At 43.1% G+C, this 144,179-nt stretch overlaps 1 protein-coding gene across 1 annotated transcript; it reads right to left on the reverse strand.

Moving 5' to 3' along the window:
- Window positions 1-37,138: 37,138 nt before the first annotated feature.
- On the reverse strand, window positions 37,139-100,326 carry LOC147425402 (Peptidase M50 family protein). The gene is made up of 10 exons (XM_086500877.1): window positions 100,106-100,326; window positions 99,912-99,977; window positions 53,858-53,927; window positions 53,583-53,678; window positions 52,620-52,723; window positions 52,270-52,417; window positions 52,114-52,194; window positions 51,549-51,989; window positions 37,613-37,906; window positions 37,139-37,469 (listed from the first exon to the last, which is right to left on the reverse strand). The coding sequence occupies exons 1-10, from the start codon at window positions 100,270-100,272 to the stop codon at window positions 37,296-37,298; spliced, it is 1,641 nt and encodes a 546-aa protein (XP_086357003.1). The 5' UTR covers window positions 100,273-100,326; the 3' UTR covers window positions 37,139-37,295.
- Between the last annotated feature and the right edge of the window lie 43,853 nt (window positions 100,327-144,179).

Below are 144,179 nucleotides of genomic sequence, written 5' to 3' on the forward strand. Positions count from 1 at the left end.
TGATGATTAGGGGATAGGGGTGATGTGGAATCACTGGGCTATGGAGATGCATTCTGGGTGTGTATCAGGTGTGTTCCCATTTCCCCCTTTCCAACACGATAATTTCTCCTACTCTTTGGGCACCAAACATGAACACCATACCTTGTTGAAAATGAATCTTTCTACTAATTGCAACATTTATTCTAATGTGTGGAGTGAATTGGAAGGGAAAAACCTCTATTTCTGGGCCATTATCCATGGTCTATGCATGACTTAATGCTTAAAACAAAACAAAAATATAGACGTCCAAACTAAGATTGTACCTAATGAGAGGCAAAATAAAAGGATTTACTGAAGCGTTTATCTCGGCCAACCTAAGAGGGGCCAAAATTCTAAGAATTACTCGTTGAAATTGTAATTTTGTGCTTACAAAATTATATGCACCTTTTTCCTTGCAATGGGAACAAATGTGTCATAAAAAATTTTGTGATTCATGCAAGCTACTTGATTACTCTAAAGGATGGATATTCACAACAACATATACAAGCCTTCCTCATTGGGGGCACCAAAATTGAGGCGGCGGTTTGGGGCGGGCAACAAGAAAGGAAACCTCTAAACACCCCTTAAGGCTCTCGTTCTACTCAATTGGGACTGGGGCAACCACAAGGAAGACACAACGACGACAAACCCATATCCAAACAAGTAAAGGGATGCGAACTAGGACGCAAGAGATATTTTGTCACAACCAAGAAGAGATGCAACACAAACACACACAAGTAATCTCACACAAAGACCAACATCAAATGAAGCAAGAGAGAGCTAGAGCAAAGGGAAGAGAGGGAGAAAAGAAACTTACATAATACCTTGATTATAGCTTGCAAGTGGAGACGGTTTGCTACAGCGCTATCATAAAGCTTGTACAAAAACTAACCCAATGTGTAGTGAATGATAAACATTGCCAACACACACACACACACACACTGTCTTAGGTTATGGGAACCCTCTCACAAAAATACCCTCTTACAATGGACACAAATTTGGCAAAATGAAAACACACTAAGAAATTTCTCAAACAAGCTCAAATGATAAAACTTAAAAGACACAAGTCACCTTGCATTTGCCAAAGAGCTTTAAACAAGTGGAAGGATGAAGAACTTGAAGCCAAGCACACCTTTGAAGCACCAAAAACTCAATTGTTGATAGTAGACGAGCATGTACAATAGTGGTTTCAGATAGGGAACTCACACTCTCTCACTTTGCAATGTGTAGCATCAAAGCTTCTCTCACACCAAGTGTGAAGCTCAGAAGATGATGACTACACCTAAATCTCCCCTTGCATATAGAGTATTGGGGTTCTTGTGAGATGTTGGAGATGGATTTACAAGAAGGAGAGGGGCCTATTTATAAGTTGGAGACCCCTCATTAAGATTATTGGAAATCCTAGCTAGCAAATCAGGATTATGATTTTTTTTTAATATCAAAACGGTGTGGGTCTTCTATGTCTACTTGAGTCATGGATGTGGGCTTAAGAGAGCCCATTATTGATGGTAGACAAGATGAAAGTAAAGTTTTGAGGGAGGGGGGGGGGGGGGGGGGGGGGGGGTAGAGAGAGAGAGAGAGAGAGAGAGAGAGAGAGAGAGTTTTATCACAGGTACATGTCTTGAGGAGAGGAGGCTTTTTAGAGTTGGGTTAATGGGTGTTTGTGTTAGTAGGTTAGTAGTTAGTGTTAGCAATCATTAGAAAACATTATTAATATATCTACAATGGGTAGAATGACTTGAAGTTCTTGAGGGTTGACAACCTCAAAAAGTCTCCATGTCGTATCCAAGTCACTTCCATGAGTATTGACAATATTGTATTAGTGTTGGATAGCTATGTTATAATAATCCATCAGGGAAACCCAGTAACAAATACAAGAATGGTGACCAAATGCATTATTACAAGTGCAATGAACCCTTCATAGTAGAATTGTCAGAGCACAAAATATTGGACGTTTTAACAACATTGAAGCAGAGTCACCCAGATAATTATGCTTGATAAGTATAGGCATAAGTACACAACAGTAGATGAGAAAGAACTTGAGAGGTATACATATTTCAAGGGGGGCACTCCATCAATATTTTATCACTCCTAGTACCATCAAACCTACTATATCAAAGGCCAAGACACAGAGACCAGGCCAAAGATGAGAAGATTGACTCCAAACAGGTCAAGAATTGATGATTTAATGAGCCAACTACAGTGCTTAGACCAATGGGAGCCTTGAGTTTAAGGGATCCAATGACTACCCATAGGGGCAATGAAGCTCCTAGCAGGATGCATACTGCAAGGGATCTGATTACCTTGACAGAGGCAAGAGATGCGCATCTTGAGAAAAGGACCATGGAGAGAACTCCAACTACAATTCCTAGTGGGGGTTATGAGGCTAGAGATGTCCTAGTAGGAGATCCCGAGTCATGAGAAAGGTTGTAAAAACAAAGACAAATGGTTATGAGGCTAGAGATGTCCTAGCAAGAGATCCTAGAATCATGAGAAGGGCTACAAAAACAACTCCTTGAGACATTTGGGTTGGGGGGGGGGAGAGAGAGAGAGAGAGAGAGAGAGAGAGAGAGAGAGAGAGAGAGAGAGAGAGAGAGAGAGAGAGTATAAAGGGAAAATTTTGTAGAATCATGTGCAGGTAATGTTCCTCTCATTGTAGAAGCTCCTTTGTGCATCCTAATACTACTCCTTGAGACATTTATTTTGAGAGAGAGAGAGATAGAGAGAGCATGAAGGAATTTTTATGTAGAATGGAACCACACGGGTGATGCTCCATGCATTCTAGAAGCTGCCTTGCGTGCTGTAATACTACTCCTTCAGATATTTGGGGGGGGGGGGGGGGGGGGGGGGAGAGAGAGAGAGAGAGAGAGATCATACAAGTATCAGTATAATGGTGCACGGGTTATATTTGACTCATTCTAGATCCTCCCCCTATAATCATAATACTACTCTTACACACACACGCGCACGTGCATGTGCACATAGAGGTTCGTGTTTGAGGACAGTGGCAAGCACCAAGGCAATTGCTAGGAAGGTTGCCAAAGGGCCAAGTTTAGCTGCTAAAGCTAAAGCAGGGGGCAAGTCGGCCAACAAGAAGAAGAGACCCTGAAAGCCAATGCAAATTTTGAAGGCCCCTAGGATGAGGAAGATACAGAGAAGCCTATAGCTGTTTAGGGAGATCAAGAAATCTTAGAATTACATTGATCCATGTGTACCAAAGCTTCCCTTTTTTAGGCTGGTCAGATTAATATGTGACGAGGCATGCACTAGCACAATGAGGTGGAAGGCCATTGCACTTTTGGCTCTACAAGAGGCACTAGAGGACTTTCTACTTGATTATTTTAATGATATAGCTATTGTTGCAACACATGCACACATGTTGGCCATTATGGACAAGGACATTGAAACACTGAAGAGAATTAGATGGAGGTATGATAAACTGCTTGTGCCCAACAAATTTGTAGACAAGAAAATGAGGGAGATTTTTCTCATACCTCTAGCAAGGCCACAACCAGAGGTTAAAATTGTAGAGGCCCCCCACGATGTGAATATCAGAGCCAAAGCTGAGCAGGAAAATTGGTGTGTAGAGGGTTCTAAGAAGCTGAAAGAGAAAGAAAAGGTCACAGTTTCTATAGAAGAAGAGAAGAAAAGCTACGGCACGATAACGTGTGAGATAGATGTGAGAAACAAAGAAATCTTATCATCAATGAAAAGTGGATTGCTAGCAGATGGGTCAAGGAGATTAGCAATTGATTTAATCAATATTATATATTGTAGGATCCAGATGCATAGATAACAGTTTCTATCGTATGTGTATGTATATATATATATATTCCTAAAGTAAGTCCCATTCTCTTAGCTTCTAGCTTTGGAATGGAGAATAACTTCCATTAATTGTTTTTACTTTGATCAAGAGCCAGCATCCCCAACAAATCCAGTTCAAAATATATACCTTGGATCCACAAATGTCTATTCTTATCAGAATGAAAAATACCCCTCAGGGCACATTAGAGAGACGGTTTTCTCATTGCCCTATGCTTCAAGTCACAACAATAATTTTTCCATATAAGAGCAACAACCACTAGAGCCTCATATGCATTTAGCTTGACAAGACAATGGTATGGACTCTCAACTCAATTTGAGGAACCCATTCAGGACTAAGAATTAGTTTTATGTGGCATTAGGTCTCCATGCAATGATCATTGCTGTTGAATAAAAAATTTGTCTGTTAACACCATATCAGTGACTTTGAGAATTTCCCAATTCCCACTTTCAGCAAGAGCTTAAGATTTTACCACATGGTCAAATCTTAGCCGAAATCTTGAGAGCATGGCATAATAGATCTTTTCAAGTACTACCTTGTGGAAGGCTTTGGTCTTAAAAAATAGTTTGAGATTTGTCCATTTGGCCAAATCTTCAAGACATAGGTGATTCCCAAATTGCCTCTAAAGTCTCAAACCCTCTAATATAGTGTTCGTTTGTAGATGCATAAAAAGATTATTGCATGCATATGGCAAGCTATGTGGCAGTTAAGAATTGTACAAGGTGACTATAAAAGAAGTCATAATGCCAAATCTAACGAATGCAAACTCATCTAGATGGAGATGTCTCCTACATGATGAGTACATATTGCAGGGCTTCTTTGCACTAGAGCCATTCATGTCAAAGGTATCCATTTTGCAAAGCATTACACTAACATGGTGGTTGTATAGAAATAAGGATTGATCTCAATTTGTTTCTTTTTTTTGTAGAGTGCATTGGAGAAACACCATATAGTATTTGCATCGGTACCGTGCGACACATATCACGCATCAGTTTGGATGCAAAAGACATATTGTTGGATGACCATGCAGTAGAGATGACAATGACAGTGAGGGACACAAGCCAACAAACCTCCCTGAGTCCTCAAATTTTTCTAAATCAAATGAGAAGGCACATGATATAGAGGAGGAGAAAGACCATGCATAGGGGAGGGATGAGGAGAATAATGATCATGCAGAGGAAGGGGTTGAGAGGGAGATGCATGATGTAGAGAGAGATGCTGAGGAGGAAGGCAATTGGAGGCAGAGGACCCAGAGATGCACCATGCCGAGGGAAGGGTTGAGAAGGAAGATCATGCAAAGGGAGGGGCTGAGAAAGAAATTCACATTGAAACTCCCAACCCTCAAGAAGAGCCCTCCACCATTCAAAAAAAAAGAGCCTGGACATCCTCATCATTCAGCAATGCATGAGCCTCATGCATACCATACCACTGTAGAAGCCAATTCATCTACTATGGACACCTCTACCATGGAAACACAAGATTCTCGAGATGCAGAAGCACAACAGACTGAGGTGGAGAATCTTGGGGACATCAACACCAGGTAGGACAACCTCTACAATAGTCAGACCTAGTATGGATCCTTGCTAGATGTTGACATGATTGTTCCAATAATAACCAATGTAAAAGAATAATAAAGTCATCCTACTTTCTAACTACTTATTGATTTTAGAAAAAAATTGCAAAGACTGATTATTTTGGACACCAATGGATTGTTGTTGTTTCGAGAGCCATATGATGCAGATGCAGTGTACATTAACCTGTGCACTTTTTGGATAGGCAATCGTAGGGTCATTGTTTAGACAAACGCCAAGGAATTTTTGAAGTTTCTTCTTCCAAGGTTTTCGGTTGCAATATGGTCTTCCATGCCGCAACATAACCTCAAAACCCCCTCGTAGGTATAGTTTTCAATGTATCCAAAATCCATCATTCAAAAATTAATTTTTTGTATTGTCAAATGCAATGTGATGCCATTGAGGGACACTACCACCCTACAAAACCCAATCTATACCTTTATTGCAAACCTTTTTCCCAAATCCATGTGCCATTTGATGCTAACAACACTTTGTTGATAGATAACACACCACATAAGGGTTTGCTTAATCAATCGGACACAACTCTTTCCCCACCCTCATTTCAAGGGGATGCACATGAATTCTACCTAGAGGACATTTTGATTTCATATCTATAATAATTGTATTATAGCTCTTTGATTTTTTTGAATTTGTAATGACAAATACTCTTTGAAATGCTAACTATATACATTAGATTGATTCTTTGTACATGTCAAGTTGGTGCCAATGATGAGAGAGAGAGAGAGAGAGACACACACACACACACGCACACACACACACACACACACACACACACAGAGAATATGTAGAGGAATGGAAGAATAATTGAAGACGCCCTCACACAGAAGAGGGACATAAGACAAAATATTTGCATATATTGTACAAAATGTAGGAAAATGACACATACTTTCTCACAAAAAAAAGAGAGACAGATTCATCTCACTTTTGAAATAAAGATACAGGCCAATGGTCAGATTCATCTCATTGTTGAAAAAAAAAATTCAATTGAAAAAAAAGTTACATCCAAATGGAACTCATCCAAGTTACATTGGCATGATTTGAACTCGGCCACCCAGCTCTCTGCAAATGATTTGTTTTTCCCTTTGTTGCATTACTTTGCATCCACCTTGCAAGAAATAAGATTGTGAGGTCTTGTTCTCCGCAATCTCCTCCACTATGTCATTCTTGAGTTGGAGAAGGCTGTGTTGATCCCTTATTGTGATCATTGTCACAAGGTTGAGTTCTTTGTCCACCACTTTCACGTCTATGACACCATTGTTCTCTAATGCTACTGGCACTTGATCAATAGGCACACAGCAACCTGCAACAAATTGATAGCGCTTATACCCAAACGACATGATAAGCGATTGATTGTCAATCATGTACTTGGAAACAAGAGTTTCAAGTGAAATATGGCATCATATGCCATCCACCTCTTTCACATACCATCTTCGATCAAGAAGCTTGTCACATAAGGAAGAATCAAGAGATTTACATACTAGCATAGTCTTAGCGATAAGTACATGGCAGATGTGAAAAATCTAAATAAATAAACTAATAGGATATAAATTTACAACCTTCACCAATTTGGTGGGAACAGTGTTTTGGAGATACCTTTGCATATTTCTATAGAGCTTACTCTGCAAAGACTTGCTCACTGCTGCTTTTGGCACTAGCCAATCCACAGAGTTCTAATTTTTTGGTAGAGGAACCTTAACCAATGTTCCTTTCTGATTTCTTTGATTGAACTAGTAGAAATTGTCGTAGAAGAAAATGCCCTCATCTACAAGGCTCTTCCTTGTTCTTCCAGCATACTATAAAACACCAGTGTGAGCATGGCTTATAGATATGAGGCCTATAATGTACTCCATTGGCTACCATTCCTCGTATGAAGAAGGATAAGCATCTATAAGAGTAATATCTATATGTAAGAGAACAAAAAGGTCTAAATGAATGAGAATAAAAATAAGGATAAGAAACCACTTGCATTTGCATCGTGGGTGATGTACCATTGAGACATTACTTCCATGAGCAGTCACATCAAAGTGAACCTCTTTTACTATCTTCTTACCAACCTCCACTTTAAAATCCAGAACTCTTGCTTTCCATACGGAACAAAAAAGATTTGTTGTAGAGGAACTTTTTCTCATTTTTTGGCTACATGAGAACCCAAGAGCCTTTGCATATCCTCTGCCCTTGCCATTGATTATTTGCAGTGATGGAGTTTGAGATGGAAATAGAGATTATTTTGTTGCTTGGCCTCCTTGGTAGACTCATGGTGAGGTTATTTGGGGAGAGAGTAAAGCAACCCCTAAGCTTTTAGGGCGAGAACAAGAAGAAGAAGAAGCTATAGTTCTGAGTGTAAGAAGAAAGATAGCTTGCTTGTAATGGACGGAGGATGAGTTTTGAAAGCTTTCTTAATAGAGGGATAGATTTTAGTGGCAAGAGTATGATATCTTTTAGTCACTATCTTTCAGTACCTTGACGGATATCAAAGTCCCTTACTAGTGGTCCACATATTGATACCACCAATTCCGTAAAAACAAGATGTTACCTTACAAAGAATTATAGATTCTTTTCATTCGGATTTTTTTATCCTATTTCTTATATTATTTTATATATTTGCTACATTACGTTGCCTTGCTACTCATAAGACACGCTTTCTTGTCTCTCTCTGTAGCTTGAAGCGGTTTGATGCACATGAGAATCTTTTACAGGGCATAGATCGAGTCGGCATTGTTTCAGAGAGAACTGATAGTTATGGCTCGCAATTTGTATGGAGAAACACTTGATTCCTAGTGCCACTAACTTGTCCACACATGGGCAGTCTTGGCAATTCCTACTTCGTTCCAATGGTCAAATATACCCCCTATGGCCACGTCAACAACATCTTCCAAATAAAACAATATGAGTGAGCTCATAAAGGTTAAGGAGTCAAACTAAGCATAAAAGATGTGACCACACAACATGAGCATTTTTGCGCATAACCTTAATATAATGCTCAATCAACACATAACTCAATAAAAAAGCCAAAAAATGACATTTGGCTCACCAAGTAACAAGTTTCTTTGACACTCCTACGTGTCTTGAACACTCATCCTAGCCTCAACCCTTCCATACCAATCCAAGGTAGTTAGGTGCTATTAAGATAAAAGTTTGTATAATCGACATTCATAGAAACAATACTTCAATTGAGCCTATAATTATGGTGTTAAACTATAAGAAAGAATTTGACAACATTAAATTATACACTACTGCCACATCTTTTTAATCTTAAACAAGGTAAAGATTTACGACAGCCTGAGAGAGAGAGAGAGAGAGAGAGAGAGAGAGAGCTACCTCGACTCAAACAAAGTGAGAGAGTGGGGGGCACTCCCATATGCACACATTAAAATCCAAAAACCTTCAGTTGCCACGTGGAGAACATCCAACAATTCAATTCAAGGTAAAGAAATTGCACCAAAAATCTTCTCCTTTCCTTATACCCTTATGTATGAGTGTTATATTAGTTGACTCATGAAAACATAAAGTATATAAAATATTATTGAGAGTTTAAGAATTGATAAAATTCTTGTATAAATATATCAATAAAATAATATATGCTATTAAATGAAAGAAATCCATAATATCTTTAGAATAGAAATGAATATTGAAAATGTCTAAACATAATCCTTAATAAGCACTAAAGTAACAAGGTGACATTTACATATCAAGACAAAAAGTTGAAAAAAAAAATCTTAATTGTGAAAAAATTGTATAGCTAATCCTTAATAATAATACATGCACTAAAGTAATAAGGTGACATTTGCATATCCAAACCAAAAGTTGAAAAAAAATTAGTCGTGAGAAATTTCTTTCATTTAAGAACAATTTATAATTTTTTTGTTAGAAATTTTATGTAGATGAAAAGAAAATTTACAAGGAGAAAAGTATGTTTTAAATCAAAAACTTGATTAAAAAAATCATTAGATCCTTAAATTAAAAGACCCATTTATAAACTAAACAAAGATTTGTTTTTTTTTAAATCAAGTAAGCATTAAATAAAGGGTCCAGATTACAATGATGAAAAGCGACATTTGCATTATAAAAGAAAAATATAACCTTTATAAAAGTTATAAACTAAACAAAGATTTTTTTGTTTTAAAAAATCAAGTGAGCATTAAATAAAAGAACCAAATTAAAATGATGGAAAGACCCATTTATATTATAAAAAGAAAATATAACCTTTATAAAATAAGGAAGTCAATTGAGCATTAAAAGAAGCGACCAAGTTACAATGATGAAAAGACCCATTTATATTATTTTAAAAAAATATAATCTTTATAAAATAAGGAAGTCAATTGAGCATTAAAAAAAACGACCAAGTTACAATGATGAAAAGATCCATATACAAAGGTCCAGAAAGTGCATCAATTCTCTACCCACTCTCCTATGGCCTTCTGAAGGCCAAAAATTAATATGCACAATATGGAAACAAGGGATTACATACGTTGAATAGATACAACCATGTGTCAAACAATAGTTTTTGTGTCCTCTTCTTTCATTGCATGTATTTTTCCTACCTTTTCCTTCATTCCTCGGCGACTTCTTTTTCCATCTCAACCAAGTAGCCTTTCTAGCATGACTTAGCCCTAGTCCTTGAAACTCTCAACCATATCATTTATCGAGATAACTAAAGCAACGTGATTGGACTCCTTGCTTTCAAAGCCTCTCTTCCTAAAGCCCCAAATCTTGCTAGGGTTGATCTTTGACAGCCAACCCACCTTCTAATCGCATAGATTTTATATTATTTTTCAGTAAAATTGTACACAGGACTTCACATCTTGACTTCCTAAAATGGGTCCAATACTCTTACATTAATGTAAAAACGGTATTAAAATGAGTGTTTTTTGGTATCTACGAGTAGTTTAGGGCTTTTTCAACTTGGTAAACATGAAGGAAAGGAGAGAAAACTTCAGTCGGTCTAAAATTAGTAAGATCAATAGCATGACAGATTTGCATGCCCAACAATAACGTTGTTACAAAACATCGAGAAAAATTTTAGTGCAAGTGCAAAATCAAAGATTATGATTTTTAAATAATGGAAGGCCTTAAAACGAGCTTTTAAATTTGATAGCATACATGTTTTGAGTTTTGATACAAATTGTCAATCTTTTTCTAAAAATAGTACACGGGATTATTGTCTTAATAAGGTTGGGTTCAGACTGAACCGGCGGAAGAAACAAGTCTTCGCGAATCTGCCGCCTCCTAGTGTGAATAGTGCGGAGGAGGAACATTGAAAAAACGAAGGGGGTCGAGAGAGGCCATCAACTCTTCCGAGGGGGGGGGGAAGAAAAATGGAGGGCCCGGCGGAAGAGTGCCTCAACTCCAACCAATCAAATTTCTCCATGGAGTATTGACGCCCCTTCGCATTTCTCTTCCACTGCCTAGTCTGAACCCAACCTAAGCTACCCCTTCCTTGCCTCCTTGTCGACTTCCATGATTTCTCCTTCTACTCTTGAGGACCGTACCAAAGTGATGCAAGCTCTGCCCTTCCCTCTCTCGCTTCTCCAGCCCTCTTTGGCTCGTCTCCACTCATCGCTTTCTTTTCTCCACTCTTTCCATTTCCTTCTCTACCTTGGCAAACTTGATGATGAGGTTTCGGTTGATGGCAGCAATGTGGCCCTCCATCATCATCTTGTTGGCTTGGATCAGTTGTTGAGCTTCGACTCAAGCTTGACAAGACCCTCCAATGCTATGGGTGCCATTGTGAAGGGGGCTTCGGGTTGCTATGAATGTAGCTCACATGCCCGATGCATATAGGCTGCACATTGCAAAGCTGGCCTTGTGCTTGGAAGCTGTCCCCCCTACTTGAAGTGCCCCTGCTTAGTCGTCAAGGTAAATTGCGAGCGAACTCCAAGAGGAATGGTGCATCCTCGCTAGAGAGAGAGAGAGGGAGGACGAGGACAAGGAAATGGAATAACCAATCTACCACACCTAGGTGATATTAAGGGTCTCCCATCTTCTCTTCTTTGAGCACGTACGCGCATGCACACACACCCTGTGGTATGCATGCCCACGAGAGAGAGAGAGAGAGAGAGAGAGAGAGAGATTACATACTGTGTGAGGTGGAATTTTATTTTCCAAAATCATCAGAATGAGGAAAGACAGACTACAAGTAAGGTCAAATACAAAGAAAGACAGTAATGACGAGAGAGAAATAGAATGTCGTGACAAAATGAGACACAAAAGTAAACGCTTGAAAACTCCAAAATTTAGGTCGTCTAAATGTTTTTGACCAACCTAAGAAATACAATACACACTTTTACTTTTTTTTGTAGTAACTGCATTTGATTAATTTACAAGTGGAAAACCTTCAAAGAAGGAAAACCCACAACAAGAGGCCGATACATAAGGATGAACACCAAAGTGTTTAAGTATGAAAAGGCTTTAAAAGAAAACATACGAAAGCTCATAAAGGGCGGGCGATAAATCCCCAGCAGCAAGGGCAAAGAGCAAGGATTGCCAAAGTAACATCTTGAAGCAGGGAAAAGGCTCTAGCTCAATGCGGTCAAACATGCGGGTGTTGCGTTGGCGCCAAATACTCCAAAAGGTCCAATATCGGACCCATATGAAGAAAGCAGCAAAAGGCTTTAATACTGGCAACATGAATCCAAAAAGCCAAAATTTCTTCTGAAACACCGTTGTGGAAAAACAGAGACGCATGAGTGTAGAAACCCAAGCAATAATGACTCTAGTACAGCGACAATCCCAAAGCGGGTGTTGAACAGATTCTTCGGAAGCAGAGCAACGAATGCAGCGTGAGGAGCTGATCCGACGCGCATGCAAAAAAGAACCAACTGGTAGCACACCCATCAAGCAACGCCAAAGAAATAGACGTTCCAGAGCCAAGTGGCTGTTCCAAATGGCAGTAAGGGCTTTCTGCCACCATGGAGTGGAACGCTGTAAATGACCACAAGGCATTGTAGTGGTTTGCAAGCCAAGGATCGGGCAACAAAATGTTGTGAACCTGGCAAGCAGAAACTGTAGTGAAGTTGAATTGTTGTAGTCGCCAATCCACGATACGGCATCCATCAGCTAGAGATGGAATGGGGAGAAGGTCAGCCAACTTGATGTGCAATTACCGCTAGAGACATCGGTAATGCATGCCCAAACCAAAATTGTGTGTCATCTCGTCAAAACAAAGCACATTCCCTTCTGAATTCACGACATCAAAAACCATACACAGTCCACGACGAGAAAGAAAGTAAGCCTGGCGTGGGAAGTTGTCCACCAAAGTCAGCAGGAATGCCCGACTCCAATGAGTGTTTTCCAACCTCAAAGAGTTACCTTCAATCTCGGTGGGACCAACCCATGTCAAATGTAAGGTGACCTTTTTCCAATCCGGTGTCAAAGCAGAGATAAAAGGACACACTACAACATAACCCAAAGTTATCGATGCACTATATATCGACGGTCGTACCTTTCCACGCGGATATCGACGTTCTTTTATCCCGTTGATATACGCGTCGGAATAGCCATCGATATGTGCGTGGAAATACGCGTGGCAAGACATGCTTTTCCATGCGTATTGTTAGGAAATAAAACGTAGCTAAATAGATAATTGAGTAGATTACTTAATGGAGAGAGACAGATTTACATACACAAGATTATAGAGTAGAGAGAGAGAGAGAGAGAGAGAGAGAGAGAGAGAGAGAGTACACACGATATACGTGGTTCACCCAATGTGGGCTACGTCCACGGGAAAGCAGCCACTCAATGGCTTTAGTACTTCAAAACAAGAAGTAGTTTACAAAGGGATTATACCCTTAATAGAGCTCCCGCCTTGCTTCACTCTCACCACCTCACACTCACCTTGTTGCATCAACTTCACACCTATGAAATGTGTGTAGAAATGGCCTCCTTTTATAGGCCAAAAGGGCTACCCTCTCTCATGAGAGGTAGCCATGTGTAGCCACCCTTGTGTAGATAAGTCCAAATCGGACCCTCCAATCCGCCCATGAGTGGCCGCCCTTGAGAAGACAAGTCCGCTTTTGAATTCGGCCACCGGTCATTGACTTCCGACCACCGGCCACCGGCCAACCGAAGGTTGTTTTCCGACCACTTTCCGGCCGCCGTCCGGCCATAATATTCCGACGAAAAGGAATATTCCGACGACGGGAAAAAAAGTATCGGGGGCTTCTACCCCCGAGGCCCCTAAAGTTGCCCCTGATTTTTGGCCGTTAAAATTTTGGTTTCCGACGAGTGATTTTCTGTCACGCACGATGGCTTCTCCTCATAATGGGGGCCTTACAAATGTGCGCTTTTACCACAGAAAATTACAAGGGTAAATCAAGCTCCATACTTAACAATCTCCCACTTGGAGACTGATCTCCAAACCAAACCTGTGACTGCTTTCCATTCTGGCTTCTTATCCTTGAATGCCGATTGAAGATGAGCAGAAGCTCAACTTCTCCTTGTTGACCACCTTTGTAAACATGTCTGCAAGATTTTCACTTGTATGCACCTTTCCTAGCTTTAGCTGTCTCTCTTCCAAAAGAGTGTGTATGAAGTGATATCTCACCTCAATGTGCTTTGTCCTTGAATGAAACGCTGAGTTCTTTGCAAGATGGATAGCGCTTTGGCTATCACTGTACAAGACACAATTGTCTTGTTTGAATCCAAGCTCTTCTAAGAATCTATGGAGCCACAGAATTTCTTTGCTTTCCTCCGTCATTGCTACATACTCTGCTTCCGTGGTAGAAAGTGAAACCACTTTCTGCAGCTTTGAAGCCCAGCTTATTGTTGTGCCTCCAACCGTGAACACATAGCCAATAGTGCTCCTTCGAGTATCTTTGTCACATGCCATATCTGCATCAGCATACCCTTCTAGAAAAATATTATTTCCTCCAAAATACAAAGCATTTGTTGCTGTCCCTTTTAGATACCTAAGTATCCACTTCACAGCTTGCCAATGCTCTTTACCTGGGTTGTCCATGAACCTACTCACAACTCCCACTGCATGTGCAATGTCTGGCCTTGTCCAGACCATACCATACATTAGAGAACCTACCGCTGCAGCATATGGAACTTTAGACATATAGGCTATCTCCTCTTATTTCTTTGGACACATATCCTTCGTTAGTGTAAAATGACCAGCCAAAGGTGTAGAAACTGGTTTTTCATTTTGCATTGCAAACCTTTCTAGTACCTTCTTGATGTAATCTTCTTGAGATAGCTTTATTGTCTTCTTCGTCCTGTCCCTTGATATTTTCATACCAAGTATCCTCTTTGCAGCACCTAAATCTTTCATTGAAAAAGATTTAGACAGCTCCTCTTTTAGGTCTTTGATGTCCTGCATGTTAGCACTTGCAATCAATATGTCATCAACATACAACATTAGGATGATGAATTTCCCATCTCCCAAATTCTTCGTGTAGACGCAGTGATCCGAGTTGCATCTTGTGAATCCATGATCCAACATCCATCGATCAAACTTCAAGTACCATTGTCTTGATGCTTGCTTTCAACAATACAAGCTCTTCTTTAATCTGCAAACCATTTTCTCCTTACCTTTTACTTCATACCCCTTTGGTTGAAGCATGTAGATTTCCTCCTCTAAGTCACCGTGAGGGAATGCCCTATTTACATCCATTTGCTCGAGATTTAGATCATGAGCAGCCACAAGGCTTAAGACAAGCCTAATTGAGTTTATTTTTACAAAGGAGAACATATTTCATTGAAGTCAATACCTTTCTTTTGAGAAAACCCTTTTACCACAAGCTTAGACTTGTACCTTTTTTTCCCACCTTCTTCTTCCTTCACCTTGTACACCCATTTGTTTTGAAGTGCCCGCTTACCTTTAGGAAACTCAACCAACTCCCATGTTTGGTTGCGATGTAGTGAGTCCATCTCCACTTGCATGCTCTTCGTCCATTCTTCTTTGGATTCATGTTGCATAGCTTCTTCGTATGATTCTGGCTCTCCGGAATCTGAGATCAAGAGATGGTTGAAGGAAGGAACAAACCTTTCTGGAGGTCGACATACTCTTGTAGATCTTCGGGGAATAGGTTGAGGCTCCTCATTTGGTTGACGTTGTTGCACATTGTCACCGTTTGCAGTCCTTGAGTCTTCACCGTCCTCAAGCTCCATGTACTCATCACCTATTTCTTTTGTTTTTTTTCTTTCCAAGTAATCTTTGTACATATTTTTTTCGGTTAAAAATTATATCCCTACTCCTTAAGATTTTACCATCTTCAGGATTCTATAGGCGATACCCAAAGTCACCTTCTCCATAGCCAATGAAGAAACACATTTTGGATTTTGCATCTAGCTTTGATCTTAGGCTTCTATCTATGTGCATGAAAGCCTCACGCCCAAACACTTTGAGAAATGCATAATTCACCGGTTTACTTGTCCATGCCTCTTCTGGAACTCCCCCATCCAATGCCGTTGAGGGTGACCGATTGATTAAGTACACAGACGTACTTACAGCTTCCGCCCAAAGCTCAAGCGGTAGGCCTGCATGTAGCTGCATGCTTCATGCTCGCTCCATGATTGTCCTGTTCATCCTTTCTGAAATCCCATTTTGTTGAGGTGTGATTGGGGTTGTCCTTTGCCTCCGAATGCCATTGCTAGCACAAAAGCTTTCAAAAGCTTGGCTGCAATATTCGCCTCCATTGTCGGATCTGAGGCATTCAACCTTGGATTTATTCTTCATTACATAAACCCATGTTTTTCTAGTCGCATCGTCTATGAATGTTACATAGTACAATGAGCCACCAAGTGATGGTGTACTTGCAGGACCCCAAACATCAGAATGAACCAAATCAAGTTTTTTATTGTTTCTTTTATTTCCTGATTTTTGAAATTTTACCATCTTTTGTTTACCATAAACACAATCTTCATAGAACTCTAATTCCACTTCTTTCAAAACTGGTAGAAGCTTCTTTGTTTGAAGGATTTGCATTCCTTTGGCACTCATATGCCCAAGTCGGTAGTGCCACACCGCACTGTCAACTTCTGTAGTTGATGCACAAGCTGAAGGTTGTGTGCTAATAGTACACAAGTAAAGTGTACCGACCTTTTCTCCTTTGGCAACCACCAAAGATCCCTTAGAGATCTTCCACCGTTTGTTTCCGAATGCAATGTTGTGACCTTCATCGTCTAATTGTCCTATAGAGATCAAATTTTTGCGAAGAGAAGGAACATGTCTAACATCTTTAAGCTTCCATTCATTTCCGTTAGTAGTTCTGACAGAAATTGTACCTTTGCCAAAAATCTCACAAGCTTCATCATCTCCCAAGTATACATACCCAAAATTACCTTTGGTGTAGTCTTGGAAATGTTGCTTGTGTGGTGTCGTATGGAATGAAGCCCCGGAATCTACTATCCAGGAATTAGACACATTGTCTAATGAGAGAATTAGAGCATCTTGCTCCACTTTAGCTCCCACATTGGCCTCCGATGTTGGCTTGTGTTCTTGAGACTCTGACTCCTTCTTCTTCTTGGACCAGCAATCCTTCTTGACGTGGCCCTTCTTGCCGCAGTTCCAACATTCAAGAACTGACTTTGTGCGTGACTTGCTCCGCCTTGAGCGATCACGACCCTTTTGGTTTTTGAACCTTTCCTTAGGCCTTCCTCTTGTTTCCACTGACAGTGCAGCACTTGATGATTCTCATGTGCTTCTCCTTCGTATTTCCTCTCTTGGGAGAACACCCACAACATCATCAAACTTAAGAGTATTTGTGCCAGAAATAGAATTACTTACAGCCATCACAAGGCTGTCCCAACTATATAGTAGAGATGATAGTATAAGGAGAGCTCGCACTTCATCAAAATTGATTTTCACCGATCGAAGTTGACTTATGTTTGTGTTAAAGTCATTTAAGTGTTCTCCAATTGAACCATTCTCTGCCATCTTTAGATTAAACAAGCGCTTCATAAGAAATACCTTATTGGATGCCGATGGTTTTTCATAGAAGTCATCAAGTGACTTCATCAAGTCCTCCATGGTCTTCATCTCCGAAACATTGAAGTCCACCGTTGACGCCAAGCTTAACCAGATTGTTCCCAGTGCCTTTCGATCAAGGACAATCCATGCTTCATCTGCCATCGTTGCGGGCTTCTTTGCAAGACCGCCTAGTGGCAAATAAAGGTCCTTCTGGTAGAGATAGTCTTCAATCTGCATCTTCCAATGTTGGTAATTTTTTCCATTGAACTTCTCAATCTTGAGCTTCCCTTCCTCCGCCATAACTCCCACTCAATTCAAGGAATCCTTTCCTTGGGATAATTTAGCTACGAGCAAACCTTGCTCTGATACCAATTCTTAGGAAATATGACGTAGCTAAATAGATAATTGAGTAGATTACTTAATGGAGAGAGACAAATTTACATACACGAGATTATAGAGTAGAGAGAGAGAGAGAGAGAGAGTACACACGATATACGTGGTTCACCCAATGTGGGCTAAGTCCACGGGAAAGCAGCCACTCAATGGCTTTAGTACTTCAAAACAAGAAGTAGTTTACAAAGGTATTATACCCTTAATGGAGCTCCCGCCTTGCTTCACTCTCACCACCTCACACTCACCTTGTTGCATCAACTTCACACCTATGAAATGTGTGTAGAAATGGCCTCCTTTTATAGGCCAAAAGGGCTGCCCTCTCTCATGAGAGGCAGCCATGTGTAGCCGCCCTTTTGTAGATAAGCCCAAATCGGACCGTCCAATCCACCCATGTGTGGCTGCCCTTGAGAAGACAAGTCCGCTTTTGAATTCGGCCATCGTCCATTGACTTCCGACCACCGGCCACCGGCCAACCGACGGTTGTTTTCCGACCACTTTCTGGCCGCCGTCCGGCCATAATATTCCAGCGAAAAGGAGTATTCCGGCGAGGGGGGAAAAAAGTCTCGGGGACTTCCGCCCCCAAGGCCCCTAAAGTTGCCCCTGATTTGTGGCCGTGAAAATTTTGGTTTCCGGCGAGTGATTTTCCTTCACACACGATGGCTTCTCCTCATAATGGGGGCCTTACAAATGTGCGCTTTTACCACAAAAAATTGCAAGGGTAAATCAGGCTCCATACTTAACACGTATATCGACGCATATTACGACGTGTATATCGATGTACATTTCGACGCACATTACGACGCTAAAAATTTGGGAAAACAAAAGGGGAACCCGCACGCAAGGGCCATTTTCGCCTTCAACATGAGCGCTCAGATCTTGGCGGAAACCTACTGCGCAGGTATTATGGAACTCTTCCCCCCCCCCCCCCCCCCAACCTCTCTCTCTCTCTCTCTCTCTCTCTCTCTCTCTCTCTCTCTCTCTCTCTCTCTCTCTCTACATCGTGTGTTTGTGTGTGTGTGTGTGTGTGTAGGAAAGAGATAGAGAGAGAGAGAGAGAGAGAGAGAGAGCGGTGTGTGTGTGTGTGTAGGAAAGAGAGAGAGAGAGAGTGGGGTGTGTGTGTGTGTGTGTGTGTGTAGGAAAGAGAGAGAGAGAGAGAGAGGTGTGTGTGTGTGTGTGTAGGAAAGAGAGAGAGAGAGAGAGAGAGAGAGAGAGAGAGAGAGAGGTGTGTTTGTAGGAAAGAGAGAGAGAGAGACATAGAAGTGTGTGTGCATGTAGGAAATTAAATAGCGAGAGAGAGAGAGAGAGAGAGAGAGAGAGAGAGAGAGAGAAATGTATGCGTAGGAAATTAAAACTAGAGAGAGAGAGAGAGAGAGAATTAATGTATGCGTAGGAAATTAAAATTAAAAAAAGAGAAATTAAAGAGAGAAATGAAATGAAATGTCATATTAACGTCTTGAAAAGGCCAAAGTGACCTATGAGACTAGAAAGTTACAATGTGGTGGATCTGATACAAAGTCAGAATAACAAGATGACAAAATGACAAAATAAATATTATGGAATCCTAAACTGCTGGGTGTGGACTAAGCAGCGAGAAACAACTAGCTGGGATAGGTAGATCATAGGAGATCCAGCATCTGTCGCTGGCGGACCTCATCAATCTCCTCCAGAGCTGTGGCCTTTCACCAATGCAGCTGGCCAAACAAAACTTCCAAGAGCGCCATGGGTATTGCTAAAAAGCGAAGAGCGACAAGTTAAAAGGGTGATTTCAGAGTTCAAGACGCCAAGAGGATATATACGATGTCTCAAGACAGCATTCACCCGTGACGATCACTTGTCAGGACTGAAATTGCATGACTGGCATAAGTTCTTGCAATTCATTCTTCCAATTGCGATCAAGGGGTGTTTAACGAGGAAGTGCGGACCTGCATATACAAGATTTCAGAGCTAGTGCGGTGGATCTCTTCCAAGGAGATACGGGAGGAATCTATTACAGTCGCAAGTGGCTAACTCCATTGAGGCAGTTTGCATGATTGAGAAGTATCTACCCACGAGCTTCCTAACTATCCAAATGCACTTGCTCGTCCATGTAGTAGATGAGGTTGCAGTGGCAGGTACAGTCCACAGCCTTTGGATGTTCTTTCTAGAGCGGTTCGTGAAAACACTTAAGGGTTTTGTTCGCCAAAAAGTGCGTCCAAAGGGGAGCATGGCAGAAGGATGGCTCGTGCAAGAGTCTCTTGTCTTGACGACCAAATTTCTATCCATTTCTGACCCAGAAATGCCTAGGCCTAGTCCTGTAAGTGTTTGTGTAAAGACGTTGATTTAAGATTAAGCTTAAAGTTAATTTAAACAAAGGTGTTCTGACGCTTTATTTACTTTCTTTGTGCAGGACTTTAGTATGGCAGAACAGTTTCCAAATCCCGCTTCTATGAGTGCATATGCATTTATAGGCTTCGTCACACGGATGACGCCCAGTCAGATGGCAGAGGCTTCTCAGTACTGGGTAGCCAGAGGCACGGGTACTACGCCTCCGAGCTTCACACCCGAGGGTCCAACGCCTATGGGGGGAGGGACGCCTATGGAGGGGGGACGCCTACAGGTACGATGCCTGCGAGGTCTCCCATCACGGCCGCTTTGACACCTAGGGGTGCGGAAGAGGCGGGTACGTGCTCATCTCCGCAGCACAGGCGCATTCGCCGATCTTGGCGTCAGGTGGAGGTGGTGGTTGCTGTGGAGGAGGGTCCACAGATGCTTCGACCCCTCCGCGCTCACGACCCCCATCCTACCCAGGCACACCTCTCGACACACCTCTTGGCACACCTCGAACACCTTGGGGGGTACACGATCCTAGTGCCTCCAAGCTCTATACTATACAGGAAGATGGTTCTGTTGACATGGATAGAGTCGGGACTGAGATGAGACAGCGGATTCGCCAGCTCGCGGATTTGAAATTTTCAACCAGCATTCTAACGCCTTGGCCTGACCAGGATGAGGACAAAGTCAGTTATATAGTGGAGACCATCCTGAGAGAGTATCAGCCTGCTCCAGGTTCAAAGGCTGTTCCGAGGAGGTGGATCAAGGGTGTTGCACAGGACACCGTGAAACATCAAGTAGATGCAGCTCGGCAGGCTTTCAGGATCGGCTTGCCGAAGCCCTCGGGCATCCCACACGAGACGTGGCAGAAGCAGATCAGGGACGATGAGCGGACAGCAGACACGCGGTTCAGACAGCAGCATCAGGCTGCGCAAATACGACAGATGAACAGGGGGGCATCTCATCTTGGCAGCGGAGGCTTCGACACCTTTCGCTATGAGTTTGTGAGTTTCTAATCCAATCCTAGCTATGGAGTTTTTTAAAACGTGATGAATCATGTATTCTTATTACTTTGATTTTTGTATAAACGTAGAATCTTGCGATGCATCGAGCCCCGACACGCCAAGAGGAGATAGATGGATATCGTAGAGGTATCTATGAAGTATTGAATGATCTTGATGCTTCAGGAGAGCCTGTAGACTGGGAGGCCTTAGAGTCTCGCTGATCGCTTGAGGTATGTTAATATGTGTGAGTTGATTTAATTAAATAAGTATATGTGAAGTAATATCAATACTAATTTTGTGACTTGTCCTATGTGCAGGTTGTGACATCTAGTCATCAGTGGATTTCATATATATGCTTTGTGAGACACACACGCTTCTGTGTCTCTTTTTTGTATAGACATATATGGTTATGGTTATTGTTCAGACAGTTATTGTTTTCCTTATGTCATTGTCATTGTATAGACATGGTTATTTCTCTTATTCTTGTATAGACATGGTTATGGTTCTTATTTTGTTTATGGTTATGTTTAACTTTCTGGTTATGCTTATGGTTATTGTTTTGTTTATGGTTATGGTTATCTGCATTATGGTTTTGATCAAAGTGGTTATGGCCGGTTATGGTTTTAATTTGGTTATGGTTTTGCACAAATTAAGTTCGTTATGTTTATGGTTTTAAGTTGGTACGGTTATGGTTTTGCACAAAGTTCATTTCATTTCTTTCATTGGCCTTAAATCTCATGTGAGATCCTACATGGATAGCATGTAAGAGGCGTATACATGATATGTTTTTTTTTTTAAGTTTATGTAAAAACGAAGGGAACTCTGGCGAAATTTCTGCGGGAGCACGGTTAATTTTGGTGTTGCTCACTTTCTTTGGCAGAGGACAGGCAGTCTGGCTATGGCTATGTCCATCTTTTCACTGGGAAAAGGCCAGGCTGCCTGTCCGCTGCCCAAGAAAAACATTTTCTGTTATGGTCGTCACTATATGCGTCGCTAAGTCCGTCGAAATATGCATCGATAATATTACCTTTCGACGCGTATATCGACGCATATAGCGACGTTTTTGTAGGGACGCGTATATCGACGGTTTTTTTGACGGAATGCGTCGAAACCTGCGTCGAAGGTCCCCTTTTTTTTTGTAGTGACAGCCAAGAATATGTCCATCAAGTTTCTCAAACACAAACTCCCAAATAGATGAATGCTAGTGGCCAAATGAAGAGGTAACCACATGCTCACATAAGAAAGCAACCATCACTATCCATGGTTGTCACTGCTCAACAAGCGTGGGCAAAAGTGATGCTTTTCGAGCAAGAGCATGTCTGTGAAAATCCAAGATGCTAAGGCTGCCAAAGCACTTTGGACAACAAATATTGCCCATGGACATCAAGCGCAAACCACATTTGTTAGCCTTTGTATGCCATAAATGTGAGAGTATAGACGACTGAAGAGAAGTAATTCGATGTTGCGGGCAAGGCAACAAGGGCAAATAGAACTGAACATAAGCCATCATGATACTCTGTACAATGCAGAGTCTGACATGTAGTGGCTAGGTAGACAATTTCCAATATTGGAGTTTGATATTGAGGTGATGCATAACCCATTCAATCTGTTGAGTGCTAGTAACATGCCAACCAATAGGATATCCCCAATTTCGGATAATTTCATGCGGAGACACAATCTTTCTAGGCCACAAAAGCTGATGCCAAGCAAGTGCATGAAGAGGCAAGAGATTAGACTTGTAGAAGTTAACTTTAAGACCAACAGCAAGACCATACAAGTCCAATGCATGCATAATTTTGCGCATATCATCTAGAGTATTCTTGGGCATGAACAAGGAGTCATCCGCATAGGCATGCCCAATGAAATTCTGACTAGAACGAAAATGTAATCCATGAATGCGGCCTTGTAAGATCGAGTGATCCAAGTGTAAAAACAGAGGGTGGGTGGCAATGGCAAACAACAAAGCACTAAGCGGGCAACCTTGTCGAACTGAACATCCAAGAGACCAAGAATCTGTCACTTTGCCTGCAAGGATCCCTAAGGTCATACTGTGAGTGTATAAAAAATACACAATATGTGCTAACTTTGGGTCAAATCCGAGACACTGCATGACATCCGCAATGTAATCCAAGTGGATAGTGTCAAAAGGCTTATCTATGTCAACTTGCATCACAAGCACATCCTGTTGTGTATACTTAGCAAATTCCATACCCACTAGGATATTGACAAAATTATCCATGATTTGGCGACGAGGGATAAATCTGTACTTCACCTGATGAAGACCTTTAGAAAGATAATTGTCACAAATGGGTGATGTGGCAGCAAACACACACACACCCTCTGCGACTGGCTGGAAATCCCGAAAAATCCGTAGACATGCTGACGTGGCAGTGTACAGCTTTTCGTGATTGGCGACAGAAATCTTGTTAACAGCAACTGACGTGGCAATGCGTATAGAAAGGCTGAACGGAATTCCAACTTTTGCTCTACGCAAGGCTTGGAGAAGCTTTTGACAATTTGCTTTATTTTTAAGTTGCTTTAAAAAGTTGGCAGCTTTTAGGGCTCTGCTTTTGGGCATCCCTTGTAAACTTAAAAATTAGTGGGTTGGGCTCTCACAACTCAGAGCATCTGGACGTAGAGTCTGAGAGTGAGCGCCTGCCTACGCTCTTGTACTTTGAACACAGATTAATATAAAAAGAAATATCGAAAGGGGCGCCAGTCTTTGGGGCCAATATCTCTAGGCACGGAACTCCGTCGGGCCGTGTCGAATCAATTGTGAACTGTGAATTGTTTTGAAGTGAATCTCTCTGCTATGTTGCGAGAGAATCTTGACTTGGAGTGTCAAGTTTGTTACAGTGGTATCAGAGTGTGGCCGATTTCTCTTCTACCAGAAAATCCGATCCTTTTCTTGCGACACTTATGGATATCAACAACGAACAATCAACTTCCTCTACATCTAGGGATGCAGAAAGAGATCACGAAGAAGATTCTCACGAAGATTACGGCCTGCCTTGGCCTACTCAGGCGGAAATTGAAGAGATGGAACGTCGACAATTGGTTGACGATGCAACAAAAATGATGATCAACCTTGCAAAGAATCCGAAATTTGCTAAATTTTTGACTCAGACATCCTTTGACGAAGTGCACTCCCATTGGCTGAGGGCAACAGAACCACCCCTCAAACCGGCACTCAAGAAACCTCTGACTCTGAGGATGCTTACAGAGCAAGAATTGGAAGAGGTGGTTAATACACGGATTACCCAGCTTTTTGATGCGAACAACAAAGCCAAAAATCTAGACAAAAAGCAGAAGAAAGGAACTGACTTCCTGTGTTATTTGGGTCGTCAATCTACTTTTGCATCGGCATGAAAGCAAAAGAAGCATGTGCGATTTGAAGGAGTATCCATTTCTTCTTCTTCTAGCTCTTCCGATTCGAGCGAAGAAGATAGGAAAGGAAAAAAGCGAAGCAAAAAGCAAAGCTTCGGAAAGGGCAATAAAAAGGCAAAGAACCCTAAGTTTCGCCCAATTTTTGACAGTTCTACAGAGGACTCGTCTTCACATAGTTCGGACTTCGATGATCACAGATTTTATGCAAAGAAGAAGAATTTCTATAAAGCCAACCAGTATGACTTTCTAGAGGATAAAGGCAAGAAAGTTCAAGAATTTAAAGAAGGTAGACAGTCAATTAAATTTGATACTTTTTTTGGATTCCGAGATTCTTTGAGGTCTTTGGCCTTCATACATTAGTTTGATATAGCTTTCTCTAGAGGCCGTTACTCAGAGCACTCCAAGATGCTACCTCTTACTTCAAGAGAAATGCTCGAACATCGCGGTCCAATCTTCTATTGAACAAGAAAGCGCCAGTTAAATGGCTTAAATTTAAGAGTCTTTTAATTTCTTCTTGGTTGACTCGGGAGTACGAACGAGACATACGATCTGCTTGGAATCATCTCCGGATGACCAAGAAAGATACTTTAGATACATATTGCGAGAGATTTTGGAGCTCTTTCTACTCACTTCTTCATTTAAAAAGATCTCGTTTAAAGAACAAATTGAGCGGTTTAGCTGCTAACTTCCTACAGAGATCCGAGATCACTACTTTGAACAAAAGTCAGATTCTATTCAAGAACTAATGAGTCATGTGAAACGGGGTCTTTCCATTCAAGAACTAATGAGTCATGCAAAACGGGGTCTTTCCATACATTCAGGCAATCTGACTTACCCCACAGATGAAATCGTGACGCAGAGAACCGAACAGACTTCTAAAAATGAAAGTAGAAAGAAGAATAGCCCCCAAGAACACAAAGATAAGGATGCACGACCCCGGCTCACTCTTCGAGAGAGAGCCAACTACATCAAAGAGGGGAAGTGTTTTGGATGCGGGGAACCTGGGCACATCTCCGCAAAGTGCCCTAAAAAGGCACAGAAAGAACAAGATGAAGAAAGGCCAGAGATTTTGAAACCAGCTGAGGAACACGTGGACAAAAAGGCAAGATGAAAGTAGGACTGGTTCTAGATTGCATGGGTACTGACCCAAGCACGATTGACGAGAGTACAGAACTTTGCCGAGCTTGGGGCAAAGTGAAAGATCAAGAAGCCTTGATTTTCTTTGATGGAGGAGCCAAGGCCAACTTCATTTCACCTAAATTGGCGGCATGGCTTGAGATTACACTTAATCGGATGGGACCACAAGCAGAGGCAGTTCTAGCGGTACCCGGCAGGGACGTTATGTCATAGGATCTTTTTGAAAGAGTTGAATGATAATCATAGGACAAATATGTCTAATCTAGAAAAAGAACGCCAAGATTTTCTCCACACTCATGTCGAATGCTTTTCTGAGGGCCTACCAGGCGAGGTATCACCAGCTCGTCCTCAGGATCGTACCACTGATCTTGGAAGCACAACATCGAACTGGCCACCTTATCGTGTGAGCCGAGCCCAGAATGAAGAAATTATGAACCGAGTGAAAGACCTCTTGGAAAAGGGTCTTATCCAGCTGAGTACTTCACCTTAGTGCTCTCTGGTGTTGTTGGTTTTGAAGAAAGACGGATCTTGGAGAATGTGCATTGACTATAGAGCTCTCAACAAAATCACCATCAAGAATAGATTTTCGATTCCTAGGATCGATGATATTCGTGATTGACTACAAGGATTCTCTTGTTTAAGTAGGATCGACTTGAAGAGCGGATATCATTAGATCCGAATCGCGCCGGGTCTACAAGACAGCTTTTCGGACGAATGCTCCAGCAACTTTTAACCGAATGATGGACAAGATTTTCAGAGAGTGCAAATCTTTTGTTGGCACTTTCTTTGATGACATTATTGTCTTCTCCAAGGATGAGAGAGAACATAGAGAACATCTGCTACAGGTGTTTCAGGCATTATGAGATCACAAGTTGGTGATTAATGCAAAGAAGAGAGAATTTTTCCTACCAGAGATACACTTTTTGGGACACATCGTCTCAGCAGCATGGCTGGAGCGCAGATGGACCCAGCCAAGATTGAGACTATTCGTGATTGGCCCGATTTGAAGAATGTCTATGAAGTTAGAAACTTCATGGGCTTACGTCCTTACTACCGGAGGTTCATTAGAAAGTTTGCAGAGGTTGCTTCCCCTTTGCATATCTAGACACAGAAAGGAATCCATTTCTCATGGGGACCCATAGAGGTGACTGACTGCCTTTCAGACATTGAAACAGAAATTGACTACTGGACCACTTTTGACTTTGCCAGATTTGCAGAAGTTATTCAAAGTATATTGTGATACTTATGGTTGTAGTCTGGGTGCGGTCTTAATGATAGAAGGCCATGTCATTGCCTACAAGAGCCAATTGTTCTCAAGGCTGGAATTGACAACACAGATATATGAGAAAGAGCTTTTGCCAATTATCCATGCTTTTACTCAGTGGCGACATTACCTACTCGGAGCCGATTTTACAGTCTTCATAGATCATTAAAGTTTATGCTACTTCTTGTCATAGAAGCATCTCTCGAAAAAGAAGATGCGGTGGGCGAATCTCTTGTCACAGTTTTAGTTTCAAATTTTCCATGTGCAAGAATAGAAGAATTTGGTGGCAGATGATTTGTCTAGGAAGCCGTTGGTTCTAGCTATTTTCGCGATACACCATAGAAGCATTCAGGATATGGTCGATCAGTATGCCACAGATCCAGATCAGCAAATATATTTGGTCAAATACAAATGGGGAGGTAGTAGCGGGATATTCCATTCGGGATGACTACTTGATGAACAAAATGATGTTGTGCGGTTACATAGTCTCGTTGAGGGAAAAGGTTTTAACCGAATGCCACTGTCCACCATTTACGGGTCACCACGCGTTGCTACCACCTTGAAAGGTGTGGAGAGATACTTCTTTTGGCCAAGCTCAAGCAGGACGTGGACGATTTTGTATGCGATTGTTTGGTATGCCATAAGGTCAAGTTTAACAGGCATAAGGTACAGGGATTTTTACATTCTTTACCCATTCTCACCCGCCCCTGGGAAAGTATTGCAATGGATTTCATTTTTGATCTCCCAAAGACACAAAGCGGGCACTATGGTATCTGGTGTCATAAAATATAATATCTAACTTTACCAAATGATTTTCTCATATTAAATTGATCATTTAGTATGGGAAGATAAAAGGGGAACAAGAGTTACGATATAGATATGTGCTTCTAGACCTATCTCAACAAGAGACCAAAAGGAGAAATGGTTGAATCTCAATAGGGGTCCAAAAGGAGACGGTCTACCAAAGAGAAATGTGCAATAAGTGCTTCTAAATTTACCTCAGGAAGGGACCAAGAGGAGAGATGGTTACATCTCAATAGGCTTCCAAAAGGAGGTAGTCTATCAAAGAGCAGCGTGCATCTAATAGAGCTTAAAAGACTTTAGGGTTAGCTTCATTAAAGACCTCCAAAAGTTAGTGTTAAAAAGTCATTTGACCTTACGCAAGCTAGGGTTGACCTTGAGGTAGGATACCTATCCAAGCATGAGGTGCTTATCGACTTGCTAAGTGTTTGTGGGAACCTTGCCCAACGCTTGAGGTAATTTTTATGCTTAAATGACTAAGGTTCTTGAAGTGTTCAATTCAAAGATAAACTCTCAAGAGGCATACATTACGAAAAATATGGACTCTACTTGGGCCTCTTTGATTAAGGGGAGGTTAAGAACTCACCAATGGGATGAGAGTTGGGATATCACTTAGAGCCTGATGAATGCTAGGCATGTCATATGTTGTCTCCTTTCCCTTGGTTCTCCAAGTCAAAACCGGTTTGTCAAGCTCTTGTAATGGTTTAAGTGGGCCAAGGGTGTGCTCGTAAGTTGTAGGGGCGATTAATTTAAATAAACAATTGGCAAGGGAGCATATAAGATAGTCGAGGACCTTTAAGGCTTATTCTGGCATACCAGCGAGCCCAACCACCCAGCGATACCCACGTAATATGTGAATGGCGCTCGCCTTCATGGGCCGCTTCCTGGCGCCTTTGCGCATTCATTCCTACAGCGCTGAGATTCCTGGCAACTGCACGCAGCGTCCCTCCCTGCCTCCAAGAGTCATGTCCGAATTTACTCTACGCCTTTTCCAGTGCCAGCGTGGCTTCATCCCATTCTCAGAACCTGCAGGTCCGCCGTTTGCAGTAGATAATTCCTGACAAGTCTATTACGTGTGAGCTCGTTATACGGCCACACATCGTTATACGGCCCATGCGCCTTGGCCCATGCGCTTTATGCGCTCCCCACAACTCCAGTGGCCCGCCTGTCACGTTCTAGTTTACTTAATGACCAAATTGCTCGGTGCTCACGAAGAAAAAGACGTTTTTGCTTATTTTTTGAAAGCCTTCCTTTGAGATTATATGCATTTTCAATTTTCAAAGATCCCATTAACCAATCAAAATTGTCACACGGACATTTTCAAGTGTTTTTGAGAGAGAAAAGTATTATCAAGCTAGTCCTATATAGCTTTTTTTAATCTGAGAGTTTTTTAGTATGAGGTGTTGCGTTTAAGAGTCAAAAACCACCATTGATCCTACTAGTAGTAGTTTTCTCTGTCCCCTCCAATGCCAACAATTTAGTCCCTAAACCCTTAAAATTAGGGATCCTTACAAGGCCCATGGGGAGTCCATATTTTTTCTAATGAAATGGTTTCCATGCTTAATTGACTAAGTGCTTGAAGTGTTCAATTCAAACCAAATGACTTAAGAAGCATAAAAGACACAGGTCAAAATCCCCCACATGTGGCCCTCAAGATGTGCTTGAATCCTATTGGATAGGCTTTAAAGGGTTCCAATGAGAATTTAGATGCATAAAAATAAATAATTAAGTTCTTTCTCTCAAAGAGGAAAAAGATGACACATGTCCAAATGATATAATTAAATAATATAAAAGCAAGAAGAAAGAGAGAGAGAGAGAGAGAGAGAGAGAGAGAGAGAGAGAGAGAGAGAGAGGTGGACCAAGCATGAAAGGGGGTATACTCTCTCACACACACTCTCATTGTGTGGAGTACAAAGTGCAAGAGCTCCATCTCCTTCTCCAAGCTTGTTGAGAAGTTGAGAGCCTACACCAACACTCTTGGCTATGGAATGCAAATCCAACCAAGAGCCATGCTTCAATGCTTAAGCTTGCCATTTTCTTCATCTTCATTACTATGCTATTATGCTATGCTAAGCAAGAAGAGTGATGATAAGTGGAACTATTTCTTTCTCCTATGGATGATTCTTCTTCCTCTTCCCTACCCTCACTCTCTCCACCTTGGAAGGTGTTTGAAGCTTTGGGACTGAGGCTTGGGATAGTTGATGCTTTATACAAAGTTTATGTTATGCTCGTGATGCATGAAACTTTCCATCTTCATAGCATCACCAAGGTCAAAAGAAACACAAAGATTATACTGTACCAAGTCTCTCTTGATGGGAGAATCTATAATACAAACGCTTTTGGAGGGGGGACCTGCGGCTCCAAGTAAATCCGGTCCTCAACTATTATCATGTTCTCTAATACTCTCTTTCTTGCAAAAGTATTGTTCATGCCAAGTTAATTAAGTACTGTGTTTATGTTGCTACCGTCAATTAAGTTCACCCTCTATGTTCTCAAAGTGATCTCACAAAAATGCTCACTCTAATTCTCTTAATTCCGCTATTCTCAAAGTTCATAAGCCATTTCCATTACATCTGGACTATTATTGACAGATTTAGCAAGCAAGCTCATTTCATTCCGGTGAAGAAGACAGTCAAGCCGGATCACTTAGCGAGACTGTTCATTGCCCAGATATTCAAATTACATGGCATGCCTGAGACAATAATCTCTGACAGAGGTCCCCGATTCATGGGTTTGTTTTGAAAGGCTATTTGGGAGAACATTGACACGCGGTTGCAGTTCTCGTCATCTTTCCACCCACAGACAGATGGGAAATCTGAGATTGCAAATTCAGTCGTATTGGATTTATTGAAGTCTTACATCTTGGATCAGAAGACTCAATGGGAAAAGTAATTGCCCTTGGTAGAATTGGCCTACAATAACACGATTCACTCTTCGGAAGGGGAAGGCGCCATTTGAGATTATTGAAGGTGCTTCGAAGGTTCCACCCTTCTTAAGCACTAAAGATAAGATTTTTGAAGTTGACCAGTACGCGAGGGACTTGGACACTGCTTTTGCCAAGGTCCGGGAGGCTTTAGAGAATTCTCGAGAAATACACAAAAAGACAGTAGATTGACATCATCGTCTCGCGATTTGAAATTAAAGAAGAACGATTGGATGCTCTTACGTTTTGAGAAGGCACGCCTAAGAAAGAAAAAGGGAAAGGAGCGGCTTTTTCCACAGCTTAGCATGAGATACTATGGACCTTTCCAGATAAAAGAAAAGATAAATGATGTCTCCTTTAGACTGAAGCTACCCGATACTTGGAGGATTCACAATGCTTTTCATGTGAGTCTCCTGAAGCCTTTCAAAGGCGATGTGCTCGATGATGGGAGCGAGATGAGCAATCCAAAGCAGAGGAAAACGAGGAGATACTCGTTCCAGAACAGCTAATGGCACATAAAGATAGAAAGATCAAAGGTAAAGTGATAAGGCGGTTCTTGGTTTAGTATAGTCTATTCCGATAGAACCCCGGTTAGCATGGGTGAATCTAGTGCAGTGGGTCACTTCACTCCTTTGTCAACAGATTGCCCCGATACTTTGATTTGATATAGAGCCACCGATGTCCCTTTGGGTTTCAGAGATATTGTTGAGCTGACACCATTCTGCTGTATGACTTTATGAACTGGAATTTCCGATGATATGATATTGATTTGTACTTGACTTGTTTAAGTGCAGGAACTGATAGACAAAATGACTACAGCATTTCGGTCTGATACGATCTCGATAGACATGATTGCAGTAAGGATTAGTTAATCGAGCATCTATGAGGTCCCGAATGGATCTAGATGTGATTGCTAAATATGTTGTCGATTAATCATGGTCTGAGATCCGAATGAAGTTTGAATGTGATTTGTCATGTGATGTGACTATCGATTGGTACATGTGCTAGATGTGTGTTTCTAGTGCGTCGGTACTAACAGACAGTGTCTACTAAGACAGTTTATGGCTTCTGTCTGTTTTGCAGGCGTAATCCAAGGCGATTACAATGCTTTCAAGAGGGGGGTATGTCACAAATGGGTGACATGGCAGCAGATACACACACATCCTCTCTGGCTGGCTAGAAGTCTCAAAAAATCCGCAGACAGGCTGACGTGACAGTGTTCGACTTTCCGTGATTTGCGACGAAAATCTCGCTGACAGAGCTGACGTGGCAATACCAACGAAAAGGCTGTACGAAATTCCAACTTTTGCTCTACGCAAATTCTTTGCAAGGCTTGGAGAAGCTTTTTGATAAATTGATTTATTTTTAAATTGCTTTAAAAAGCTGGCAGCTTTTGGGGCTCTGCTTTTGGGCATCCCTTGTAAACTTATAAATTAGTGGGTTGGGCTCTCACAACTCAAGCATTTGGATGCAGAGTCTGAGAGTGAGCGCCTGCCTACTCTCTTGTACTTTGAACACAGATAATACAAAAAGAAATACCGAAAGGGGCGCCAGTCTTTGGGGCCAATATCTCTAGGCACGGAACTCCGCCGGGACATGTCAAATCAATTGTGAACTGTGAACTACTTTGAAGGGAATCTCTGCTATGTCACGATAGAATCTTGACTTGGAGTGTCCAAGTTTGTTACAATAATCTTTGATGTGAAGTACTATCATCTTGGCCAAAATCTTATAAATGATGGGCATAAGGATAATAGGCCACCAGTGGGAAAATTGCTCGCAGAGTTTGCGTTTAGGTAGCAATACAAGAAGATTCTGGCAGATGTTATGTGTCCCATGCGGCATTCATCATGAGAAGCAGAGGGTCCTTGAGAGAATCCCAGAACGAGATGAAGAATGCAAATGTGAGACCATCCCAGCCAGGTGAACGCCATCTACCAAGAGCAAGCAAGGCTAAGTGTAACTCATCTTGCGTAAATGCTGCTTCAAGACAATTAGCAGCCTCTAGTGAAAGGATTGGCTACACTCGAGATAACAATAATTGCCGCGCTCGGTGAGCCTCGGTAGAGGCGGAGGGAGGAGCAGCAAACACAGTACTATAGTGAGAAACCATAGCATTAGCAAGCTCCTATTTTGTAGATGTACAAGAGCTTGAGGGGAGCAAAACCCATTTAATACCTTGTGTTTTTCTAGTATGATGCAGGTGTTTGAAGAATTGTTTAAAGGCACACCCTTTATCCATGAGAGCCCGTTTGTGAGCGTGGGTTTGCCATTTATCAATCTTGCGCTGATCATTATGTTGCAGGCACACACGAGCCTAACAAAGAGCGGCCTCCTATGAAGCCGATAAGGGTCTTGAATTAGCCAACTCTTGTAACTTTGACAAACCAACTTTGCCTCATGAACATCCCCACGCAGTTGCCACATGTATTGCTTACCATAATCCCAGTAATGCATTAGATACGCATGACAAAACGATACCATGCAGTATCTGGATCATAATGTATCTGATCAGAGAGCGAAATAATGACCTCAAAAACGAGATCGTCAAAGCGGTCATGAGAAAGATAAGCCTTATTCATATGCAAAAGATGCTTTCGAGGAAGAGGTTGATCACACGCTGGTGGGCCAAGGGTCAAGATAATTGGAGCATGATCAGATAACATCAATGTATGATCAATCTTCATCTCACAAACAAAGTCATCATACTGTTGCGAATTCATTAAATTCCAGCGGTCCAATCGTGCACGATAAGAGGTGCGCGCATTATGCTGAAAAGTGAAGCGCGAAGCATTGTAATGTAGACATGTCCACAAATCTTGCATGTACATAGAAGCACTAAGATTATCCCAAGATTGCCTCTCAGCTCGTAACATATGAGAATGACCAATAGTGTTATCAGAGATATTCGGTGCATTATTGAAATCCCCACAAAGTAATGCATTCGAAGTCCATGCATAAGAGCTAATATCTTGCCACAAGACAGCCCTGTGTCCAGATGCCGTATGCGCATAAACACCACCCACCTCATACGCTTGATCATGCAACATACATTGTGTCACCATCCATCGACCATCGGGATCATTGTAAGCAAGAACCGGCTGTACTACATGATGAACTAGCATCAGAACACCCAAAAAAACAGTCGAGCCAGCATAACTTATCCAATAACCCACAAAATAAGGACACTGTTCATGCTTGTTATGTTCCTGTAAAACCACTACATCTATCTTACATGTACAAAGTGTCAAGTTAGCCTCCACTGGTCGGGGTTGCATAACCCTCGCACATTATATGAGATGCACACTATACTGCTATTCATCACACCACATACGTAAAAAGGGCAAAGAAAGTAGCAACTAGGTCGACATGCCCATGGACACATCTTCATCCATTCTGTGCAAAGGGGAATTTAGTGGTTGATTTGGCCCAAGATGCAGGTCTGAGCCAGAAGCTTCACCTCTAACGACATCCTTATAGGAATGAACTACTTTATCCCATGCTGCTGCCAAATATTTATTGTCATTACAAGGGAGTTTGCATTGACCCACAATCTTTGGCTGCGGTACACAATTACGCGAAGAAGCCGGAGTTTGAAGTTTGATAGGTTTCTTAGGGACCATCCGGCGTCTGTGTTTATAGCTTTCCCTTTTGATATAGTGGCGATAGCAGTAGATTGCTTCCCCTTCCCTTTATCAGCCGATGAAGGTGATGTAGAAGTAGTCGTTCCAAGAGATCTATGCTCAAGCGGCAACTTTGCAAGCGAGATGGATCGTGAAGTTGGAACAACTGAAGGAGGAGGCTGTAAATTCGGCTCGGGGCATTCGAGCTGCATATGCCCAAACTTACCACAACGAAAGCATGAATTGGCAAATTTACCCCACTTCAGTTTGAAAGGTTGTTTGCCCACCAAAGGATCCCCTGAGTTTACATAAATACCAATAGTCGTGGGAATATTTGTATCCCATAAGATGCGAAAACAATTTGTATTTGCATCTAATTTTTGGGGACAAATGACCTTTCCTAGTTGTGAGGCTAACAACGGGAGAAAATGGCACCATGTTCGAGGAAAATCCTCCACCTCAACCCACACCGGGCATTTATGACGAATCAAACTCTAATAATCTCTAGCGAGGGCCCCAGGCAAAACATGAGTCATATGGATATTGAAAAACAAAGGGGACATTTCAAGAAGTGTATTTCTGGCTTCAGAGTTGATTGACAGAACTTCATAGAATCCACGCGCTCCAAAGTAAACACCTCTGATTGCTCCAAAGTAAACACCTCTGATTGCTTCATGTTTGAGAAGAAAATCCACCCACTGTCCCACATCTTGAGCAGTAGGCATCTTGCCGGGAAAGAAGAGGATTAGTGCATTAAGAGCATACTGCGAACAGGATCCATCAGCTCCCGCACGGGAATAAGCACTTCCTTATCATGAGTCTGACCATCCCAGGCTTTGCGAGCATAGTCAAAATCCTCACTCAAACATTCTTTGATGATAGACATGGCATCCTCCCTAGACGTCTCCATCTCTTTCCGACACTTGTAAGTGTAGGCTTCTGCTGTCATGAGGCAGATCAAATCGCAGGAGTTGCTGCCTGCACCCTGGAAACCCTAATGGGTTGCTATCTAATTGCCAAGCCACTCACGTGCAGGAGGTCTCTACAGGCTGCGCGGAAACCCTAACTCTGCACCTGCTCAAACAGATCGCGCTATTGCTGCTGCACACCCTGCGCGGAAACAACACCAGCTCTGTCTCTCTCTCTCAGCACAGCAGCACGCCAGGGTTTCACAGTGGGACAACAGCACATTAGGGTTTTCAAGCCGTGGGGTTTCTGTATTGCCAGCTCGCGATACCTGGTGCAACCCTAATCACCCACACACAGACATGGATACACAAGTCAACAGCACAAAACTTTGATGTATAGTTAGTTGGAAGGCTTTGGACTTTCCGCATACCATTCACTTGAATACTCTTACCAACCTCTTTCCCGTCTTTCACGTGTTTTGACAGGATGTGTCTTTGTTCCGAACCATAGAGAGCTATTCATACAAACTTTTATCTGCGTTATTAGATTACATTTTAGTAGAATATGGTAGCAATAAGTTCCCTTCTTTCTAAAACACATGAAATACATGAAGCCAATGCAAAAAGTGAAAAGCAATCTTGCGTTCGCGAGTTTAACATTGGTAAGAAACATTACGCAAATTCTACAAGGCATTCCTTCAACGTGTCAAGAGCGCACTTCCGAAGCAGCAAGCCCAATATTAGCACTACCGGCACTCTTAAACAAGGGCCCAATATTAGCACTAGTGGCACTCTTAAACAAGGACATCAAGCAAAATCAAGATGTGGGGACATGCATCCACAAAAGATAATAAATGTTGAATAATTCTTGACCTTATTGGGATAATGAGATTGCCTGCTGCCCTCTACAATACAAAGGTCCGTATGTGTTGATTTAGCTTACAGTTCCCCAGAAGTGGCTCAATATTGCACAATAGAGAACATTTAATAGAGAACTTCAAAGAATGAGCTCGACTCCATTTAAATTCTTTATCTGCCAAAGGTACTGATCTGACTTTTGCCCGTGTTTGGTAAATAGTATAAATGTGATTCACACAAGAATGTACTGGTGCAGATTGAGTGAAAACCTACTAAGCTTCCTTCAAGCATGATCACACATGCTTCAATTCCACAAGGTTAGAATCGGAGTAGCAGTACTTGTAAACAAGTAGCAGTAGTTCAGATATGGGAAGAGTACCGAACTATTTGAAACGGGCATGTTATATTTGCAGACGAAAGATAACCACACTCATCTATTTACCAGCAGACACAGACTGTCATGTCCCTGAATTTAATTCAGAAATCCAAATCCCCAATGGAGTTACATAGGGGGACGCTAGGCCCCTGGTGCAGTTTGGAAAATGGGATTATGTGGGGCTAGAGACTCGGAGGTGAATTGGCCACCCAAGGTAGATTGACAGCAGGAGGGAAGTATGACCACAGGTGGCTCCAAACCAAGGCCTCAACTCGGGAGTTGACGGGACCTCACCGGGTCTCAAATTGGGGGGATGAGCCCCATGGACGGTATGGGACATTTCGAGGCACACCTAGTAGGAGGAACCCATCCAGATTGGCACTCAACCACAGCAGCACGTACCTCAGGCACCCTGAGACGGGGAGCGGGGGCACGACACTAACTTCTAAAATTCAAGGGCCATAGTTAGAACTTCTGGCAATGCAACAGTTGGAAAAATTGAGTTTGTCGGTACTCTCCTGACAGCTATAAACAGCATCAGACTCTTTTCATAAATGTTTTGCATAGGTGTCTTGTTAGAGCATACAACATTTTGTAACCAAACATTTCAAATGTGTAGCTTCACCATAATTAGCTCGTTGGCCGGACAATAAGACATACCTCTTCAGCATCCACCAGTGCAAGAATGTAGTATATTGGTCAGTACATCATGCCAAAAACAGTCATCCCTGCAAACATGGAAAACTGATCTTCTACATAAAATACATTGTCACCAAAATGACCTTTGCTTTTCTCTTACTCCTACAAAAATTCCCACCAAAAAAAACCGTTCTCTTTTCAAGCAAAGTAACAGGAAGGTAAGTAACCATATACACCATCATAACAAGAAGTCATCAAAGCATAATGTAAGTTTGGTTCTTGATGAATGAGTACTAACCACAGCTGCACTATGAAAACCGACGCATCTCTAAATCCGGTCAAGAATAAAATGTACAAAAGAGGATATTAACATGAAGGCCATGAGAATTGTTCCTAAAGTAAGCACAGTGCGCATGATCTTCGCATGTCTCTTGGGGGGAACCCATGACTTGTTCAAGACGAGCCCGGCTTGGAAAATTTGCTCTCCATCAAGATAAAATACCTGTTTCACAACATTTGTCATATACACTTTGAAAAAAAACCTTAATATTTGCACATGCATTCATTACTGTATAATAAGGTTCAAATGTTGTCATGGTTTATGGTACAGTAACTAGCAAAAAATTGCATAGCAAAATGAATTACCAGGGCACTATTGAGCAGGGCCATTGCGGCTGACAGAGAGAAGGTGTACGTAAGAAGGCTTTCAAGGTGCCGAAACAGCATGAAACAGAAGCCAAAATCCCCAATTTGCTGTGGCCAGTAGTTAGTCAGCTGCAGGCTGTTCGAAAAGACTCTTACATCTCCAACAAATACCAGGTTACGCTCACAAATAGGATCATTTGGCGCATCACGACAATGCTTTACACTTGATTGCTTTATTCTCATGCCAATAAATGCCTCTCCAGAACTTAATAATGGGAGCAAACATGAAGTGCTCTGCACATCATAAAAATCTCTCTCTCTCTCTCTCTCTCTCTCTCTCTCTCTCTCTCTCTCTCTCTCTCTCTCTCTCTCTCTCTCTCTCTCTCTCTCTCAGAGCATACTAGCTTTGCTTTCTTCTCTCTGCGCATTGTTTCGCTTGTAGATTAGGGTTTCGCTGCTGCAGTAGATCAGGGTTTTGCTGCTCCTGCAACCTCTCTCTCTCTCTCTCTCTCTCTCTCTCTCTCTCTCTCTCTCTCTCTCTCTCTCTCTCTCTCTCTCTCTCTCTCTCTCTCTCTCTCTCTCTCTCTCTCTCTGTGATACTTTGGTGGCTTCTGCGTTACTTTATGGAGCTGAGATTTGGGGACCTTCATTGGACCATCACGGGAGGACAGGTCACACTGATGGATGGGAGGACATGGAGAAGCCACTAGTCTCTATGATCTCGCGGCTCATTAGAGCCAAGGCTTCGGTGCCACGTGCCATTATCCGGGCAGAGCTAGCTGCCCCCCCACTAGTAGTGGAGGCGCTCACCACGTCCGTCTCCTTCATACACCGCATGTGGGAACTTCCCAGAGACAGATATGCCCGCCTTGCACTTGAGTCCTCTCGACAGTTAGCTAGCCATGCAGGGAGATACAGCATGCTGGTATGGGGAGATGACGTCATGGTTCCAGGCGCATGGGTTCAGCATAGACAGATTGCCCCCCTTCCAGTACTCACTGGATGCACCCTCTCTGACTCTTACACAGTCCGAGATCACCAGGCTCATCCGCCAGGACCTGACTCAGCTAGACACCAGGAGGACATGGATACAGCCAGCACAGGAGTTGGGCACGAAGATGGCTTTCTACAGAGAGCATCTTCTCCAGCTTACAGAGGACGGTTTTGTGACGAGGCCCAGATACATGGACACCCACTTGTCTCATGGGATATGATGTGCTATTGGCCAGATACGCACATCTTCACACCAGCTGCGGATCAAGACTGGGAGATACAGTGGAGTACTGGCAGAGGCCAGGACATGCCTCTTGTGTGACATGGAGCCTGAGACAGAGTTGCACTACACATGCCACTGCCCCATCTACTACGAGATACGTAGCTGCTTCCACTGCTTGTTCAGAGAGGGTTTCGGACCACTCTCCAGAGTCATGTGGTACGAGGATCAGAGATGCTTGGGTCTGTTTTTGCTCGAGCTGCGCAGACACAGAGAGAGCTTGATGAGAGGAGAGGCTAGCCAGTCTCAGAGAAGGATCACAGACTTCTTTAGAGCAAACACCAGGCACCCGGAGGAGCTACTACCACAAGAGAGCTCATCGTCTCACACCAGAGGCACACTCATCGACCGAGCGACCGAACTAGGGAGATCCAGACGCCCAGGACTGCGGAGGACTACACAGCATCAACGGAGGTTGCATCAGAGGATTCGGATAACTTTGGCCCAACATGCACCACGCCCGGTCAGGCTATTGACCATGGAGGAGATTGATGAGGTCCGTCAGCGACCGATGCTAGATCTTTTGTGATTTAGCCATCCCACATAGCTGCTTAGCTCACACCTAGCGGTTTAGGATTCCATGGTATTTTATTTTGTCATTTTTTGTTACTCTGACTTTGTATCAGATCCACCACATTGTAACTTTCTGGTCTCATAGGTCACTTTGGCCTTTTGAATAACATTTCATTTCATTTCATTTCTCCCAGCCTTAGGTGATCGCCATCAGCAGTAGTACCAGCGTTTCAGCCCATTGTTCATTCAGTAACTCCAGCGTTGGGATCAGCATCATCACCAGTTTTCAGCAGTACACCAGCGTTGGTTCATCATCAATCCAACGTTGGTATCTCGTCAGCAATCCGTTTTCAGAGCATCAGCATCAGCGTTTCAGCCATCAGCACCCGCAGTCAGCACCAGCAGTACCATCCCGCAGTTCGGCCAGCGTTTCCAGGCCTGCCTTGGCGTAGCAGCAGACCAATGAAGCCTGCAATCCACCAGCGTTTCCTGGCAGCAGTACCAATAGTACCATCAGCAGTACCTCAGAACCAGTAGCACCCCAGTAGCATCAGCATTCATTCAACACCAGCATTCATTCATTGCATCAGCTTTCAGCCAACACTCAATAAGTTGTATCAGAGTCGTGCAATCTAAAGTAAATACCATTCCGGTAACAGAGTGGGGGGCCTTGGAGGGGGCTTTGGGACCCCATCAGAGGACAGCTATGTATGCATAACTCGAGTGTGATGGAGGTCATGAGCGCTTCACCAGTTTGCAAGTCCCATACAAAGGCAACCTTCATGCTTACAAACAAGCCGATAACACAAACGGAAAGGGAGATGAAGGAATGGAAAGCAGAGACGGAAGGATAGTGGAAGGAGAAGGCCAACCTTCTCCAAATGTTCCTAAACGAAGGTGCACAATGGAAGAAGGAGAAAGAGGACTTGCACACACAGATACAAGCACTTAAGGTGATTCACAGGCACTCAAAGTAGATGTCTCAACCCTCAAGCGAGAGCTTGTTGATAGAGAAAACAGCGGACTAGAGGAAGGTGAATTCCAGCCCTCGGTGATAGAGGAAATCAAGGTCATGAAGGAGCAGGTACGGATGACCAAAGAGGAAGAGAATAAGAATGTGGCAAAGACGTCTTCGTGGATGGATGTGATCACGAAGACACGGTAGAAGGCGGATGAGGCCAAGAAATGGATAGAAATCGCTAAGAAACGGAAAGGAAAAGAAACCACATCTATCCCCACTCCTACAATCATCAACATGACTTTAGAAGAAGAGCAGTGAAGGACTAGAACTTTGCATGTACGAGTAACCGGTCTAAAAGACCAAGACGATGTGGAAGGGGAAGTCAAAGAACTGCTCCGCATGATGGGTAGTGAGGCTACTCATACAAAGGCATGGAGGGTAGGGAAGAAGACACAAGGAAATGGGGAGATTTCAAAGGAGAGAGCTTTAATCATGTGTTTCCTATCCATGGAGGCAAAGAAGGACTTCTTGAAGAGGCGTCCTACACTAAAGAAAACGGCCATATTCCTTGGAGATGACCTCACAGCTTGCGCATATGAGAGCGGTAATGCCAGAGATTCAAGCGGCAAGGGAGAAGGGAAAGATGGCCTTCTACAGAGATGGTTGGGTGATGATTGGAGAGCGGCGCTCTACATGACGGTCTACATATGGTCTAAGAAAGGGAAAGTAGCCATCTTCCCTTTCCGACTGCTCGGCTGTGTCATAACAGTGGACTATGTCATAACAGTTATGACACAGCCGAGCTTTATTCCTTGCATTCAGGATTTCACAGTGGAAGCCAGACCAATGGCCGTAGCAGTGGATCATGCTCTCTTGACAATGTCCATCTCATTTCAGTATAGTACAGCCCAAACATCAGGAGGCAGGTCACATACCCGTTATACATTTCCACCAGAGACTGACTCAGTTTATACAGAGGAGATTTGGGATCGTCTACGCACACCTGGTCGAGGCCTCTCAGTGGAGGAGTGCACCAATTTACTGACCGAGACACTACATGGTGCTGCATCAGAGGCATACCCACACACTCAGCCGGATCGGAGGCGACATTCTGGGAGCATGCCCCATAATAGTTGGTATGATGAGGAGTGTAGAGAGATGAGAGCCCATTTGCCAACTGAAAAGAAAGACTATAACAGACTTTTGGCACTTCAAAACAACTGAACAGAGAGAGAGAGAGAGAGAGAGAGAGAGAGAGAGAGAGAGAGAGAGAGATGAAATGAAATGATATATTAACGTCTTCAAAAGGCCAAAATGACCTATGAGACCAAGCTGTTACAACATAGTGAATCTGATACCATGTCCGGAATCAAAAAGAACTGAAACAAAAAAAAATACAACTACTACAAGATGGGCACCCTCCTCAGCAGCTCCATGTGCTCGAGTCCGGATCTCCTCGAGCTGTCTGCAATGGAGTCGTGGGGCCTAGCCTTTGGTAGCCCGTGGGCGTCGTCTGGCCTTGCCTCGATCTGCTGAAGGGTCACTTCTCTCGGTGGGTCTGGGAGTGAAAGGGGTGTAGCTCTCTGAAAAAAGAAATCTGTTGAGGTTTGACTGTCTTCCCCCCGGGGTCTCTGTAGGTGGCTGCAGAAGTGTGTCCCTGTGCCTCTGTATCTCTAGCAAGTAGCACCCCAAATGTCTCTAATCTCGAAAGTGCATGATATCCCGGAAGGTAGGTTGTCCTTTGAATTGGGGCTCGTATCAGCCTCTATCAGATCCACATAAGCTCTGCATCTGCAAACAAAATGCTCCTCACTCTCCACTTCCTCTCTGCATACTCTACACACTCTCTCCTCCCTCGGAATGTCATGAGCTCGCCCTGTCACAAGACGGGCACCACGTGCCAATAGAAAAGAACAGATTGAACAAACTTTTAGCACTTCAATAACAACCGAACTGAAAGAGAGAGAGCACACGCGACACAGAGTGGCGGAATTCCACCCCAAAGAGTATTGGCCCCAAACCCTGGCGCCCCTTTCAGTATTTCTTTATATTACTTGAACTCAGTACAATGCCGGTACTCCACCCTTTGCACCTTCGTACTAAAGCGTGCCAGAGAATGAGCCCTCTGGACTTATTTAAAGTGCCCTTGGCCTTGAAAGCAGCTCACATGAAAAGCTTGAAACTCAAAAGCAACCAGCTTAAAAACAGATGCCCAAAAGCTGCGAGCGCAAAAGCTGAAATCCGTACAACTCTACCACGTCAGCACTCAATGTAAAAATGCGGAAATTCTTACAGTTCTGCCACATATATAGGCCAGTTGTAAGGTGCAGCGGAAGTGATGTTGAACTTTGCTCAAGATGAGTGCTCCAAATTATGCTCGAGGGTTCCTTTTACATATGGAAGGGAGAGACTTCCGTTCCTTTAGTGAGAGAGTGCAATGATCACAAACAAAGTGGATAAACAGTGTGAATGAAGATGTTGAGACTGAGAGATAGAGAGAGAAGAATACGACACCAGAACATTGTCAAACCCTCCTCCAAGGGCCCCACTCTCTATGGCGAGAGAGGTCTATGCTATTGATTGCACAAATCTCGTACAATGGTCTAAATGCAATGGACTTGCCGCCGATGTCGACGACGATGAGGACGGCGACAAGACAGGCTGAAATCTGAAAACGCTAAGGGCTGAAATCTGCAAATCTTGTATCTGCTGAATTCTGACTCTATGTCGGTGACGACGGCGATGATGACGACGTGACGACGATGCGCTGAAAACGCAGATGCTGAAATCTGAGAATAGCGGGCTGAATCTGCAAACTCTGGCTGATCTGACCGTGCGGCGAGGATCTGCTGCTGCTGCAGGAAGGTGAGATATGCGAGGTTCGGGACTTGTTATGCGGTGTCTATATGCTGAAAACTGAAAACGCTACTGCAAATGAGGGTTTTGTCGCCAGGAATCTGCAAAACGTTGAGGTTGGTTTGTAACTGCAAAAACGCCAGGTTGTCCTGTGTTCTGCAGCAAAAATGCTAGGCTTGCTACTGTGAATCTGCTAACGCCAGGTTGTCCTTCAGTCTGCAAAACGCTTGGGCTGATCTGCAGTTGCTAAAAACACTAGGCTGTCTTGATGGCTGAAAAACGCTAGGAGTTCCTGCCGGGTCTTGCTGAGAAGCTGCACTATCAGACACTCGGACTCTGCTGCCTCTTCTGCCAGAAAGTGCTAGCGCTAGCTTTTCTTATATAGTCACTTGCAAAATTGCCCTACCCAGTTTCCCAACAAAGTCACTTAATAATTATTATTAAGTGAAAAATGGCTAAAATAGGGAAAATGGGTTCTATGCACTGTAAAATGCTCTTGATGGGTACTGACTGTAATCTAATGATCATGTTGTGTGCAACCAGAGGAAATGCAACTACTCTAAGTGTCTGGACATGCATGGTCTGCGAACACACTCACAAAGGTGCCAGAACACTTCCTAAGCTAACTGAACCCTTGTCATGAAGTAGCTTGTCCACATGCACATAGGGTTAGATGTGCACGTGACATCCCCTCCTTTTCAAAGTAAGGTACTGGTACCGAACTGTATGGCGTCGAGGGAGACCGCCAACAGAGTCTGGAATCCTATGAAGGACTCTTCGCCGGCCCACTTTGATGCGTGGGTCGTGCGATACTTGAACTTTATAAAGTTCTGCAACGCTTGCTTCTTTGGGCCGCGTCGAAAGCGACACAAAGTCATCTGAGGCTCATTCAATGATCCAACTGCGTCTATGGACGTAGGTCCACCTTCATTAAGAATCTCCGAAAAGGAAAATTCCTGAACCCATTCCAACACAAAAACATGAACATACCCATTCCATGTAGAGTGACTGGAAAAAATCTATTCTTGCGAAAAAACTGTGCATGCAATGTAGATGAATAAAGTGACAGAGTGCCAAACAGTTTATCAAACACACGCAAAAAATGGGATCGAATCTTTACTTTCTGATCTAAATCAATCGGCTGTGGAAAATCACAATGGAAATGCCGATGCTTGATGCTTAATCCTTATTGTGCTCTTTCAGATACTGTGTCATGCCAAGGAAGAGTGAATTCCTTGAATGCAAACATTTCATCTTTTCATGAGTAATCCGCATACATCCGCGCTCATTCATGAGTGAATCATGTTCAACGTACAATATGGCATGTCTATCAAAAGGGAACACATAAAGACGGTGACTAAAATACAGGAAACCGTCACGAATGAAACACTCGAACAATGCGTACTGACTAATCATGCGCATACACATTACTTCCTGTGGGAGTTCCTTAGATCTTGACTCGAGAGCCAAGATCGGTTCTTCTAATTGATCGAATCTGCAATGAGGTTAGCTTCACTAGAAAAAGCATCAACTAAATCACCATCCTTGTGAACAATCACATCTTTATCCTGCAAATCATCATGCTTGTGAATAGTCACATCTATATCATGCAAATCATATGTGTCGTGCTTTGGAGAAGACAAGAGTGAGAGAGTTTCCTTCTCTTGATTCTTTTCAAGCTTCGCCTACACATTAGAAATGAGAGATGAAGAATGAACAACTTCCCCCCCGAATGACAATAGGAGAGTCACTTTTGGCATTGAAAGTGAAAGTATTGGCTGCCCAATCAATGAGAGGGTTATGCTCACGCCATCGAATGCCTAAAAGCATATCGCATCCTGAAAGAGGAGATACTATAATTTTTTTGTGGAAAGACACTTGTTGAACCGTGAATAACACATCAAGGCACTCTCGTGTAATGAGAGAGTCCATTCGAAAGGAGATGTCTTGCTAGCCTCCAAGCGGGCTCTTTCGACAAGAGAGTCACTTATCACATCATGCATACTGCCTAGATCAAACAATATGACAAAACGCTGACCCTTCACATGACCATAATACTTAATGAGAGACTTATCAATGGGAGGATCATGAGAACTTGGGTCACACTCGTGTTCTCATTTATGGCATTAATAGAGGATGTGGGTTCTGTGGGTTCTTTAGATTCGTTAGATTCAATCTTGGGACATGTTTTCTTTATATGATCCTTGATGTGACAATGATAACACCGACCTTCCTTAGAATAAATGCTTTGTTCTTCTGACGTGATGTATCCTCCTAAAATTCCTTATACTGCTTTTTCATCTGTGGTGAGCTTAGGTTTAGCAATTGTGTTAGCTTTACCCTTAGATTCATTTTGTGAGTTCTTTTTTGAGAGACTAGAGGAAGATTGGTTAGAAGAGTTACCATTCTTACCGTTCTTATCGTTCTAAGGATTTTGAGAAGTCTGAGAGGTACTTTGCGAAGTCTTGTCCTCCTTAGGCTTTCTCTTATTGTGCTTCATGTCCTGTGCGAGAGCAATCGCTACCGCCTTGTTGAGATCTACGGGGTCGAGCACTTCGACATCAAACCTGATATAGTCGTCCAACCCAAAATGAAAGCCTTCTTGCGCTCATCATCCGATTTGCGTAATTGGGTGCTGAGCTGCAAAACACGGTTAAGACATAACTAGCAAACCATTTTGCTTGAGACTGCGCCAATTGTCCTTCAATTGTGCTCGGTACTAAGGTGGCATAAACCGCGCCTTGAGCTTGTCTTGGAAGTCGGCCCAATTGAAGGAAAGGGACGCGCCTTCGTCGGCTTCCTCTAGGAGCACGGCCAACTGTGTCTCTTGTCATGCGTGTGAACAATTAATGGCATCACCGGCAAGGTACATGGCTGCCGTCAAAACCTTGCTATTCCTTGTCTTCTTAGTTGTCGCAAAATAAGCATTAAATGGTGCAACCAAGAATGAATAACACTAGCATCCATCTTACCGTCATACTTACTAAACGTGATCTTCTCTATGAAGGGGTTGTTGGTGTTCGAGTCTCTGCTACTTGATGAACTACCAACACCTTTGACTGGCTCGGATTTCGAGGTAAATACCTGTAGGACCAACTCTTACATGTGTTGGTCTCTCTGCGCCTCACACTCTAACTCCAAGGCTGTTCATTTATCTTCGGCCGCCAAGCACGCTTGCTCGCGCTCACGCTCCAAGGCTACCCTTCTGTCTTCGGCCGCCAAGCGCGCTCACGCTCCAAGGCTAACCGTCTTTCTTCACGCTCGCGATCCAATTCTGCCTTTCTTTATTCGGCCGCCAAGCGCGCTCACACTCTACGGCCGCCGTTCTTTCTTCGCGTTCACGATCCAATTATGCCTTTCTTTCTTCGTGCTCGTGCTCCAAGGCGGCGCGTTGCGCTTCTTGTTGTATCATGTCCATCATTGTCTTGATTAAAGCCTCCATAGGATTTGGTGCAATCCTTGGCGTAGATGGGGAAGAAGGGAGGGTCGGAAAAACCTCCTGGTGGGGAAAATTCTTCCTCACCACCTCCATGCGAAGTATCCATTCCGCTTCGGGTGATGACCATACACTGAAGTCTTGAGTTCTTAAGTTCACGAGGAACTTGGATTCTTGTGGTTCTTGGGGTCTTGAGGTTCTTGAGGTTCTTGAGGTCTTTCTTTAGCTTGCAATCTGTGTTAGAGAAGGATCTTCTCTTACCCGAGCTCTTCTCTTTCCCGCAGGCGCACCCCTTCGCGGCCTTGCGCTCACACCAAGGTTGCTTTTTCCCGCCTCACATCGATTGGCCGGCTGCTAAGTGCACGGTCCGCTCTCAATGAGTGAAAAGAGGAACAAGGGGAGGCTAGACAAGCCCTTCTTTCTTGGGTTTCCTGTTACTCTTCAAAAACACGATTAGGAATCTACACGCCCAAGTGGACTTCGGTTACGTGCGACCGCAACAAGCAAAAAAAAAAAATTGTGGTTCTTTCCTTGAGTGATACAGAACACTGTCAAAGCTTTGATACCAATGTAAGGTGCAGCGGAAGTGATGTTGAACTTTGCTCAAGATGAGTGCTCCGAACTGTGCTCAAGGGTTCCTTTTACTTACGAAAGGGAGAGCCTTTCGTTCCTTCAGTGAGAGAATGCAATGATCACAAACAAAGTGGATAAACACTATGAATGAAGGTGTTGAGACTGAGAAATAGAGAGAGAAGAATACGGCACCAGAACGTTGTCAAACTCTCCTCCAAGGGCCCCACTCTCTATGGTGAGAGAGGTCTATGCTATTGATTGCACAAATCTCGTACAATGGTCTAAATGCAATGGACTTGCCGACGATGAGGACGGCGACGAGACAGGCTGAAATCTGAAAATGCTAAGGGTTGAAATCTACAAATCTTGTATCTGCTGAATTCTAACTCTCTGTCGGTGACGACGGCGATGATGACGACGCGACGACAATGCAACGCAGATGCTGAAATCTGCGAATAGCAGGCTGAATCAGTAAACTTTGGCTGATCTGACCGTGCAGCGAGGATCTGTTTTGCAGGAAGGTGAGATGTGCGAGGTTCGGGACTTGTTCTGCAGTGTCTATATGCTGAAAACTAAAAATGCTACTGCAAATGAGGGTTTTGTCGCCGGGAATCTGCAAAACGCTGAGGTTGGTCTATAATTGCAAAAACGCCAGGCTGTCCTGTGCTCTGCTGCATAAACGCTAGGCTTGCTACTGTGAATCTGCTAACAATAGGTTGTCCTGCAGCCTGCAAAACGCTAAGGCTAATATACAGTTGTTGAAAACGTTAGGCTGTCTTGATGGTTGAAAAACGCTAGGAGTTCCTGTCAGGTCTTGCTGAGATGGTGCATTGTCAGACACTGGGTCTCTGTTGTCTCTTCTGCCAGAAAGTGCTAGCGCTAGCTTTTCTTATATATTCACTTGCAAAATTGCCCTACCCAGTTTCCCAACAAAGTCACTTAACAATAATAAGTGAAAAATGGCTAATATAGGGAAAATGGGTTCTATGCACTGTAAAATGCTCCTGATGGGTAATGACTGTAATCTGATGATCATGCTGTGTGCAACCAGAGGAAATGCAACTACTCTAAGTGTCTGGACATGCACGGTCTGCGAACACACTCACAAAGGTACCAGAACACTTCCTAAGCTAACTGAACCCTTGTCATGAAGTAGCTTGTCCACATGCACATAGGGTTAGATGTGCACGTATCACCAGCATAAAATTCAGAATTCCGTACAGGATGCCACGTCATTAGTCAGCACGTCTTGCAGGATGTCCGTATAGCAAGTGCCACGTCATCAGTTTTCCACGCTGTCTTTTGTGTGTGAGGGTCCAGCTTTATTTTTAAAGCTTTTATGTCACTTGGGCCCCATCAGACAAGGTAGTTGGTGGAACTTCTTCTGTAAAAATAGGCCACTCGGCAATACTTTGTAAGTCGGTAAAACTTCTTCTGCTGCTTCTGCTTCTTCACTCAAGGTTTAGGCCCCTCGGCCGGGATCTGCAAGTTGGCTCCGTTCTTCAATGGCTTGACACATCAGCAGTTTGTGACACGCCCTGCCTTGATCTCTAGTCTGTGTGATGACACTCTGAGCTGACCAATCACCACCACACAGAGAGAGAGAGAGAGAGAGAGAGAGAGAGAGAGAGAGAGAGAGAGAGAGAATCCACACAAGAGATACGGAGTGGCAGAGTTCCACTCCCAAAGAGCAGTGGCCCCAAAACCCTGACGCCCCTTTCGGTATTCCTTTTAAGCAGAATTTTCTCTCTCGGACGTTCAGTTGCTAAAACTGAGTTTCTTTTAAAAAAATATTTTTCTGTTGTTTCTTTTAAATTAAAAGCTGGCGCCCCCAATTTGTAGTATTTTTAGAGATAAAAACACTGTCCCTAAAAACTGGGAAATTTCTGCTTTTCCCGTCAATTCCTAAAAAGAGAGAGGGGGGGGTTGAATTTTGATCGCCTTGCTTTTCTGCTGCCATAAAAGGAGCCTTTCCTCAGCAAGCACATGCCTTGCAGAGGGTATCATTTAGTACTCCAATCTTGGGGAGCTCTTCCTCATGGGAGACGTCAACAGTCCGAACACAGAGCATATTTGACTTTGAGGAATCTGAGTTGCACATCCCCTCGACGAGACATGAGTAGAGGACCTCACCAGACACAGCTACACCCAGAGCTTATGAACAACACCTACTCAATTTGGATTGCAGCACCGTCTCATTATTTATAATAGGATGGCCCACTGGCTAGATTCGGGGAGGTCTCACAAGTATCCTGCTATCAGAGGCAGCACAATGGACTACATCTTGGACCGAGGGGGTGACACATCTGCTCACGTCACTCACTATCCTCCCCTACACAGCACTGCTGATCAAACTTGTCTCTGACTTTCATTTAGCAGTACAACCCCACCATGAATGCTACCCACATGCACCCCACACACCATAGTATAGTTCTCAGACGATCTATTCGATACCTACACTCAGCACATTCATGAGAGCATCTACCAGCTAGACCCTTCAAGACCACTTGAACACACAGCTCTCTTCTGTTTTGCACACATCAGCCCTAAGCAGTTTCCCACACCACACTCACACAGGCAGCACTACACCTTTGGGACTTGATAGCGAGTGCAAAGAGCTATGCAGATGGCTACGTGCACAACGTGCAATAGATGAGATCACTGAGATAAAGGCTCATATACAGATGAGGACCCTCACCCATCATAAAAAGCGAGTGTTCGAGGGGCCCACGTGCTAGAGTTGTTCCACCTACTCATGAGTCAAGATTCAGAAGTGGCATGGTGCCAACTACGGAGCGATGTCCACACACGCCCATGGAGGACTCATAGAGATGGCATGACTACCCCGAGAGAGTCTATTAGATACCCGGACAGCCATTGATTACATAGCCTCCATCCCATGCAAGGTTTGATATATTCGGCGTACGGATCTGTACCGTACTGTACACGTACTGTACAGGGATCTGTATGTACAGATCGTACCATACATCAGTTTTTTTTTTCTTTTTAGTTTCTGTTTTGTTTTGTTGTTGGGCTTGTAGTGGGTTTTTTGGGCGACCATTCATATGAGGGCTCTTATTTGGGGCTTTTAGGCGCCTGTATACCCTTATTAAACTCAATATAGAGAGAATTTAATCTTGTTATTTTGACAAGACTATCATCTATGATTGACTCTCATCCACTTCGTAATCTAAAGTTTTGGAGTTTGTTGTTGTTTTATGTATAATTTAACATTAATCTTTGCTTGTGTTGTTTAATTCTAAATTGTTTAGTGTTGGATGTTTGAAGTGCTCCACAATATCAAACAGTCCTTTAAAAGCCTCAAATTTAATAGTTTACAGCAGTTTTGGTTCGTAATTTCCCATTATACTTATGAATATATTATAAACCTCCTAAAATTTTAGTCTTAAAAAAGAATACAAAATTTTGCGTACCTAAAACTCAAACCATTCAGTACTACATATAGTACATAGAGAACACTACGTACCTTAGCACCTTGATCCCATGCCTAGCCACATAAACTTTCTTTACAGCTGCATTGGTGGCCGTTCCACAGATTACACCTCATATACAACGCAGGCACCCTTGCATCCCCAAGTCCGTGGACACTCTTGACCCAAGCAACTATAAGATCATCATCATTGGCCACCCATTGGCGAAGCTTTATGGAGCATTGTTGGAGGCAAAGTTGAGCTCATAGGTATAGAGCGAGGGCCTACAAGCCCCAAGTTAAGGCTGGTTTCAAATGAATTTTCTTTGCCATCAACCGCATATTTACTCTGCACTACCTAGTTGGTCAGGCAAAAGCGTGGAAGAGGCGACTACATTGCTGCTTTGTGGATTACCACCAAGCTTTTGACAGGGTCCCACACGACAAGCTCTTTCAACGCCTTTAGACACTTGGTGTGCATCAGAGATGACTTTGGGGATCTGCTCTCTTTACGAGAAGGTGACACCCCAAGTATGATGCCCAGGAGCCACCTCAGAGCCAATTGCTAGCACTATTGTTGTGAAGCAAGCGTGCCTACTCTCACTGACTTTGTTTAGCTTCTACATTGACGAGATATCATAGTACATTCTTCCCGCAGATCATGAAAGGCAATGGGGCTGGGTGATGCAATGGACATGTTCTTTATCTGGACGACCTTCACTCATCGCAAGATGACGAAAGGATATAGAGAACACATGCTTACATAATTATTTTCTCTTAGTGACAGATTTAGCCTTCTTTTAATCTGAAATAGCAACTGCCACCACTCAAAGTTCAAACCCTTCCCCCTACGCCACAAAAACAAAAAATCATCAGAACAGTGCGGAAGCTTACAACTGGGCAGCTACATGATTGGCTTGTGTCCTGCTTGATGCTGCATTGTGGGCATTCAACCACGTCAACTGCTTTAAAACAGAGGACATTTTCCGAAATATGTACGCTAGAAGGCCCAGCACTGCTGCAAGAATGTTGATAGAACAAGAGTGCATCGTTTGAACACAGAGAGCCAGGCATCCTATTTCCGTGCTCTTGGATCTTCATCGGACTGACACAAAAGCCTTGTGACGCGATATACTTGATGGATTTATGTGGTTCCTCAGCAGTCACATTAGCAAAACTTGTGTAATTTATTTTTGCAAGCTCTCCCTTATTATGGGTGTGAAGAAACTCAAAAAACTCTTCAGGTGTTTGCACTTGGAGTCCTCCTACAGATAAAATGTAATCTCCTGGCTGCAAATGTCCTGCCAATGGCGAATCTCCATCAATTTTTGACACCTGAGACAGAAAGTCATTAGATGTTCTTTAAAAAGACTCACCAGCACTCACAACTCTGTCCATGCTGATAAAATACTCTTCTTATGCTCTAGAATGAACAAACTAATTGTGCACAATTCCTCACCACTGCAAAATGCTTTCCAGCATCAGATGGAGAGAACACCACTTGGAATAGCAGTAAAAAGACATAGCATCCAGCACAACACTGAAACAATCAGCATTCAAGCTTTGAGGTGCACTTCTGATAACTATGAAACAGAGAGCTGTCCAAAATTTATACCATCATGTTGTGCCAAATTCCAGCACAATATATACGAAGGGCCCGAATGGGGGACAGGAGCTGTAAACTGTCTTGATTGAGAGCAACTAACGCTCCCGGAACAAGGCAAGCAAGAAACACAGCAATATGCTCAATCGGAACTCCTTCACTGTGCCAGTGTAAAATCAAACCTGCATCAATGGTAATAAGGGCCTCGAAACAGAAGAAGCATGCAACCTGTAAAGGCAAATGGTGTTTGATGCACAATTTTTTCTTCAACAATCGCCACTAGAAAACCAGAAACAAACAGACACTACCACAAATTTCATCTGTCACTGTAATACTGTATGGTTTAGAAAGAATAAACTTACCTTGCAGCAGCTATTGCATGACCAACCTCGTGAAATCCCACAGAGATTGTAATTGCAACTATCATATAAGGAAGATCACTCCAAGGCATATTCACTCCAGGAATCTATAACACAAGAAAAGAACTATCTCCAGTAAAAAGGTAAGATATAGGCTCAACACCAAGCTTAACCCTGTTAGTTGCCTGGGAATCAAGAAGCTTTGAACAGACAAGGCAAACCGGTACTGAAAAAGTTTGTCTTAAAAATCATGTGAAGAAACTTTTTTTCTTGTGTGGGGGGGGAGCAAGGCTATACTGGGTCCCAGAGCTTATTACTACACATCAGATCAAGTAGCCTAAGAAGATAATGATTAAAGATCTGGCACCTCCGCCCGATGTGTGCTTTGCCATCAGCTACTTCTCATTCTACAAGTCCATTAGAAACGTATCCTACCAACAAGGTCTGTTCAGGAAAAATGACATCATATGAGGAGCAATTCCAAATCAAGTAAAAAGGTTGATCCTCTAAGATCTGATAGATTGTGTTAGTGCCTGAAGGTTTTATGCTCTTGTCTATGTCTTCTGGGTTACTCCTCTGTTTGTATATTTTGTATTTGACTTTGGGGATTGTGTACTCAAGATATTTACAAATGGAAGATATTTTTTTCAGAAGACAGAAGAAGCGGTGCCCTGTAAACAACTGCACAAAATGTAACTTCAAGTTGAACCAAGGTTTCTTATGGAGTGATCTTCAACCTGCTTTAAATCCTGAAACACAGCTGGCTCGGAGCAGTACACTGATACCCCAAAAAACATACTGCAAAGCAAAAGCCGGTAGTACTTGAGATAAGAAACAAGGGCAAGGGTGCAGCTCTAGAGTCTGTATGCTCTTCTACTTGGAATGTTAACGATTGCTCAACTGATTTTGTGTAGCTTTACAGGTGCAAACAAAAGAAAAGCATTTGATCGTTATTGCTGCACTCACCACTAATGTGAGAACCTGGCCTGATACTTGTGTCGATTCGTCTGCTGTCTCCCAACTCCACAAGCCTGTAAGCAGGCTGGCCACCCAAAAAAGCATCTGACAGAAACAAAAGATAATAAATGTATGAAATGTAAAATGCAGTAAAAATGTGGGTGTGGGCAAATATCAGCATAAAATAAATTCTCTAGCTCATATGCATCTTTGTGCCATTGTATACGGTCTTCGTGCTATAAATAACAAGCACCAGATAGATAGATGATACTTGACCATCTTACCAGAAACAACATCATCACCATTAACAAGAGGCCGAATCCAACCCCCAAAAAAAACCACGGCTTCAGATACCTACAATCATGAAATTGCCAACTTAGCTAACTTGAAACACAAAAAGATCCTGTCAATCACATGCAAAATGTAACCAGTAAGCCATTGGCAAGGCAGTAAAATCACTGCAACAATCACCTAACTGAACCGAGAAATCAAAAACTTGAAGTTGAAAGATAGAACACCCCATAGTAGTCAAGAGACACGGAGTGGTGGAGTCCCACTCCCAAAAGCATCGGACCAAAGTCTAGAGCCCCTTTTGTACTTCTTTTCATGTTAACTAATCCACAGAGTACGATTGCAGGGGATTCACTGTGCAAATGTGCAGCCACGCACTGATCTAACAGAACTGACCCCCAAGTCTCATATGTAGAGGCACTGATTGTTTCCAACCAACAAGAGCCACCTGGCATTTTCTGTAGCAGATCAGCACTGCAATGGCTGAAAACCGTTGGCCTTTCTTGATGGCTGAAAACGCTACGTTATTCCACCGGGGGTCTTGCTGAGAAGGTGCACTGCCAGACAATTGGGTCTCCGCTGCCTCTTCTGCCAGAAAATGCTAGCTCTAGCTTTTCTTATATATCTACTTAGCCAATTTGCCTTACCCAGTTTCCCAACAAAGTCACTTGATAATAATAAGTGAAAAATGGCTAAAATAGGGAAAATGGGTTCTATGCACTGTAAAATGCTCCTGATGGGTACTGACTGTAATCTGTTGATGATCATGCTGTGTGCAACCAGAGGATATGCAACTACTCAAGTGTCTGGACATGCACGGTCTGAAAACAGACTCACAAAGGTGCCAGAACACTTCCTACGCTAAACCCTTGTCATGAAGTAGCTTGTTCACATGCACATAGGGTTAGATGTGCACGTAACATCCCCTCCTTTTTAAAGTGAGGTACTGGTACCAAACTGTATGGCGTCGAGGGAGATCGCCAACAGCGTCCGGATGAATCCTGGGAAGGACTCTTTGCCAGCCCACTTAGAGTGTGGGTCCTGCGATACTTGAACTTCATAAAGGTCTGCAACGCTTGCTTCTTTGGGCCGGGCCGAAAGCAACACAAAGTCATCTGAGGTTGCGTCTATGGACGTAGGTCCAACTTCTTCAAGGATCTCCGAGGAGGAAAATTCCTGAAACCACTTCCAACACAAAAACATAAACATACCCATGCCATGTAGAGTGACTGGAAAAAGACTATTCTTTCAAAAAGACTGTGCATGCAATATAGATGAACAAAGGGACGGAGTGTCAAACCGTTCACCAAAAACACGCAAAAAATGGCATTGAAATTTGTCTTTTTGATTGAAATCTATCAACTGTGGCAAATCACAATGGAAATGCTGATGCTTGATGCTCAATCCTTGTTGTGCTCTTTCAGATACTGTGTCATGCCAAGGAAGAGACATGGAATGTGAATCCCTTGAATGCAAACATTTCACCTTTTCATGAGTAATCCGCAGACATCCGTGCTCATTCATGAGTGAATCGTGTTCATCGTACAATATGGCATGCCTATGAAAAGGGAACACATAAAGACGGTGATTAAATACAGGAAACCGTCACGAATAAAACACTCGAACAATGCGTACTGACTAATCATGCGCATACATATTACTTCCTGTGGGGTTCTTTAAATCTTGACTCAAGAGCCAAGATCGGTTCTTCTAATTGATCGAATTTGCAATGAGGTTAGCTTCACTAGAAAAAGCATCAACTAAACCATCATCCTTGTGAACAATCACATCTTTATCATGCAAATCATCACGCTTGTGAATAATCACATCTATATCATGTGAATCATATGTGTCATGCTTTAAAAAGACAAGACTGAGAGAGTCTCCTTCTCTTGATTCTTTTCAAGCTTCACCTGCACATTAGAAATGAGAGATGAAGAATGAACAACTTCCTCCCCACGAATGACAATGGGAGAGTCACTTTTGGCATTGAAAGTGAAAGTATTGGCTGGCCAATCAATGAGAGAGTTATGCTCACAAAACCATGGAATGCCTAAAAGCATATTGCATCCTGAAAGAGGAGATACTACAAATTTTCTGCAGAAGGATACTTGTTGAACCGTGAATAGTACATCAAGGCACTCTCGTATAATGAGAGTCTATACCGAGAGCGAAGCCCGACACCTCGAAAGGAGATGTCTTGCTAACCTCCAAGTAGGCTCTTTCGACCAAAGAGTCACTAATCACATCATGCATGCTGCTTGGATCAAACAATATGACAAAACGTTGACCCTTCACATGACCATAACACTTAATGAGAGACTCATCAATGGGAGGGTCATGAGAAACTTGGGACACACTAGTATGCTCGTTTACGGCATTGACAGAGGATGTGGGTTCTATGGGTTCTTTAGATTCGTTAGATTCAATCATAGGACATGTTTTCTTTATATGACCCTTGCTGTGACAATGATAACATCGACCTTCCTTAGAATAAAAGATTGTTCTTCTGACATGATGTATCCTCCTAAAATTCCTTGTGCTGCTTTTTCATATGGGGTGAGCTTAGGTTTAGCAAGCGTGTTAGCTTTACCCTTAGATTCATTTTGAGTGTTCTTTTCCGAAAGACTATTGGAAGATTGGTTCGAAGAGTTACCGTTCTTACCGTTCTTACCGTTCTGAGGAGTCTGAGAGGTACTTTGAGAAGTCTTGTTCTCCTTAGGCTTTCCCTTATTATGCTTCATCTCCTGCGCGAGAGCAATCGCTACCGCCTTGTTGAAATCGATTGGATCGAGTACCTCGACATCATACTTGATACACTCGTCCAACCCGAAAAGGAAAGTGTCACGAGGACGTGGCAGTTATTAACCATGTCACAGAGATGTGGCAACTGCTAACCTTGGTTGTTGGTTTCTTTCCAATGGGGTTTATTTTATTTGTTTTGAGACCCTCTTTTTGAAGTAGCAAACGGTCGGACATTGTATGGCCAATGTGAACGGTAGATTCACCCGCAAACGGGAAGTGGTCGGCACTGGAATTCGTATGGTAAGAGGATGTCTAGGCTCAGAGCAAGATCATATATGTCCCCCCGTCGCACTTAGCAAGTTGGTGGATACTAGGAAGTGAACTCAATTAAGGCGTAAAGTCAAGGTGGGACTACCAACAAAAAGTATCCGACAGTTGGGCCACATTGCATTTTTGGATGCGGTCCCAATGAGGATAGATGGTCAGAAGACCAGTGGGAGCCCAACGGAAGCATCTCCTAAAATTTAGGGAACTGCTATTTTGGGCCATGAAATGTGTTCGCGTCATTACCTCCGGTATGACCAGGGGAACATTTTATAACTCTGCCGCGAAGTCAACTGGGCAACCGGTCAGGATATTTTTAAGCGGCGAACCCGAAACGGGAAAATGCTTGAAAATGCGCCAAGTGGTAAATTCTCATGCACTTGCCTCTTCCAGAAAAATGGGCGCTGAATTTTTAAGCTGGGAAGGCCTCATTATGCAATCTGTCACGGGTTAAGAGCTATGGAGTGCTTCCTTTCCCTCTCATGTACAGTGTGGTGCTAGGAGTGATGCCCTGCACACTACACACTCCTCTCTCTCTCCCCTACGTGCAGTTATGTGATGCCCCACAAGAGGGCTCCTCATTTGACTGATGTACAGTTGTGTGGGTTCATGCTTTTGTGCTGAGGCAAGAGCCTCCTTGAGCAGGAACAGGGGTAGCTAGCTGCTGCTCCAAAGCAGGCACTGGTGAGGGTCATAACCTCACCATACAGGTGCAAAATCAGCGCTGTGTATGTGCTGTATATTTACTGTTTTTCAGCCATACGGACGCCAGGATCATTGGGAATCGTGCCCCACTGGCAAAGGACAGTTAGGGGATTGTTTGGGGCTGAAAACAGGGCAAAAACCAGTAAATACAGCGTGCTGAATTTACTGTTTTTGGACAGGAATCAGAGGGTATACGACAGTGCAAGCGAGTTCCAGCAGGGGAATTGGTTTCGCGCAAGTTTTGGGGCTGTTATGCTGCCGAAATTTGGCCAAATCAAATGGTATCTAGGTGGATACACGTGAAGGATTCCCAGGACCTTACCTTGTAGTTTACCCTCCTAAAGAATAAAGAAATACCGAAAGGGGCGCCAATTTTGGGGCCTACAGGTTGTCGGCGTCTGCTCGGAGCATTCTAGCTTCCGAGCCGTGTGTGTGTTTAAGTGTTAATTCCAGTCGCAGGTTCTCTTTGCAAAGTGCTCTGTGTGTGTGTGTATAAAGTAAAGAATTTCGGGTGAAAGCCAACGCCTACCGCCCTACGGGCCGGTTTCATGGTTCCTAGTGACACAAAGTCTGCCATGCATCATCATAAAACCATCTCTGAGGAGGTAGTGCTCGTGATGTTGCCCCTCTTGTAACTGTTCAAAGATCCTTGCAAAATCTTCATCAACAATATATTGTTCCTTCATGTCATTTAATTCATGATGATAAGGAATTGACACAGCTGAAATTTGTGGCTTTCTTGATAACGCATCAGCCACAACATTCTTCTTACCTTCCACATGCATAATCTGGAAGTGGAACATGGAAAGAATGTTTGCCCATCACATATGCTTTTCGGATAACTTTGATTGTGTCAAGAAGTATCGCAAGGTCTGATGATCTATTTGGACAACAAAATCAGCACCTAAGAGGTAGTGCTTCCAGCTAGAAAGCGCATGAATCACGGCCAAGAGCTCTTTCTCATAGACTTGCATAGTCCTCTCTGGCCCTTGCAAAATTCGGCTTTCATAGGCTACTACCCGTCCATCTTGCATTAGCACTGCTCCGATGCTACTGCCACACGCGTCACACTGGACCACAAATGACTTCCTGAGATCTGGCAAAACAATAACTGGATCTGAAGTCAACTTTTCCTTTAAGAGACTAAAAGCTGAAATCTCTTTTTGGGTCCATCTGAAAGTGACCTCTTTCTTTTGCAATGCGTGAAGAGGCGATGCTATCTCTGCAAAATTTCTGATAAACCTTCTATAGTAGGAACACAATCCCAAGAAGCTTCTGACATCGTGCACAGTCTTCAAGTCTGGCCATGTCTTGATAGCTTCGACCTTTGCGGGATCCATTCTAACACCATCCTTTGAGACTATGTGGCCCAGAAAGTGGATCTCTTCGAGGAAGAATGCACTTTTCTTAGGATTGACAAGTAACCTATGACTGCGCAGCTCTTCGAACACAATGGTCAAGTGACGCCTATGCTCCTCTTCATTCTTCGAATACACAATCATGTCATCGAAGAATGTTCCAACAAACTGTTGATGCGAGCGGAAAATCCGGTCCATCATTCTGTTGAAAGTGGCAGGAGCATTTGTTAGCCCAAACGGCATCACTAGAAACTCATAAAGACCAAATGTTGTTCTAAACGCAGTCTTGTGCACATCCTCTGGGCTTATACCAATCTGATGGTACCCATTCTTAAGGTCTACCCTGCTGAAAATTGCAGCACCCTCTAAACGATCGAGAATATCATCAATGCGAGGAATAGGAAACCTATTCTTGATGGTATTCTTATTCAACGCACGGTAATCAATACACATGCGCCATGAGCCATCCTTCTTCTGCACTAGGAGCACTGGGGAGCAAAAAGGTGAAGAACTAGGCTCGATAAGCCCCTTCTCTAATAACTCCTCAATTTGGCCCATAATCTCTTTCTGCTGCGCCGCACTAACCCTGTAGGGAGGTCTATTTGGTGGGCTACACCCTGGCACCAAATCTATCCGATGGTCCTCAGGTCTCTCTGGCGGCAATTGTGACGGTAATGAATCAGAAAAACAGTCACTAAACTTTTGCAAAAATGCTGACCTTTCTTTATCTAACACAGATAAATTTGACTGACCATTATCTGAGACATCACGTGCAAAAATCAGGTACACAGAAAGATGATTCTTTATTACAGAAGTGATAGCAAAAGCAGATACAATAGGGACTGACTCTCCTTTAAGCTTTACATCCAAGATGTGAGTTTTGCCCCTATGCTGTACAGTGATCTTTTTGTTGTAGGCATCCAAGACTCCATGCACTCGGAACATCCACGGGATCCCCAACAAGGCGTCACAACCTTCCAGCGGCATGATGTAAAACTCTTCAGTGTCCACATAGGACTGAATATGCAGACGCAGTTTTCCAATGATGGGAGTAACACACTCTGAGTGGCCAGGACATGCCAACCCTGCCTCTGCGGTGTACCCCATCTCTTCAGCTCTGATGCCCAGCTTCATAGCTAACTCTGGTGAGATAAAGTTGGCTTTGGCACCTGGATCAAAGAAGATGAGTGCCGTCTGATCCCTAACTTTACCCCATGCCCTGCATAACTCACTGGCATCTGTGCTGGGCCTGTCACCCACCATGTCTGGCACTAAACCTACCGTGGGTTTAGGCTTCTTGCCTTTCTGGTCTTCTTTATCCTCTGAGTCAGCTGGCCTTTTCCTTTGTGGACAATTGATAGAAATATGACCAGGCTGCTCGCATATAAAGCATTTGTTCTCAGCCATTAGGACCTTCTTTTCCTCGAGCGACTTGCGCACAAAAGGCTTCCTTTTCTGTTTCTTTGCCTGCGCTCCAGAAGTCCCAGCTGAATCCTTGTCTTTGGTGGCCTGTTCTGACCCCTGTGACACATCAGGAGCCGTTTTCACAAAGGGCTTCTTCGCTGAATTTTTCTTTTGCTGCCCTCCTTTATCACTGCTCAGAAATCCACTGTCCTCTCCTTTCAACAGGGCAAGACCAGTGTTTGCAACTTCCATAAGCTGAGTAAGGGTAGCCACTCTATTCTTTGTACAGTAATCACGAAGCCCTTTAGGCAACCCACAACAGTACTTCTCTATCTGCTCTGTCAATGGCACAAATCTGTAGGAGGTCACTGAGAGTAACGCTTTACAAAACCTCCTATTATACTCCAGCAAGCTCTTGCACGAAGCTGAAGTAAGCTGGTGCCAATCTGTCAGGACATCGGCTTCAAATTCATTTGATAGCCAAGCAGATGCAAACATTTGCTTGAAGTAAACCCAAGTGGCGGGTGCCTGTCCTTGCATTAACAATGTCGTCCACCATGTAAGCGCATTGTCCTTTAAGAAAGTGGCAGCTTTCCTAACCTTCGAGGCCTCTGTAAAATTCCCTCCCGCATAAGCTGTATCAAACTGCTGGAGGAAAGTGAGGGCCTTTGTCTTATCCTCGAAACCACTAAAAGGTACTGAACTTTACCGCTGCACCACCTTCTTTGTAAGCCTTCGGCTTCTCTAGTGCCCCCAAGTTGTCATACGGAATGGTCTGCAACATGGGCACTGTACTAGGCATGATCGGCACGCCTTGGCCATTCACATTTTGCGTAATAGGTGCGATATCTGGCTGCTGTCCAGAAAAACCAGCCATGCCAAAATGACCCTGTGGCACCCCAAACTGGCCCTGGTTGCCGTGGAAACCTTGCTGCATGCCGATAGTACCATACATGGGGTTTGGCATGATGCCTTGCATACCCCCGAACACTGTTCCTAGCATGTACGGCTGACTTCCAGGCGCATAACCAGCCATACTTTGGAACACTGATCCACCCCCGAAATACCCAGGATGTACCGTGGGTGGTGGAAAAACTGAGTGCATAGCCTGGTATCCAGCTCCCTGTCCATTCAAGACAGCATGCTGGCTCTGAAAGGTGGCGGGCTGAACTGGCATAACCTGTGGAATAGGCGTTCTAGCCACCTGTTCAAGCACGGGAGAAACCTGCTTTGGAGCCCCCGACTCTGCAACATGCGAGTGTTCCCTTTCTTCCTGCGCCTCATGAAGTACCTAGGCTTGAGCTTCAACAAGCTCCGTACGCGGCGTAGGTTGCCTATTTTGCTGTTGCACTGGTGGCGCTTGCAAGAATTCCATAAACCTCGGATTCTGCACCAGCTGCGAAAAGACATTCACCGCGGCAACTAACTGAGTCTTAAACGCATCATCCTCAAGTTGCCCTGTCATAAAGCCCTGTACTACTGGAGGGACATTCACGTTGACAGGAGGTACAGACTGACGTGGCCGTGAGCTCTCGCCAATCTCAAAAACCATAGGAATCTCCTACCTGTCCTTTGGAGAGGAACCCTCTTCCATAATTCCCTGCCCCTTGTCGGCCATAGTGTAATCCCCGCGTTCTTGCACTGTGTGTCTTTACCCTGAACAATCCAAGCTCACTCTTTGAGGAAAAAGTGATTGATATCCCACCGTATGCAGGGCATCGTGGCATTGATGCAACAGTTAAAGCGGTAGAGACGTTCTTCTATTGGCCTACCTTGAGGAGAGATGTGGATGCCTTTGTGCGAGCATGCATAGTTTGCCAAAAGGTCAAGTTTGACAGGCAAAAGGCACCAGGGTTGTTACAACCACTGCCGATTCCGGATAAGCCATAGGAAAGCATTGCTATGGACTTTATCTTTGATCTTCCAAGGACACCAACAGGGAATGATGGTATATGGACCATTATCTGCAGGTTCAGCAAGCAGGCCCATTTTATCCCTGTCAGGAAGAAGATAAAATCTAATCAAATGGCACACTTGTTCATGTACAATGTGTTTAAGTACCATGGTATGCCACAATCGATTATCAATGATCGTGATCCTCGCCTGACCAGTTTGTTCTGGAGAGGATTGTTTGAGAACATGGGTACTACGCTCAAGTTCTCGTCTTCGTTTCATCCACAAACTGATGGACAGTCAGAAGAGACCAATTCTATTGTCTTAGATCTGTTGAAATGCTATGTGTCAGATAATAAGGGCAAGTGGGAACAGTATTTGCCTATGCTTGAGTATGCGTACAATAATACGGTGCATTCGTCTACTGGCAAAGCACCTTTTGAAATTGTTGAAGGCGGCAAAAAGGTTCCTCCCATTTTGCATACAAAGGACAAGATCTTTGAGGCAGATCGATATGTTGAGAACATGGATGAGATGTATAAGAAGATTAAAGTTGCCTAGGAGAAAACTCAGGCAAAGCAGAAAAAGGCTGCTAATCGTCACCGTCGTGAATTGCTGTTATCACCTGGTGATTGGATTCTGTTAAGGTTCGAAAAGGCAAGGTTAAAGAAGATGAAGGGCAAGGAACGGCTGTTTCCTAAGCTCAGCATGCGTTACTATGGGCCTTTTCAAGTGCTTGACAAGATCAACGATATGGCTTACAGGCTGAAATTGCCTGATGCGTGGAAGATTCATAATGCGTTTCACGTGAGTCTTCTAAGACCCTTCGTGGGTGATGTGCCAGAAGATATGCCAGTTGAGGATCAGCCAGAAGTTGAGGAACTTGATGAGATCCTGGTACCTGAGCAAGTTTTGGCACATAAGAACAGAAAAGTTAAAGGACAAGTTGCAAGACGTTATTTGGTGAAGTTCAAGAACTATCCACCTATGGATACAAAGTGGATGGAAGAGCATGAACTGTCAGAGTCACCAAATGTATTGCAGCTCTACCTTGAAGCCTTTGGGTTACAGCCTACTTATGCCCCAACCCAACGTGTGCAAAGAAGGGGTAATGATAGAGCTAGTACATTAAATGTACATATGAATTTAGTGCCATAGATAGAAATGGCAAAAGTATGAAGGCCTCATTAAGTCATTTGTATCTATGTATGTTACGACCTTTCTTGCGGATACATGCGATGATAAAAGAGTGTTGATAGCACAAGATCATCAGTGGCGTGTATTTATGGAATGCAATCGAGGACGTTTGCGATTTCAAGAGGGGGGTATGTCACGAGGACGTGGCAGTTATTAACCATGTCACAGAGATGTGGCAACTGCTAACCTTGGTTGTTGGTTTCTTTCCAATGGGGTTTATTTTATTTGTTTTGAGACCCTCTTTTTGAAGTAGCAAACGGTCGGACATTGTATGGCCAATGTGAACGGTAGATTCACCCGCAAACGGGAAGTGGTCGGCACTGGAATTCGTATGGTAAGAGGATGTCTAGGCTCAGAGCAAGATCATATAGGTCCCCCCGTCGCACTTAGCAAGTTGGTGGATACTAGGAAGTGAACTCAATTAAGGCGTAAAGTCAAGGTGGGACTACCAACAAAAAATATCCGACAGTTGGGCCACATTGCATTTTTGGATGCGGTCCCAATGAGGATAGATGGTCAGAAGACCAGTGGGAGCCCAACGGAAGCATCTCCTAAAACTTAGGGAACTGCTATTTTGGGCCATGAAATGTGTCCGCGTCATTACCTCCGGTATGACTAGGGGAACATTTTATAACTCTGCCGCGAAGTCAACTGGGCAACCGGTCAGGATATTTTTAAGCGGCGAACCCGAAACGGGAAAAGGCTTGAAAATGTGCCAAGTGGTAAATTCTCATGCACTTGCCTCTTCCAGAAAAATGGGCGCTGAATTTTTAAGCTGGGAAGGCCTCATTATGCAATCTTTCCCAGGTTAAGAGCTATGGAGTGCTTCCTTTCCCTCTCATGTACAGTGTGGTGCTAGGAGTGATGCCCTGCACACTACACACTGCTCTCTCTCTCCCCTACGTGCAGTTATGTGATGCCCCACAAGAGGGCTCCTCATTTGACTGATGTACATTTGTGTGGGTTCATGCTTTTGTGCTGAGGCAAGAACCTCCTTGAGCAGGAACAGGGGTAGCTAGCCGTTGCTCCAAAGCAGGCACTGGTGAGGGTCATAACCTCACCATACAGGTGCAAAATCAGCACTGTGTATGCGCTGTATATTTACTGTTTTTCAGCCATACGGATGCCAGGATCATTGGGAATCATGCCCCACTGGCAAAGGACAGTTAGGGGACTGTTTGGGGCTGAAAACAGGGCAAAAACCAGTAAATACAACATGCTGAATTTACTGTTTTTGGACAGGAATCAGAGGGTATACGACAGTGCAAGCGAGTTCCAACAGGGGAATTAGTTTCGCGCAAGTTTTGGGGCTGTTATGCTGCCGAAATTTGGCCAAATCAAATGGTATCTAGGTGGATACACGTGAAGGATTCCCAGGACCTTACCTTGTAGTTTACCCTCCTAAAGAATAAAGAAATACCGGAAGGGGTGCCAATTTTGGGGCCTACAGGTTGTCGGCGTCTGCTCGGAGCATTCTAGCTTTCGAGCCGTGTGTGTGTTTAAGTGTTAATTCCCGTCGTAGGTTCTCTTTGCAAAGTGCTCTGTGTGTGTGTATAAAGTAAAGAATTTCGGGTGAAAGCCAACGCCTACCGCCCTACGGGCCGGTTTCAGAAAGCCTCTTTGCGCTCATCATCCGATTTGCGTAATTGGGTGCCGAGCTGCAAAACACGGTTAGAAAAAGACATGACTGGCATACCATTCTGCTTGAGATTGCGCCAATCTTCTTTCAACGGCGCGAGGTGCTATGGTTGCATAAACCGCGCCTTGAGCTTGTCTTGGAAGTCGGCCCAATTGAAGGAAAGGGGCACGCCTTCGTTGGCTTCCTCTAGGTGCGCGGTCAACTGTGCCTCTTGCCATGCGTGATACCAATTAATGGCATCACCGGCAAGGTACATGGCCGCCGCTAAAACCTTGCTATTCCCTCTCTTCTTAGTTGTCGCAAAATAAGCATTAAATTGATACAACCAAGAATGAATAATGCTAGCATCCATCTTACCGTCATTCTTACTGAATGTCAACTTCTCGGTGACAGGGTTGTTGGAGTCCGAATCTCGGCTTGCGCCACTTGACGAACCACCAACATCTTTGGCCGGCTCGGGTTTCGAGGTGAGTACTGTTGGGTTAAAGGCCCTAAATGACCACCATGTTGTACTTTAATGTACATTCTATACTTTGTCCAGGTTCACATTAAACCTGGACCAATTTTTAAAGGTCACTAAAATAATAAGTGGGAACCCCACAAAGCCCAATCGTGGGTTTCCCAAAAACGTACGAACTCTCTCTCTGTCTCTATCTTCGAATGCTAGCGCTCCTTCTCTGTGCACTCTTGCCTCCTGCTTCTTGCCCCAATCCTGCACTACATCGTGACGCGTACCTATCGGTACCCGCTACTTCGTGCTTTCAACTGGTATCAAAGCCCTAGGGTTTCAAAACAGTCTTGCGCAGTCTGCTGAACAGCAAGTTAAATTTGCTCTCCCGCGATCAATTTCGCTTCCATCACGAAGCCCCTTGCTTCCGAGGTCGAAAAGATCACCAAAACTGTCAAAAAAGCCCAAAACAGGCTGTTTTCAGGTCAATAAAACAGGTGATTTACAAGTTATTACAGGTCAAAACAGCAATACGCAGGTGTACCAAAGTTGTGGGATAACATGTATGATGTTTGTCGCGACAAATTGAGTGAAAAGCTGAGCACAAGTGCTTGAAATTGCACATTTCAGCTGAAATTTCAGATTTGGACTGTTTCATGTAAAGAAACTGTGGCTCTTTGTATGCGAAGTCTTGTGGTTGCTACTATTTGCTGAAATTTTCAGTCTATTGCATCTCTCTTGTATACACACTTGTGATTGAGTTAAGATGGCTCCTTCCTCTTCCGCATCTGACACTAAAATTTTGATGGAGATCAAACAGTTCGATCGTCAAGGCTTCGATCTTTGGCAAGAACGCATGCAAGGTATCCTTTTCTTAAAGGATTGTGAAGATACATTGGAACAGAATAAGCCACCAAGTTTGTCTGACGAAGAGTGCGCCAGGTTAAATAAAAAGGATATGGCTGTCACAAAACAGGAGCGTACACGAGCACTTAGAAAATCTGAAAATTATAATTCTTTGAAAACATGAGAGAAGGGAGAAGATCGACACAGTATTGGGGACCAGAAGATGGGCTGGTCCCCCCCCCGTTAAGAGTATTCTTTTATTCAGGGAGAATTCTTATACAAGCACGAGAACCCGAGGAAACCCCTCCGTTCTGTAGTCTTAGACCCGAAGGTCGTGCTTTCCCGTAAAGGGCTTGGGCACAAGGTCGTTCCTTCCCGTGAGGGACTAAGGCGCGAAGCCGTACTTTCCCGTAAGGGACTTAGGCGTGAAGCCGTACTTCCCGTGAAGGGCCTTCCCGTGAGACGGGAGATTCTTGCAAAACAAACCACGCAAAGCAGCAATTCTCAATGCGTATCAACACCTTATACCTGTCGCTCCTTGCTCGGAGAATCAACCTCCGTACTCAATCGTCACGCGAGCACTTGCAAATTCCGTCGCCAGTCTCTGCTCTAGAATCCCAGCGCTTGCACTTCCGGCCCTTCCAAACTGAAACGCTAGCTACCCTTTTATAGGGTCTAACACCCGGCAGGAATAGGGGTCCAAAAGCAAAGCTTGACGCTCCTAGAGAGAGGAGAGAGAAAATCGCGTTTTCTAGAGAGAGGAGAGAGAGAGATCGCAATTCAGTCCCCCCTGCGTTGGTTTTAGCTCTTGCTTTTTCTATAAGAGCCTTGCCTGCTTTATTTTATTAATAAAGGGGCCGGTCACTTTATAAAATAAAGTGTGAACCTGTTCAAACTTTAAAAACTCACTCAATTAGTGAAAACAATGCTACACGGACACATTCCAGGCGTCCCCGGGTGCAGGACACGACACAGATGCAATGCAGACACAGACTCCTCGCGGGAAAACATCTATCCTCCCGCGACTGTTCCTGCTTTTCGTAAAAAGCTTCATTGAACCCATCTTTATTCTTGTGCTTGCCTTCTTACGCGTATTTTCTTACTCAGTTCGGATTTCCTCCTTAGCCTACGGGATGCCCCCTTACTGATGCACCCGTCACCCATCATGTGACGCATCAGAGGCACTCGTAACCCGGCCCTTTCCACCGAACTTACGGAAACTCCTTCGCGATGTTTACCGTCACCCATCAAATGACACATCAGAGTTGTCCATTCCTGATGGCAGTTCCTGTAGCTACAATCTTTTTAACAGTTCTTAGTGCACATAATAAAATATACTAAAAAAGAGATTTAATCATTTAAAAAATAAGAAAATAGTCCAATTAGCAACAATGGCCTACATCAAAATGGCTATCAATGATGACATTTTGACGGACACCAAGCGTTTTGACTTTGCTTATGCAATATGGCAAAAGCTAAAGTCCAATTATGAGAACACCACGCTTGTGAACCAGGTGCATTTGATGCGAAAGTTAGTGAATATGCAGCTTGATGACTCGAAGTCAGCTTCTGAGCATTTGAGTGCTTTTACAGGTGTGTTGAGTCAGTTGCAGGACAGTGAGCTTCAGCAATTTGATGATAAGCTGAAAGCTATTTTCTTGCTTATGACATTGCCAGATACTTGGGAAACATTGGTTGTCTCCTTGAGAACAGTCCCACCCTCACGTATGACGGTGTGAGAGGGTCTATTCTCAATGAAGAGATTAGACGCAAGTCTAGTGGGGAAGATGGCAGTTCTGCCTACAGTGCAAGAGGTAGAAATCAAAAGCGTGATGCGAGCATCACGACTCAAAATAGAAGTAAGAGCAAGATAAAGGATAAGGATGTCCCTTGTTATCAATGTGGCAGAAAGGGTCACAAGAAACCCGATTGCAGGTACTTCAAGAAAGAGCAGGAAAGGAAGAAAGAAATGCAAGACAAGAAGAAGAAAGATAAGAAGAAAAGAGAATCAGCACGTGATTCCTCCAAGGATGTTGAGAATGCAAATGTATCCTCTAGTGTGGTCATTGAGGAGTTGTCAGACGTTGAGGAAATCTTGGTTGCGGCTTCATGCCCCTCAGATTTGGTGATAGCTAATGCAAAAGACATGCTTATCTCGAAGAAAGATGTCATTGATGCATTATATACTCGGAATAGTCTGAACTCACGAATTATAAGAGGGAATAAAACACTCACAAAACTATAAAAGCAAGGGACACAAGAAAAGAAAAGAAAAAACAAATACAAAAACAAACAAACAAACTAACTAACTAAATCACTTTGTTTGCTACGAAACAAAACTAGAGATAAGACAAAACATTATTAACTTTAAAAAAATTTAGAAAAGGCATGCGTAAAATAAGTTGACACAACTTACTAGGTTTAAAATAAGCACTCAACTTTAAGCAAAAAAAGATAAGACATCTTAAAAACTTAATCCTAGAAATCAAACTTCACACAACAACTTCTAAAGGAACACATTCTTAAGTCCTCAAGTAAGCTAAATACGAAACCGAAAAATGAATACTACTACAAACCTACGAAGAGCAAAGATCCAAACTTGACAATATGTGACCTCAGCTTCGCTACTTGTCCAAACAGGAAGAATAAGACGATCACCTTTATCATGCATAGCTTGGACAACAGCTATGACATCCCTACTCACGTCGTCAGTGCCCAAGAGTAGGTACAGGTTTGTATAGAGGTCATTCATGCTTTGAACGTACTCTACAAAACCAACGAGCTGAGTTTCTATCACCCTCCAGAGGTGATGGGCATATTCAGCCATGATAAAGGCTAGCATTTGTCAAGCTATAGTAAAAATACTAGAAGCGCTAGGGATCAAAACAACAACATAAGGTGTTATTAAGTCAAACAATAAGTGGGCTTTTTAGCTCCCACCTTCTATTGAATTTACTACTGATTATCTTGAACATTCCAAAGGAAGAAACATTATAAATAAACTTACTATGATGCAAAAATGAACGAACGTTTTTCATGATCTTTTGAATGAGTATCCTTTTTCAACTAGTAAAGAAATAAGATCGCAAGATTGAACAACAAAAGCAGATTTACTAGAACAAAGACGAGAAAATCTAAATAGGTGAGAGCAAATGACACCGTACTTAGCTAAAAGAGATATGTTCGAAGAAATGTGAGGCATACGGATAATATTTAGATTGGCATATTCTGGTTCGAGACGCTTATCATAGATATCTACTTCTAATCCCAAGGGAGTCTAAAAGATCTTAAAGGTCTAAAAAGGCACAACAATCACTATTTGTGGTACAATTAAGTTCACAAAACTCCTTAGGATAAATTCCTCCGCCTACAGAACTCGAATTCAAGTACATAAAATCTTGAAAAGAAGGAACGTCAGAAACAAAAAGATTATCTACAAAGCGTCTTACATTGCATAACTTGTGCAAATATATTGGGCAAGCATTAGCAAGGACAAAACGCTCCATAAAATCAAACTCATAAGTAAAAAGATAGAAATTAGCAAGAAAAATAGCACAATTGGTGCCCATAGGGATACCAATTGTTTACTTGAAAAGAGAGTCACCGATGGTTATATATAAATTGTCCAAAAGAAAATCTAACCAAGATATGATGTCAATGTCATCTACAATCTTGGTGAATCTCTTTCTTCCTTTGTCTACATCTACATTCTTACTTTTTAGCCATAAGAAGTCAAAGTTCAAGGCTGACTTTTCTACTAGCAATGCCTTGTACCTATCCTTCTCAAGCTTGTACGCATAAACTTTTGAATAAGGGACTTGACTCTAAATTTAAGGTCCTCCAAATTTAGCTTCATGTATAGCATTGTAAAGTCAAAAGTTTGGAGACATAAAAGAGAAGATTTCTCCTTAAGGCTTCTCGAAGAGTTCAAAAACTTTATAACAGGAATCGCACCTACTGAATCATTTAAAATCCAACTTGAATCGGTAGGTACGTCTGCTTCCTTTCGCATATTTTTCCACAATTCATTTACACTAGGTAAAACGGCTTTGAAACAATAACTAAGCCATTTGGAAACCTCGGTCAAAGAGGTGTTACAAGAAGCAGCTATAAATCTAGGCTTTATAGGGTTCTTGTGGAACTTCCAAACGGTGTATAAAAAAGGTAATTTAGGCTGGCACTTGAAACCAAAAGACTTACAAAAGTCTTGATATTTCAAGATAACCTCTTGCATCGAAAGATCACAATCATTGTAAGTTTAAGAGTTTACTTCACCTAACAAGCATTCTAAATAGAACTTTTTGCACGTAACAACAGAGTTATTAGAGCACTTATCTACGTAAGAGATTACAAAATCATGATGAAAATTCCTAAGAGCATCACGATCAGAAGAAGATAAGCTATTCCTTCCTGAAGAAACGTTCCTAGAGCAAGATGCTAATTTCAAAGAAACTTTCTTGAGGACTAAAGACTTCTAATGGGTAAAAACACCTTGAACTCCTAAAGACTCCTCAAACTTTACTACGAAACTAGAAATTCCTTTCTCTATGGCTTTGAGAAGGCAACAGTCATTTGAGGAAGGGAACCTATATTTAGTACCTCTTGAGAAAAGGTCTTTCAAGGAATCCAAAGGAAGAATAGAACAATCGGCAGTAAATACATGACCCAAAGCTCCATTTACGTAAGAAGAAAAGGTAGTTTTACTACAAGGGCAATCAATACTTGAGATTGCTAGCCTTTCTTGCTTTTTAAGATTATGTCCAATGTCACTATAGTTGAAAGCTTTTTGTCCTAAATTTTTCACATATTTAAAAGTACAACGGGATGGTTCCATACCTTCCTCACACAAGAAGGGAGAGCATCCAAAGCTTCTTGAGATCTCAAAATAGAGCTTAATCCAATCTTGTCCAAGTCAGGGGAGGTAAAGATAGTTATCAACAAATCTTTCTTTCCAACCAAGGGATTTTTCAGACTAGGACACTTGGACTTCAAAAATTTGCCTAACAATACTCGAAGTTGAGTACTATGAGACTCTCTTACCTCCAAATCTTCATAAGAGTAGTTCTCAAGGGTATACAAGAGCTTAAATAGGATCCTTATATTATACCTTTCAAATAATTTATAAGAAAAAGAACCCAACTGCATGGCTCTAAATAGGTAAATCAATCTCCGTTTGAAATCCCTTTAAGTGTCACGTGACACATCCCAACCCTATGTGTCCGTGGACAAGCTACACAACAGCAGGGTTCAGTCAAGTCAAGTCAGTCTAGATTAGCAGTGATCTAGCACTTTTGTGAGTCTATTCGTAGACCGTGCATGCCCAGTCACTTAGCATAGATGCATATCCTCCGGTTGCACACAGAATGACCATCAGAATTCCCATCAGAATCCATTAGCATCAGTTCGGGGATTTTTCAAGTGACTTTATCCCATTTTCCCTATTTTTGACATTTTTCACTTATTTATTAAGTGACTTTTGTTGGGTAGTCAGTAGGGCAAATTGGGTAAGTTAATATATAAGCAAACCCAAGTTAGCACTCCACAGCAAAAGAGGCAACAAGAGCTTCCCGCTCAACAGGCAACTTCTCAACAGTACCCCCCCCTCATGACCCCATCGCCATAGATGACCTCTCCATCCCCTTGGCTGTCCTAGCGTTTTCCCCACAGCAAGCATCGCCATCAACCATCAGTTCCTGGCGTTTTCCCCCCCTACAGACACATCAGCCATGCAGCGTTTTTAACTCTGTAACCTCAGCGTTTCAGCCTCAAAAACGCAGCAAGACATCAGGCAACTCAGCGTTTTTTTCAGCAATTACTAACGCTAGGAGGAACTTGCCTTTTCAGCGTTTTTCAGCATAAAAGCATTGCCACAGACAGCGTTTTTCCAGCCTTCAGCAAGAGCAGCAAAACAAGGAAGGAAAGAGACTTAGCATCAGCGTTTTGGTCTTCAGCATGACCCTCGACACACCCCAAGTTTAGCCTCCACAAACGCAGCCAAAAACAGTCCATTTTCAGCCTTGAAAACAGTCCCAGAAATTCAGCATCTAGAAGATCTCAGATTTCAGCCCAAGTCGCCGTCATCATCACCGTTGTCGTCATCGGCATAGTCCAAGTTGCATAGTCCATTGCATACGCATTGTACACCTTTGTGCAATCAAAGAATGGACCACTCTCGCCGACGAGAGTGGGGCCTTCGGAGGAGGGTTTTACAACCTCTCGGTGTCGTATCTCTTCTCTCTCCTTCTCTCAGTCTCATTCACTTGCACGCACAATCCACTCACTTTGTTCGTGACCACAGCACTCTACAAGACGGAAAGCTCTCTCTTTCCCTAAGGACTAAAAGGAACCTTGAGCAATAAAGATCACTAATCTTGAGAAAATACAACATTCATTCCGCAGCACCTAACAATAAGCAAAAATTCTATGTTTAGAAGGGTCATCACTCTCATTTCTAGAGATTGAAGCCCTAGGGAGACCTTGAACTCTACTAGAAATAGTGTTGTGCAAGACAACTGGATTGATTTCAGGGATAAAAGGTGGATCTAAACAAGAACCTTTAGGAATCCAAGTTCTTGTAACCTGACTTGAAGAGAGAACTAACTCGGGTTTGTGATGCCTTCGCCAAAGCATAGGTTTCTTATGGTAAATTGTCTTATTTTTACGTAAAGAAGACTTTCCTTCCAAGTTGAAACCTTTAGGGAAAAAAGTATGCAAATTTCTCATCCAAAACAACTCTTGAGGCCACACTGATTTATAGAACTCTTTAGAGTTTCTAAAATTACCCTCTATGTGCTCAATAGGAAAACAACGAAAAGACTCAAAGCCATGTTTTGTTATTTCCGCATACAAGGGTTTCACACTTTCACATACGGTGCTCTTACTTTTCTCGCTTCTCTTACATGTTCCTGAAAACGGACAATAGCTTTTCGAAAGGTTTGGCCAACATACATCATAGAACTATCATGAATACTATAAATGACATAAATAACTTGAGAGGTATGAATCGGACTTAAAGGACGATCTACCACAAGATGTTTTTTCCTTAAACGCCTCAAACGATTGAGGGCTTTTATGGAAGAACTTGTGTAATGAGTACTAACTAAGACATTCTTGAAAGAAGCCCAACGAATAGGACCATCACCAAAAACATGCAAATTCTTCAAATTAGACTTAGCTAAAAACTTAAATCTTTCTTGATACAAATTATGACTACTTCTAGCTATTGAAAAGAAAGAAGGGTCGGAAAGACGTACCTGAGATTCATCAACATTGTTGGTTGAAGCTGAAGAAGAAGTAAAAGTGTTTTCATTTTTGTAGTAAGGTGAGTGTTTCAGATCAACCCCCGCCTCAAGGCTAAAGATCCTAAGGCTAGATTGGTGCTAACCACACCCCTCATTTGTATAGCAGGGCTGCTGCCAAGCAGTGAGGTCCTTAAATAAGGCTGCTTGCTACACTCAAAAGATCATCGACAATAGCGTGCAATCGAGTGCCCATGATCCCTTGCTAGAATCACTACTCAACCTCTCCTCTCAAAAGAGATATTTCATGAAACCACACAAGATACCCTTGATCCAAGGGACTCAAATTAAGATGTTAGTTTTATTTTTTAGGAGTTTTAAGAGAAAACCATTATTTATTAAAAACATGCATTCTACAAAGTTTAAATTTATATTTTAAAACCCCAAAAAAAAACACCCACAGACACACAATCAAAAGCAAAAAACAACAAATAGATATAATCAAGACAAATTAAAAAATAAGAGACATACCACTCAAACAAACCAAAATCAAGACGAAAAGAAGCTCTACACAATAAATCATGATACAACCAAAATTACAAAAAGACCCATTACTTAATAAATAAATAAATACATATATATATATATATAATTATTATTATTATTATTATTATTTATTTTATTTTATTTTTTAAGTTTATTTAAAACGAGGAATAAAAGTAATACACACATAAAATCACATCGACACATGAATATAAGATCGGTAGTTGTTGGGGTATGCACACCTCCCAATATATCTTCATGAAGCTCAACAGTTGGTCACCACTCGGACGAATACCAAAAAGATTTGCATGTCCGCTAGATGATTGAAAAATATACCTTCATAAGTTCAGAATAGTCTGAACTCACAAATTATAAGAGGGAATAAAGCACTCATAAAACTATAAAAGCAAGGGACATAAGAAAAGAAAAGAGAAAACAAAAACAAAAACAAACAAACAAACAAACTAAATCACTTTGTTTGCTACAAAACAAAACTAAATAAAACAAAACATTATTAACTTTAAAAAGTTTTTAGAAAAGGCATGCGTAAAATAAGTTGACGCAACTTACAAGGCTAATGATGGCCTATCTCAGTCTTGGATAGTAGATTCCCGTGCCTCTTTCCATGTGACTCCATCTTTGGAGTGCTTTGCTACATATGTTGCAAGCAATTATGCCAAGGTGTACCTTGGTGATAATTTTGCTTGCAATATTGAGGGAATGGGTACCATGCGTTTGGCTCTTAACAATGGTCAAGAGTTTGAGTTGAATGATGTCAGGTTTGTACCAGGCATTAAGAAAAGTTTGCTATCTATTGGCCAGTTAGATGCACATGGTTTTACTACCATCTTTGTTGGGGGTTCATGGAAGTTTCTTAAGGGCTCTATGCTTGTTGCAAAAGGGTCTAAAAGAGGTATTTTGTACTATCTTCGATGCAAAGCTTTGCCTGGCAAGTTTCTTGCTGTTGCTAAAGTTGCTTCACACACGGAATTGTGGCATAAGAGATTTGGCCATATGAGCCAAAAGGGTATTGATATGCTTTCCTCTTTGAAGAGGGTTGATGTAAAAGACAAAAACTCGGATTTTTGTAACGATTGTCTTTATGGAAAGTAAAAGAAATCTTCTTATTACTCTGGTGTCTCTTGCAAAGCTAATCCTCTTTATCTTATTCACTCCGATGTATGCACTATGCATGTTAAGTCTTTTGGTGGTACATTGAATTTTGTTACATTCATTGATGATTGTACTAGGAAAGGATGGGTGTGCATTTGTTGAAAAGTAAAGTGAGAACTTTAATGCTTTTAAGAAGTTTCATGCTTTTGTCACTACTCAAAAGAGTGCTAAGCTTAAATGTCTCAGGTCCGACTATGGAGGAGAATATGTATCTGCTGAATTTCAACGTTTTTGTGATGATAATGGGATTAAAAGGAAGTTGACAGCCCCTTATAATCCATCTTCTAATGGTGTGGCTGAGAGGTACAACCGTACTTTATGTGAGAGAGTGCGTCGCATGTTGTCCATCGCTAATCTTTCTCAAGACTTTTGGGGGGAGGCATTGAAAACTGCAGTTCATATTTGCAATCGCTCTCCGAATAGTACGCTGAAAAATGAAATTCTAGAGGAGGTTTCGTCTGGCAAACCTGCCTCTTATGATCATTTGAGAGTATTTGGTTGCGAAGCTTTTGTTCATGTACGCAATGACTTGAGAACAAATCTTGATATGAAGTCCATTGAAGGAGTCTTCCTAGGTTATGGGGAAGGTAATTCGCAGCAGAGATGTAGTGTTCAATGAGGCAAAATTGCTTAAGAATGCCACAAAACCTGATACTGACAAGAAAACAGTTAATTTTCATCCTTCCGTGCCACCCATTGATGTTGAAAAAGAGCCTCATGATGCATTACCGCAAGCTGAAATTCATAATCAGCCGGTTAACCTTGAGCCAGAAGAGGTAGGACATGATATTGATGCTCCTAGTGAGACTGGACAGCCACCTGAATTGGCTGAAAATGATTTTCAACAACATGATAGAGCTGAAAATGAGTTGCCTTATGATGTAGAACCGTTGCCTGAGAATGTAAATCATTAGGTACGCAGGTCAACTCGTTTGAGAAGGCAACCGCAGAGTTATAAAGAGGCTAAGTCATGTGAGTCAAACAGTAAGTGGGAGCTTGCAGTGCAAGAGGAAATGAAATCCTTGTATGCAAATGATACTTGGGATCTTGTTCCATTGCCTAAAGGGAGAAAGGCTCTTCCTAACAAATGGGTGTACAAGATTAAGATTGTGGATGAAAACCCCAAGTACAAGGCAAGATTGGTTGCAAAAGGATATGCACAGAAAGGAGTTGATTTTCAAGAAATCTTTTCCCCTGTTGTAAAGCTTACAACTTTACGTGTCCTTTTTGCTCTCGTTGCGGTGCTTGATTTGGAATTGAATCAAATGGATGTAAAGACAGCGATTTTGCACGGTGACATTGAAGAAGACATATACGTGAAACAACCTGAAGGTTTTGTAGTTCCTACACGTGAGGAACTTGTATGCAAACTGAAAAGGGCTCTATATGGTTTGAGACAATCATCACAACAGTGGTATAAGAAGTTTGACACTTTTATGCTGTCTCCAGGCTTTAAAGGCAGCCATGCAGATCATTGTTTGTATACGAAAAGGGATAAAGATGGTAGTCCCATCATACTTGTTCTCTATGTTGATGACATGCTGCTTGTCGGGAAACATAAGACTAGTCTTGATGCTCTGAAACGTAAGCTAAATTTAGCATTTGCTATGAAGGATTTGGGTGATGCAGAGCATATTCTGGGCATGCGTATTAAAAGAGATAGAAAGCTGAAATTGCTGTTTTTATCTCAAGAAAGGTACATTGCAAAAGTACTTGACAGATTTAATATGGCTGATGCTAAGCCTCTTACAGTACCTTTACATCCACACACTAAGCTTGGCAAGGCAGATTGCCCAAAGGATGAGGTGGCATTGAAAGCAATGAAGGGAATCCCTTATGCATCAGCTTGTGGTTCTCTTATGTAGGCTATGGTTGCCACTCGTCCCGACATTGCTTATGCAGTGAGAGTTGTTAGTCGATACATGTCGAATCCTGGCAAAGCACACTGGGAAGCTGTCAAATGCATTCTGAGATATATGAAAGGTACACAATCAAAGTGTATTTGTTATGGCAAAAGTGACTTAAAGTTGCAAGGATATTGTGATGCAAACATGGCAGGTGACGTGGATACCAGAAAATCTACCAGTGGATATGTGTTTGCCATTGCTGGTGGTGCAGTCTCTTGGTGTTCTAGGTTGCAAAACATTGTGGCACTGAGTGCCACTGAGGCTGAATATATTTCAGCCACAGAAGCTTCAAAAGAAGCCATTTGGTTGGGCAGACTTGCAAAGAAACTTGGCATGCCTTCTAGTACTCCAATGTTGGGATGTGATAGCCAGAGTGTTGTCTATTTGGCCAAAAATGCCATGTTTCATGCACGTACCAAGCACATAGATGTGCGGTACCACTTCATACGACAGGTATTGGAGGATGGTCTAGTCACCTTAACTAAGATCCATACACAGGATAACCCTTCAGATGTTCTCACCAAGAGTCTTGCTAAGGCTCAACATGAGCATTGCAAACAGCTGGTGGGAGTTGGTTAAAGGCGTCATTTATGCCTTTAAGTGGGAGGTTGTTGGGTTAAAGGCCCTAAATGACCACCATGTTGTACTTTAATGTACATTTTATACTTTGTCCAGGTTCACATTAAACCTGGACCAATTTTTAAAGGTCACTTAAATAATAAGTGGGAACCCCACAAAGCCAATCGTGGGTTTCCCAAAAACGTACGAACTCTCTCTCTGTCTCTATCTTCGAATGCTAGCGCTCTTCTCTATGCACTCTTGCCTCCTGCTTCTTGCCCCAATCCTGCACTACATCGCGACGCGCACCTACCGGTACCCGCTGCTTCGCGCTTTCAAGCACCTGTAGGACCAACTCTTGCATGCGTTGGTCTCTCTGCGCCTCACGCTCTAACTCCAAGGCCGCTCGTTTGTCTTCGGCTGCTACCCGTTGTGCTGCGCGTGTTTGCTCATGCTCAAGCTCAATAGCTTCCTTTCTTTCTTCAGCCGCCAAGCGCGCTTGCTCACGCTCACGCTCCAAGGCTACCCTTTTCTCTTCGACCGCCAAGCGCGCTTGCTCGCACTCAGGCTCCAAGGCTACCCTTTTCTATCACAAAGTGATGACGTGGCTGCCAGAAACCCTAATTCTGCTGAAAACCTAACCCTAAAATCAAAAACCCTAATTTTGCTGAAACTCTAACCCTAACCCTAACCTTGATTTGCTGACGTGGCGGGCTGACACATGGCCTGCTGTACGGACACCAGCGTGATTTACGAAAAGCTGGGTAGATTTTGGCTTTTGCTTTTACTCAACGAAAGAGATAAGAGAGAGAGAAGCTTTTGCTTTTATTTTATAAAAGCATAGAAGAATGAGAGAGAAAAAGCTTCTGCTTTATTTTAAAAGCTTTTGATTGGACAACTTTTTGGAACTTACTTTATTTTATAAGAAAGAGAGAGAAAGAGCCTTTGCTTTATTTATGGGCTTTTGATTTTCAGCTTTTGGGGCTCTGCTTTTGGCATCCCTTGTACCTTTAAATATGTGAGCAGGCCTCTCACAACTCAGAGCATCTGGACGCAGAGTCTGAGCGTGAGCGCCTGCCCGCACTCTTGTACTTTGAACTCAGATTAATACAAAAAGAAATACCGAAAGGGACGCCAGTCTTTGGGGCCAATATCTCTAGGCACGGAACTCCGCCGGGACAATGTCGAATAAATTGTGAACTGTGAACTGTTTTGAAGTGGTTATTTGGTGCTGTCGTGGTAGATTCTTGACTTGGAGTGTCCAAGTCTGTTACATTTTCTTTTCGGCCGCCAAGCGCACTTGCTCGCTCTCACGCTCCAAGTCGGCCTTTCTTTCTTTGCGCTCTCGATCCAAGTCTGCCTTTCTCTCCTCGGCCGCCAAGCGCGCTTGTTCACGCTCGCGATCCAAGGATGCCCGTCTTTCTTCGCGTTCGCGATCCAAGGATGCCTTTCTTTCTTTGCGCTCGCGCTCCAAGGCAACGCGTTGCGCTTCTTGTTGTAACGTCATGTCCATGATCGTCTTGACCAAAGCCTCCATAGGATTTGGTACAATCCTTGGCGTGGATGGGGAGGGGGGAGGGTCGGAAAAACCTCCTGGTGGGGAAAATTCTTCTTCGCCACTTATATGCCCATCACCTCCATGCGAAGTATCCATTCCGCTTCGGGTGATGACCATACACTGAAGTCTTGGGTTCTTAAGTTCACGAGGAACTTGGGTTCTTGTGGTTCTTGGGTTCTTCAAGTTCTTAAGGTTCTTTCTTTAGCTTGCAATCTGTGTTAGAGAAGGATCTTCTCTTACCCGAGCTCTTCTCTTTCCCGCGGGCGCACCCCTTGGCGGCCTTGCGCTCACACCAAGGTTGTTTTTTCCCACCTCACGTCGATTGGCCGGCCGTTAAGTGCACGATCCGCTCTCAATGAGTGAAAAGAGAAACAAGGGGAGGCTGGACAAGCCCTTCTTTCTTGGGTTTCCTTTCACTCTTCAAAAACACCATTAAGAATCGACACGCCCAAGTGGACTTGGGTTCCGTGAGACCGCAACAAGCAAAAAAATTCTTGTGGTTCTTTCCTTGAGTGATACAGAACACTGCCAAAGCTCTGATACCAATGTAAGATGCAGCAGAAGTGAATGTTGAACTTTGCTCAAGATGAGTGCTCCGAACTGTGCTCAAGGGTTCCTTTTACTTACGGAAGGGAGAGCCTTCTGTTCCCTTAGTAAGAGAGTGCAAATGATCACAACAAAGTGGTAAACACTGTGAATGAAGGTGCTGAGACTGAGAGATAGAGAGAGAAAAATACGACACCAAAAAAGTTGTCAAACCCTCCTACGATGGTCTAAATGCAATGGACTTGCCGACGACGATGAGGACAACGACGAGACGGGCTGAAATCTGCAAACACTAAGGGCTGAAATCTGCAAATCTTGTATCTACTGAATTTTTGGCTCTGTCAGCGACGACGATGCGCTGAAAACGCAGATGCTAAAATCTACGAATAGCGGGCTGAATCTTCAAACTCTGGCTGATCTGACCATGCGGCGAGGATCTGCTGCGGGGAGGTGAGATCTGCAAGGTTTGGGGGCTGCGATACGGTGTCTGACTGCTGAAAATGCAAAACGCTAATGCTGTACTTGTCCGGGAATCTACAAACGGTGATGGTAATCTGCAAATGCAAAATCGCTAGGCTGATCTGCTGTCTTTTGCAAAAATGCTAGGGGATCTGCTGTGACTCTGCTAACGCCGGGCTGGTCTACAATGGCTGAAAAACGCTGGCCTTTCTTGATGGCTGAAAACGCTAAAGTTGTTCCGTTGAGGGTCTTGCTGAGAAGGTGCACTGCCAGACAACTGGGTCTCTGCTGCCTCTTCTGCCAGACAGTGCTAGCGCTAGCTTTTCTTATATATCTGCTTAGCCAATTTGCCCTACCCAGTTTCCCAACAAAGTCACTTAATAATAATAAGTGAAAAATGGCTAAAATAGGGAAAATAGGTTCTATGCACTGTACAATGCTCCTGATGGGTACTGACTGTAATCAGATGATCATGATGTGTGCAACCACAGGATATGCAACTACTCTTAAGTATCTGGACATGCACGGCCTACGAACAGACTCACAAAGGTGCCAGAACACTTCCTGCGCTAATTGAACCCTTGTCATGAAGTAGCTTGTCCACATGCACATAGGGTTAGATGTGCACGTGACAGCCCTAGCATTTTCAACCAACAAGATTTACCTGGCGTTTTTTGTAGCAGATCAGCCCCAACGTTTTCTAGCATTTCCTGTAGCAGATCAAACCTAGTGTTTTCCAGTTTCACGACAACAGATCAGCCAAGAACATTAACGTTTTCAGTTTTCAGCACTTAGCCACAGCAGATCCAACCCCTAGCCTCACAGATCTCACCTACCCGCAGCAGATCCTCGCCGTACAATCAAGTCAACCAATGATTACAGTTTCAGCCCGATGTTTTTAGATTTCAGCACCTGCCTTATCAGCGCATCGTCGTCGAGTCATCGTCATCGCCATCCTTGCCGAGACAGTGTCAGTATTCAGCAAATAGTCAGTGTTTTTGCAGATTGCAGCATTTCAGCCCTAGCGTTTTCAGTTTTCAGCCCGTCCTCGTCGTCATCATCATTGTCGTCGACATCGTCGTCAAGTCCATTGCATCTAGACGATTTTACCAGATTTGTGCAATCTATAGCATAGACCTCTCTGGCCATAGAGAGGGGGGCCCTTGGAGGTGTCACGATTGTGACTGTTGCAATATTACATCTACTCCTAGTTGCAGATACGCGAAGTGCCATGCCAAGGAGGACCCCTACGCTTGGATGGTCACACCCCTTCGCCCAAAAGACGTGTCTCTTTGCCAAAAGTCACACTCCTTCGACGACTGGTCACACCCCTTCGCTCTATGGGTGCGACTCTTTGCCCAATGGTTGCAGCTCTTCGCCGAAAGGATGTCTCTTTACGTCTAAAGTCATGTCTCTTCACCAGGAGACATGTCTTTTCATTTGTGTCTCTTCGTCTCCTATATAAAGAGCCTATTGTACTCAGTTTCAAGCAATCATCAATGAATCAACACAGAGTCTTTTGAGTCTTGTTTCTGAGTTCAGTTCAAGTTTCTTAAGTCTTAATCATGAGTTTAAGTACTTAATTAAGGATTAGTACCTAGAATCCTTACAGTGGTATCAGAGCAAAATTTTTCCCGGGACCCGAAGGTTGCGAGCCTCTCACCCTTGCCGCTACACTCTACCCTCTCTCGACGTTGTATGGAAGCAGCAGAAAGATGGTACACACCCATACGACAGCATGAGGTAATCTAAGTTTACTTCTATTCTAATGTTATAAATCAAACAAAAAGACAAGGGGCAGCAACATGGCCATGTGGGGGCGTACCGGTCATGCTCGTGTTTCTGTGTGGGGCTTCGTAATTGGAAGCCTTAATACCCGCTGAGAAAGCTGAAGATTCACAAGATTCTAGTTCTTATGTGACAACCAACAAGCACATAACCCCTTCTTTGGCCGTGATCCAGGCAGGAAAATTCGCCTCGTCATTGCCCTTGCAAAATACATTCTTTGTCTCTAAACAGATACTAGATGCTATGGTGAATGATAATGCTTGAAACTTGAAGACTCCAGTCCTTGCCTTCAACGGTGCAAAGGATAAAACAGATACAGAATCTTGCAGCACGACTTCAGTTGAATCTTTGGACACAACTTGTTCCACAAGTAAACCTTTACACATGGATATAAACCTTCAGTCGCTGCAATTGAATCTTTGGACACAACTTGTTCCACAAGTAAACCTTTACAGATGGATATACATTCAAACACTAGTCTGTCTCAATCTACGACATCCCTTCAGGAGGATTTTACTGTTCCAGACAAACCAATGGAATACCTTACATATTTCCAACCAGTGGTCATCACACAACAGAGAACTCAAGTCAGTTTACCAAAAATTTCACTTGAAGCAGATACAAATTCAATCTTTTATTGGGCAAAGCTCGAAGTTACAAATAACTTTGACAAAGGCACTTATCAAGTTGCAGATATGATCAAATTTCAGTTTGGCAAAATAGTCATGGTCAGTAAGAGTGCCATGACATGGGACTTAACAGAAAGAGCTTTGGATGCAGAAGCACAACAACAACACATTTCCTTCTCCCGGAGTTTCTACAACTTCCCTGGGTTTTATTTAAAGAGGGAGAGAATGTCACGATTGTGACTACGTTGTAGTATTGCATTACTCCTAGTTGCAGGTACGCGAAGTGCCCTGTCAAGGAGGACCCCTACGCTTGGATGGTCACACCCCTTCGCCCAAAAGACGTCTCTCTTCTCAAAAAGCCACACTCGTTCGACGACTGGTCACACCCCTTCGCTCTACGGGTGCAACTCTCCGCCCAATGGTTGCAGCTCTTCGCTGAAAGGATGTGTCCTTACGTCTAAAGTCATGTCTCTTCACCAGGAGACAGTCACATGACACATCCAACCCTATGTGTCCGTGGACAAGCTACAGCATGATCAAGGTTCGGTTCAGTTCAGTCCAGTCAGTCTAGATTAGAAGTGATCTGACATTTTTTGTGAGTCTATTCGTAGACCGTGTATTCCCAGTCACTTAGTGTAGATGCATATCCTCTGGTTGCACACAGCATGATCATCAGTATTCCCATCAGAATCCATTAGAATCAGTTAGGGGAATTTTCCAGTGCATTTAACCTATTTTTGGCATTTTTCACTTATTAATTTAAGTGACTTCCCAACAAAAGTAGGTAGGGCAATTTTGCTAAGTTAATATATAAGCAAACCCAAGTCAACACTAAATGGCAGAAGAGGCGGCAGGAGCTCCCCGCTCAACAAGCACCTTCTCAGCAAGAACCCATCACGAACCTAGCGTTTGCAGATTTCCTCATCATCGCCCATACCCAGCATTGGCGTTTTGGTTTTCCCATCCTCGCCTACACTCAGCCCTAGCGTTTTCACATAGCGCTAGCACCTCCCACCTGACCCTGGAGTTTTTCCATCGCAGTGATCACCATCCTTCCCAGATCCATGGCGTTTTCAGCTTTGCATCATCGCCAACTTACCAGATAGGCCAGCATTTCACTAACGTTGGCAGCCCAGCGTTTTTGGTTTTTAGCCCTTATCGTAGCAGATGCAGCAGCGTTTTCAGCTTTGAAGACGATAGCACGTTCAGCCCTAGATGCACGCAAAAGACCCCCATTTTCAGCCCTAGAAAACGGAGCCAAAACAGTCATTTTCAGCCACCGAAACAGCCTCGAAATTCAGCAGATAGAAGACCGCAGATTTCAGCCCTAAGGTCGTCGTCGTCATCCCCGTCGTCGTCATCGGCATAGTCCCAAGTTGCATCAGTTCATTGCATACGCATTATACCACTTTGTGCAATCATAAGTAAACCACTCTCGCCGACGAGCCGACGAGAGTGGGGGCTTCGAAGGAGGGTTTTACCACGTCTCTGGTGTCGTATCTCTCTTATCTCTATCTCTCAGTCTCATACACTTGCACGCACAGTGTCCATTCACTTTGTTTGTGATCATAGCGCTTTCCATTAAGAACGGAAGGCTCTCCCTTCCATAAGAACTAAAAGGAACCCTTGAGCACACTTCGGAGCACTCATCCTGAGCAAAGCGCAAACAATCATTCCGCTGCACCTAACATTGGTATCAGAGCTTTGGCAGTGTTCTATATCACTCAAGGGAAGAACCACAAGAATCACAAGAATTTTTTTTGCTTGTTGCGGTCGCACGAACCCAAGTTCGCTTGGGCGTGTCGATTCCTAATTGTGTTTTTGAAGAGTGACAGGAATCCCAAGAAAGAAGGGCTTGTCCAGCCTCCCCTTGTGTCTCTTTTCACTCATTGAGAGCGGACCGTGCACTTAGCGGCCGGCCAATCGACGTGAGGTGGGAAAAAGCTACCTTGGTGTGAGCGCAAGGCCGCCAAGGGGTGCGCCTGCGGAAAAGAGTAGAACTCGGGTGAAGAGAAGATCCTTCTCAAACACGGTTTGCAAGCGAAAGAAAACCCCAAGAACCTCAAGAACCTCAAGACCCTCAAGAACCTAAGTTCCTCGTGAACTTAAGAACCCACAAGAACCCACGACTTCAGAATGGTCATCACTCAAAGCGGAATGGATACTTCGCTTGGAGGTGATGAGCATGAGAGAGGCGAAGAAGAATTTTCCCCACCAGGAGGTTTTTCCGACCCTCCCCCTTCCCCATCTACGACAAGGATTGCACTAACTCCTATGGAGGCTTTCGACAAGAGGATGATGGAAACGAAGTTAGAAAGCGAAGAAAGAATAGCAGCCATAGAGTGCAAATACCAAGAAAGAATGGCAGCCATAGCGCGTGAGAGCGAGCAAGCACGCTTGGAAGCCAAGCAAGAGAAGCAGAATTTGATCGAGAGAACAAAGCAAGACAAGCAGAATTTGATCGCGAGAACAAAGCCCTCAAAGAAAAGAGCGACCAACACAACAAAGAGTTATGGCGACTCTATTCTCAAGTTCAGGCACAGATGCAAGAGATTTGGGGAAAGGAGATTCTCTCAGTCTCTTCTTCTCCAAAGCATGACACACAGGATTTGCATGATTATGAGAAGCATGATGATGAATTGAATGACAATGATTTACATGATGATTTGAATGACAAGCATGATGATTTGGATGACAAAGATAAGCATGATGATTTGAATGATATTGCTAAGCATGATGATTTGGATGCCAATGACAAGCATGATGATTTGCATGATCAAGATGTGATTTCTCACAAGCATGATGGTTTGCATGATCAAGATGTAGCAGATGCAGCAGCGTTTTCAGCTTTGAAGACGATAGCAGGTTCAGCCCTAGATGCACGCAGAAGACCCCCATTTTCAGCCCTAGAAAACGGAGCCAAAACAGTCATTTTCAGCCACCGAAACAGCCCCGAAATTCAGCAGATAGAAGACCGTAGATTTCAGCCCTAAGGTCGTCGTCGTCATCCCCGTCGTCGTCATCGGCATAGTCCCAAGTTGCATCAGTCCATTGCATACGCATTGTACCACTTTGTGCAATCATAAGTAGACCACTCTCGCCGACGAGCCGACGAGAGTGGGGCCTTTTGCAAGGACAGGCCTTCGCTAAGTGGCCCATCTGTCTGCAAATGAAGCACTGGTTCGGGAGTCCTGAATACTCCACCCCCTAGCTTAACCATCCCCCACTCACCCTAGGTAGAAGGACCACCTTTGGGAGGGTATGAGTGTCACGAACCACAACACGAACTGAAGGCACACCGACAGCCTTGGCTGCAACTGAAGTTGCCGTGCGCGGGGTCTCCAAGATTGTCTCGATCTTGGAACCAATCCTTGAAAGAAGCAATAAGTACTCCCTCCACAAGCCAGGGAAGCAGACCGAAATAAACAAGTCTGCCTCCTCGACAAGAACGTCCGATGCTGGATCGAACTGTCACAAGACGGGCACCACGTGCCAATAGAAAAGAACAGACTGAACAAACTTTTAGCACTTCAATAACAACTGAGCTGAGAGAGAGACGACACGCGACACGGAGTGCCGAAATTCCACCCCAGAGAGTATTGGCCCCAAACCTTGGCGCCCCTTTCGGTATTTCTTTATATTGCATCAACACAATACAAGTCAGTACTCCAGCCTCTGCACCTTCTACAGGAAGCATACCAAAGAATGAGCCCATGGCCTCATATTTAAAGGACCTAGGCCCCAAAAGAAATTTTACATGAAAAGCCTTCAAACTCAAAAGCATCTGGTCCAAAAGCAATGCCCAAAAGCTGCTAGCGTAAATCACGGAAATCCGTAAAACTGCCACATCAACAGTCAACGCAAAATGCGAAAATCCGTACAATCTGCCACGTCATCATCTTTTACGTAATTCTTGGTGTGTGTGTGTGGGTCTTGCTTTTTAATTCCTTTATGTCACTTGGGCCCCATCGGACGGGGTCCCCATAAGTTGGTAGGACTTCTTCTTCTTCTGTTGTTGCTTACTCTTCTTAGGGTTTGGCCCCTCGGCCGTGATCTGCAAGTTGGCTCCATTCTTCAGGGCTTTCATACGTTAGCAGTTTGTGACACGAACCCATGGCGCCACTATCAGAAATGAGCTTGATTGCTCGAATGGCCAATGGGCTCATCGAGATGACCATGGCAGCCATCTTGGGAGTCTCAAACTCTATCTAATAGTATCCTCGCCCGAGAAGCTAGATGTCAATGATCTTCCACACCTCTGCTTAAAGGCGGGCCTGAAGCAAGTTGCGTACCTCTCCTCGACTAGGACGACTGCCAATAATCTTGCAAATGACAGAGGTGGCCAAGAGGCGCTCCATCTTTGCTACGGGGCTCGCTTGCTCTGTTGGCGACAAAGCAAATCGAATACTCGGCTTTGCGGGGTCGGTCGAGGGGGCTTCGCCAGAGTCCCTCTATTGTGTAGCATGAGTCTCCATTCGTGTTTGCTGCTATGGAAGAAGGCGAGCGACGGGGTTGAAGGAGCGTTAGCCAACGAGCTGAAATCAGCCCACCAACATTACTGTCGAAACGAAAAAAGAGGAAGGGGAAGGGGGGGGGGGGGGGGGGGGGGGGGGGGGGGGGGTGGATGGATAAGGCGGGCGGGGGCACGCGGCGCTGGCTGGGGGACAGCGTGCTGCCAGGCTGGCGTGCAGGATGGGGCGGGAGGGAGGGGGGAGGAGATAGCGATGGCGAGAGGGGATGCGTGCAGGGCAGCAAGTGGGGATGGTGTGCAAGGGAGCGGGCAAGAGGGGGCGGGTGCACGACAGCGGGGGGGGGGATTGTTGCGTAGGCAAGCAAGAGCAACAGCGAGCTCAAAATGTGGAGTTGCACTATGAAACGTTTCAATCTAATGATAGAGCACAATGAAACGTGGGACCGGAACGTGCATATATGGATTTTAAAGGCCTTAAAACCTCAATCTATGGTAGCTTGTAGTTAGCAAAACGGCATGTGTTTCACTTGATCAATGAAACGTTTCAAGGCATGTGTTTCAATTGATCACTCCAATCAAAACAATTCACCTATCCAACCCGCCGAAACGCATTCCATGGTGACAATGCCAAAAAGAAGCTTCTTCCTAAAAGGAGCTTTTTCCTGAAAAGCAACTTCTGTAAAAAGCTTCTACAAAAGCAATTGCTTCGTCTTCAAAAAAGCAATTTTATATAAAAAGCTTCGTCTTCAAAAAAAAGTCTCTAAAAAGACTTCTTGAACAGCCAATTGCTGCATTTCTGGATTGAATTGCTCAGAGAAGAAAATCCATCTGAGCTCAAATACCATTGTCATCGCTAAGCCACTGGCGAGGCGATAGAATCACTACAACAATTACCAAATTGAACCAAAATAGCAAACACTTGAACTTGAAAGAGAGAACATCACACTCGTAGTCGACATACAAAGTGGCGGAGTTCGAATTCCAAATGCACCAGCTCCACGCTCTTTCAGTACTTCTTTATATTAATAAAGTCACAAGAGTACAATTGTCGGGGGCTCGCTTTGCAACTCTGCAACCATGCACTAATCAGCCTAGAGTAACCCCCTTGGCATTCTTTTATAGGCATCTCGCCTGAAAAAACAGCAGCACCATTTAAAAGCAACTGCTAGTAAAACTGACGCTCAAAAGCTGTTTTAGCCAAAAAGCATACCTCCCCGTGCCTCATCAACATGCTGCAATGTCAACAGGACCTCTCTCTCTCTCTCTCTCTCTCTCTCTCTAGTATAGCGTGGATGTCTACCACCCCGAGAGGCCTGAGATGTATTGTACTCAAAGGAGACTGATAATGTCAAAAGTGCATGATCTACTGCTATCCCAACAAGCCTGGCCCCATTGTAAATTCCTGAATGTGAGATAAATATCGGATGCGTTAGAACATAGTCTACAGTATTGGCCCCATGTCTGTGTGGAAAACAAGTAAAACCTATAGATGATGGGAAGGTCAGTAAGCCATTCAGTATGGCTAAACTGTGAGTAGTCGTCATCTCCCTGAGGTATCTCCCATACTTTGTATGCACTTTGTCGTGTGAGCATCTCTCAAGCCCCTCTCCTCTGGCTCTAGCTCTCTGAGCATCTCCTTTGAGGTGTCATATAAAACCGTCTGTGAACTGCCTGTACGGGCATTCAAATCGCCCAATAGTATGATGTCTCCATCCCTGCAGAGGAGATACGTAGACTTTTATGCACATCAGAGCCAGTATACACAGTGGAGGAGATCACGTCTATGCTGACAGTGACATTACATGGGGCAGCGACAGAGGCATACCCACACACACAGCCTGGTCAGAGACGTCGTTCTGGGCACATGCCTCAGAACAGCTGGTATGATGAGGAGTGTCGACAAAGGAGATCTCAAATCCAACGGGAGCTTGCATTGGGAGTGATCACCTATAGACAGTCTCGTATTGCTACACGACGACTAGTACGACGGAAGAAGCGAGCTTTCTTGATCCAGATGGAGCAGGATTTATATCAGCTCTTCCTTAGTAGAGATTCAGGAGAGGCTTGGCGTCTATTCCATGAGCAGAGTCCCCCACCAGTGATTACTTCTACGGAGATATGGGGGCAATATGCAGCATCATTATACACTATACCTGGACAACCACCACTACCAAATCCACCACAGCCATGTCCGGCTACGAGCACCTTCTTTACCACTGAGATGGTAAAGGAGGCCATTGACAGGATGAAGACCAGACGAGCACAGGATCATGAGGGTTTGGTAGCAGAGCACATTATACATGCTGGGGACTTGTTGGCAGAGATGCTTGCACAGACCGTGTCATGTGTGAGGGCTTTCCTGAGTCTTGGAGATTGTCTACCATTGTACCTATCTTCAAGACAGGAGACCCCACAGTGCCGGGGAATTACCGTACTATCATGGTAGGACACACATTGGCACGGTTGTATGCATCCATCCTTGAGCATAGGCTGAGCAGTTGGGCAGAGACTATGGGCATACGAGCACCTGGACAGGCTGGTTTCAGGAGGGGTTTCTCCACACTGGATCATGTCTTTACACTCAAAGCTATCATTCGAGGAGGGTCGAGCACATGGTAGACGGATTTACTGCAGCTTTGTGGACTTCCGCAAAGCTTTTGACACAGTACCGAGGGCCAGATTGATGCGGCGACTTACGGAATTGGGGGTACCCACAGAGCTGATATGGAGTCAGTTCAGTGATGGGTCATGTACGCACCCCAGAGGGGATATCTGACATAGTTCACTCCACTATCGAAGTGAAATAGGGATGCCCATTGTCCTCTACTTTATTTGGTATGTATGTTGATGAGGTCTCTGATTATATTAACAGAGGAGGAGATAGAGGTGCTCAGCTTGCAGGGACATGGATCCCTCTTTCATTGTATGAGTCTGATATCGGGTTGATATCAGACTCACCAAAGGGTATGCAGAGACATTTGGACGCATTGCATAGTTTTACAGGGGATAGTGGATTGTTGGTAAAACTAAGGTCATGGTATTTAATACCACGCCATAGTGGGTCAGGAGATCAGCACCTACATTCACATATGGTCAGGACAGTATGGAGTACACTGATGCATACACATATCTTGGCGTGGTCTTTAGTGGACCGAGGTTCACACTGAGAGTGGCAGCAGACACTAGATTGACTCGTGCCTATGCAGCCCTAGGCGGTTTAGAGAGGATTTGTTCGCACGTTCAGTTCTAGGAACTTTGAACAAAGCTCTGGCTCTTCGACACTTTCATCGCTTCAGTTATGCACTACGGGGTTCAGATTTGGGGACCATCTGTTGGCAGTGTTGGATGGAGTAATATGGAGAGCATAGTAATAGGGAATGGCCGTTTTCAGGTCTCCGTTCCCCGTTCCCATTCTAACTTTCCGTTCCGAATCCACGTTCCGTGTTTCAAACGTGAGTACCCGTAACAGGGAATGGCATTTTGTGGCAGTTGCCATTCCGCGTTCCCCGTTCCGGTTTCCCGTTCTTGGTAACTATGATGGAGAGGCCCTTGGTATCTATGATTTCTAGGCTGATGAGAGCCAAGGCCTCAGTTCCACATGACATCATACGAGCCGAGCTGGCTACCCCACCTATGGAGATTGAGGCACTTACCAGATCAGTATCATTTGTACACAGCTTATGGGACACCACCAGGGACAGTGTAAGGTGCAGCAGAATGAATGTTTGAACTTTGCTCAAGATGAGTGCTCCAAACTCTGCTCAAGGTTCCTTTTTCTTATGGAAGGGAGAGCCTTCCGTTCTTAATGAGAGAGTGTAGTGAACACAAACAAAGTGAATGGACACTGTGCGTGAAGGTGCATGAGACTGAGAGATAGAGAGAAGAGAGATACGACACCAGAGATGTTGTAAAACCCTCCTCCGAAGGCCCCACTCTCGTTAGCGAGAGTGGTCTACTTATGATTGCACAATCTGGTACAAATGGTATGCATGAGACTGATGCAAGTCTAGGCTACGTCGACGATGACGACGGCGATGACGAAGTCGACACTAGGGCTGAAATCTGCGATCTTTCTATTGCTGTCCAAAAACGCTATGGGCTGAAATCTGCTAATCTCTATCTGCTGAATTATGACTCTATGTCGGTGACAATGTCGATGACGACGATGCGACGACGACGCGCTGAAAAAGCAGATGCTGAAATCTGCGTTTTCCGGGCTGAAACTGTACACCTTGCGGAAACAGACCATGCGGCGAGGAACTGCTGCTGGAAGGTGAGATCTGCGAGGTTTGGGACTTGATCTGCGGGTACTAACTGCTGAAAACTGAAAACGCTCATGGTACTTGCTGTTCCGTCGCGGTAAAGCTGCAAAACGCTGGGGCTAATCTGCAACCAAAAACGCTAGGGCTGAATTTTGGTCCTGCTGCTACCGTGGTTCTGCAAAATGCAAAACGCTAGGCTGATCTGCTGATCTCTTGCAAAAACGCTGAGGCTCTTGCTGTCTGCGGTAGCCGAGGCTGATCTGATGGGAAAAAACACTAGGTGATGCTGGATCTGCAAAACGCTAGGTCTCCTGGGGTTGTCTGCTGAGAAGTTGCCTGTTGAGCGTGAAGCTCCTGCTACCTCTTCTACCAATTAGTGCTAGCCTAGGTTTGCTTATATACAAACTTACTCAATTTGCCCTACCTATTTTCTAACAAAAGTCACTTAAATTAATAAGTGAAAAATGTCAAAAATAGGGAAAATAGGCTAAATGCACTGGAAAATTCCCTTGAAGGATTCTGATGGGAATGCTTATGTTCATGTTGTGTGCAACCAGAGGATATGCATCTACACTAAGTATCTGGACATGCACGGTCTACGAACAGACTCACAAAAGTGCCAGAACACTTATAATCTAGACTGACTGGACTGATTGAACCCTTGTCGTGCTGTAGCTTGTCCACGGACACATAGGGTTTGATGTGTCACGTGACATCCCCTCCTTTTCAAAGTGAGGTACTGATACCGAACTGTATGGCGTCGGGGGAGATCGCCAATAGCATCCGGAATCCTGGAAGGGACTCTTCGCCAGCCCACTCTGATGTGTGGGTCGTGCGGTACTTGAACTTCATAAAAGTCTACAACGCTTGCTTCTTTGGGCCGCGCCGAAATCGACACAGTCTTCTGTGGCTCCTTCGATGCTTCAACTTCATTGAGAGTCATGCTTCTTTCTTCTTTAAGAATCTCCATGGCTGAAAATTCCGAAACCCATTTCCAACACAAAACCATGAACATATCTATTCCATGTAAAGTGAGTGGAAAAAATCTTGTCTTCCTAAAAGACTATGCATGCAATGTAGATGAACAAAGAGACGGAGTGCCAAACTGTTTACCACACACACGCAAACAATGAGATCGAATCTTGTCGTGTTGATCTAAATCAATCAACTGTGGAAAAACACAATGGAAAAGCCCATGCTTGGTGCTCATACTTTCTTGTGCTCTTTCTACAAATGTGTCATGCCAAGGAAGAGACATGGAATGTGACTTCCGTGAACGCATACTTTTCAGCTTTTCATAAAAAATCCGCATACATTTGTGCTCATTCATGAGTTAAACGTGCTCAACGTACAATATGTCATGCCTAGGAAAAGGGATCACATAAAGACGCTGATGAAAATACAGGAAACGATCACGAATGAAACACTCGAACAATGCGTGCTGACGAATCATTCGAACACATAGTACTTCCTGTAAGGGTTCTTTGGACCTAGGCTCGCGAGCCAAGACCGGTTCTTCTTGATTGGTCGAATCTTCCCGTGGGGGTTCTTTGGACTTAGGCTCGAGAGCCAAGATCGGTGCTTCGTCATTGATTGTCTCTGGAATGAGGATAGCTGCACTAGAGAAAGTATCAACTAACACATCATCCTTGTGAACACTCACATCATCTTCATGCAAATCATCATGTGTCACGTGACACATCCCAACCCTATGTGTTCGTGGACAAGCTACACCACAGCAGGGTTCAGTCGGTTCAGTCGGTTCAAATTAGCAGTGATTTGGCACTTTTGTGAGTCTATTCGTAGACCGTGCATGCCCAATCACTTAGCATAGATGCATATCCTCCGGTTGCACACAGCATGATCATCGGAATTCCCATCAGAATCCATTCGCATCAGTTAGGGGAATTTTCCAGTGCATTTAGCCTATTTTCCTATTTATTGGTTATTTTCACTTATTATTTTTAAGTGACTTTCCAACAAAAGTAGGTAGGGCAATTTTACTAAGTTAATATATAAGCAAACCCAAGTTAGCACTTTCTGGCAGAAGAGGCAGCAAAAGCACCTTGCTCAACAAGCAACTTCTCAGCAAGACCAACCCCCGCGACTACTCTGGCGTTTTCTCCACAGAAGACCTAGCATTTTTGCATCAGATCAGCCGTGGCGATTTGTGCACAGCAGATCAGCCCCGGCGTCATCATGACACAGCAGATCAGCCTAGCGTTTTTGCATTTGCAGAACCCTGGCGACAGAAGGACCAATTTCAGCCCCTGGCGTTTTTGGATTTCAGCAGCAAATTAAGACCGGCATTATTCACCTAAAGTGTAGCAGATTCAGCCTGTAAAGACCATCAGTTTTCAGCCCTAAGAAACCTCATTTTTCAGCCAAGAAAACGCAGCCAAAACAGTCATTTTCAGCCACTGAAACAGTCCCGAAATTCAGCGATTAGAAGATCTCAGATTTCAGCCGTCGTCGTCATCGGCATAGACCAAGTTGCATAGTCCATTGCATACGCATTGTACACCTTTGTGCAATCAAAGAATAGACCACTCTCGCCGACGAGAGTGGGGCCTTCGGAGGAGGGTTTTACAACCTCTTAGGTGTCGTATCTCTTCTCTCTCCTTCTCTCAGTCTCATTCACTTGCACGCACAATATCCACTCACTTTGTTCGTGACCATAGCACTCTCCATAAGACGGAAAGCTCTCTCTTTCCCTAAGAACTAAAAAGGAACCTTGAGCAATAAAGATCACTAATTTTGAGAAAATACAACATTCATTCCGCTGCACCTAACATTGGTATCAGAGCTTTGGAAGTGTTCTGCATTACTCAAGGGAAGAACCACAAGAATTTTTTTGCTTGTTGCGATCGCACGAACCCAAGTTTACTTGGGCGTGGCGATTCCTAATCGTGTTTTGTTGAAGAGTGACAGGAATCCCAAGAAAGAAGTGCTTGTCCAGCCTCCCCTTGTGTCTCTTTTCACTCATTGAGAGCGGACCGTGCACTTAGCGGCCGGCCACTCGACGTGAGGTGGGAAAAAGCAACCTTGGTGTGAGCGCAAGGCCGCCAAGGGGTGCGCCCGCAGAAAGGAGTAGAACTCGGGTGGAGAAGATCCTTCTCCAACGCGATTTGCAAGCGAAAGAAGACCTCAAGAACTCAAGAACCTCAAGAACCACAAGAACCCAAGATTCTCACGAATCAAGGACCCCAAGAACCTCAAGAACCCAAGATTCTCACGAATCAAGGACCTCAAGAACCTCAAGAACCCAAGTTCCTCGTGAACTTAAGAACCCAAGAACCCACAAGAACCCACGATTGCAGAATGGTCATCACTCGAAGCGGAATGGATACTTCGCTTGGAGGTGATGAGCATGAGAGAGGCGAAGAAGAATTTTCCCCACCAGGTTCTCTCTCCTTCTCTCAGTCTCATTCACTTGCACGCACAATATCCACTCACTTTGTTCGTGACCATAGCACTCTCCATAAGATGGAAAAAGCTCTCTCTTTCCCTAAGAACTAAAAAGGAACCTTGAGCAATAAAGATCACTAATCTTGAGAAAATACAACATTCATTCCGCTGCACCTAACATCATGCTTGTGAGAAATCACATCTTGATCATCATGCAAATCATCATGCTTGTCAATGTCATCCAAATCATCATGCTTGTCATTATCATTCAAATCATCATACGTATCATCATGCAAATTCTGTGTGTCATGCTTGGGAGAAGAAGAGACTGAGAGAGTCTCCTTTTCCTGATTCTGTGCAAACTGCGCCTGCACAATAGAAAAGAGTCGCAAGAACTCTTTCGCTCTGTTCTTGTTTTGCTTTGTTCTTGCGGTCATATTCTGCTTGTCTTTCTTTGGCTTCCAATCGTGCTTCACGCCTTATGGCTGCCATTCCTTCTTCGTATTCACGATCTATGGCTGCCCTACGTTCTTCGTAGTCCTTTCTTTCTGCTTCTCTTTCTGCTTTTCTTTCTTCACGTTCTAATTTTCTTTCCATAAACAATTGCTCCAACTCCTCCATAGGAGTTAGTGCAATCCTTGGCGTAGATGGGGAAGGGGGAGGGTCGGAAAAACCTCCTGGTGGGGAAAATTCTTCTTCGCCTCCTCATGCTCATCACCTCCAAGCGAAGTATCCATTCCGCTTCGAGTGATGACCATCCACTGAAGTCGTGGGTTCTTGTGGTCTTAGGTTCTTAAGTTCACGAGAAACTTGGGTTCTTGGGGGTCTTGGGTTCTTGGGTTCTTAAGGGTCTTGAGGTTCTTGAGGTTTTCTTTCGCTTGCAATCTGTGTTAGAGAAGGATCTTCTCTTTACCCGAGTTCTACTCCTTTCCGCGGGCGCACCCCTTGGCGGCCTTGCGCTCACACCAAGGTTGCTTTTTCCCACCTCCCGTCAATTGGCCGGCCACTAAGTGCACGGTCCGCTCTCAATGAGTGAAAAGAGACACAAGGGGAGACTGGACAAGCCCTTCTTTCCTGGGATTCCTGTCACTCTTCAAAAACCCGATTAGGAATCGGCATGCCCAAGTGAACTTGGGTTCGTGCGACCTCAACAAGCAAAAAAAATTTATGTGGTTCTTGTGCTTCTTTCCTTGAGTGATACAGAACACTGCCAAAGCTCTGATACCAATGTAAGGTGCAGCGGAATGAATGTTTGAACTTTGCTCAAGATGAGTGCTCTAAACTCTGCTCAAGATTCCTTTTTCTTATGAAAGGGAGAGCCTTCCGTTCTTAATGAGAGAGTGTAGTGAACACAAACAAAGTGAATGGACATTGTGCGTGAAGGTGCATGAGACTGAGAGATAGAGAGAAGAGAGATACGACACCAGAGACGTTGTAAAACCCTCCTCCAAAGGCCCCACTCTCGTCGGCAAGAGTGGTCTACTTATGATTGCACAATCTCGTACAAATGGTATGCATGAGACTGATGCAAGTCTAGGCTATGTCGACGATGACGACGGTGATGACGAAGTCGACACGAGGGCTGAAATCTGCGATCTTTCTACCGCTGTCCAAAAACGCTATGGACTAAAATCTGCTAATCTCTATCTGCTGAATTCTAACTCTGGTGACGATGTCGATGACGACGATGCGACCACGACGCGCTGAAAAAGCAGATGCTGAAATCTGCGTTTTCCGGGCTGAAACTGTACACCTTGCAGAAACTGACCGTGCGGCGAGGAACTGCTGCGAGAAGGTGAGATCTGCGAGGTTTGGGACTTGATCTGCGGGTACTAACTGCTGAAAACTGAAAACGCTAATGGTACTTGCTGTTCCGTCGCGGCAAAGCTGCAAAACACTGGGGCTGATCTGCAACCAAAAACGCTAGGGCTGAATTTTGGTCCTGTTGCTGCCGTGGTTCTGCAAAATGCAAAACGCTAGGCTGATCTGCTGATCTCTTGCAAAAACGTTGGGGCTCTTGCTGTCTCCGGTAGCCGAGGCTGATCTGATGGGAAAAAACGCTAGGTGATGCTGGATCTGCAAAACGCTAGGTCTCCTGGGGGTGTCTGCTGAGAAGTTGCCTGTTGAGCGTGAAGCTCCTACTGCCTCTTCTGCCAATTAGTGCTAGCCTAGGTTTGCTTATATACAAACTTACTCAATTTGCCCTACCTACTTTCTAACAAAAGTCACTTAAATTAATAAGTGAAAAATGTCAAAAATAGGGAAAATAGGCTAAATGCACTGGAAAATTCCCTTAAGGATTCTGATGGATTCTGACGAGAATGCTTATGATCATGCTGCGTGCAACCAGAGGGTATGCATCTACACTAAGTGTCTGGACATACACGGTCTGCGAACAGACTCACAAAAGTGCCAAAACACTTCTAATCTAAACTGACTGGACTGACTGAACCCTTGTCGTGCTGTAGCTTGTCTACGGACACATAGGGTTAGATGTGTCACGTGACAAACAGATATGCTAGGCTTGCTCTTGAGTCGTCCAGACAGCTGGCATTACAGGGAGATACATCATGTTGGTATGCACAGATGAGCTCATGGTTTCAGAGGCATAGTTTCAACATGGACAGGCTGCCCCCTTTCCAGTATTCTCTTGATGCACCATCTTTGGCTCTTACACGGATGGAGATTACTAAACTCATTCGGCAAGATCTTATCTAGTTTGATACCAGGAGGACATGGATAGAGCCATAACAGAGTTGGGTACGAAGAGGGCTTTCTATAGAGAGCATCTTCTCCAACTCACGATAGACGGATTTGTCACACGGCCCAGCTACATGGACACACATCTATCTCATGGGTTACGATGTGCCATAGGCCAGATACGCACATCTTCATACCAGCTTGGGATTGAGACAGGTAGATTTAGAGGCATACCAGCAGACAGTAGGATATGTCAGTTATGCCATGCAGAGCCAGAGACAAAGCTTCACTACATATGTCACTGCACAGTCTACTATGAGATACGGGGACGCTTTCATTGCTTATTCAGAGATGGTTTTGACTCGTTAGATAGAGTCATGAGATATCAGGATCAGAGATGTCTCGGATTATTTCTGTTTGAGATACAGAGACATAGAGACTCTCTATTGAGAGGGCATAGACAGAGAATCCCAGAGACGCATCTCATATTTCTTCAGTTCGAGTACCACAAAGGCAGAGGGGCCACCACCACCACAGAGCTCGGTTCCCACCCATACACACACCAGTAGTACTCTCATTGACCGAGCTATAGAGTTGGGGAGATCGAGACGACCACGACTGAGGAGGGGAGCCACGCAGCACCGACGGAGATTGCAACAGAGGATCCACAAGATTCTAGCATGACACCCAAAGTGTCGATCAGGATAGACTTCATGCTACTGCTATATTGTATCATGGTGACACTTATCCCCGTTTTGTACCTTTGTGGCATTATACCATTGCTCAACTTACCAGCCACCCATAGGAGTCGGTAGCACTCCTATCTCAGTTTCTACTTTGTAGTTTTCTTTGTTTGTACCCAGACTTGATACTAGACTCACCATTGTAATCAGTTTGGTCTCATAGGTCATTTTGCTTTTTGTAGACGTTAATATATCATTTCATTTCATTTCATTTCTCTCTCTCTCTCTCTCTCTCTCTCTCTCTCTCTCTCTCTCTCTCTCTCTCTCTCTCTCTCTCTCTCTCTCTCTTCGATAGGCTTGTGAGATGGGTGATAAGGTTTCAGAGAAGCATATGAGATGGGTGAACACATTGTCGCAATTTCATTTACAATTTGTTTATCTGAAGGGAAAGAAGAATGTAGAGGCATATGTGTTGTCTCACAATTCACAGAAATCCGTTGTCACTTCAATACATCATCAAGATTTTGATGCGATGTGTAAGCAGTATGCTCCAGACCCGGATTTTGGTGAGATGTACAGAGTGTGGAGACAATGTCAAGATATTCTCTCAAGGAAGGGTTTTTCATGCGAAAGACCACCTTGTGTGTGACATGTGATTTGAGGCAAAAGGTTCTGGCGAAGTGCCATAATCCTCCTTTTGTTGGGCACAAGAGCATAGAGGCGACACTTAAGGGTGTGAGAGGAACTTCTATTCGACAAGCAAGCAAGTCCTTAAAAAATAATCCACGTCAAAGCAAGAATCTCCCACTAACTTTTTCTCCAATCTCTCTTCTCTACAAAGTATTTATTTTCTCTATAAACCTATTTTCTCTCTCTAGATTGTTTTCTTTCAAGATCCTTTCTCTAGAAACAAAGCTGATTTTCTCTCTCTAGAATTTGAACATTGTTTTCCTCTCTTCCTGTGACAAAAAGCTCCAGCTTTTAGGACAGAAGCTTTTAGGCCCCTTAGGATCTATATAAGAGTGCACAGATTAAGAGATGTACTGTCTGAATGTTGGAGCCCTTGGACACACGCGAAATCCAAACCTTGTCCTATCAAACTTTAAAGAAATTCCAAACTGAGATCACTGAAACTTGCAGTTCAAGGCCACCAACCTCTCTGAAGCAGTCAAGCAAGAGCATCCTGCTCTACCATCTTCTACCTTGTCTTGATTAAGTGGTTATATATTGAAGTGTTGCAGAATTTGGCAGTCATATTCTTTGATCACCAGTCCAAGGTGGCTGTCGTCTACCTCCTAAATGTATCCACTTTCTAGAATAGTAGAAAACATGCTAACCAATTTTGCTCTTCACTAAGCCCCATCAGACCTTTGCCATTGCCATTGCAATATCCAATCACAAAACCTTTGCCATTTCCACAATAAATCCACATAGAAAATTATGAAATCAACTCTTCGATTAAACTCTGAAGTTTTAAAAATGCAACAAAATCTATCATTTGAGAGCGGTGACAGTTCTATCACATGCGTCCGGGGAAAAGCACCCAATAATAGAAATGAAGCCACCTTGCATGCCGCAGGCCCCAGTTAAAAAGAGGCTTATTGAAGGCCTCTGTCTCCCATGAAACAAACCTGCCCAAGATGACAAATAATGGATTACAAACGAGAAAAACGGTCCTCTCCCCCCCTCTCTCTCACACACACACACACACAATTTTTCTACGACGTTAAAAACTTCTCTTTTTCTCTGTCTCACTTACAGTCTGTTAACCAGAGAATTAGCCGAAATAGAGCATGTCCAAGGCCTATCTCTGCCATGCGTCCTTCTCCTGCTCGCCAGCAACATTTTTGCGTACTTAATTAGCCTCGTACCAGTGCTAGAATTTTGACTGCGCCCTTCAAAGGCCACACTCTCTCGCACGGGCATGCTCAAATGGGATCGACAAATTCGGGGCAACCTGGAATCTGACGGTCCATAATTGATGCGCGTAGCCTTTTCTTCCTCCACCATTGATCCCATTTGACCATGCCCGTGTGATATAGCGATGAGAAAAGCCACGAGTGACCCCTGGTAATGTGGTCAATGGAGGAGGGTCTAAGAACGCCTGCACATAGGCTAGGCCTTCCAAATTGAAAGGCTCACCTTTTGAAGGTTGTGTATTCCCATAGCGTAGGTGATCTCCCACCAAGTAGATAAGCGGAGTCCCATTGAAGCTTCCAAATAAGGACAAAAAAATTTCTTTTGATAGGAGGTAAAAGGATCTAGATGACTTGCTATAGTGGGTCATTTCCAATTTAGAAGGCCTTCCAAAATGTAGAGGGTGGTTCAAGGGCCCTCTATGATAGAGGTGTTTCCAAGATGTGCATCGTATTTAATGTGGTGGTGGAGGCTTATGTGACTGCATTTCTTAACTTGAAAGGCCCTCTAAAACGTCGCTATCGGGTCTATGTGAAAGCGCTCTACGGAATAGAAGGCCCTCCATAGATGGCCTCAAATAGTCATCGAGGTCAATCATCTTCCCTTCCTCATGTTCAAACCCACCACCTTTGCGTCGAGCGGCATGTGCCCTATCCGCTCTCGTTGATAAATCTCTAGTTCAATGTAAAAGTTGTAAATAACAACTCAATAAGACAAGTGGCACACCTCTTTGTGGCACCTTTAGCATAGGAATCAATATACGATTGGACATAGCTATGTTTTAAAAGCCTTGACGGCTATCCAATGTGGCAGGATAGCTACTTCTAGTCATAATAGCCATTGTGGCAATCTAGATGTGAGAACATAAATTAAAGGTTTTTCTCCATTTGAATGCTCTAGAAATGTTAACGTTATGGAGATCTCGCCATTCTAGAATAATTGCTTTAAGATCTGCAAAAGAGTTTTTGATGATCGAATGTCTGCGGCATAGATGTCCGAGTTACAAATACGCAAACTCCCTTGACGACTATTCAATTGCTAGGAATTGACTACAATTTTTCCTAGATGATGAAGGGGTTATATGGTGTCAAGAATAAGGGGATCAAAACTCTTTGGTTCATTTCCTATATGAATGATCTATTATGTTCATAAAATGAGTGATAACTAAAACATGAATGTTTAAGGTGAAAAATACAGGTTGGCCAATTCAATTTGCCAAGCATTAGAGAGAGAGGTCGACAAGCTTCCGAGCGCAAAGAGGAGGCAAGAGAGATGGGCGTCTACTAAGAGAGGGAAGGATGGAAGGTTGCAAAAGGGCAAAGAAGGATAAAGAGCAAAACCCATACGATTGTTATTTGGAAAAAGGTTAGCTCATGAAGCCAAAGAGATATAGATAGATAGATAGATAAATTTTATTATTGTCCTTGAAGGTCAAATATGACCTATGGGACCAAAGATACATGTGATATACTATTGTTGGGGGCAATCGTAGCATAGCCTAATCAACCCAAGACCAACAAAATTATCAATCCTAGGATTGACAACCCGGGTAGGGCATGGAAGCACGAGCATCGGATGTATCGAATGAGAGGATTCAAGAGTATGCTCATCCAATGCAATAGAGGTTATCCATGAATCACTAACTCTATTCACATCATCGACCAAGCATCTCCTACACACCTTAAGCCCACCAAAGTCCAACTTTCCAAGACTAGAATCCCCAAGCACACTCATGACAAGCACACACTAATTGCATTGGTGCTGCCCTCTCCAATCACCACATGCCAATCAAGGCACTCCATCGAACGCTTCACACACAAGGTGAATGGTGCTAGAGTTTCATAAAACCCATCCACACACAAGCAAACAATAGGGCACATACACTAATTACAAGATTAAAAACCAACTTAGTCAACTTAATTAGAGATGTTAATTATTGCAAGTCGAATACTCATAGAAGGATAGGAGTGGTTAATAAGTAAGAAGTCATCACACACACTCAAATCTAGAATGATGAGAAAGGTGAAACTACTTCATGACATAATGGAATAGAAGATGTAGACTAATGAAGAAAGTAAGGATTAGATTAATAATGCTTCTCTAATTACAATGGATTAGCACTAGCCTCTTAAGCATGGGCATTAAACTCAAGGCTAGGCCATCCATAGAGTGAACACGAGAGAGAGAGAGAGAGAGAGAGAGAGAGAGAGAGAGCTCAAAAGTGGATCCTCAAGAGTGGATACTCAAGAATGAAACCTCCTTGCATAAAGGCTTCCTTATAAAGGCATTCACCACAATCCCTTCTACTATGGGTTTAAGTTTGAGCCTTTGGAACTCCCAATGAGCCCAAGACCTTATACAAAGTGAGTAGGAAATATTATGCACATCCATAGCACGTCTCCCGCTTGATGCATAATCGGTGTAGCATGTGTTAGCCACTGCTAACATTCCCCCCTTCCTAAATTGGCGCACGTCCTCCTGTACCAATGAAGCAAAACACGGAGACATGGTAGAAAGCAAGTCCATGGAAGAAATGTTGAGCTGCAAATCATAAGAACAAGTAATAAGCATCAAAGGCCAACAAGAATGAATAAAACATAAACTACAGTGAATAATCATGCAAAGTGATTTTTGCTTCTAAAAGATGGGTGAGTCATAGTCAAAAACTAAACAACATGAAGCAAAAAAATACCTAACTATCATGAAGATTAAACCGCTTGAAATTTTAGTTTTATGCATGAAACACAAGCAATCAATTAAGACCCTAAGCTAATGCAAGTTCATAAACCTATTAGCTTAAAAACTATGTGATCAATATTATTAAATCATTCAAGTCTATCATGTCTACGGGCTATTAAAAAGCTCCTAATCTATTAGTACATTGTCATAGTTTTTTTAAAGCTCGTGGAAGTTTGTTTTTGTCATTCATAAAAAAAAGTAAAGCACAATACAAGGCTACCACCCCAAGGTAAGTCTAGGTGAGACTCTCGGCTCCTTGAACCCTCAAAGAGGTGTTCCAAAAGCCTACTAGCCTACCAAGGCGACGGCTAATCCCTATCAGCCCAGGGCATCGGTTTAGGACCTTGACCAAGCGAGCCAAGGTGATTCTCCTCGCCTGCCAAGAGCCAATAAGGCGCTAGGCCTCACAACACACAACATAACATAGAAATTGTCTTTTCATGTGTCTAGTAGCATTTTTGCTACTTTTTCTTAACACTTTTTTTCTTCATTGTTTCATTTTTAAAACTTTTTTATTGCTTCCATCATGAGAGTATTTATGGCAAATGGACTAAAGGACTAAAGCCTAATCATATCCCTAGGTCATGTTAAAAATGAATGGAGTATTAAAACTATCACTAAGAGTCTAGGACTAATGAGAAATGATCATACATTAACCTAAGGTCAAGGCCAATTACCTATGATAAGCACACATAAGACCTAATTTTTGATGAGTTAATATTTACAAAGCAAAAGTGTTGAAACTTTAGTATGCTTAGCTTTTGAAAATGAAAAAAACCATAGCTTAGAAGCAAAAATTACTTACCCAAGCATAGATAATGAAGAGATGACCAAAAGAGCAAAATCATAGAAGGATTTCACATATTCATGCTCTTTGTGCATCCTTGAGCAAGCACTCACTTTGTGAAGTCTCTTTATCTTTTTATTACAACCCAAGATAATTGAAGCTAAGTGTAAACACAAGCTACAAAATTCATTTATTGAAAGCAAAAAGCACACAAGAAAACATTAATGAAAACCTAAAGCTAGGGTCTTGCATACCTGAATTTGCCAAAGGGAAAAAAGTGCCTTTAGTTATGCACATGGGTGCTCTTTGTAGCAAATTTATGCATACATATCAACAATGAGAGAGATAAATGATTTTGTACATTTTACAATTTTTACAATCTCTCATGCATGATTCAAAGTTGATTAATTTCTAGCTCAATTGAGATATGGAATTTAAAACAAGCAAAGAGCTAGAAATAATGCAACTTGAAGAAATGAAGTGGCTCTTCAAGCCAGATTTTACAATTTAAAGCTCTCCAAAAAAGTTGTCTAACAACTAGCTCATGAAATTTCACAATTTTAGAGCAATCTATGAGCTAGAGATGGCTGCAACTTTTGATGGAATGAAGTGAATGGCTCTCAATAGCCAAATTTTGTACTTGAAAGTTCTCAAAAAAAGTTGGGTAAACACTAGCTCAAATGAAAACATTTTCACTTTAGACCAAGCTATGAGTTAGCATATATACAACTTGAATCAAATGAAATCAAATGGCTCTAAATAGCAACATATTGCAATGCATTGCAATGTTGAACCCTCCTTGCATCAATTGAAAGCACGTGCCTACCACATCCCTTCAAAACAATCATTAGTGTTCTTAAGCATACAGTCATTCATTACAAGCACTAGAACAATTCACAAAAAAATCCAAAACTTTATTGCTCTCCCATGGTCATTCAAGAAGCTCAATTTTAGTGCTATGTAGGGGTTTTGCGTTCAAAGCAAGCACTAAAAATGTACAATCAATGCCAAGTCCAAATTTTAATGCACATTCTCGACCACATGCATGCACATTCTTAGGATGAAGCCCACATGCATGCCAAAAAGATTTTTCCTTTTAGTGCAAAAACTTCAATCAAGCTAAGCACTAAAAAATTCATGTTCAATCATAATCTCAACCTTTTGAATGCCTTCCATGCACATAATATCAATAAATCATCATAATGGATGGCATACAATTGATGTTTATATGCTTTTTTGTACACATCATACATGGCATACATAGGAAAGAGAGACAAAAAGCATATGATGATATAAATTTTATCTCTGCAAAGGCAATCCGCCCAAATTTTGTATCATCGAGTAAACTGTTGCCGAAGAGCTCCATAATTAGTGCATAAAAGCATATGGCGTTCAAAATATGCACTAAAAAGAGTCATGATTAATCACAAGCATTGCAAGTCTGATGTAATCCATGCTAGAGTTATCACAACGGATATGCATAAAATTGATTCTTCAGGCTAGTCTCATGTAGCAACGTACAAGTTAAGAGAAAGTGTCGTCAATCAATTCACGCATAATACAAATCAATTTTTTTCCTGCACAAAAAGGGCGTCCTGCAAGCAATCGGCCCTAGACCCCACACTTTTTACAAAACTCGTTTTTGACATTGTTTTATACTTGTGACTTCTTCTTTCTCACCGAATTCAAATTGGCTCAAGTAGATCTCATTCCCCTTTACGAGCTTGAAGGTAAGGAGGGTGTGAATATCCTTTAGTTTAAATTTTTCTTTTTTTAATTTAAAAAAGACAAAATTCATATTCTTTTATTGACGGCGACGCGCTGCAGCCTGGGGGAATGCGGGAGAGAGAGGGGGAGGGATAGCGTGTGTGGGGGGCACTGAGAAAGTGTGTGTGTGTGTGGGCTCATGCTGCAGAATCTGGCGAGAGAGAGGCCAGGGGTTATTGTACGAGCGTGGAGGTGTGTGTGTATGCATAGGGGCGTTGTGAGTTAGGCGGCAAAAATGGCGCTACAGGGTCGCGAGGACCAGTAGCTTGGTGGGGACCGGGGATAGTGGGTGTGTGTGTGTGTGTTGATTCTGCAACTGGGCATGGCAAGTGGCGGGCCTATGTCGAGCCAAAGGAAAAAAAGGTGGACCAGCGTGATAATGCCGATGCTGCACGCACCTATCAGGAGCTAAAAGTAGAGTGTGCGTGTGTGTTTAGAGCTACAAGACAAGGCAAGTTGCGACAGAAAGAAGAGAGAACGTGAGGGGTAACCTTATGGCTCTCGGCTATCGAGACAATTGAGTGTGTGTGTGTGTGAGTACGCGTGTTGAGGTTTTGTGGGGCCACGGATGGCGGCAAGTTGTATACGATGTGTGTGTGTGTGTAGATTTAGCACCGCCAAGCCATTGGAGAGTTGTGACACATTCTCCATACATAGCTAGGCTCCAAATCGGGCAGAGGTAAAGTTGACATGATTGCTTGCTTGAAAACCATCAGACTTAGCAGATAGGAGTGCTTTTTGAAGCTCTCTCCTAAAAATAAAATTCTTAAGAAGTGGAGGTTCCCGCGGTGGAACACAAGGGTGTGGGCGTGTTTTGATCTTGAGCCGTTGGGGTTGGTAATGCAAGAGATGGAGAGGAGTAACTTGTGGCCATCTAGTGGGAGGTGTACAAGGTTTCTCCTCTATGTCTTGGTTGATGAAGACAAGCTCAAGTGTGTTTAGTAAACCTTGGCCACATTCAATAATGTTGATAAATGCAAGTGAACACATAATACCATCAAAATTGAAGTATCAACCATTATTTTTGAAATTCATTGATCATCCGTTAAGGCAACCCAATTGTGTATCAGAATTGCACATTCACTTGATTTTAATTCTCCCATTCACCTCCAAAACACTCGAAATGACGTTCAATTCCTCAATTGATACCAAAAAATGGTTACAAGCTTATAAAGATACACATTTTGATCTTAATTGATCCTTCAAGTCATTTGATATGATCATACACATGAAAAGTTGAATCTATAAATGATAAAAAATGGGTCAAACAGTTGAAATTGATGTATATGATACATTATGGGGCATCACATATACATAACTTAGTGTGCCAATTTTTGCAAAACCATTTCCAATTATCATCATTGCAATCTTAAATTGCTCATATCTAATGGCCCTCATCATCCAAATTCAATAGAATTTGTCATTATGATTTGCATGGCTATATGTTTGTGATCATGGCAGCTCATAAATGAACAAATTAATGAAATTTTTTCCATATCGAATTGGCATACTCATATGACAATGGTCAAAAAATCATCTTCAATTGGGTACCGATTGAATAATCCCAAGTCAATCAATTACATACACAAACCAATCTTTTAGATATTTCAATAAAGGGAATCAAAGATCAATCATTTATTGCCAATTTGGATATCTAATGCCATTGAGTAGGCACAAACAATAGTGCATTTTCTCCATGTTCATCAAATTGATTCATCATTAGCATGGCAATGCACTAAAAATCTACACAATTGAGTACCAAGTGAGTGATCTATCTCAATTGTCAAGCCACTTTTGTGACACAATTATTTGGCCAAATTAATCATCATAATTGGTGAAAAATACCAATTATTCATTCACCCATTGGATTGCACATGCCATTGAGTAGGCGCACACACACCAAATTTAGGCCAAAATTTTATGCAACTATTCCATCAATTTCACATTGTAATGCTCAAATTACAAACTCAATCAAGCATAAGTGAATGCATGTATGCTTAATTTCTAAAAAATTAGCACTATTTTTATCCAATCAAGCAATGCACACACTAAAAAATTAAGCACAAAAGTTCAAATTTGTCTCAATTGGCAAATGCATTTAGGCTTACACCTAATGATTGCACACACTTTTCATGCACATTTCACAATAAAAATTCATTTGGGTGCCCCAATTGACCATCAATCATTGAAAATCAAGTGGTCTTGATAGGCACACACACTCAAAATTTTGCCCTTTTTTCTGTTGAAAATTTTGCTTATCCAATGATTGAATTAGCTTAGCATACACATCAATTACATGATTTCATACTCACATATCATCAATCTTATCAATTTCTATACATGCACACACTCAAGATTAGGTGTGCACACACTTGAAGTTTTTGGCAGTTCCCCCCCCCCCCTCTTTGGTGCATTACACACACAATGATTTTTATGCACACACATGAATTCTTGATGAGAATTAAGCATTATGTTGACACACACAAAGTTCATTAGTCAAATTTGACCATCAATTTCATTCCAAGTGAATCAAATTAGGTACAAAGTGTAGGTCAATTAATCTACACACCTAATTTTAGCAAATAGTTAGCACACATTGAATCACACTAATCAATCAAGAATTTACATGAGCAAGTGAGTACACTTACATTGTAATGACACTCCAAGCTATTCCTTTGCTCCACGCGAAGACGCATCATTGCACACACAAGTGTGTGCACCATCAGATCGGCTCCAAAATTGACCATTGTAGGCCAAAAATAAAACACTCAAATCATTAAATTAGGCATGGATTAACACAATTAACTTGACAGAAGTGTTGATTCCACCTCTTATTCACTTCAAATGTTAGCGGTTAGGTTAGCAAAGTTAGTAAAAAATTAGTAAAATTAGCATGAAATTAGTACAATTAGCATGGAAATGAAGCAAAATTAGTAAGGGTTAGTATGAAAATTAATGGAATTGGGGGTTTGGGGTATTCATAACTCAATAATTAGCTTCAATTTCTTGCACAACATCATAAAATCAAACCAAAATTGAGTTACACACACTCAAAACACGATAAAATTAGTAGTGAAATTACTCTATTCTAAATATCCTATACTCACTAGCTTAGGTTATCGATCTCCGACAATGACGCCAAATGTTGGGGGCAATCGTAGCATAGCCTAATCAACCCAAGACCAACAAAATTATCAATCCTAGGATCGGCAACCCGGATACGGTATGGAAGCACGAGCATCGGATGTATCGAATGAGAGGATTCAAGAGTATGCTCATCCAATGCAATAGAGGTTCTCCATGAATCACTAACTCTATTCACATCATCAACCAAGCATCTCCTACACACATTAAACCCACCGAAGTCCGACTTACCATAGACTAGAATCCCCAAGCACACTCATGACAAGCACACACTAATTGCATTGGTGTTGGCCTCTCCAATCACCACATGCCAATCAAGGCACTCCATGGCAAAAGCTACACACACAAGGTAAATGGTGCTAGAGTTTCATAAAATCCATCCACATACAAGCAAACAATACGTCACATACACTAATTACAAGATTAAGAAACAACTTAATTAGAGATGTTAAATATCGCAAATCGAATGCTCATAGAAGGATAGAAGTGGTTAATAAGTAAGAAGTCATCACACACACTCAAATCTAGAATAATGAGAAAGGTGAAACTACTTCATGACATAATGGAATAGAAGATGTAGACTAATGAAGAAAGTAGGGATTATATTAATAATGCTTCTCTAATTACAATGGATTAGCATTAGCCTCTTAAGCATGGGTATTAAGCTCAAGGATAGGCCATCCATAGAGTGGAACACTCAAGAGAGAGAGAGAGAGAGAGAGAGAGCTCTCAAAAGTGGATCCTCAAGAGTGGATACTCAAAAATGAAGCCTCCTTGCATAAAGTCTTCCTTATAAAAGTTTTCATCACAATCCCTTCTACTATGGGTTTAAGTTTGAGCCCTCTAGCTAGCATATACAACTTTGGAACTTCTAATGAGCCCAAGACCTTATACAAAGTGAGTAGGTAATATTGTGCACATCCATAGCACATCTCCCGCTTGATACATGATCGGTGTAGCCTGTGTTAGCCGCTGCTAACAACTATGTATGGGTTGGATAATGATTCTCAATGCTTGAGGATTGTGGTGATGAGAGTCACAATGGAGAGTCCACAATGCGGCTAGGAGAGGAAAGTGTGTAGGTTTAAGTCATGGCAGCTGAAAATGTGAGGAAAGAAAGTTTGGATGTGAGCAAAATATTGAGCAGTGTAGTGTGTAGCACTCAAACTCTCAAACTTGCAGTGATCATAATGTGCAGAATTGATTTGACTCTTCTTTATTGCCCCAGAACCCTATCTCGCATTGAAGGGAGTGGGAGCTAAGCTGAATGGCTGCATTAGTTTGTATCATTGACGACAAGGGGATAGGCTTAACCGTATAAGTTGAGTATTGTTTCCTCTTACTGCAAAGAACATGGTTTTGTAGTTGGGGGCAATAGGGGTGGTGTAATGTATGAAGCTTGACCCATTGGATTCCTCACAAGACTTAATACATTGGCATCGTAGAAAAGCTTCATTCACTTGGGAGTTTATTGAGGCATCATGTGCTGCAGACGGAAGTCGTGGCTGCCCTGCAAAATACCAGAAATAACACAATAAACAGCATAAAACTGACTAATCGACATACCTGGCACAATCACGTGGTTGCATGATCGCAAGATACACGAACAAAGAGAGATAGAGAGCGGGAGAGAGTAAGCGAGCACGTGCAGGCGCACCTCCTAAAGCGGAGTGCTACGCCGGCACAGTGAGAGAGAAGAGAAGAGAAGCGAGGAGAGAAGAACAACGCGGACACTGGGTGCAATCTCCCCCCATGCAAGAGTGAGAATTTCCCTCTTGCACGTATTTATTTATAGATTTCTTGAATGCCCAAAAATGAGTACAAACTGGTCGGCCGGTCATAAATGGCCAAAGCTCATAAAAGAGCACTTGAATAATAAAATGTATATGATAAACATATCCATTGGCATAGGCCAAGCTGGGTCTAGTCTTTTCTACCTGTCAGTTGCAATAAATAATAAAATATCAATTCTATAACATACCTCTCCGTTGGAAAGCAACTGTCCTCAGTTGCGAAGATAAAAATCTGCAAACAATACTTGTCAAAAACAATGATTAGAAATCTGTATCAAATAGTAAGAAATTCATAAAATTAGTCAACATTGCTTATGTCTGCCGTCATCCACATACTACCTATTCTAGTGTCCCATACCACTAGAATAAGCAATATATGTCATATCCTGATGAATCAAGAGATCATTGGTCACACTCATCAGAATCAATTCTCATAATGGCAAGTCTCATCACATAAAAACTGCCGTAATAATCACCAGATACCAAATCCCAATCCAATTCCAATTTCACAATGTGAGTCCAAATCAAATCACTTTCATTATGTACCCGGGTAACAAAATCATACCAGATGCAGTGGTAGCCAGCCACTGCAGCATGATGTTGTGATCGGTGTTGCCTAAATCGGCGAATCTACACCAATAAGATGTGCTACCTAAATCGGCGAATCTGCACTAATGCTGCCCAAATTGGCGAATCTGCATTTGGTATAAGTTTAAAAACCACGAATCTGCAATTTATCAATGTGCTGCCTAAATCGGTGGATCTGCACCAAGATGAGTATCTACACACTGCCTAAATCGGCGAATCTGTGTGCATGTGACCAATGGACTAGACCAGACATAAAAAACAAAACATCTACTACCTGTTTGACACAAAATTGGAGTATGCTTATGTGACAAAGTATTTACAAACAATTTTTTTTAGTATCCCAAAGCACCTTAGCGCACATGAGTAGCTGCATACCTTTTAGACAAGTTAGCTTAGTAAAAATTCCCTTTCAATACAATTAGAATTCCTGACCTTAGTAGTCGTTGAGTATGCAGCTTAGAACACAATGCCGAGAATTGAAATATGAAAAGAGGAATGTATTTGATGTACATACCACGAGGGTATACTATTTTTGAAAATATATCTACAAGTGTGTGTGTGTGTGTGTGTGTGTGTGTGTGTGTGTGTGTGTGTGTGTGTGTGTGTGTGGGAATAGGGACAAATAATAGAAAGTTGCACCTGGCATTGTAATAATGTTTCAAGAGGGGTATTATCAGAATGCAGTAAGGAGTGTCATAGCTGGATTTTGATGTGAGGCCACTAATATAGTTAGATTTATCTGCATATCTTTTCTAAAAAACAAAGCACTCAAAATAATTGCTTGTTAAATTTAAGAAGACTTTAATAATTACAGATAAATGCATTAACATTTAAAACGCCATGAGAGAAAAGTTTGATGCAAAGTTTGTTTGCCAAAAAAAAGAGAATTGAAAGTAGAAAACTTGAAGTACAAATGAGCAAATAAGAGAGGTGTGATCTAAATTGACAGGGTGGTTTTCAAGATTGTTATGACCAGTGGATATCGGTCTTCAGAGAAAGTGAGGCCACACTAAATGTATGAATGTTAGGATAGGGCAAAAGCAGGTCTCTTAAAGTAGTTGGCTGCAAATTCGGGCATAAAGGTAAGTATTCATCAGTAAGGGTAGTCCTCTGAGATGGAGCATTGGAAACGTTGGGAGTGATGTGGTACAAAAGCAAATAAACGGAACAATATGGAGTAATATGCAACAACAATTTGACTGATATATAAGGGAACATTTAAGACAAATTGAAGAACAAGTAAAGCAAAAATTGAATTACAGTACATCTTTACTCATGGGGATAAACTTACATTATGGAAATAATGGCTCCTGCAAATAATGATGAGAGGGATTTTCGTGTTTATGCTTGATACTTAAAAGTCCAGGTAACAATCAATTTGGGCCATCATTGCTAGAATATTAAGGCATGATGTATCTTGAGGGTGAACAATTGACCCTAGGTCGACGTTATGATTATTTACGGGGTTGACAATGTAGGGCATGAAAGTATCAAAATAAATTAAGAGACAACAGGACCCATAAGAAGCAAAATTATTGTTCTATAATGCCACATGTTCACAATCGCCATCCTCTTTATTAGACAGATCAAGAGCTCATAGGAAATTGTAAGACGATAATGCTAACTAGACGAGCGTAAATGCCAATTCATGTCTACTATTTCCCATCATTGTGTCAATCGGCGTCAATATGTCCAAGGTGGACCTCTGCAAATGGCCATGAGGGTGATCAAAAGTTTGCATCATCAATTGGAATGGAGGATTGTAATATACACGTTAAAGAGGAACACCTATGCAGTTACGCTTGTGTGGTGCTGGATGCAAGATACTAAACTTAAGAGACTAGATCACAAAAAAAGATGATGCATACGACGACTAGAACCAATCATATATTTATACAATTATAAAGAGCCACCAACGGCTAGAAAAAAAAATCTCCAAGTCCAGCTACGTCTATCTCCCAAGTGTAGTGGTGGTGACAAGGGTACATTGATGTGCTTTGGGGCATTTGATAAGGAGCGAGAGTCAGAAACATCTCGTTTCTTTTGCAGTGTCGAATGTTGTACATACTCACGTACGTATACGATCAAAGTAATTGAGAAGTCGGTTGGATCCAAGAAGCCAAGCCAGAAAGGATAAGCACCAGCTTGGCATTAGGAAATACTGCAGATGCATTTGCCCAGCTTTTGTAAAAAAAGAAAGGCACTATAATTGGGAGAGAAGTCCTGAAAATTGTAACCTCGGCAGCGGCATTAATGCTTGTTAACCAATCTCTAACTATTCGATTCAGGTCCAGCGTCGTTGTTAACATTAATGAATATTTCTATCTTTGCTCAGCTTTGGTAGTATGGCGGACCAGTCCAAGAAAACCCTGAAACTAGCTGGTTACAACAGTAATCCTGAAGCGGAAGCTTTGACCATTGCAGCTGCTGCGCCATTGGCCAAACTTGATGTAGAGGCCGAGAAATAAGTATCCACCGAGGGTGAGATCCAGGGCCAGAGAGCAGAAAGTGAAGAACAAGCTGGGTCTAGTGAAATAGCATGTAGAAAGAGGAATCGTGGCCATGGCTTGCCTTCTATGTCCCAGGACGTCTGGATACGAGGGAGAGAGAGAGAGAGAGAGAGAGAGAGAGAGAGAGAGAGAGAGAGAGAGAGAGAGAGAGAGAGAGAGAGAGAGAGAGAGAGAGAGAGAGAGAGAGAGAGAGAGAGAGAGAGAGAGAGAGAGAGAGAGAGAGAGAGAGAGAGAGAGAGAGAGAGAGAGAGAGAGAGATAACTGAGGTCAAGAGTCACTGAAAGATTTGAGAGAAAGTCGAACTGATTTCCATGCACCTCACGTGGGGAAGAAAAAAAAAAGTGGGCAGAGAACTGCACAAAAGAGAGAGAGAGATCGACCAGTAAACTGAGGGTGGCAAGGGCGGTCCGTAGGTGGGGGCGCTAAGTGTAGCACTAGCCCAAAAGGAGGGGCAGAGGGTAGATGGAGTTAGTCTGTACGTGGTGGATATTGCGCAGGCATGCAGGCCACCAAAAAAGAATGAGAGCCGCAAGGTTGGCACGATTCCAAATCTGTATGGAGGGTTGCGTAGTTGAATGTCTGCACTGTGGTGCACTACCATGCAGAGGTGGGTCAGTGGGTGGGGGGGAAAAGCGAGAAAGCATGGAGGGAGGCTAGGAGAGAGAGTTAGAGGAAGTCAGATGACAACTCGATGTAGTGGGTGGCCGCCTTGCATGCAAGTCAATGGCTGTACTGTGCATGTGTTTGCACGAGGGCCGCCTTGCATGCCGAGAGAGAGAGAGAGAGAGAGAGAGAGAGAGAGAGAGAGAGAGAGAGAGAGAGAGAGAGAGAGAGAGAGAGAGAGAGAGAGAGAGAGAGAGAGAGAGGGAGAGAGAGAGAGAGAGAAGCAATTGCTCCTCTGCATGTAGCGCGGCAGTGATTCTAAATCTGCAGATGGAGGATGATACATCCACACACAAAAAAACGGCGCAACTGAGAAATGTTGTGCATGCTGATAAAATAGAGAAAAATGATTATTTACTTATTTGAAATTTGTGGTCAAGCAAGTGTAGTCGTTTCCAGCCGCTGCATGGAGAGCAGTTCGTGGGAGTCTGAGGACGGAACGGAGTCACTGTCGTTAATGCATGGATGAGGTCATCATTTATGGCCGCATGCACGGTGCCACTAGTTTAACGTTCTTGCACTGTATTGGTCGCTGTTGCGGCTCTCCTATAGATTCTTGCTGTGCTCACTAGTCTCCAAGCTTCTCTGTGCTTCTGTCATCCACTTTGCTATTATTATTGCATGGTTGCGGACGGTCGTTCACAACCTACTGTTTGGATCGACCCTATCCCGATGCAATCAATCACTCGCGACTACTGCACGCACTAGCGCTTGTCGACCTCGCATTGTGCAGACACGGCTCTTTTTGTTTCCCATTTTGAAAACAACAAGCTTATTATTATTATTATTATTAGTATGAGTACCATTTTATTAAGGGATCATTCCCATGATTTAAAATTCGTTCTTCCTCGTAGTTTGACCGCATCAGTTGTGTGTCCTTGTGGTTCTTTGCTTCATCGCAAGAAGAAATGAAAAATGGATATGTATGTATGTTTATACATCGTCGTTCTATTTAGATTTGCACACAATCTCCTTTACCCTATGATTGTAAAACATCAAATTCTTCTTCTTCTTCTTCTTCTGCTGCTTCTTCTTCTTCTCCTTCGTCATCTACTAAATACGGGCTTCGATCAAATTAAGAATTTTTCTTCATCAACTATGTACCCTAGCTACGTCAATATTATTAATAATATTATTAAGAGTGTTAAACACTATGTTAACAATGTTTAGGCTTGTCTTAGGAGATTTGGACTAATCACATACATACAATTTTAAGCAAGAAAAATCAAGTTCAAGAAGCATGAATTATCTTTGTTCATAACAATCTCCATAGCCATCACCGCTGCAAGTCCAAGAGCATAGCCACAACTCTAATACCACTGCTACAGACGAAAGTCGTGGCTGCCCTGCAAAATACCAGAAATAACACAATAAACAACATAAAACCGACTAATCGGCATACCTGGCACAATCACGTGGTTGCATGATCGCAAGATACACGAACAAAGAGAGACAAAGAGCGGAAGAGAGTAAGCGAGCACGTGCAGGCGCACCTCCTAGAGCGGAGTGCTACGCCGGCACGGTGAGAGAGAAGAGAAGAGAGGAGAGAAGAACGACGTGGACACTAGGTGCAATCTCCCCCCGTGCAAGAGTGAGCATTTCCCTCTTGCACATATTTATTTATAGATTTCTTGAATGCCCAAAAATGAGTACAAACTTGCCGGCCGGTCATAAATGGCCAAAGCTCATAAAAGAGCACTTGAATAATAAAATGTATATGATAAACATATCCATTCGCATAGACCAAGCTGGGTCTAGTCTTTTCCACCTATCAGCTGCAATAAATAATAAAATATCAATTCTATAATATCATGTAGCAAGTGTAATGCATCCCATCTCCCAAACCACTTTTCTATGTCTTGCATCCATCCAGTGCTGAAGATCTTTCTTGCTTCCCATGCAATTTTAGGGAGTTGATGTGAAGGGTTTGATGAAATTTTTTCATGTACTCCACAACCCTTTCCATGTCCATAACTTTAATTGGAAGAGATCTAAACTCAAGAAGTAGGAGCATATATGGTGTTTGTGTCTTAACTTGGAAAAAGTTTGTAAGAAAAAGCTTTTGGACATTTTCAAACTCTTTCCATATAGACCTTGAGATGCTCTCACCCCACACTTCAACTCCATAAAGAAGAACCATGTCACCAATGTGAGTGTGCAAATGTAGTGCACGTGCAAAAAGCGAGGAGAGAGAGAGAGAGAGAGAGAGAGAGAGAGAGAGAGAGAGAGAGAGAGAGAGAGAGAGAGAGAGAGAGAGAGGAAGGATGGGTGGAGTAGCTCAACACGATGTGTGTGAGAGATCCCCTTATTCTTCTATCTAGTAAAGAATAAGGTGTGTACAAGTAATGGGGGGTCGGACATCTCTAGCGTGTCCGACCAAGACAAAGGTACATCGCCTTTATCCCAACAATCTCCCACTTAAGACGAATGTGTTGATAAGTGGTACTACTACATGACCTAGTAGTATGTGCAGTAGGTAAGGGAGAAAACTTGTCTCAACCTATGCCCACTGGCTCTCTAAAACCCAATTCATGCCTCCGTGTAGCCTCTAGCGGTGTGCAAAAGCGCATATCCTTGCTAGAATCAACATGCATACCCTATAAGTAGCTTGTAATGACCTGCATTGCTCCATGATGCATCATGCTAGTGTCAATCATCACACAACTGACAACCCCAATTGCACTGCACTAGTCTCGACACTAAGAGGTCGTACATGAGAGTCCCAAAGGTTGATGAAATCCATGCAACCTTGACTAACCTGTCCTTGTCAACCACCTCTGCACTATGTGCAATCCCTACACCATCAGGACTAGAAAAAAATGGATGTGACAAATCAAGGGTGCTCAACACTACGATCATCCTTGCATCCATCGTACCATGCTCTACATGTCCTAGCATCACCTAATCAGCCTCTAGCATGAGCATGTCAAAGAACTCCATATCACTCATTTTCGTCGTAGGAGGTGTCTTTGTTCTAAGAGGATCAATCTGTTGTGTCTTGCTAGAGCATGGCCACTCTAACTCCACACGCATGACTAGGTGAACCTCTAGAAGCAGGAGTGTCAACCACACTCGTACTCTCAGTAACATCCAATGGAATCCTCTGCTGTCTCCAACGCTCGAAACAACGCCTCCTCATGTGCCCTGGTCTGCTACAATGCCAACAAACCACATGTCTGCGCCTTTGAGATCTGCTTGATACACCAACCTATGTATCCAATGACAAACTATCATTACAAGATGCCATAACTGAGTGTAAAATGAGTCTACAAATCAGCCTACACACAGTGTAAATGCACTGTTAGCAAGAGCATAATTGCTCAACACAATTCAAAAGAAAACCGGCTGATCAAACACTTGCCAACAAAACTAAGGCAAAGATCGCATAAAGCACATAATCCCCTGCCAAATTCAAGGACCAGTCATCCATAATACGTGACCATATGCAATGAGAGTGCAAGCGAAATGACCATCCCCATAGGCACAAGCCAAAACTTGGCTGAAATAGCTCTCTAGCATCTGTCACAAAACGTATAAAACCTGGAGAAAATTTGGCAGTCTCCTTTGTAACTGAAGCAAAATCTCAACCATAAAACCACATCCAAGATGCCAAAGTGGGAGAAACTCTCGATGACTACAATTTGACAAAAAACTTTCGACCAAAGTGTGGCAGTGTGGGAGTAAACCTCAACCACTAAAATCTCTGAAAGAGAACTCTAAACCATGAACCATAACACTACTCAATGTGCCAAAATGGCTCCACAATCTCACATACAATGGCAATCCACACTCAATGTACATCCATGGAGTGACCTCGTATAAACAAGTGCCAAAAGAGTTGCAATCCAGAAACCTGATCAGTTGCGATAACAATGCTCTCAAGAGAGTTCAACAGCACTCAAAAGTGCTCGCCAAAATGCATGTGTAATGGGCATCAACCATGCGCCATAACCACATGCAGATCCGTTGGCAAAAATCATAAATGAAAGCACGAAATCACTACCAAATTATGTTGTGAAAGTTTGTGAAAGAAGCTTCACCTGTGTGCGCAAAAAATTGTGTCTCTTAAGAGACCGCTTTGATGGTGTGCAAATGCCTACGTGATTCTTTGCCCAAATCTACCAAAAAATCCTCAAACCACAAGCTCTACACAAGCTGAAATTGCATCTTTAGCTTAGAATTTATGTACCCAGCTTTGAGCACATGTCATGCTTCCAAAAGTGCATCAAACTTGCACACTATGCGAAAACAAAAAACTTGAATTTTTTGTATATAGTCAGTCTGAGCTGAAAATCAACAAAATGGTGAGGAATTTGCAGGAAGTTTCTTTAGCTAAGTTGTAGACCACGTCAAAATAGAGGGGCTCGATGGGCAAAATATTCAAATCTACATTCTACAAGCAAAAAAATGAATTTGAAAAGTGCTATTGCGCACACAATTTTTAGGGCAGCACCTTCAACTACACACTATCTTCCACACACTTTTCTAAGCTTCCACAAGAGCATTCATCACTCTTAGCTGAACTCACAATCTCCCATTGCATTCTCACAAAGCTTCCAAGATTTCTTGATCTCTCCACCGCCAAGAGAGAGCAATCTATTGCCTCAAAGCTCTCGACACTGCCATGCTCTCTCCAATCACCAGGCCCTCTGATACCAATTGTGAGTGCGCAAATGTGGTGCGAGTGTGGAGAGCAAGAGAGAGAGAGAGAGAGAGAGAGAGAGAGAGAGAGAGAGAGAGAGAGAGAGAGAGAGAGAGAGAGAGAGAACAGAGGATGTGGGTGGAGGAACTCAACACGATGTGTGTGTGAGAGCCCCTTATTCTTCTATCTAGTAAAGAATAAGGTGTGTAAAAGTAATGGGCGGTCGAATGTCTCTAGCGTGTCCGATTGGAAAAAAGGCACTACGTCTTTACCCCAACCACCAATGTGTCAAAAAGGTACTTCAAAGAACCCAAAATTTGACATCCCTTGCATTACACGTGTTCTCAAATGCATAGTACACTCTCTTCTCAGCTTCAAACAATGCATAACACATTCATGCCACTTATGATCGGCTGGAACCTCAAGGACAAGGTACTTAAAGCTCTCAACAACTTCAAGTGTCTCATTGTTGTACATAATGCATGGATTCTCCTTATGGTTGGTTTTCAAAAGCAAAACCTTTGTTTGGATTCATTCACAATCAGCCCACTATGCAAAGCAAAAGGAAGAGGGGAATCTTTTATGGGAGAGATGGGCTACACTTGAATAATAGTTGGTAAATAGAGAAGGAGATTGGGGGGCCTTTGAGCAAACCAAGCTCATATTTTTCCACAAAGGAAGGATGGTGGGTTCAGAGGGGAAGAGAGAGAGAGACAGAGAGAGAAATGAAATGTTATATTAACGTATTCAAAAGGCCATAATGACCTATGAGACCCGAAAGTTACAAAGTGGTGGATCTGATACAAAGTCAGAGTAACAAAATAACCTAACAACATTACAAAACAAAGATATATACTATGGGGTCCTAAGTTGATAGATGTGAACCAAGCAAAAGACCAAGCAAAAAATGGGTGGCTTGTTGGGATAGCTGAATCACAAGAGATCTAGCATCGGTCCTTGGCGAATCTCATCAATTTCCTTCATGGTTAGTAGTCTGACTGGGCATCGTGCATGTCTGGCCAGCGTGCTCCGAATTTTCTGTCGTAGCCTCCGTCGATGCTGTGTAGTTCTTCGCAGTCGTGGGCGCCTGGATTTCCCTAGTTCAATCGCTTGGTCAATCAGTGTGCCTCTGGTATGAGACGAGGGGGAGCTCTGCTGTGGGAGTGGCTCCTGCGGCTGTCCCGTGTATGCTCTGAAGAAGTCTGTGATCCGTCTTTGAGACTGGCTAGCCTCGCCATTCATCAGGCTATCTCTGTGTCTGCGCAGCTCGAGCAAGAACAAACCCAGACATCTTTGATCTTCGTATCCCATGACTCTTGAGAGTGGTCCAAAACCTTCTCTGAACAAGCAATGGAAGCGGCCTCGTATCTCGTAGTAGACGGGGCAGCGACATGCATAGTGTAGCTCTGTCTCAGGTTCCATGTTACACAAGGGGCATGTCCCGTCCTCTGCTGGTACTCCGCTGTATCTCCCGTCTCAATCCGCAACTGGTGAGAAGATGTGCGTAACTGGCCAATAGCACATCGTATCCCATGAGACAAGTGGGTATCCATGTATCTGGGTCTCGGCACAAAACCATCTTCCGTAAGCTAGAGAAGGTGGTCTTTGTAAAAAGCCATCTTCGTGCCCAATTCCTGTGCTGGTTGTATCCATGTCCTTCTGGTGTCTAGCTGGGTAGGTCTTGGCGTATGAGCTTGGTGATCTCTGACTGTGTAAGGGTGAGAGATGGTGCATCCAATGAGTAATGGAATGGTGGCAACCGGTCTATGCTGAACCCATGTGCCTGAAACCATGATGTCATCTCCCCATACCAGCATGTTGTATCTCCTTGTATGGCTAACTGTCGAGAGGCTTCAAGTGCTATGCGAGCATATCTGCCTCGAGGAAGTGCCCATGTGCGGTTTATGAAGGAGACTGATGTGGTGAGCGCCTCCACCACAAGTGGGGGGGCCGCTAACTCTGCTTGGATAATGGCCCGTGGTACTGATGCCTTGGCTCTAATGAGCCGCGAGATCATAGAGACGAGAGGTTTCTCCATGTTCCCCCATCCGTCTGAGCGACCCGTCCTCCCGTGGTGATTCAGTGAAGGTCCCCAGATCTCGGTTCCATAGAGCAATGCTGAAGCCACCAAGGTGTCAAAGAGCCAGAGCTTCGTCTGGGGCTCCTAAAACTGAACCTGCGAACACATCCTCTCCAATCTACCCAATGCTGCGTGGGCTCTAGTAAGTCTGGTTTCTTCTGCTCTTCTGAGTGAGAATGTAGGTCCGCTTAAAACCACTCCAAGGTAAGTGTAAGTGTATGTGTACTCCACAGTCTCCTGGCCGTATGTGAGTGTGGGTGCTGACCTCCTGATCCACTGTGGGGTGGTATTAAACACCATAACCTTGGTTTTACCCAGGTTGACAGACAAACCACTTTCGTGGGCAAACGTATGCAGAGCATCCAATTGACGTTGCATTCCCTCCGGGGATTCGGAGATCAACACTATGTCATCAGCATATAACAAAAGTGGAATCCATGTCCCTGCCAACTGAGCACCTTTATCCCCATCGCTGTCAATGTAGTCAGAAATCTCATCCACATACATACCGAAAAGAGTGGGAGAGAGCGGGCAGCCCTGCTTCACCCCGATGGTGGAATGAACCGGTGTAGAAAGTCCCTCCGGGGTGCGTACATGCCCTACTACTGATCTGTACAATGCCATGATCCCCCAAATGAGTTCTGTGGGTACTCCCATTTCCTATAATCTGCGCATCAGTCTAGCTCTGGGTACCGTGTCGAAAGCTTTGAGGAAGTCCACAAAGCTACAATAGATCCGTCTCCCATGAGATCTACCTTCCTCGATGATGGCCCTGAGTGTTAGGATATGGTCAAGAGTAGAGAAGCCTCTCTTGAATCCTGCCTGCCCAGTTGCATGTATTCCTTCCCTCTCTGCCCATCTACTTAGCTGTTGCTCAAGAATGGAGGCATACAACCGTGCCAGTGTGTGCCCAATCATAATAGTGCAATAATTCCCAGGCTCCATGGGGTCTCCTGATTTGAAGATAGGTACGATTGTAGATAGGCTCCAAGTGTCCGGTAGGCCCTCACACATGGCATGGTTAAACATAACTGCTAGAAGCTCTGCTAGTAGGTCTTTGGCATGCATGAAATGCTCAGCTACTAGGCCCTCATGATCATATGCTCTCCCAGTCTTCATCCTGTCAATGGCTTTCTTCACCATCTCAGCAGTGAAAAAGACACATGTATGTGGGCATGGGTCGGGGGGGTTGGGGAGGGGCGGCTGTCCAGGTACTGTGTACAAAGATGATGCGTACTGACCCCAGGTCGCTATGGAGGAAATAACAGGGGGGGGGGGATTGCTCATGAAAGAGCCGCCACGCCTCATGCGAGTCTTGACGCAAGAATAGATGATATAGATCCTACTCGAGTCTAGCCAAAAAAGCCCTCTTCTTCTGCCGCACTAGGCGTCGGAAGTCCATCTGTGACTGTCTGTGAGTGACGTCCCCCAACAACACCTCCCTCTGAAGTCTGGTTCTAGTCTAGCGGCACTCCTCATCGTACCAGCTATTCTGAGGCATGCTCCCAAATCGGCGGCTCTGCTCAGGCTGGGTGTGTGGGTATGCTTCAGTTGCTGCCTCATGTAATGTCTGTGTCAGTATAGTAGTTAGCTCCTCTAGAGGTCGCCCTGGGTCCTCAGTGCATAGGCGTCTGTAGATTCCGTCCATGTATACAAAGTCCGTCTCCCTTGTGCATGTGTAGCGAGTAGGGACCGCTACTCGTGGCCTGTGTGCTGCACTGAAATGGAAGGAGATGGTCATTGACACCAGAGCATGATCCACCGCCACTCCGACCGGTCTGGGCCCAACTGTGAGATCCTCGATACTAGAGATGAGATTCGGTTGTGCCATGACATAGTCCACCGTGCTGGCTCCATGTCTATGTGGGAAGCATGTAAAGCCTCTCGCAGCAGGAAATCTCTGTAGGCCGTTCAAGATGGCCAATCCATGTGCAGTGCCCATGTTTATCAGGTGTCGCCCATACTCAGTATATTCCATATCGTGTGATAGTCTGGAAAGGCCCGTCTGTGCCACATCTATCTCTCTTAGCATCTCCTCTGAAGTATCATAAAACACTGCCTGGTGATGGGCAGTCCTAGCATTGAAGTCCCCGAGGATGATAATGTCACCGTCCCTAGAGAACTCCCATATGTCATCATCCAAAATAGAGAAAGGGGACTGTCCTTTGGGTGGTGCATACACTGATGTACTCGGGGGAAAGTAACAAATAGCTAGATAGAGGTATCTGCCTGTCTCTGCTTTCAGTCTCACCCACATGTACCTAGCCTGCTCGTCCCTGCAGGCTATATGTATCAGTGGCTGCAGATCCTCTCTAAATAACACTGCCACTCCTCCCGAGCCCCGCCCTCTGTGCTCTGAGCGTGTCTTCTGTCTGTAGGTTGTCTCTCACCTATATCCACTAATGTGAGGCATGGATTGCCCAGGGGCCTGGTGTGTCTCACAGTAGAAGATTATGTCTCTTCCAGTAAAGCTATCCTCAAAAGCACCCACATCAAGACGCATAGATCCATTGCAGTTCCAGGCAGCTACTTTGAGTGTGGTCCCATAAGTCTCGCACCGTCATGTGGAGCGTCGCTCAAGTATTACCACTTTTCCGTCTCGGTAAAAAGCGATCTTGCCTTTTCCCTTTGCCGCTCTAATCTCCGGAATTACTTCCTGCATATGAGCGATCTGCGAGAGGGTGAGATCGTCCCCAAGAAAGATGCCAGTCTCTTTAAGAGTTTGTCTTTTCTTCAAGAATGACTTCTTTGCTTCCATGGAGGGAAAACGGAGGATGAGTGCTCTTTCTTTTGAGGTTTCTCCACTGCCTCCACTTTTCTTTATGTTGCCCACTCTCCATGCCCTTGTGTGTGTCGGCTCATGAATCCCCATCAAGGCTGTGAGTTCTTTTACTTCTTCATCCACATTGCCTTTGTCTGTAAGACCGCAAATTCTCACATGTAAAGCGCGCACCCTTCTCCTCTGCTCCTCCTCTAGTGTCTGGTTAATGATGTTGTTGGGTGTGGATGTGGGCGTTATCTCCTTGTCTTTTCCTTTCTTGGCCACCTTGATCCATTTCTCGGCTTCGTCTGCCTTCTGTTGGGTTTTGGTAAGAACATCCACCCAAGAAGTCGTCATTTCTTTGTGCTGTTCTTCTCCCTCTTTGATGGCCCGTACTTGTTCCTTGATCGTGTTGATTTCTTCAATTACTGAGGGTTGCAGTTCGCCCTCTTCCAGTGTGTTTCTTGATCGGGCTTCGGTGAGTTCTTTCTTGAGTGACGTGATCTCTTCCTCTTGGGTCGTCACTCGGTCTTCCAGCGTGCTTATCTTGCTCTCTTGGATCAGCACACGTCCTTCGAGAATGTTTATTGTGCCCCAGAGATTGCGGTTCATCTTGGTGATGGTCTCCGTCATTTCCTCTTTGCATTTTTGAATGGCATCCTCTAGGGGGTCGGCTTTTTCGTTCGTCTTCCTCATGTTTGATCGCCGTCCGCAAGGGGGTTAGATGCGCTTGTGCACCCACTCTAGCAACGGGCACGACACTGGATGTACGTGTGCACCCACATTGACGACGATCGCGACGAGCGGTGGAGTGCGAGGCGGTGTGGCCCGGTGCCCTCAATATGTTCAGCTCTGTGTGTGTGTGTGTGTGTGTGCACCTCGAAAACAAAAGTGAAGGGAGGGGGGGGGGGGGAGGGGGGGGGGGGGTTAGAAATGAAATGAAATGTTATACTAAAGTCCTCAAAAGGCCATAATGACCTATGGGGCCCAAAAGTTAAAAAGTGGTGGGGGTGAGGGCGGGGGCGGGGGCGGGAGAGAGAGAGAGAGAGAGAGAGAGAGAGAGAGAGAGAGAGAGAGAGAGAGAGAGAGAGAGAGAGAGAGAGAGAGAGAGGCAGTATGATAGAGTTAAAAAGGAAGTTAAAAAGTTAGTACATTAAAAAATTAAAAGCTTAAAAAGTTAAAAGGTTAAGGGGTTGAAAGGTTAAAAGGTTAAAAGCTTTAAAGGTTAAAAAGAGAGAGAGAGAGACAGTGCGATAGAGAGAGAGAGAGAGAGAGAGAGAGAGAGAGAGAGAGAGAGAGAGAGAGAGAGAGAGAGAGAGAGAGAGAGAGAGAGAGAGAGAGAGAGAGAGAGAGAGCGATAGACTCATCACGATAGATAGATAGATAGATAGATAGATAGATAGAGAGAGAGAGAGAGAGAGAGGGAGAGAGAGAGAGAGAGAGAGAGAGAGAGAGAGAGAGAGGAGAGAGAGAGAGAGAGAGAGAGAGAGAGAGAGAGAGAGAGAGAGAGAGAGAGAGAGAGAGAGAGAGAGAGAGAGAGCGATAGACTCATCACGATAGAGAGAGAGAGAGAGAGAGAGAGAGAGAGAGAGAGAGAGAGAGAGAGAGAGAGAGAGAGAGAGAGAGAGAGAGAGAGATAGATAGATAGATAGTTCTATTATCGTCCTGGGAGGTCAAATATGACCTATGGGACCAAATGAACATGTCACGTGGTGTGAGTGGAGTTCATAAGTGACTCTCGATGCTCAAAAATGGCTGAAATGAGCGTTGCAATAGAGAGTCCACATCGTGGTTGGGAGAGGAAGGTATGTAGGGAGATCTCATGGCTGAATATATGGGGAAAAGAGGACCTAATGTGGTCAAAAGCTGAGCACTCAAGTAGTGTGTGGTACTCACTCTCTCGCACTTGACGAGGGCATAAGGTGCAAAGTCGATGACACTCCTCGCCAGTGCCCCAACGTCCTATCTCGCAGCGTAGAGAATGGGAGCTAAGACGAATGGAGGCAATGGTGCGGATCGCACTCAACGGGATGGGCTCAAGGATGTAGGAATGGGTTCGGTTACCTCGTTCTGAGAAGAAGAGAGATTTGTAGTTTGGGGCAACGTGTGTGGTGTAATGGCTGAAGCGAGAACCTCCGGATTTCTCCCAAGCCATGATACATTGGCGTTGTAAGAAGGCCTCATTAACTTGGGAGTCGATCGACGCATCCTTGACCAAGTGACATGCATCCCATCTTCCAAACCATTTCTGGATATCAAGCATCCACCCCGAACTTAGTATTTTGCTCTTGCATGTCTTTTGAACCTTTTGACTTGCTTCATATGCGATTCTAGGAAGTCGATGCAAAGTGAGGAAGATTTATGGTAGCCAATAGGAAAAAAGTAAGCAAGCTTGTTATCTTCAATTCGGAATGTGAAAGCCAAAGAGGAGGGGTAGCAAGGCATGGAGAAAGCATGGTGCTACCAAGCTCATTGCACTTTTTTTAGAGTTATGAGAAGAAAGCTTGCAATTTATTGAGTTTTTTTTTTTGTGTTGAGGATGCCATCAAAGTCTCCTGTTGTTGATTTAAGTTGGTTTGCAGGTTCCCTTCAAGTTTCTTTCTAAGAAATTAGAGATTCACGTCTAGTGACAGGGTCTTCTATGACTCTTCTAAAATTATCTTTATGTGTATCCTCTTTCACAAGGTCTCTAAGGAAGGTTGGTCTTGTAACAAGTGATGAGTCAGTCTATTTCCCATCTCTTTCATATCGCAAAGCATTTGACAAAGTTATCTTAAGATTTTCTAAAGTGCAACCTACATCTATTATCTACAAGACCATCCTTAAAAGTCTACTATCACAACTCTGATCTGGTAAAAATTGATTCTCAAAAAGCACCTACTTTCTTTATAGTGATTGGTAGAGTATACAAAATATGATAGACCATGCCATTCTCTCCTTGGTATCCAATCTGAAGGTAAGGAGATTAACCATGATAAGATCCTATTGTGACATTTTAATCTCTATTGATGTTGAAGATGAGAGGAATTACGAATCTTTTACTAAAAGGTAGTGCCAAAATTCTGTCTACCTAGCAACCTTCCAAGTTTCATCATGCATATTGAACTATGTGACAAGAAAGAAACATCATAGATACCATCTTGTATAAAAGCGTTTTGCTATAGTCTGCGATTGTTTTCAATGTCTTGGTTTTATTAAGTCTGTTTTGCATTATCTTTTGGTGATCTTGTTGGGAAGTGAGCTTTTTAAAAATGTTTTGGAATCCCAATCAAGTTTTCAAATGTTAGTATGGATCTGGATTTTTTTTATACTCATTATTAGAAGCTATCAGCATGTTGATGGAATCAAAACCTGTATTTATAGGCAAAGAAGACCCTCATAAATGGATCTCAAATTACAAGTTTCCCAAGAGCTAAAGAAAAGAGACAAAAGGCTTCAAAAGAAGAGAGAGAGTTGAGAAAGAAGAAATGTAAAGCTAAGGTTGAAGACAAGCAACAGAGCAACAAGTAGTGGAGCAGGAGGCACATATGAAAGCAAGACTATCTACTAGGCCAGGGTATGGAAGAATATGACCTGATTAGGGATCTTTAAAGCCAAAATGCTAATATCACTTTTGGCCAAATACTTGATTTGAATTCTAAGCTTAGGAAGCAATGGTCAAAGTATGTGAGTACTAGGCTCTCCTCAAAGAGCAAGATGTTGCATGTAACCATCGCTACTATTAAAGTTATTCGTCATATAGATGTGATTTTGAAGGTTCAAGCTTACATTGATGGAGATGTTGATGTATGTGTGATAACAGCATCAATTAAAAGGGAGATAGAAGTTCCTACTTTTACAAGATCTTCTATCTGCATTCACATGGCTAATCATTGGCATGCCCGCTTTCTTGTTATTTTTGAGAATAGTAGTGGTTTTGACATTATCTTGTGGAGTTTTATGTTATGAAAGCAGGAGCAAGAGATTATCCTAGGACAATCTTGGCTTATGGAAAGTGGTGCAAAGAAAGAGTGGTAGTCAAGACTGATCTCAGTTCCAAAGATGTATATGAATCTACATATGACTTTACATCATCAATCGATGAGAATATAGATGAATACATACTTTATGTAGATCTCTTGTGTGTAGAAGAAGATGTATGCTTGTCCAAAGCAGACGAGGGCAAGTCAAAGAACCTCCCTTTTTATTGCTTCTTCTATTCCTACTAGCTTTAATGTAAGAGATTTGTTGAGAGAAGATTTGACTTAAAGAGAGAAAGAGGAGTATATGACTATGTTTTCTTTAATCCCCAAGATTTTTTCTATGGAATATACATGGTTACAAGGAACAAAAGGAGTTTAACACAAGACCAATCTTCAGGAGGGTGCACAATCTCATATACAAAACCTTTGTAGATTGGGAGCTAATAAAGAGAAGTCTCTGCATGAGGAGGTAACAAAGCTACTTAAATTTGACTTGTTTTTAGCTTTTAAAGCGTCTAAAGGGGTGTCTTTAGTTGCAATTATACCAAGTTTGTATAAATTTGAAACCACTTAATGCCGCAAATAAAAGAGATTACTAACCTTTGCATTTTTAAGATGAAATTCTTAATCAAGTTGTAAGGCATGAGAGATACTTTGTTATGTATGTCTGTTCTAGATAATTTTAATGCTCTATAACTAAGTTAAATGGCATGTCTTCTAAATGCTTATGCTACTTTTTAGAGATGGATGAATGAGGGTGCTTGCTCTATATTCGGGTGATTTTATTTCTTTGGAAGACTACAACAAGAGGATAGGCAACTTAACCCTAAAAAATGCAAGTTTTTTCAATCAAGGGTGATGCTACTAGGTCATATGCTAAAGAAGGTGCCACTTGGGAAGACATTAGTGTTCTTAAGAAGAAGTTTCCCACTTTTTTTTTCAAAGACGAAAACACTTCTCCAAGGGGGGAGTAATGCCATGCCAAGGGCATACCCGGGGGGGAAGGGGTGGGGGGGGGTCACGGACCGGGTCAATAGATGGCTGGCTACCAGTGTGGGACAGGGGATTCGGTAACCAGGGGTTATATAAGGGAGGTTGGGTGGTGAATCCAGCCATGGAAGTTCCCTAGGCCTCTTAGATATTGACATGGAGTGAGAAAAGGTACTCTTTTCTTCTTATGAGTCCTCCCTCCAATGCATGAGATCTGGCTTCTTTTGTGAATAGATTATGGTATCTATCAACGTTCTTTTGGGTGATGTGTTAATTTGTTATCCTCTTCAAAAGACTAGCCATAAGATTCGTGGCTTGAATTGGAGTACTGAAGCTCATTATGCTTTTGAATGTATTAGAGAAGTCTTGTGTGGCCTTCCTTCTGTAATGACTCCTACAACTCTTGATTCTCCTTTTTATCTCTCTCTTAACATTGGCACACTAGCATTTGGTTCAACACTAAGTAGAGTAGATATTTCAAGCCAATCTTCTCTTATAGGAACTTGAAGAATGCAAGTGAACTCTCTTATTTAAAGATTGATCAATGGGCATTGTCTTTATTTATTACTAGTTGTAAACATTGTACCTTTCTACTTTCAAAGAAGTTTTATGTTCTCACCACTTCTAATCTTATGCCTGAGGTGGTTTAACATCTAACACCTAGCAATAGGAATCTCAACAAACAATTTAACTACAAGAATATTTTTTTTATTTATAAGGTTGATTATTGATTCCTCTGCAAAAGATGTATGGTACATAACAGAAGACCTCTTCCTTGTTATCCGAGGCTAGACACCTTTTCCCAAGAAAAGAAATCAAATATTTTATATGCATTTATACTCCTTTTTAATGGTGCACATAGGAGGGTTTTACAACAAACAAGCATTGAAGTCATTATTAAAGATCCAAAATGTGGTGTAATTTTTTTTTGAAAGCCTATGGTCTCAATGAGTTCGCAGTCAAAATAGATCTGAGTATTTCACTCCTTTTTTATGGCTTAAACAATCGTCAAATTTGGAATTGAACGTGTAATTGTAAAAGGTGATACCCATCTAGTACTTTGTATTATGGCAAGTTAAAAAGGACGACTTGAAGAAATAGTTTTATGAATATTAAGAGAACGGAAAATAAATTCATTCAATTTAAACTTCTTGTGCTCAACTTCAAAAAATAAGCTGCCGAGCTTGCTCGCAGTAAACTGGACTACAAAACTTCTTAACAGAAGGCCAAAAGTCCTAGTCATATGTCAATCCTACAGAAAGAAAGGCTAGAAGAAGGTAAAGCTAAATAAGGGAGGATGTGCTCATGTAAGGGAGAGATGACATTTTGAGAAGAGTGTCTTTCAAGGAAGAGATCAGCATCATGAAGAAGGAGGCCATCAAGGTAAAGATCAGATTATACTCAAGGTGGTAATGATAGGTTACTATTTACCCTCTCTTGCTGGAGATGCTCATTATTGGTTAAAAACTTGTCCAATCAAAGCATTGCACAACCTATTTTGTTTGGGAGAGTGCCAAAAACCATGCTCTTGGGAGTGGAATTGTCATCATATTGTACATACATCACTCTAACATGTGTTGCAATTAGGGTTGCAGGGATGCACACACAACTTGGAAAAGCTTCTGAAACTCAAGGCACACAATAGAGAGTGTGTTGCTTAGAAAGATAAGTCAGCTCTAGAGTGATGGGCATATATACAATGCATAGGAGAAATTACCTCACTCTTAGTGAGGAAAAAAACATCCCAACGGTCCTAAGTGTGTTCACACACATCACTACCACATATATGAGAAACAAATCCCCTTGGGAGTGAGGCGATTATCGAGAGATTGCACATAGTGTATCGAGAAGTGCCATGCCCTAGGAAAATGATCAATCTACAAAGGGAAGCAAGCCCAAAGCTTTGCGGAAAGCTTCAAACTTCTCGCAAGGCAATGCCTTTGTGAAAAAATCTACAAGGTTGTTCTATGTTGACACATAGGCTAAGTTGATCTCTCTTGACAGTCTCTCCCTGACATAGTGATAATGCACCTCAATGTGATTTGTGAAAGATGAAAAATTGGGTTCTTGACAACTGAGAATGAGCTCTGACTATTGACAAGGTAGATGATGTTGGCAATGTCTTGTCCAACACCCAAATCAACCATAAGGTATTTGAGCCATACAAACTCAACTGTAGCTATGAAGACTGCCCTGTACTCAGCTTACAACTAGAGGTGGCCACATTAGGTTACTCCTTGCTCAACTATGATATGTATGAATTGACAAGCATGAAACAAAAACCGCGTGGGGAAAATTGTGTGTCATAACAACTAGCCCAATTTGAGTATGGAAAAGCATGCAAATTTGGCAACAACGGTCCCCCCATGATAAAAAAACCTAAGATGTAAAGTGCCACTCAAGTAGTGAAAGATTCTTTTAACATCCTGCCAATGTTTAGACTTGGGTATGCATAAATCTGCTAACCTCTAAGACTAAAAATTCAATATATGGCCTTGTATTTCATACATAAATAAGGCATCCAATAGCAATCTAGTAAAGAAAGACTTCAGCAAGATCTCCAGCATCATGAAGACTCAATTTCAAACTTGTTTCCATTGGAGTAGTGATAGGTTTGCAATCCTCTAGTAATGTTTCTATTTATCTTGCTTGACACAAAGCAATACCTCCATCACATTGCTTAAATTGTATGCCAACTAATGATGCAACTTGTTTCCATTGGAGTAGCAATAGGTTTGCAATCCTCTAGTAATGTTTCTATCTATCTTGCTTGACACAAAGCAATACCTCCATCACATTGCTTAAAGTGTATGCCCAACTAATGATGCAAAAGCCCTAAGTCTTTTATCTTGAAAGTGGTATTCACTTTAGCTTTGAATTTAGCTATGTATATCTCATTGGGACTGATAATTAGCAGATCATCTACATACAAAACGAGGATGAGAAATACATCACCCTTACATTTGACATACAAAGTGCTCTCAATTGGACTATTACAAAATCCTTGCTTAACCAAATGAACGTCATCTTTCTCATACCCAATGAGTGTCATCTTTCTCATATCAAGCACAGAGAAAGATTTTTTACACTTGCAAACTTTATTTTCTTGTCCTTTCTTGACAAAATTGCAAGGTTGTGCTACATACACTTCCTCAAATATGTCACCATTCAAGAAAGAAATAACAATGTCTAGTTGATGTACATTCCATCCAAAATGAACTGGGCCAATGCACATAGAAATTGAATAGTATTCATACAACATGTGGGAGAAAAAGTCTCTTCATAGTCAATGCCTTCTTGTTGTGCATAACATTTTGCAACGAGTCTAGCCATACCTCGATGGTCGACCCAAAATCTTACTCTTGCTCCTTGTTTTAAAGGAAAATCCCCCTCTTGGCCTTACTCCACCCTTGGCAGAGTTCGCAAGAAAAAATTGAACCCCCAAAATAAGAAGAAGCCCTCTTTTTTCAAGACGCTGGCTCCTTTTCTTCTGTTTCGAACCTTTTTTTCAACTTTCTAAAAAAAGACCCAGCAGTAGCGTTGGCGCTAGTGCTCTTTTGAGATCTCACTCAAACTTCTCCTTTTTTTTTCCCTTTAGCTTTGAAGCTCACTCCTTTTCTATTTTCATCTCCAGCCAACCTTTGTCCTTTACATTTATGAAAAATAACAAAGGGAACTCAAGCATTTGATTCCCACACCGTTGGTGGTCGCATACTCTCCTATTTTTTGAATAAATTCTTCGATCATGCCTCATTGGGGCCCCACTTTGCCAATGCCAAAATCCCAATGCTCCTCCAACATCCAACATCATATTGACCTCAGACAACACGTCCAATGACAAGGAAAACCATCCGACCCCTTTCTATTGTGGTTGCATGCTGACTTGAACGGGCGTATCTCAATGCCCATGACTTCGATCAAGAAGCCATAAATTTAATCTAACTTACACATTGCATGCAACCTTCAAGAACCTTGGTGAGCTAAAAAAATCCCTATTGGAACACCTATCAATGCGGTCAAGTTGGCACACACCCCGACCCCTGGAAAATCTTCCACAGGCCGTAACTTGCTCATTCGAGACCCGATTGACAACTCGGAGAGACCGGCATGCTCCACAACTTGAGCTCTTCTGCCCTATCCACTACTTTTGCTTGGTCCACCTGTCCCCACTTGCCCTATCCATCAAGAATTTGTAAAGCCTTCAAAATTTGGACTGCCATAACTTTCCCACTGTAGCTTGATTTAAGGAGCCATCTAGACCGGCTTCTAGAGCACCTTGGGCACTACATTCTAGGCCATATTTCCCGCACTTTGGACACTTTGACTTGCCATCACAATTGGCCCATCTTGGAGTCTTCCAGGACTAAAAAATTGCATCACCCATACATTCCTACTGACACCTGCTTGCGCAGGGCCTTCATACCTGCTTTAGCTCTCCACCTTGCACTTTTCTGCAGCCTTAGCACTGCATATCACACTTCATAGCTCCGATCAACTTTGGTTGCACCAACGTACACATAGTACACTCACAAGTGAGATCAAAGCCGATGGTTTCCCCATTCCATTTTGCATGTGCACGGTCTTCATGGAAAACTAAGGTTTGGAAAGATTATCTGCATCAAATTGACAATTGACAGTAGACTATGTAGGAGGTGAAGCTAAACTTGGAGTACAGTAGTCTTGTGTAGAGAAGTTTTGAGTAGAAATAGAGAGAGCGAGCCCAAAGAAGGTGTGTGTGTGTGTGTGTGTGTGTGTGAGAGAGAGAGAGAGAGAGAGAGAGAGAGAGAGAGAGAGAGAGAGAGAGAGAGAGAGAGAGAGAGAGAGAGAGAGAGAGAGAGAGAGAGAGAGGGAGGGAGGGAGGGAGGGAGAGAATGACATCTAATGTGTCTTTGTGGTCACACATGACACATTAGATGTCATTGTTTCAGATGTACAAGGCAATAGTGGAGATGTATGCCTGATGCAGAGAAAGCTTTGATACATATTAGAGGGGTGGCTTCATATATCAGTGACAATGATATCATGTTAACCTCTAGTGTTCCTCTTTCTTTTATGTCTGATAGAGATGACACTTGCTTCCAATGGTTGCTACATGAGTATGCAATGCTCCACATCACATTATGTCGTGAGTGGTTTAACACTTTTGCTAGTGGGAGCTTGGTTGCGTATATCTAGCTGGTAGATCAACATATGACATAGAGGATGCATGAGATGTATGCTTGTCATTGCCCAGTGGTGCATCTTATATGCTATTCCATGTGTGTTATGTTGCTAAGATTGTGTAGGGCTTGATCCCAATGAGATGCTTGAGAGATAGTGGTTGTCATGTACTGCTTCAAGAGAAATTTTTCCTGACGCAATTAGGTTGCTTTGTCATTGCACGAGGAGATAGGTCCTACATCGTCTACCCATTATAAATTTATCATGTTCAAGATGAAATCGAAAGGTTTTAGGAGCTCAGACATGCAAATAACCATCCATCCTTACTGTATATAGGTGCTTGACCCTCTATTTCATAGCTATATATAGACCCCTATAGTGCATGTGTGTCCTAACCCTACCCTTGGTCTGACATTACTCCCCCTTGGAGAAGCATTTTTGTCCTTAAAAACAAAAGTGGATATGTCCTCTTAAAGACATTAATGTTTTCCACAATGGCACCTTCCTTAGGTCCAACTGTGCACTTGATCAATACCAGGATAGTTAAGAATATGTGCAGCTTCATACAGCTCAGTTGGAGGTTCAATGAAACCAACAAGAACATCTTGATCGTATAGATTTTTTTCCCCTTTGTAAGCCTTTTCATAAATGGTTTATATCCAAAATTGAATGAATACAATAGTGTGATTCAATAGTGCATAACTCACTTGAGTATTTTAAACGAGGTACTAGAACTAAGGGGTATCTAAATGAATGACGAGGTTTCAAACTTCTTGAAGATGCTAGAATACGTAAAAATATCTCATCTTAACTTTCCTCGAAAGTGACTTGCCAACATACCTCATCGACATAGATTAAGTCCTTTACTTGCTGTCATTCCTCATTACTATAGCCAACCCCATCATAACCGATGATTGAGGTGGAAAACCTCACATACGTATGAATGGACTAAACCTAGTTGCAACATGCTCTACATCATGATAAGCAAACTTCAAACTAGACATGTAATCTTTCTAATTGGATTGCTTCTCATTAACGTACGCTTGTAGCATATCCTCTAGCATTAAATTAACACTTGTAAGCTACCAATTCATCTCAAGATGATTGACAATATGATATTGAGGTATGTTCCTCAACCGTTTACATACAATCTTCCAGAAATGATTGGTAAACATTTCCCCATATAATCTATACAGATTGTGAAAAACAATTTGGATAAAGAGTAGACTTGATTGGAATAAACTTACAAAGTTTAGGAAATCTATCTATGTAGGGCTCCTCGAATGCCAAACCTCATTATCTTATTGTAGTGATAGTGAGAACCATGAACAAAAATATCATATTGTGGGACAGAGTCGACTCTTTAACCAAATTGTGAACAAGAATTTGATCAAAGAGTATACTTGGTTAGAATAAACTTACAAAGTTTGAGCAATTCATCTATGTGGGGCTCCGTGAATGTCAAGCCTTGCTATCTTATTGTAGTGATAGTGAGAACCATAAACATAAATGTGATACTATGGGATGGAGTCAGGTCGACTAGTGGTTGCAAGCTCCAAGAGGTTTTCAAGCTCTCAAAAAACACACTCAATCCCTATCTACTTGAAGCTACACTCAACTGCATGTCAGGCAGCAAATGCTAACTACGACACCACAAGAAAAACTCATTGATTCACCAAGAAAATGGAATCCAAATGAGACAAAACTTATAGGATGGATAGGCAACATCTAATGACACAAGCCTATGCCTCAAATTCCCCTTTTGACCACTTGCCAAAATTGTGTTTATTATCCATAGGGTAGACTTGATCTAGCTGTTTTTGGCCCCGAATGCACTTTAAAGCTTAGCAACAAATCCCCAACACCTCTTCAATGCATGAATTTCAATTTTGTTATGTAAATCCTAAGTTATGAGTAGATTAAGAAGTAGGTGAGCTACAACAAAAAACACAGTTTTACCGCAAGAAAAGCACACTGTTGTGAAGAGATTTCACTTGTGAATGTTGTGGAGCAGATGATGCTTCAAACAGACACTTCACAAGGAAGTTATGAGCTTGAGAAGATAACAAGAGAGTACATAGTGCTCTTCGAAAATTTTGTAACACATATTATCCAAAAAAAAAGAATCGACCTTGCTTTCTATCAACTTAGAAGTTTGGAGAGCTACTTTCTACTCTTCTTTGCTATGAGCAAATGGTACTTGCAACTATCCACCTTTGAGTGTGAATTCAAGAACTTTGTCATCCTAATCTTGGATAGCTTTGTACATCCGCATCCATAGAACTCCTAACATTATATCTTCATTCATATGTTCATCGAGATTGTAGATAAACATGTGCTAGTATAGAAATCCGTACACAAAGATATTCAGAGTGATCAAACCCAATGTTGGAGTGAACTCCTTATGGTAGCCTTTGAATTTAGCCTTGAAATACTCCAGTGGTTTGGTAGTCGCCGTTTTTTAGGTTGAATAGTTTATTGCATTTAGCCGAGCACTTGTGTCTACGAGTGCTTTGTCTCCAAATCTATTTTGTAATGTTATACTAATTCTCATGTCCAATCCATCCAGCCATTCGTCATCGGTCTCCACTATGTCCTCCACTAAAGATTGAGTAAAAGGTAGAGGTTGAATTTGAAGCATACTGACTAACAAAACCTCAGGTATTGATCGAATTGTGGATTTTTGCTTTAAGATTCAAATACACACTTCCTCTTGAGCTTCCTCAATCCCCTATTGTCATTTGAGCTTGCGTTGCTTGGCTATGTACATTCTTTGCAAAAGATCATTAGTCAATGGAAAATGTGTCAAGAGATAGGGAAGGAGAGAGCTTGAGCAATTGCAAGCACTCACACACACAAAGATGGAGGCAAAAAGACTGTACTTCTTCTTCTTCACTAACTCAAGATAAGAGGTCTACAAAACGTAAGGGAAAATACAACATAAAAGGAGAACTAGTATAACGGTTTAGTGTAAACCGCTAGTGAGTGAGGCGAGTAAATAAGTGTGCCATCACTCTGGTAGGTAGACTAGCTTGGTGTAGTACTGTTGTAGTATCACTAGCAAAGATATGCATTTCCACCAACGTGCACCAATGATGATGATTGTCGATGGTAGTCATCACGAGTTGTGTATGTTGAGCTTGACATCTCAACACTCCCCCCTCAAGATCAACACCATCTTCCATATGCCAAGCATTGCTTGAAATCACCGTAACTTCTCCACTCCAAGGGCCTTCGTGAAGATATCGACAACTTGCTCATATGTTGCCACATACTCAAGGTCGATATTGAATGCTAAGACCCTCTCTCTGATGAAGTGGTAGTGCACCTCAATGTGCTATGTCTTGGCATGAACCACTCGGTTTCGTGTCAATTGTATGTTGTTGAGGTTGTCACAATAAATGAAAATCGACCTCTGTACTTGTTGAAGCAAGGGATTCAATCACGCCAGTTTGGATGGGTCTATAAAAAGTCATCCACTTAATCATTTATTTTTCGCCGAAATCGGCATTGTAATTCTTGAACTCGGAAGAATCGGATTGTCTCCAAAAAACTTGATACTTAAAGAGAAACTAGATACCCTAGTCCACCACATTTCTAAAATAATTATCCCTTTCGAGCCAAATACCCAATATTTAACCTTGGGTATATAAGCCAAAAGTTGTAATTATTAAGGCATCGAAAAACATTGGAGCTTACGTAGTGAAGAGCATGTCTACACTTGCACGCTCACTACTCTTTATAATGATAAGCATTGCTAATGAGACTTCATGTTTTTCTTTCACACATTTTTGGTGTCGTGTACATGTCTTATGTGCTATGTTTGAGTGTGTGTATGCGACGCAATGAGCGGTTTTAGCTCTAGGTCACCTAGTGTGTTTATTTGTTGGTTTTGAGTTGTTAATGGTGTTTTAAGTGAAACTAAGCTTGGATAGAGGTAACTAGGCCTTAGAAGGAGCCAAATGACTCCTCATTCGTCATTTTTGGTGAAGGTAAGAGATTGCAACAATTGCAGTTTCTCACCTATCTGACGGTGACTGTTGTAGATTTTGTTGTTGGAAACCTATTTCCTATAGCCTATAGCCTAGAGACCCTTAATCTCAAGTTTAATGTCATTTGGAGTTCATTTGACACCTCTACAAAGATAGACCACATGGGAGACTTAAGCATTTTCCCTTTAGATGCTTCCTTGTTTGAGAGTAACACCTTTCTCCTCAATGCATTGTTGTTGGGGCATTGCATTCAACATTTCCATGCACTAGGTAGGTCAACTACGTCCTCGGATTGACATATTTATGTTGGTTTGAGTTCTTGCTAGGCTACTTTGTCCGATCACAGCGGTCTGCCAACATTGGCGCCGTTGTCAAGGATATAGGACTTACACTAGCGGAGGATATCGCGGTGAGGTTCTTCTTTACCCAGTGCCCAAGTGTTACAGGGTAGGAGAGTCATTGAGGCTTGCTGATTTCTTAGGTAGACTGAAGAGCCGTGCCTTCTCTTTTGGTTGCCTTATAGGTTAGGATGACCTTAGTTGTTGGTTTTAGTGCATTGTGCGTTGAGTTTGCACTTTGGGTCATGTTGTAATTTGTGTCTAGTAGGTGGTTCTGGTGAGTTGGAAATAGATTCAATCATTTACCCTGCTATGACTTCATTTTATTCCACTTTTTATTATATTTTGTTACTTTGTTGTTTAGGTTAGATGTAGGAGAAGTCGTCAGGTTAAAATTAAGTTTTGGTGCTGCTTAGACCAACCAAAGTTGCTTTTGATTTCCATATTGCAACTTTTGATAGTAAAGTGATTGAATAAGCAAGAAGTGTGCATAACTTGAGATTGGGACGTGTGAATTGAGGAGTTCTTGTTTGTGCACTTGCATATACTTTAAGGGGGACATATTTGGAAATTTTGGTTGTTGTTTGAGTCATCAATTCTGAGTTAGAGCATGTTCTACAGTAATTGGATAAGTTGGAATTATAAATTTGGACAAAGGTCAAAAATTGGTCATTTTGAGTGATATAGAGTGTCATTGGGAATCCCTAGAGGTAAGGAGCCTACAGGAAGTGACTGGACCGGAAACAAGTATCAATGGAAGCTATCATGGTTGCTTCCACCTGCCACATTTTCATCTCCACAGCATACCAATAGGATCCCAAGCCCTGTAGTTGCCAAATCCACTTTCCACAAGTCAAAAAAGTTTGAATATTGGGTAGAACCAGCCAAAATTGCCTAAGTGGACCAGACTTGGGGAAACAAAGTGCTTCTTGACAGGACAAACTCCAAAAATTTAGGACATCCATAGGTGCAAAAGACTCTACAAGGTGATAGAAAAGCTGCAAGAAGTGTCAAAGCTCAAAAATCACACTAGTGGCAGCTACCGTGATTGCTGCCACCTGTGCTAGTTTTGGACCAAGTAGGTTTCATTTGATTCCTAGGAGTGCAAGGATCCTAGATATACCTTCCATTGGACCAGTAAAAGCCCCTATAATCACCCAAAAATTGAATGTCAAAAGCCAAATTTTGGTAATTGACTAAACATGCATCAAAAAGCATTCAAACATCTCATACAGAGTATTAAAAGACTCACCCGACAGGGACCAACCAACAAAAAGTGACTAGGTTCAAAAGGCTCATCAGTGGTAGCTATCACCGCGGTGGTCACTGTCATTGGTCCAGATTGAAAAATTGACCATATGAGCCTGTAGGCCATCTTGCAGGTTTCTAGAAATACCTTGATTGAGCCAAATAAACTCCATAATAATTCTCAAAGACCTTGTTAAAGTTAGGACACCTTGAATTATCAAATTTTGACCTAAGTTTAAAAAATTTTACAATTTTTTAATTTCAGTAAAGACTCTAGAGAGAAAATTAGACTAATCACTCAAAGGGCCAAGAGGCAAAGTGCTTGATCTTGTGTACACAGTTATCGAGGTTACCCGAGAGCAAGGGTTGCACAAAGAAGCTAGCTAATTTCACAAGTAAGAGGTTGGGATTTTTGTAAGAGTGTGTCTATCGTTTTTCATGTATTTGAGATTGGGTAGATATCTTTAGCGAGACGATAGAGTATGAAAGACCAAGGGAGTCTAGTATCAACGAAAGAGAGTGTAAAACAAGCTAGGATAGATCCCTTAGCATCGATCATAGAGGAGGGTAGTGATACTGACACCTCTTTCAACAAATCATGTCACTGGAAACCAGTAGCTAGGAGGCTTCCAACAACAAGGGGTTGTAAGAGGTAGAATTTCCCAAACCCCTTTGAATACACCAAAATACACAAAAACCTTTCTAGATGGAGAAAACACCCATGGAGCCCTAGTTTACACGGAAGCTCGAGGATGCATGTGCATCTGTATTGAAGAATGGCATGCTCAAGGATTAGGAGGAATCCGAGTATACAATTTGACAAGCATGTGCGGTCAAAAGAATTAAAAACAGGGGACTATGTCTTGGTGTATACCATGAAACGACATGCTAAAAATTTCAAAAATCAAGGGATGGGAGGCTTTGTGATAAATTTTTTTCATCCATTGGGGCCATCAAGCTTGCGACACTAGAAGGAGAAGAAATTCTTAACTGGATTAGTGGATGTAGGCTCAAGAAGACTTTCCACTAACCTAGGTAATGCTACAACAAATTCATAGAGAAAAAAACGAACAAAAGAAAAGCAATGGATTGCTAAAGAAGCACAAGTAGAAGCGAAAGAATGAATGGCTAAATGAAGGCTTCTACGACAACAACGACAACATGGGAGACCATTGCAAATCAATGCTATTTCCATAAACTACTTCAAAGAAGATAGAGTGGATCTAGTGATCAAGGTCAAGATTGATACAAATCAAGAAGAAACTACCGCTCTACTTGATATAGGAGCCCAATGAAATGCCATTTCCCTCAGCTTATATACATAGCTTAGTCAAAGAGCGAAGCTTCAAACGACACAACAAGAGATGCAAAGCTATATTGAACACTAGATCAAAGCAATAGGGTTGGTAACCCTATTTGTTCAAATTAATCAGTATGTCTACCCACACAGATTTTATGTGGTAGAAGATCATCAAAACCAACACAAATTATTGCTAGGACAGCCATGGCAAAGAAAGTACAATGTTCTGATAGATTAGAAGTCTGATCTAGTATGAATTCAAATTGGAATAGATAGTCAAATGGTTTCATTAACTAAAGCAAGAGAAATAAGACCAGCAATGGAACAGACGACTGACAAGGGAAAACAACCCTTGCGTAAAGGAATCATGCAGTGGATTCCCAAAGAGTCTCCACAAGAACAAACACTTCAAAAAAAAGGTGGCATCAGCCTCACCCACATCAAAAATGAAAAAAAAAATCCAACGAGACAAACACAAAACAAAAGAAAAAGATGGCTACCCAAGGACTAGCTTTGAACAAAGCAGGTATGGATCAAGAAAGATGTAGTAGGTGCAAAAGAATCACTCCAAATCCATGAGCCAACACAGACTCAAGTATCGTCTCACACCATAATGACCACTCATGCATCCATCACAAATGTATGGGTACCAAAGAAGTTTTTTTTTCCGAGAAAAAAATCCTTCTATTAGTTAATGAAAACTGCCCATAGGGCTACATCCACCTCTGCAGGAGAGGGCTACAACAAGCATGATGGGGAGACTCTCCCAATGAAAAAACAACATATATACAATGAGGCTAAATCAAGAAATGGGAGGAGGGAAGAGCCACACAGGTGGATAGTAGTGCCATTTGGGCATCCCCTGGACAATGGTGTAGAAAGGCCCAGGGCGCCAGAGTCGAAGGAAAGCCTCGCGGGATCCCGCATGAGGTCAGAGTTGCCCTGTAGTCCCTCAAGCTGTCTTCTGAGAGTATGGATCAGCTCTAGCCAAAAGTCACGAATAGTCTCTGCTGGTGGCACAGGGCGAGCCTCAAAGATGTGGAAACAGCGGGCCCGCCAGATGAACCAGAGAGCTAGGCCGCTGATGAGCTCCCAACACTCCTCTCTCTCACTGCACCACTCTTGTGGAGTAAGATCTGTAGCAGGCTGGAGAGTAGGTCACCCCCCCTGCATCACTATCATCCTGCTGGTGGAAGATAGCTCAAACTAAAGTGCCAGGCCCGTGAGGGTGGACCAAGCCGCTGCCCCCCAAGTGTACTGTCGAGCCGTGGAGAGGGCAGGCATCAGCCGAAGAACTCGTAGCCACACCTGCTGGGCCGAGGGACAGTCCCAAAGACAATGACGCTGACTCTCCACCAACTGGTCACAGGCTGCACATGCGGCCGAGAGACCACTATGCACAAGCCATCTCCCTACTGCTGTGGCTCTGTGTGCAACCAGCCACTGGAACAAAGTGATGCGCCTCGACTGTCTGGAGTCCCACAGCCTCTGCCAAAAAGCTGCCAAGAATTCGACTGTGAGGCCCTCCTCCTGCCAATGACGTGTTGCAGCAGGGCGGGCCTCTCTCTGTGCTGCAAGTATATGACGTCCAAGCCGAACAGTGTACTGAAAAAAGGGGACTCCTGGGCGGTCTGCAGAAGAGAAGGGGTCCCTCCATAGCCACTCACCAGGATCCCACTGTACTCGTGCCAGTGGACAGCACTCCCAAGCCCATAGCCTCCAGTGTCCTGTCTCAAGAGCTACTGGGTCAGGGTCGATGACGGAAGTCCTCCCACAGATGCCCACAACTCGGATCCTTTGGAAACAACACTCTGCTACCTGCGGGGCCTCTACTGCAACTCGCTGTAATCGTCCCCCACCCTGAAGCTCGAAGAACACGGCTGGGACAGTCTCTGAGCAAGCCCTGACTGAAATGAGAACCTCCAATCATGTGAAGGCTCCCATCCACCGGGGTGCTACTGGCTCGAGAGGCGTGAGCCACTCAACTGGAACTGACTCTGAGATGTCCTGACACATGCTCTGCACCCCTCTCATGCCCTGTAGCTGGATTGCCTACACCTCCTCTGACAAACCTGTGAACGCTAGCCAGTCACCTAGAGAGCACGCTTAGCCAGTCACCTAGAGAGCACGCTGGACCTGCTGCCATGGGACCCCAAGAAACATGAGGCCGACTCCCAACCAAGTGGCCTCTCTGAGTTCTAACCATGGGGTTCCAGACGAGGGGCTTCTGTAGGCACTCCTCCGTGCACGTCGGCTGTCTCTGCTCCAGGCCACGCCGTAAGAGCTCCCAAGATCGAAGCAAACTCACCGCGAATCGGTCCTCCAGTCTCCTGCTCAAACCAACTCGGCGCAACTCTGTAAAGATCCATCTGGTCGAAGGTTGCCAAGGGCCTCTTGACTGAGGCACCCTGGCACGAAGCCTCTCCAACAAGAGCTCCTTCCAGGGCTCCTCGCCCGGAAGAAGTCCTTTGACGATGAACTTCCCAAGAAGGGCTCTGCTCTGCTGTGCTGGATCAATGATCCTAAGTCCTCCCTGAGAACAAGGAAGTGTGATGACTGACCAAGCCACCTTGGCTCGGGCAATCTGAGTGTCGCGACCTGACCAAAGGAAGTTCCTGATCAGCCTCTCTACATGGCTGATACAAGAACTCGAGAAGATCCAGCAAGAAGTGATGTACCACATAGTCGCCAACAACACCTGGTTGGCAACTACTACTCTACTAGCCAGCGAAAGTCGTGCTGAGCTCCAATGTAACAGCTTTCTCCTGATGGACAAGAGAAGAGGGGCAATCTGCTGCTCGGGGGACAAGTCCAAACCAACCTGACAACCCAAGTACCGAACTGCAGTCCCTGGAGGAATCCACCTGAAACCCTCTCCTGGCATCCAATCTGGCATCGGAGCACTGCCAACCGAGAAAGCCACTGTCTTTCTCCAATTGATCAGTGCGCCCGATGCACAGTAGAAGGTCTCCAAATTAAAGCCTGCTCACATCTGTGTAAATTGGCCTCCTGGCCCTCTAAGTACAAGGCTGAGTCGTCGGAAAACTCAGCATCCAGAAGCTCATCTCCCCGTATAGGGAGTGCTAAGCCCCTCAGACCAACCTGCTGTGACACCAAAAATCTGCTCATCGCCTCTGCATAGAACAAAAAGAGAAAGGGGGCAAGAGGACAACCGTGTCGGACCGATCGTGTGAGCATGAAGCGCTCACCTCTACCTCCTGCCAAAAGCACCCGACTGTGAGCCTGTCTGTACAAAGCTGACACCCCTCTGATCCAAGCATCTGAGAAGACCATCCTGCATAGCGTGCCCTCTAAAAAGTCCCAGTCAACTCTGTCATATGCCTTCTCAAAATGGAGAAGAAGAATCACAAGGTCCTCCCCACGGAGTCGTGCCAGGGCAGAAGCCTCCCAGAAAGTGAAGATGTTGTCAAGGATACTGTGTTCCTTGACAA

Source organism: Adiantum capillus-veneris, chromosome 25, assembly GCF_014529385.1.
Source record: "Adiantum capillus-veneris isolate H3 chromosome 25, ASM1452938v2, whole genome shotgun sequence".
NCBI lineage: Eukaryota > Viridiplantae > Streptophyta > Polypodiopsida > Polypodiales > Pteridaceae > Adiantum > Adiantum capillus-veneris.

Bases quoted from the DNA above. Each gene is read 5' to 3' on its own strand.
- LOC147425402 (XM_086500877.1), bottom strand. From the start codon at position 100,272: ATGCCCGTGCGAGAGAGTGTGGCCTTTGAAGGGCGCAGTCAAAATTCT. The intron at 53,928-99,911 runs GTGGCTTCATTT...TCATGATTGTAG, and splicing joins TGGGGCCTGCGGCATGCAAG to GTATCTGAAGCCGTGGTTTT. The intron at 53,679-53,857 runs GTAAGATGGTCA...TGTTTCTGTCAG, and splicing joins TGGTGATGATGTTGTTTCTG to ATGCTTTTTTGGGTGGCCAG.